Raw genomic sequence first — 144,179 nt, 5'->3', positions numbered from 1 at the left:
GCTTAGGTCATGATCTCATGGTTTGTGAGGTAGAGCCCCACATTGGGTTCTGTGCAGACAGCATGGAGCCTGCTTGGGATTCTCTTTCTCCCTCTCTCTGCCCCCCCCCCCCCCCATAATCTCTCTCTCTCTCTCTCTCCCTCTCTCTCTCTCTCTCACAAAATAAATAAATAAACATTTTTTAAACATACACACAAGAAAACCACTTCTATGCAATGGCAACAACACAGGGTTTCTCGATCTAAGTACTATTGACATTTTGGGCTAGAGAATTCTTTGTTGGGACAGAGGATGACTGTTCTGTGTAGTGTTGGATGTTCAGCAGTATTCCTGGTCCCTACCCACTAGATGCCTGAAGAATTCCTCCTACAGTTGTGACAATCAATATGTCTCCAGACATTGCCAAATGTCCCTTAGGAGCATTAATAGTCTCAGGTTTGAGAATTACTGGCCTAGGAATTATACAAAGGTTAGTCACAGGTCATGAATTATAGATAGAATGCAATTCAAATGCTATGGTCTCATTTATGGAGTCTGATTTGAATTTCAGTTTAACAACAAATTTATTCAGTCAGTACTTGCTGTGCACTAGATACCAAAGAGAAAGACAAAGTTTTGAAAAGAAACATGGTTCCTATTCTCATAGTTAAATCACATAAAACATAAAACTCTAAAATGTTTACATTTAACTAGAACCTAATTAAAAGTCTGACCTAATTATAAGTGATTCTGAAACTCTGTATTAGGAAAAGACCAATCATAAGACAACAAAAAACCTAAAAAAAAAAAGTTCAGGAATATGCTATATACATCTACATTCTAGGCGACTGTACCTTTTCAAAATGCAGCAGATACTAGACAAAGGCAGCTGTTGTCTCTCAGGTAAATCACACCCAGATAGATCTCCTCATCTCTGACCTCTCTCCTGCTTCAATCTGTTCTTTCTGCTGTGACCATAATTAACTCTCTAAAACAGATCTAAGCATTCCATTCCCAGGCTTATTAAAGGTCTCTGATAACTCCCAAATGCCTCAAGGGTAAGTCTAAATTCTTCAGCACGACATTCCAGGTCCTTTAGAATTTGGCCCTAGTTTATTTTTTTAGTTTCATGGCTATACAAATTTCATGGCTCATGTCATTTTTCATCCTGGAATCAATGCATTCTTTTTCCAACCATGTTTCTACTAGTCCTTCAAAGCCCAGATCAAGCCAATGCCTTTTATGAAGACTTGGATTTGTAGAGGCAGAATGGATTGTTCCTTTTTTTTTTTTTTTTTTTTAAAGAAGGCTCCATACCCAATGTGGAGCTTGCCCTCACGACCCTGAGGTCAAGAGTCACATGTTCTACAGACTGAGCCAGACAGGTGCCCCAATTATTCCTGCTTTTGTGCTCCTCTTTGTACTTTCTATGTTTCTATGTGTGTGCATATACAATTTAATAGTAAATCAGAACATAATAACTAATATTTAAGTCTTACTATGTTTCAGGCATAGTGCATTATCTCATTTAATTGCTAAATAGGTTTCATTTTTTTTTTTTAATGTATGAAATTTATTGTCAAATTGGTTTCCATACAACACCCAGTGCTCATCCCAACAGGTGCCCTCCTCAATACCCATCACCCACCCTCCCCTCCCTCCCACCCCCCATCAACCCTCAGTTTGTTCTCAGTTTTTAACAGTCTCTTATGCTTTGGCTCTCTCCCACTCTAACCTTTTTTTTTTTTTCCTTCCCCTCCCCCATGGGTTCCTGTTAAGTTTCTCAGGATCCACATAAGAGTGAAACCATATGGTATCTGTCTTTCTCTGTATGGCTTATTTCACTTAGCATCACACTCTTCAGTTCCATCCACGTTGCTACAAAAGACCATATTTCATTTTTTCTCATTGCCACGTAGTATTCCATTGTGTATATAAACCATAATTTCTTTATCCATTCATCTGTTGATGGACATTTAGGCTCTTTCCATAATTTAGCTATTGTTGAGAGTGTTGCTATGAACATTGGGGTACAAGTGCCCCTATGCATCAGTACTCCTGTATCCCTTGGATAAATTCCTAGCAGTGCTATTGCTGGGTCATAGGGTGGGTCTATTTTTAATTTTCTGAGGAACCTCCACACTGCTTTCCAGAGTGGCTGCACCAGTTTGCATTCCCACCAACAGTGCAAGAGGGTTCCCGTTTCTCCACATCCTCTCCAGCATCTATAGTCTCCTGATTTGTTCATTTTGGCCACTCTGACTGGCGTGAGGTGATACCTGAGTGTGGTTTTGATTTGTACTTCCCTGATAAGGAGCGACGCTGAACATCTTTTCATGTGCCTGTTGGCCATCTGGATGTCTTCTTTAGAGAAGTGTCTATTCGTGTTTTCTGCCCATTTCTTCACTGGGTTATTTGTTTTTCAGGTGTGGAGTTTGGTGAGCTCTTTATAGATTTTAGATACTAGCCCTTTGTCCGATATGTCATTTGCGAATATCTTTTCCCATTCCGTTGGTTGCCTTTTAGTTTTGTTGGTTGTTTCCTTTGCTGTGCAGAAGCTTTTTATCTTCATAAGGTCCCAGTAATTCACTTTTGCTTTTAATTCCCTTGCCTTTGGGGATGTGTCGAGTAAGAGATTGCTACGGCTGAGGTCAGAGAGGTCTTTTCCTGCTTTCTCCTCTAAGGTTTTGATGGTTTCCTGTCTCACATTTAGGTCCTTTATCCATTTGGAGTTTATTTTTGTGAATGGTGTGAGAAAGTGGTCTAGTTTCAACCTTCTGCATGTTGCTGTCCAGTTCTGCCAGCACCATTTGTTAAAGAGGCTGTCTTTTTTCCATTGGATGTTCTTTCCTGCTTTGTCAAAGATGAGTTGGCCATACGTTTGTGGGTCTAGTTCTGGGGTTTCTATTCTATTCCATTGGTCTGTGTGTCTGTTTTTGTGTCAATACCATGCTGTCTTGATGATTACAGCTTTGTAGTAGAGGTGCTAAATAGGTTTCAATGGAAATATTTCTATCCAGCCTGTATCTATTTATTGTTTTTCACATACATTTTTTACTTACTTTAAACTTTAAGAAGCTGTAACACACTCATGGGACATTAAAAAAAATACTTCTAGAGGAGGCTGGGTGGCTCAGTAAGTTAAGCATCTGACTTTGGCTCAGGTCATGATCTCACAGCTAGTGGGTTCAAGCCCCACATGAGGTTTTGTGCTGACAGCTCAGAGCTTGGAACCTGCTTCAGATTCTGTGTCTCCCTCTCTCTGCCCCTCCCCGGCTCATTATCTATCCCTCTCTCAAAAATAAGTAAACATTAAAAAAAAATTTTTTTTTTAATTAAAAAAAAAGAAATGCCAGGGACCTTGTCTCCACCCCACCTTTAAAATTTTTTTTTCTGTATTAGGGCACCTGGGTGGCTCACTCATTTAAGTATCCCGACTCACAACCAGAAGATAAGAACTTATTATAATAACCAGATTCAGAAATTTGCTCAAAATTAAAGAAATTAAAGAAAACACAAATAAAAGGAAAGATATTCTGTGGTCATGAACTGGAAGAATGTTAAAACATCCATACCACTTAAAGCCATCTACAGATTCAGTGCAATTCCTATCAAAATTCCAATGGCATTTTTCATAGAAATAGAACAAATAATCCTAAAATCTGTATAGAACTACAAAAGACCCTGAATAGTCAGAGCAATCTTGAGAAAAAACAAAGCTGGAAGAATCATGCTTCCTAACTACAAACTATATTACAAAGCTATAGTAATCCAAACAGTATGGTATCAGGATAAAAACAGACATATGAGGCACCTGGGTGGCTGAGTCGGTTAAGTGTCCAACTCTTGATCTCAGCTCAGGTCATGATCTCACAATTCATGAAACTGACTGTGCTGACAGTGCGGAGGCTGCTTAGGGTTCTCTCTCCCTCTACCCCTCCCCCATCCTCTCTCAAAATAAATAAATAACCGTTAAAAACAAAAACAGATACATAGATCAGTGGAACAAAACAGCCCAGAAATAAACCCACACATACACGGTCAATTAATTTACAACAGAGGAGTCAAAACAATACAATGGGAAAAGGACAATCTCTTCAATAAATGATGTTGGAAAACTGCACAGCCACACGCAAAAGAATGAAACTGAACTACTATCGTACAGCACACACAAAACTTAAATGGATTAAAGACTTGAATGTAAGACCTGAAACCATAAAACTTCTAGAAGAAAACACAGGTGATAAGCTCTTTGATAATGGTCTTGGCGATTATTTTTTCGGATTTGACAGCAAAAGTGGAGGCAACAAAAGCAAAAATAAACAAGTGGGACTACATCAAACTAAAAAACTTCTGCACAGCAAAGAAAACCATCAACAAAATGAAGAGGCAACCTACTGAATGGGAGAAAAAAAATCTGATTAAAAAGTGGGCAAAATATCTAAATAGACATTGTTCCAAAATAGACATACAGATGGCAAACAGGTACATGAAAGGTGCTCAACATCATTCATCATCACAGAGATGCAAATCAAAACCATAAAGAGATATCACCTCACAGCTGTTAGAATGGGTACTATCAAAAAGGCAAGAAATGAGAAATGCTGGCGAGAATGTGGAGAAAAGGGAACCCTCGTACTGGGGATGGGAAGGTAAAGTGATACAGCTACTGTGGAAAACAGTATGAAGCGTTCATCAAAAACTTAAAAATGAAACTACCATATCATCCAAAAATTCCACTTCTGGGTATTTATCCAAAGGAAATGGAAACACTAATTCAAAGAGATATATGCACATCCATGTTTACTGCAACATTATTTATAAAAGCCAACATATGGAAACAACCTGAATGTCCATCAGTGGATGAATAGATAAAATGTAGTGTGTGTGTGTATTTATAAATAGGAAATTATTCAGCCATAAGAAAGAATGAAATCTTGCCATTTGCAACAATATGGATGACCTTGGGATGCCTCGCTGGCTCAGTCAGAACATGTGTCTCTTGATCTTGGGGGTATGAATTCGGGCCCCAGACTGGGTGTAGAGATTAGTACTTAAATAAATAAAGCTTAAACACACACACACACACACACACACACACACACAAACATGGATGGACCTTGAGGATATTATACTAAGTGAAGTAAGTCACACAGAAGGACAAATACTGTAGGATCTCACTTATATGTGGAATCTGAAAGCAAAACCAAAACCAACCAAACTCACAGATACAGAGAACAGACTAGTGGTTGCCAGAGGTGGGTAAAATGGGTGAAGGGAGTCAAAAGCTACAAACTTCCAGTTATAAAATGTATGTCATAGAGACCTAATGTAGAGCGTAATGACATAGTAACACCGTACTGCACATTTAAAAGGTGCTAAGAAAGTAGATCTTAAAAGTTCTCATCATGAGAAAAAATTTTTTATAGCTATGTATGTTGATGGATGTTAACTGGACTTAATGTGGTAATTGATTTGTAATATATACAAATATCAAATCATTACATCGTACACATGAAATTAATATAATGTTATATGTCAATTACACCTCAATTATTATTTATTGTAAAAATTTTTTAACCATATTTTTTAAGGTTTTTTTATTTTGAGAGAGAGTGAGAGAGCAGGGGAGGGGCATGGAGAGAGGGGGACAGAGGATCTGAAGTAGTTCTGTGCTGACAGAGAGTCCAATGTGGGGCCTGAACTTATAAACTGTGAAATCATGGCCTGAGCTGAGTCAGACACTTAACTGACTCAACCACTCAGGCACACCTATACCTCAATTTTTTAAAAAAGGCATTGTGTGGGGTGCCTGGGTGACTCAGTCGGTTAAACATCCGACATCAGCTTAGGTGCTTAGGTCATGATCTCATGGTTTGTGAGTTCGAGCCCTGCATGGGGGACTGCGCTGACAGTTCAGAGCCTGGAGCCTGCTTCAGATTCTGTGTCTCCTTCTTTCTCTGCCCCTCCCCCACTCATGCTCTGTCTCTTTCTGTTCTCAGAAATGAATAAACATTAAAAAAAAATTTTTTTTAAATAAAACAGGAATTGTGGAAATACAAAAAAAAAAAAGGGGGGGGTGGTTCCTGGCTGGCTCAGTTGGTAAAGCATATGACTCTTGATCTCAGGGTTTTAAGTTTGAGCTCCAAGATAGGTGTAGAGATCAGAAGTGTTGAATCACTACATTGTACACTTTAAACTAACATTACACCGTATGTTAACTAACTGGAATTTAAATAAAAACTTAAAAAATAATCTTAAAAAAAAAAGGAAAACAAACTTGTTCAAGGTCACAGAGCTAGCACATGGCAGGAGTAGCATTTGAATCCAGGTATTCTAATTCCAGAGTCGTCTTCTTACAGTTTAAATTCTATATTGCTATATTACCTCCTTAGCTTACAGCATACTTAAAAACTACATAAAATTCTCTCAAACTGAAAAACAGAATATTTGGAATTGAGGTTCAGTTGGTCACTGCTTCCAGATATGAAGTTAACATTTACATCTGGACCAGTCAAAATAATACATTCTATTGTATTATTAGATATTGTAATGTTATACTAAGTTATTAATAACAGCCCATACTGAAAAATAAACCACAGTGAGACAGAACTTTAGCTTGGAAATACAAAGTGTATCAAGACATTAACTGACAGTCTGCCTGCCTTTGGTAATTTGATTGAGAACAATCGTATTTTCCAAAGAATGTTTCTCTTTGTGAAATATTACATATGAGTTCCCTTGAAACTTTGTGGAAAATTAAATGTTTCTCCTAGAAACTTATCAATACCATTCATAAAATAAAGAACTTAGTATTTTAATTTTGGCTCTCCTCTTGGTTAAATATATTACACAGCTTTTCAAAGACTAAAGCTAATAATCAACTCTTCCTAAAATTGTTTGGATTTTCCTAGCTAACCAGGAACACATGCATCATTACAGAGCTATACTAAAATAGAAGAGGGATGTTTAAAAGATTTAAATGTGTAATCTAAAATGCCTTACATTTTCATTTCTCTTGAGAAGATCATCATCATTGTAAAGAGGTAAGCTGGTCACCATCCATCCCGTGCATAATTTAATCGCACCCATTAACTGTGGACTCCCTGCAAACACAGCTGCAACTGGAGCTTGCCTTCTGTAAAGAAACATAAAGATTTACACACTGAAAAGGTAAGTGTACTATTTAGATCAATGATTTATATCAACTCTGAAACAGCAGGCAACCAATCATGTATTGTATACTTGAATTTCTATATCAGCATTTGTTTCATTGATGAATTCAAAAAAAATAAGCACCTACTAAGTGCCAGGAACTATTTTGAATGCTGAAAATATGGGGAAAAAATTTTAAGTTTTATTTTCATTTTTAAATTTATTTTGAGACAGTGAGAAAGAACTTGAGAGCAAGTGGGGGTGAGGCAGAGAGACAGGAAGAGAGAGAACCCCAAGCAGACTCCAGGCTGTTTGTGCAGAGCCTGACATGGGGCTCAATCCCATGAACCATGAGATCATGACCTGAGCCAAAATGAAGAGTCGGGATGCTTAAATGAGTGAGCTACCCAGGTGCCCTAATACAGAAAAAAAATTTAAAGGTGGTGTGGAGACAAGGTCCCTGGCATTTCTTTTTTTTTTCATTAAAACAAAAAAAAATTTTTTTAATGTTTACTTATTTTTGAGAGAGGGATAGATAATGAGCCGGGGAGGGGCAGAGAGAGGGAGACACAGAATCTGAAGCAGTCCAAGCTCTGAGTTGTCAGCACAAAACCTGATGCGGGGCTCAAACCCATGAGCTATGAGATCATAACCTGAGCCAAAGTCAGACACTTAACCGACTGAGCCACCCAGGCACCCCAAGGTTCCTGGCTTTTGAGAGAGATGGGAGGGATATAGGCCAGGTGGTAATACTACTACTAAAAAATAATGCAGGGTACATATAATGACAGGAATTTACTACTTTATATAGTGTAATCAATTCAATGGTGAGTGTGAATTCTCAAATTTATCCTTCTGAAAATATTAACCACCACAACCCAAATCTTTCCCAATCCATCCATCTCCTGCTTCTTCCCTACCTTTACCATGTACCTGTCTGCAGATAACACATGTAGGACTTCTCCACTTTGAACGATGATCCAAAGCCCCAGAAAGATGCCACTTACAAGACTAGGAAACCTAAAAGCAGATCCCAAAGGGTTGCTCCAATGTCTTCACTAACCAATCCAACCAATTCAACATTCAGCATCCACTTACTACACGCTAGAGTCAATGCCAAGCTCTGGAAATAAAAGATGGCACACAGCCACTGTCTTCAGGGAGCACCCAGTAATGGGGAAACAAACATGAAACAGGATAATTATACCAGAGTAATATATATAACTGCCTGATGTACAATGTCCAATGTTCAAGCCCCTATGCTTAAAAATAATGTGATAAATCACACACCCAGATTTAACTTCATCTTTTGTTAATGACAATGCAAAGCTATATAGTCAGTGTCCTACAATGGTAATCACAATTCACAAAAAATATTAATAGGCAATAAAGGTGATCTAAAGAAAACAATTTTTATACATATGAAATGTGTATTTAGAGTAACAAAACCTTGTAATAACACCAATTCTCATTTCTATAAACCTATTTCTCATTTATAGAAACATTTTTGTCTCCCCCCCCATATTTTCCTGTTTTTTGATAGTGTTTCATTTTTTCATGTTTTATTTTCTCCTTCTATGTCTTAAACATTTTTCAGTGTAGTTATTTCATAGTGTCTACCCACGGGTAGACTAGTTGTAAAATGGCTGCAATGATTCTTACCTCATACCTATGCTCTCAGAGCAAACAGTGGTCCTGGTCATGTGACTCGCTTTGGCCAACAGAACAGAAACATAATGTGAGCAGAAACTTTTGAAATGTTTGACATTGAGATTCGTCCTCTCTTGCTACTCTTAAGAACTCTATAACCACTATCTTCTAAATGAGCCCAGGCTACCTGAGCTGGATGAGAGGCCTGTGGCCAAGTCAATTCCATTCCCCCAGCTGGTACCTACCCAACCTTTAGACATGTGAGAGAGGCCATGCCTGACCACTCAGTCCCAGAGCAGCTAGCCCAGACCAGAAGACTCTTCCCCACCCCCCACCCACTGACTGCCAAAATAGTGAAAAATAAGAAATGTTTATTATTTGCAGCCACTAACTTTTGTGGTAGTCTATTATGCAGCAGAAACCAACTCACATAAATTTTATTATCAGAAATTTCTAGAGCTCTGGGGCACATGGCTGGCATAGTCAGAAGAGCATGTGACTCTTGATGTCAGGGTCATATTGGGTATAGAGTTTACTTCAGTAAGTAAGTAAATAAACTAAAAAAAAAAAAAAGAAAGAAAAAAGAAAAATTGTTAGAGATCTAATTCTGTTGTTTATCACAAACAACAGCTGATCTCACTGTGTTGGACCGTTTTGTCATGTGTTTTTTAATTTTAGAGCTCATCTTCATGAAGTCCTATTTGTGGAAACCTGTGTAGCCTGGGTTGAGAATATATCAGACACTCTAAACCACACAGGACCACTTTTTATGATAATTTTTGACTGGGGGTTTCTTGGATTAGACAAGTATAATTTCAAACTGCAAACCCGTGTGAATTCAGATCCACTGCTGCAAATTCAGAGGAGAGACTTTTGTTTGACTAATAGCTGAGGCCAAGGAAGATATGCTTTCCCTACCACTGGATGGTTATTTTGTGGGTCTATTCTATCACTGATAGTGTAGTCCTCTGAGCGTCCCTTAGTCATATGTGTGTGTTGAGAGAGGGAAAACGGGGTCTCAATTGCAATTCCCTGTATCCATAGGCCAAAGACCATATCTTCTGTCCTGTGTGGGTTTTAACATACGCATGGCTATTAGGGGCGCCTGGATGGCTCAGTCAGTTGAGTGGCCGGCTTCGGTTCAGATTCATGATCTCACGGTCCGTGGGTTTGAGCCCTGGGTCGAGCTCTGAGCTGGCAGCTTGGAGCCTGGAACCTGCTTTGGATTCTGTGTCTCCCTCTCTCTCTGTTCCTTCCCTGCTCACATTCTGTCTCTCTCTCTCTCAAAAATAAATAAAGATTAAAAAATTTAAAAATAAATAAATAAAATAAAATATGTATGGCTATTAAAATTAAAATCTTAAATTTTGGTAAACTTCGTTAACAAGACTAGTAATCCACCACTTATCCAACCCAGGGTAAAAGAAACAACCTCTTGACTATCTAAATAAAGGAATATTTGTTTCTTTATATTCTACATTTCTAGGTGTAGCACAGAAAGAGTCTCAAATCTCAAACTTATCAATGCTATATATATTAGTTTTTTATTTCTTTAAGTAAGGGGCTTGAACTCACAATCCAGAGATCAAGAATCACATGCTTTTTTTAAGTTTATTTATTTTTGAGAGAGTGCGCACGCTTGTGAGCAGGGGAGCAGTAGAGAGAGAATCCCAAGCAGGCTCTGTGCTGTCAGTGCAGAACCCAACACTGGGCTCAATCTCATGACCGTGAGATCATGAACTGAGCTGAAATCAAGAGTCAGACGCTTAACTGACTGAGCCACCCACGCGCCCTGAGTCACATGCTCTGACTGAGCTAGCCAGGTGCCCCTGAATGCTACTTTCTTTTTTTTTTAAGTTTATTTTTGAGACAGAGAGCGAACGTGCACACATGAACAGGGGAGGGGCAGAAAGAGGGAGCCAGAGAATCCCAAGCAGGCTCCAAACTGTAAGCGCAGAGCCCAATAGCAGGCTCGAACCCACAAACCATGAGATCATGACCGGAGCTGAAATCAAGAGTCAAATGCTTAACCATCTAAGCTACCCAGGTGACCTAATGCTGTATTTCCAATGGAGAGGAGTTCAATTAGAAAATCAGAATTATAAGTCAATTAAAAACTAAATATCCCTAAAAGCATGGGGCAAAATTCTAAGTTTTATGAGAACAATTTGGAAAAGGATTAATTTATTATTTCCCCTGAATTGATGAGATAGCATGCAACAATGGTTTAACAAAAGTGTTAAGCAGTTCAATTCTTACTTTATCCAGGTCATAAGTTCCACTGTATCTGGGTCATAAAATTCTTGTAGTTCCATTAGTTCTGTCATTAATCTTGGAAAAAACTAAAATGTAAAACAAAATTCCCAAAAATATGTATAAGTATCCAAAAAGTTCAAAACTGTTCCAGAGTATTTACTACGAGACTAACATAAGACAAACAATATTATAACATCATTCTCATGGAAAAAATATCATGGATCTTTTTACTTTCTTTCAGTGAGCTGCTCATTCTTCTCAGTCCAAATAATCTAAATAATCTATTTTATGGTTAATTTACTGCCTAGACTCAATAAATAATTTTATCATTACCAAACAATCATCAGTTTCATCTTTCAGGAACACATAATTAATTTAACAGGTTTATTGGCAATTAGTTTCGTGTTATACTACAATAAAGAATTTATATTATTTTATAAATATTCAAATTTTGGAGTTGCCAAAACACTTTTTTTTAATTCCAGTGTAGTTAACATACAGCATTATATTCCTTTCAGGTGTACAATATACTGATTAAACAATTCCCTATATTACTCAGTGCTCATCAAGATAAGTGTGTGTGTATTATACATATAATATATATATTATATATATATATATAATATACACACACACACACCATATCTTCTTTAGCCATTCATATATCAATGGACAATTCCCTATATTACTCAATTAATTCCCTGTATTACTCAGTGCTCAAGATAAGTGTGTGTGTATATTATACATATATATTATTATATATAATATACACACACACATATCTTCTTTAGCCATTCGTCTATCAATGGACACTTAGGCTGTTTCCATAATTTAGCTATTGTAAATAATGCTACAATAAACATAGGGGTGCATGTATCACTCTGAATTAGTGTTTTTGTATTCTTTGGGTAAATATCTGGTAGTGCAATTGCTGGATCATAAGGTAGTTCTATTTTTAATTATTTGAGGAACCTCTATACTGTCTTCCACAATGGCTGTACAATTTGCATTCCCACAAACAGTGCATGAGTGTTTCTATTTCTCCATAGCCTCGCTAACACTTGGTTTTTTATTTTTGGTTTTTTAGTTTTTTTTTTTTATGTTTATTCATTTTTGAAAGACACAGAGAGACAGAACACAAGCAGGGGTGGGGCAGAGAGAGAGGGGGACACACAATCTGAAGCAGGCTCCAGGCTCTGAGCTGTCAACACAGAGCCCGATGTGGGGCTCGAACTCACGAACGGTGAGATCATGACCTGAGCCGAAGCCAGACATTCAACCGACTGAGCCACCCAGGCGCCCCTTTAGTTTTTTTTTTAAGTTTATTTACTTACATTGAGAGAGAGAGAGAGAGAGAGAGAGAGAGAGAGAGAGAGAGAGAGAGAAAGGCAGTGAGAGAATCCTAAGCAGGCTCTGCACTGTCAGTGTGGAGCCCAATGTGGGGCTCAAACTCACAAACCGTGAGATCCAGACCCGAGCAGAAAAGTCATGCACTCAACCGACTGAACCACCCAGTGTCTCTGTAATTTTTATTTTAGCTCTTCTGACCAGTGTGAGATGGTATCTCATTATGGTTTTGATTTGCATTTTTACAATGATGAGTGATGCTGAGCATCTTTTCATGTGTCTATTAGCCATCTGTATATCTTCTTTGGAGAATTATGTCTTCTGCCCACTTTTAAATTGGATTATTTGTTTTTTAGGTGTTGAGTTGTATCAGTTCTTTATATATTTTGGATATGAACCCCTTATCAGATATGTCATTTGCAAACGTCTTCTCCCATTCAGTAGATTGTCCTTTTGTTTTGTTGATTGTTTCTTTTGCTATTCAGAAGCTCTTTATTTTGGTGTAGTCCCAAATAATTTATTTTTACTTTTGTTTCCTTTGTCTCAGGAAACATACCTAGAAAAATGTTGCTATGGCCAATGTCAGAGTAATTAATGCTTGTGTTCTCTTCTAGGATTTTTATGATTTCGGGTCTCACATTTAGGTCCTTAGTCCATTTTGAGTTTACCTTTGTGTATGATGTAAGAAAGTGGTCCAGTTTCATTGTATTGTATGTAGCTGTCTAGTCTTCCCAACAGCATTTGTTGAAGACTGTCCTTTTCCCATTGCATATGCTTGCCTCCTTTGTTGAAGATTAATTGACCATAAAATTGTAGATTTATTTCTGGGCTTTCTATTCTGTTCCATTGATCTATGTGTTTATTTTTGTGCCAGTACCATACTGTTTTGATTACTATAGCTTTGTAATATAACTTGAAGTCTGGGGTCATGATACTTTCAGTTTTGCTTTCCAAGATTGCTTTGGCTATTTGGGGTCTTTTTTGGTTCCATACAAATTTTAGGAATGTCTGTTCTAATTCTACTGGTATTTTTTTTTTAATTTTTTTTTTCAACGTTTATTTATTTTTGGGACAGAGAGAGACAGAGCATGAACGGGGGAAGGGCAGAGAGAGAGGGAGACACAGAATCCGAAGCAGGCTCCAGGCTCTGAGCTGTCAGCACAGAGCCCGATGCGGGGCTCGAACTCCCGGACCGCGAGATCGTGACCTGGCTGAAGTCGGACGCTTAACCGACTGCGCCACCCAGGCACCCCTCTACTGGTATTTTGATACAGATTGCATTGAATGTGTAGACTGCTTTGGGTAATATAGACATTTTAACAATATTTGTTGTTTTTTTTTTTTTGTTTTTTTTTTAACGTTTATTTATTTTTGGGACAGAGAGAGACGACAGAGCATGAATGGGGGAGGGGGCAGAGAGAGAGGGAGACACAGAATTGGAAACAGGCTCCAGGCTCTGAGCCATCAGCCCAGAGCCTGACACGGGGCTCGAACTCACGGACCGCAAGATCGTGACCTGGCTGAAGCCGGACGCTTAACCGACTGTGCCACCCAGGCGCCCCTTGTTTTTTTTTTTTTTTTTAATAAGTTTATTTTTATTTTGAGAGAGATAGAGCCAAGCAGGGGAGGGACACAGAAAGAGAGAAAGAGAGAGAGAGAGAAAGAGAGAGAGAGAGAGAGAGAAAGAGAGAGAGAAAGAGAGAGAGAAAGAGAGAGAGAGAGAGAGAGAATATCTCACACAGGCTTTATGCCATCAGCACAGAGCCTGATGCAGGGCTCAAACTCACAAACTGTGAGACCATGACCTGAGCCGAACTCAAGAGTCAGATGCTCAACCCACTGAGCCGCCCGGGTGCCCCCAATACTTGTTTGTCTAATCCATGAGCATGTGACATCTTTCCATTTCTTTGTGTTGTCTTCAATTTCTTTCATCAGGTTTTATCGTTTTCAGAGTACAGGTCTTTCATCTCTTTGGTTAGGTTTATTCCTAGGTATCTTATTATTTTTGGTACAATTGTAAATGGGATTGTTTTCTTAATTTCTTTCTGCTGTTTAACTTCTCTTTCTCATATTTATTTATTTTGAGAGAGAGAGAGAGGATGAATGAGGGAGGCTCAGACAGAGAGGAAGAGAGAGAATCCCAAGTAGGTTCTGTGCTGACAGCGAGGAGCCCAATGTGGGGCTCAATCCCACAAACCATGAGATCATGACCTGAGCTGAAATCAAGAGTTGGGACGCATAACCAACTATGCCACCCAGGTGTCCCTCTTTTTTCATTTTCACGAATGTGAGATCATGACCTGAGCTAAAATCAAGAGTCAGACACTAAACCCACTGAGCCACCCAGGTGCTCCAATAGAGTTTCCTATATATAATATCACGTCATCTGCAAATAACAAAAGTTTTACTTCTTTACCAATGTGGATGCCTTTTATTCCTTTCTTTGGTCTGACTGCTATGGACTTCTAACTTCCAGTACTATGTTGAATAAAAGTGGTGAGAGTCAGTCTTGTTCCTGACCTTAGAAGAAAACCTCCGTTTTTTCAATACTGAGTATGATGTTAGTTGTGGGTTTTTCATTACAAAATGCTTTTTAATAAAAAAAATTTTTTAACGTTTATTTATTTTTGAGAGAGACAGAGACAGAGTGTGAGCGGGAGAGGGGCAGAGAGAGAGAGGGAGACACAGAATCTGAGGCAGGTTCCAGGCTCTGAGTTGTCAGCACAGAGCCTGATGCAGGGCTCAAACTCACGAACCGCGAGATCATTACCTGAGCTGAAGTCAAACGCCCAAACTGACAGAGCTACCCAAGTGCCCCCCAAATTGCTTTTTAATATTATCACCTATTTATTCAGTAATGGCCTTTGCCAATTATAAACTGAATTAGTAACAGAATTAGACTGTAGAAAATTGAGGGGCGCCTGGGTTTATAGGACTGAGCCCTGCGATGGGCTCCCCACTAAAGGCGTGGAGCTTGCTTGGGATTCTCTCTCTCCGTCTCCCCTATTCGCACACACATGCACATGCTCTCTCTCAAAATAAATAAATAAACATTTAAATATAAATAAATAAATAAATAAATAAATAAGGAAACCAGAGAAAATTGCATCATGTGGCATTCTAAAAATGTTTTAACTCTTGTATTGTGTTCCTAATGATAAAAAATTAGGCATACTAAGAATATCACACTTTATTTGGTTAGAATAGTATCTCAATATAAATATGCTACATACATGTAAATTTATCACTACCTTGTAAAGTACATTTTCATAATATAAAAACCTTTCTTACCTCTTTCCATAAGCTGAGACCTATTATAGTGGGCACAGCCATGCTCAGAATAAGAGCCTAAAATATTAAAAAAAAATGATTGTGGATACATTTCAGAATGTACTGGAGGTACTAGACATTGACTCCATGATCAATCACAGATTCTTAGAGTTATAAAATTTCAGAGAAACTGAAGTCAATGTGGAACCTAGGTTCACAGAGTGAAATGGGTGAAGATTAACGAATTTAAGACATATTAAGCAGGAGATAAAGTGAGACATACATATTTACTATATAAATATAAGACAGAATAGAAAAAAGGTAACACTTATGGTAGTATTTCAAATAATAAATCAATATTTGACAATTCTGCCAGGAATTTAAATTATGAACAGCTTAAAAGGACACTGCACCGTGCTACCTAAAAAGCTAGCAACAAAAAGGCAATGAATTAACACAAGAAAAACACCAGTACATATCAATATACAAGTATGCTAAAACAAGAACATATAAATTCCTCTGGAAAAAGACCAGCAAAACACAACATGACTATTACTAAAGATAATTATTCATCATCCCTTTGCCAAAACCTGTTCTTCCTATTGTCCTATGTCCATAACCTTATTTTGGTAACCCTAAAATCCACAGTCACACAAACTAGAGAACTAGGAAATATCTATGATTTGTCTCTCCATACTGTTGAAGCACCAAGTCTCACTAACCTTCTTTTCTAATTTTTTTCACTCCAGTATAGCATAGTATTAAGTGAATAGACCCCAGAGTCAGAAAAACCTGGGTGTAAATCATGATTTTCACATTTATAAACTGTGTGATCTCAAGCAAGTTATTTAACCAGATTAACCCTTAGTTTCTTTGTCTATAAAATACAGACAATAAAACTTAGCTGTTAGGGCCTTTGTAAGCATTGAATAGCACATAAAGTATTTTATAAACAGTACCCGACACGTGGTGAACACTCAATATATTGAAGCTTTTATCACTTCCATTCACCATGGCCAGTACCTTACCTTCTTGGCTTGATTTGTCACCCTCAAGTCTATCCTTCAAAGAATTCTAAGTGTGAACTGAGAGAAAACAGAAGTCTGACTCTCTCACACTCACACATAAACATTTCAATGATTTTTCCACTTCCTATAGGATAAGACCAAGTGTTACTGCATGATATTCAAAGGCCTCCATGACCTTACACGTCTTGAATTCCCCAATCTCATTTCTTGACCACCCTTATCTCACATTTTATGTGCCAAGAAAAGTAAATATATCATGCTTTTTCTTTGCCACTGTTTTTATTCCCTTTGATTACAACATGTTCTTTGCCTATCTATGTTTATTCCTTCTACCATGAATGCCCACCCTTTCTTTCCCATCCAAGTAATAATTCATCATCTTTCAAATTTCAGATTGAAAAGTTTTTGAATCCCTAACAAGACTGAATTAAGTAGCCCTACTCTGTGTTCTAACAGTACCCTGTCAATACTTATTATTTTTATGAATAGGAGACTGTAATCTACCTGATGAAATTAATTTGCATTGTAAGCTCACTGCACATAGCAGGCACAGTGAAAATGTTATATTCACATTGAAAACATACAATAGTTTGCCTGGGTGGCTCAGTTGGTTAAGCAGTTAAGTGTCCCACTCCTGATTTTGGTTCAGGTCATGATCTCACAATTTGTGGAATTGAGCCCCACATTGGGCTCTATGCTGACAGTGCAAAGCCTGCTTGGGATTCTCTCTCTCCCTCTCTCTGCCCCTCTCCTGCTCGTTCTCTCTCTCTCAAAATTAAATTAAAAAAACAAAACCAAAAAAAAATTTTTGTTTAAACAACAAAAAAGAAAACATATAATAGTTCCATATCAAATCAAGAATGATATTATAAAAATTCTTTTTTTTATTTTATTTTTTAATGTTTCATTATTTATTTTTGAGAGACAGAGCACAAACAAGGGGAAGGGCAGAGAGAGAGGGAGACACAGAATCCGAAGCAGGCTCCAGGCTCTGAGCTGCAAGCACAGAGCCTGACTGGGGGCACAAACTCACAAACGATGAGATCATGACCTGAGCTGAAGTCAGATGCCCAACCGCTCAAAATAGTTGTTTTTTAATAAATTTTTTAAAAGTTTATTTATTTTGAGAGAGAGAAAGAGTGCATGCAAGCAGGGGAGGGGCAGAGAGAGAGAGGGAGAGAGACAGAATACCAAGCATGTTCCACACTGGCGGCACAAAGCCCAATGTGGGGCTTGATCTCATAAACCGTGACGTCATGACCTGAGCTGAATGAAACCAAGAGTCACACACTCAACCAACTGAACCACCCAGGTGCCCCTAAAAATTAATTCTTGATAGCCTCTAACATTATTGATTCACTCGTATTTTTACCTTCTATTTTACTTATCTGCATTTAAATCAGAAATTCTAAAAAAAATTTTTTCCCCGGGATCTCTTTTTCACTTGTAAGTCATAATATCCTTTACTCACACCATTTCAATTGTATTCAATGCAGTTTCCATTTGTGTAATTGAAAGAGAAACAAGTACTTAACACAAAATAACAATGACTCACCAATAACACTGGGTGTACTGTTCGCAATCGAAGCCACTTGAAAAGTGTCATCCAAAGTTCAGGAGAACATACACCAAATGCTGCTAACATGCATACATAAGGAGTCCAGAGGTATTTCAAGCTAGAAAAGAATGGGAGTCACATATCAGATATCCCATGAACCTCATTACTATCTAATTTCTCTATCTTTTTTTAAAAGATTTTATTTTTTTAAGTAATTTCTGCACCCAATGTGGGGTTCAAACTCATAACCCCAAGATCATTAGTCACATGCTCCACTGACTGAGCCAGCCAGGCAACCCGATTTCTCTTTTCTCAGTTCTCTCCTACTACCCATGAAAATACCACATGTTAAGGGAAAATGAAAAGCTTAGCCTCTAACTTTCAGCAACAGATTGTTATTCATTTCTTAAATAATCAAGAAAACATGCAGGTTACTAAAATGAGGATGAAATAAGAGCATTAATATAGATGAGAGTGTAGTAAGATTGTACTCTTGGAGAAAATATAAACTGCTATACTTTTCCAGAAGGCAATTTGGCAAAATCTATAAAAATTTTTTTTAAGTTTTTAGTTTCCGTTTGTTTCATGTTTATTTATTTTTGAGAGGGAGAGAGCGAGCATGCAAGCAGGGGAGGGGCAGAAAGAAAAAGAGAGAAAGAATCCCAAGCAGGCTCCACACTGCCAGTGCAGAGCCCGACAACAGGCTTGAACCCACGAGCTGCAAGACATGACTTGAGCTGAAATCAAGAGTTGGACGCTTAACCGACTGAGCCACCCAGGCACCCCAAAACCTAGACAAATTTTAAGTACTCCAAGACAACCCCATTTCTAGTAAGTTAGTCAACAGATATATTAGTATATGTATATAAAGATACAAAGGTTTTAACTGCAGTATGTTGTTTTAGTAGAAAAAAACCTAGAAACCTGTCCTTCAGTAGGTATTAAATAGTTATGAAAAATATAAAAGCAAAATGTAAAATTGCAGGTACTATACTGCCACCCTAGCTTTTTGGCGATTTAAAAAAATGTAGGGGAACCCGGCTGGCTCAGTTGGTGGAGCATGCAGCTCTTAATCTCAGCGTTGTAAGTTTGAGCCCCATGTTGGATATAGAGATTACTTAAAAATAAAATCTTAAGAAAAATGAAAACTGACTTGGACTTTGACGGAAGTAGTGTATGTGTATATAGAATACATATTGCTAAGACAAAGGAACTGTATTAGTTTCCTCTGGTCAACCAATATTTCCTCCTAATTACCCCCATTCCTGCTATTCTTCAAGTCACCCAGAATCAAAACTAGAGTCTGGTTTAGAACTCCAGGAGACACCATTCACATTGAATTATATGTACATAACATTCCCTGGAACACCAACTTCCTGCTCTAGAGATTAGACCACTATGTCCAGTCCAATGATTTCTCTGCATCTATCTCTTCCTTACCATTTTATTGCAACAGCCTGATAATTAACATCTCTATGTTTTGTTGTTTTTTAGTAATCTCTATATCCTATGTGGGGCTTGAACTTAAAACCCCAAGAACAAGAGTTGAATACTCTTCCCACTGAGCCAGCCAGGTGCCCTAACATCTCTACCTTTAGACTCTCCTTCAACCAAATGCCAGATGAACCTTCTTCAAACATAATTAAAAGACACTTTTTGTTATAGTCTCTAGTGGTTCCCCAGAATCTACTGAAATAAATGAAAACTCATCTAAATTTCAGGGCCCTCAAAAATATGGTGTTGATGCACCTTTTCAGTTTTTCTCCTAGGACTTCCCTAAATATGATTAGTGTTCTAGCCAGAGTTTGCATAACAATCTCAAGTGTTCCATTCCATAATGCACATAAGTTTCTCCTTCTTGATACAAGCCCATCCATCCTCGTCTAGTGCTGCCATAGGCTGATTCCCTTTATAGCCAGACCCCTTGAGGTCCATGCTTACCACTTCTTCCTCCCTTCTACTCTCTGATTATGTACTCCTTTAAAAACTCCTTTGACTTCTGAGTTGTAATTCCTCCTAAAGTCCCTCTGCCACAGTCCCTACTGCTACTTACTCAGTTTCCAATTCCCAAATATTTTAGTTTTGGCCCCTTTCCTCCATCTCTATGGCTACTCTTTTCTATATTCTATTATGACACCTTCTTAACCAGCCTGTCTTCCTTTAATCTTGTTTTCCTCAATTATTGCTGCCAGAGAGATCTTACTAAAAACAAATCTGATATAACATTTTTGTTTATTTCTGAAAGACAGACAGACAGAGAGAGAGAGAGAGAGAGAGAGAGAGAGAGAATCCCAAGTAGGCTCTGCACTGTCATTGCAGAGTGCAATGTGGGGCTTGAACCCACGAACTGTGAGATCATGACCTGAGTTGAAACTAGGCATCGGATGCTTAACCAACTGAGCCACCTAAGCACCCATGACATTTATTCTGTCCAGATTATTACACACACACACAAACACACAAGAAAATGAACAGCCTGGCCAACCTCTATTTATCTCTGAAGGCTGTTGCCCCATTTAGGAAATCTTCCTTAAACTGACTTCCTCTGTCCACCCTCTACAACTGAGTTAGTACCTCTCCTCTTGAGTGATTAAAGCACCCTTTGTATACCTTTCTCATAGTACTTACTTTATTCTAACTCTTGGTTTACTTACCCTTTGAAGCAAAAGAGTAGATTTTGTATTTCTTTAATCCCTACTGCCTACTTAATAGAGTGCCTGGCACATTCTGGGTGACTATGCTTATTATTTGCATGAACAGGTGGTCACAGTATTATAGGCCTAGTGAATAAATTAAAGAAGTAAAGATGAGTGAAAGAATAATGCATATTACATGTTCAAAAACAGGATCTTGAACTTAAAATGGTAGATCCAACAATGAAGAATAGTGAGGATAATAAAATGTTCTTCTGCAGAGAGAAATAAAACTGAGAGAGTACAAAGGGGGGAAAAGGTAACCCATGCACCAAAATTCTAGTACTACAAGGCAATGAGATGAGAATCAAAACATGAATCACTTAGAATATTCATGGTTTAACACATTTCTTCATCCTACTTACTAGGCATTATGGAATGCTAACTATTCGTGTGAACCACCATTCTCACTTAATGTTTCAGTAAAAGATTCCCATTGGTCAGGGGTTTGGCAGTCTGATAAAGTGTACGGATGACTTATAAGAAAATGGTTTTTTTTTTTTTTTTTAAGTTTATTTATTTGAGAGCATGCATGTGTGCGAGTGGGGGAGAGGCAGAGAGAGAGGGAGAGAGAATCCCAAGCAGGTTCCTTGCCATCAGCATGGAGCCTAACGCAGGTCTCGAACCCGCAAACCGTGAAATCATGACCTGAGCCAAAATCAAGAGTCAGTCGGTTAACCAACTGAGTCTTCCAGATGCCCCCAAAAAATGTTTTTATTTATTTATTTTTAATGTTTATTTATTTTTGAGACAGGGAGAGACAGCATGAATGGGGGAGGGTCAGAGAGAGAGGGAGACACAGAATCCAAAACAGGCTCCAGGCTCTGAGCTGTCAGCACAGAGCCCAACGCGGGGCTCGAACTCACGGACCGCGAGATCATGACCTGAGCCGAAGTCGGACGCTTAACTGACTGAGCCACCCAGGCACCCCAAGAAAATGTTTTTAAATGCATAAAGTACATAGGTCTACAAAGGAAACCAATTATGCTGAAATATTGATATCAAATAATAAAAAGATTTCTAATATGGCACATTTGTGCTTATTAAGATGTTAAATGCAGGCCCAATAATAACTGTAACTTTGAGGTTGTAATGTATATAGTATTTCAAGATAAAAAATTAATATAATACTTGAAAACAGCTAAGCTTTCTTTTTGGAAAAGCACCATGGGACTGTGATTCAGTATCTATATTCATAATTAAAGAAAATTTAACTTGAGAAATCTTATACTAGGATCAATACTTTTCATCTCTCCCTACTTCCCCTCTTATCCCTCTACCTCAGAATCTTAATGGCTCCTCTTCATGGCAGTGATTTATCTGATTTGTGTATTAAGAGGGAGAATTGAGCATATCCAGCTTAAACATTCTAGGCATCCATATTTTGTATCTTCCTTTTGCAAGGTAGGTGTAGACAGGGGCATAAACTTACCAAGGCTCTATCCATTAAAGAGGGAAAGCCCAAAGTCTGAGGACTAAGGTCAATTTGGGGTGGCATTTGCCCTTTGTTCACACATGAAGAAGTGGTCTCCAATGCAACCTTTATAGAATCAGAATCATTCAGATGATTGAAATGTATTTCTCATATATTTGGTCTTTGTACAGTCCCTGGCTCACAGCTCCTAAAATTCTTAGAATCTCCTAAGTGATGAAACTGGAAAGGTATCTTTTTTTATGTTAATGGTAACTTTTTGGAAGACACTCAAGGATGGGGCTGGTTGCCAGTGGAGCCAACCATGTGATTAGGGAGTTGGAACTCAGTCCCACTCCAAACCTCTGGGGAGGGAAAAGGGCCTAGAGGTTGAGTTCAATCACTAATGGCCAATAATTTAATCAATCTTGCCTATGTGAGGCTTTTATAAAAACCCAAAAGGACAGGGTTTGGAGAGCTTTGGGTTGGCGACCACATGTAGACCTGGAGAGAGTGGTACACCTAGAGAGATAACGGGAGCTCCGGACCCCTTCCTACAAACCTTGCCCTCTGCCGAGCTTCCATCTGGTTGTTACTGAGTTATATCCTTTTATAATAAACTAGTGATCTAGTAAGTAAAATGTTTCTCTGAGTTCTGTGAACTGTTCTAGCAAGTTAATTGAACCTGAGGAGGGGGATCTAAGAACTTCTGATTTACAGCCAGTTGGTCAGAAGCACAGGTAATAACCTGGATTTGCAACTGGCACATGAAGTGGGTTGGGGGGCAATCTTGAACTGTGGAATCTGATGCAACCTCTAGGTGGACAGTGCCAGAATTAAGTCAAAGTGTAGGACATTCAGTTGGTACCTGGACAATTGCTTGTTGTTACTGTGGGAAAAGCCCCTCCTCCAATTGAAATTGAGTATTCAAAATCATTTTATACCCATGTGTCTTATTTTTCATCTGAGTCCAAACTTTAAAGGGTATCATTTACTGAACTCTCAACCTCACAGCACGATTTACCTCTATTTCATTTAACAAAGTTGTAATTTTATTTTTGTGTGATTAATATCTGTCACCTCCATTAGGCCACAGTCACATAAGGTTAGAAACTGTATGTCCACTTTTGCTTACCAATGTACCTTCAGCACCTAGTACAATGCCTGGTCCTTGGAAAACATTCAATAGTTTTTGAACAAAAGAGTGAATAAATAAATGTCAGTTCACTGTACTATAAGCACCTCTGTAAACTCCAGATAAAGAAAGTTTGTAGATTTTTAGTTTTTATAGTTTCATAAATATATTCTTTTTTTTTTAAGTGTTTTTGTTTTTGTTTTGTTTTGTTTTGTTTTGAGAGAGAGTGCAAACAGGGTAGGGACAGAGAGAGAGAGAGAAAGAGAGAGAGACACACAGACAGACAGAATCCCAAGCGGACTCCACAATGTCAGGGCAGAGCCCAATGCCAGGCTCAAACTCAGGAACCATGAGATCACGACCTGAGCCAAAATCTAGAGTCAGACACATAAACCAACTGAGCTACCCAGGTGTCCCTTATAAATATATTCTTGAAAGTATCCATTTATTACCATTAGAAAGGACAACTGTTTGTAAAAACAAATAGCTCCAATAAAGTACACTTACCCTTCTATAACCATTGCAAGAGAGCCCAATAAGATAGTATGAATCACATGATAAATTATTTCTGGCCTTCCTCCAATTCGTCCATCTTCAAGCGTAATAGTTTCTTTCAAGGACTTGCCACTACACAAAGGAAATGTTTTTTACTATTGAAAAAACATTTTTAAATAATCAAAGGTCTTAAATTTTTTCAAAAAAAAAAAAAAAAATACAGATGGTTCTTGAAATCTGAAAGTATATTCTGATAGTCAAATGCCTAACTTATATACATCTCCAAGTCCTTGAAAGGGCTTTTAAGAACCTGAAGAAACTGACTCAGTGAAGACTAAATATGAAAATTCAGGAAATATGACAAAAAAGATTTTTAGGTTCCTTTTCCAAGATTATCACTTAACTAGTTATTGCTTTCAGCCATGACAAAAATATTTTAAAATAGTCTTGATAATTTAAAATCACTTACATTACTAGCTTCATTTAGGTTACAAAAATTATTCTTACATTCAGTAAAAATATGACTAAATTAGTGAAGGAGTCTAACAGTTTAAATGAATATTATTCCTACATTAAATTTGTACATCATGTATTTAGATGTATAAACAAATTTGAATATTATCTGGTTAAGTTATAACGATCTTGTACATGTTCATAACAAGAGAATGGAACTAGAAACTCTGAAACAAATACACAAATATTGGAAGGATACTAAAAATTGATAGTTTACGTATTTCCATAAGGTATTAGTTAGCAATGTGATGATTCTCATAGGTACTTACTTAATTCTCCTAAAAATAACTTGCATCATAGAAAGAAAACAAATAATTAACACTAAAACATAGAAAGGTAATAAAGAAGACTGTGTCAATCGCAAAAAAAAATCTTGAGATGGTGCCTGCAGGGATTCTTGACACAGGAGCCAATTCATTGTAAAATTCCTTGAGAAAACAAAAAGCATGATGTTAAAATCACAGATGTTATAAACTACTGAACATAAAAGTATTATCTCAATAAAAACATAAAACACATTTCCTAAATTCACTTGTAACAGTACCCTTTATAAATGAAGATAATAGCGTTAGTAACTCTTCTCAACAAATTGCCCTAATAAATGTAAAACTGCTGCTCTGTATTATCCAGTAATGTGACCATCTCTAGAATTCAATATGGTTTCAATAGAGTTTCACTTTCTATTTTTATCTGGAAACAACAAAAAATTCAGCTGTCCAACCCTTCCATCTGCAGTGCTCAACATGGTAGCTACTAGATACAATGGGGCTATTAGCACTTGAAATGCGGCCAATGCAAATGGAGATCTACTTTAAGTATCCCGGATTTCAAACATAAAAGAAAATGAAAAAGGACAAAAGAATACAAAATAGCTCATTAGTAATTTTTATACTGTTTGCACATTAAAATATTTTAATGAATCAGATTAAATAAATTTATAATTAAAATAAAATTCCCTTGTTTCGTTTTACCTTTTTTAAAATTTATTTTACTTCATTTAAATTTTTAACGTTTATTTATTTTTGAGAGAGAGCAAGAGCGTGAGCCGGGGAGGGGCAGAGAGAGGGAGACACAGAATCAGAAGCAGGCTCCAGGCTCTGAGCTGTCAGCACAGAGCCCGATGCGGGACTCGAACTCACAAACTGTGAGATCATGACCTGAGCTGAAGTTGGATGCTTAACCAACTGAGCCACCCAGTACCTCTCTTTTTACTTTTTTTTTTTTTGTTTTTTAACATTTATTCATTTTTGAGACAGAGAGAGACAGAGCATGAACGGGGGAAGGTCAGAGAGAGAGGGAGACACAGAATCTGAAACAGGCTCCAGGCTCTGAGCTGTCAGCACAGAGCCCGACACGAGCTCAAACGCACGGACCGTGAGATCATGACCTGAGCCGAAGTCGGACGCCCAACCGACTGAGCCACCCAGGCGCCCCTCTTTTTACTTTTTTTAATGTGGTTCCTAGAAAATTACATATGTGACTCACACTGTATTATTGGACAGTCCTGTTTTATATGGATAAATGTAATTCAACTAGGACCCATTTTGAAAAATATTTCTTTTATTTATTTTTGAGAGAGAGAGCATGCACACGAGTGCGTCGGGGAGGGACAGAGAGACAGGGAGACAGAGAATCCCAAGCAGGCTCCATGCTGTCAGCTCAGAATTGGACATGGAGCTCAAACTCATGAACCATGAGATCATGACCTGAGCTGAAATCAAGAGCTGGATGCTTAACCCACTGAGTCACCCAGGTGCCCCACAGGACTCATTTTAAGAGAGTAACCTAATTATTACGACAGAAGTCATAAGATTTAACACATGAACATTTCAAGCTATAAGAATCAAGATAAACTTCTTTTGACTCTAAGCTAAATATGATTAACAAGGCTCCTGCTTATATATAGTTTTATCTGTATTCTCAACATCTGACCCATCTCCAACCACCATTTTATCCTTAATCCTAACCCTGGGAAAGGAGCTAAGAGATGGAGTGATCTTCGGGAGAGCTCACGGGTGGCCTGAGAATGCCTGCTTCACAAATCACTGGGTTTAGAATTAAAGGTCAAAGTTTCACAATGTGTCAAGCAGCAATACAACTGTATCAAAGAGGCTGCTATCCAACTGTCTTGTATATATGATTGTATGATGAATTCATGTCTTTTTTATCTGCCTATTAAAGGTACTAATTCTGTAAGATCCAATTCAAATTTCAATTTCATGAATATTCTTCCATGTCACCCAGTCTCAATCTTTCCTTCCCCATATTCCCATGGCACTTTACTTATCCTTCTATTATAGCACTTAATACAATTTGCTAGTTTAAGATTATAGTCATTTTTTAATAGCTCAGAATACCTGGCCTAGTATCGTGCACATCCAATATTTATTAACATTTCATTACTGGTTCTTGAAAGTCTGTCTCAACAGAAATGTTTCCTCAAAACCTCTTTGATCTTGGCCGAGCAATGTCTTACTGAGCATGTCTCCAGAGGCAAGGGAAACAAAAGCAAAAATGAACTATTGGAACCTCATCAAAATAAAAAGCTTCTGCACAGAGAAGGAAACAATCAACAAAACTAAAAGGCAACTGATGGAATGGGAGAAGATATTTGCAAACGACATATCAGATAAAGGGTTAGTATCCAAAATCTATAAAGAAGTTATCAAACTCAACACCCAAAAAACAAATAAGCCAGTGAAGAAATGGGCAAAAGACATGAATAGACACTTCCTCAAAGAAGATATCCAGATGGCCAACCAACACACGAAAAAATCCTCAACATCGCTCATCATCAGGGAAATACAAATTAAAACCACAATGAGATACCACCTTACACCTGTCAGAATGGCTAATGTTAACAACTCAGGCAACAACAGATGTTGGATGTGGAGAAAGAGCATCTCTTTTGCACTGCTGGTGGGAATGCAAACTGGTGCAGCCACTCTGGAAAACAGTATCTAGGTTCCTCAAAAAATTACAAATAGAACTACCCTACGACCCAGGAGTTGCACTACTAGGTATTTATCCAAGGCATACAGGTATGCTGTTTCGAAGGGATACATGCACCCCCATGTTTATAGCAGCACTATCAACAATAGCCAAAGTATGGAAAGAGCCCAAATGTCCATTGATGGATGAATGGATAAAGAAGATGTGGTTTATACATACAAGGAAGTATTACCTGGCAATTAAAAAGAATGAAATCTTGCCATTTGCAACTACATGGATGGAACTAAAAGGTATTAAGCGAAGCAAAATTAGTCAGAGAAAGGCAAGTATCATATGACTTTACTCATATGAGGACTTTAAGAGACAAAACAGATGAACATAAGGGAAGGGAAACAAAAATAATATAAAAACAGGGAGGGGGATAAAACAGATGAGACTCATAGAGAACAAACAGAGGGTTACTGGAGGGGTTGTGGGAAGGGGGATGGGCTAAATGGGTAAGGGGCATTAAGGAATCTACTCCTGAAATCATTGTTGCACTATATGCTAATTTGGACGTAAATTAAAAAAAATAAAATTAAAAAATATATATTTAAAAAAAAGAAATGTTTCCTGACATTCTGGTAAAAAAAATAAAATTAAAAAATATATATTTAAAAAAAAAAAAAGAAATGTTTCCTGACATTCTGGTGAACTACAAATCCTAATACCCAGTTGGCACATGTGAGTGTAAGGCATTTAACTATTTATACCACCCATGTTATTAACTGTACAAAAACTACCAAGTGAGATGTCAATATTCTTAAGGACAGAGACACTACCTTATTCTTATAATACCTATTATATTACCCAGTGAAACAAATCTAGTACCTGACATGCTGAAGAAAGGGGCACTACATAACATCAACTAAGAAATGCTAGACAAAAGCAGCCCTTAATTCTATTTGTGAACTCTAGAGTTTTCCAAGGTTAAAGAAAAAGTCAGGGGAAAGGCTAGTCAATTATGGAGATCTATAACCAATTTTTCCTAATTGCCTGCTAAATGTCAGGCCTATAAATATCCCTGAAAAAGACATGATCCCTGCCCTTACGGAGTATATGGCCTCTTACAGGATTTTACCTCAGTAGATATCCATACCTGACTTAACAAACTTCAGAAGATTTCTGAAGTGTTTAAACCATGTCAAAAGCTTTATTAACTGTGATATAACACACATGAAATTCCACGCACAGCATCTGAAATCCCATGTAATCACAGTGAATTATAAGGTTCTAAGGTATATTAGAAGAACTAGAAAAATGTGTAAATATTTTTTCTGTTATGCAAGTGGACTCCATCAGTGCATAAGTCATTTATTTCACTTTAGATTTAAAAAATGCATTTAACAAACAAAAGGTACATTATTCTTGAATTTAAAAGTCAGCTTCTGATCTAATCCACTATTATGATCTCATTTCTTTGCTATGAAATAAGTATCTTATTGCCCACCTCTTTTTGATGCAAACATTTTTAGTGGTTACAATTACATTGGTTCTTGGGGGGTCTGGATGGCTCAGTCGGTTAAGTGTCTGACTTCAGTCTAGGTCATGATCTCGCTGTTCCTGAGTTCAAGCCCCGCAGCTCAGAGCCTGGAGCCTGTTTCAGATTCTGTGTCTCCCTCTCTCTCTCTGCCCCTCCCCCACTCATGCTGTCTCTCACTCTCTCTCTTTCGTTCGCTCTCTCTCAAAATAAACATTAAAAAAAATTTTTTTAATTACATTGGTTCTTTGTTTATTTTATATCTTTAATTTATTCTGACTTTAGACTGTATCATTGTTCTGCATTAAGAGAAAAAATACTCTCAAACGCTGTCACACTATGAGGGTTTAAGTACATCTAATTTATAAAACACCTAAATGAGATTTTTTTTAAATGTTTTTATTTATTTTTGACACAGAGAGAGACAGAGCATGAGCAAGGGAGGGGCAGAGACAGAGAGGGAGACACAGAATCCAAAGCAGACTCCAGGCTCTGAGCTGTCAGCACAGAGCCTGACGTGGGGCTTGAACTCACAAACCATGAGATCGTGACCTGATCTGAAATCGGACGCTTAACTGAGTCACCCAGGTGCCTCTAAATGAGATTTTTTTTAATGAGAAAAAATATTAATATATTTCTCCTAGATATTGTAATTTTCCAAATTATTTATTTTCTAAGTGGTATGTAATTAAGTGTCTACTACCCCTTGGATTAATTTTTGCTCTATATTTTCTAAGTGGTATAGAGTTAGACAAATTTTTAAAAAAATTTTTTTAATGTTTATTTTTGAGAAAGAGAGAGAGAAGAAGAGAGAGCACACGTGCATGGGGGGGTGGGGGGGGTGAAGAAAGACACAGGGAGATACAGAATCTGAAGCAGGCTCAGGCTCTGAGCTGTCAGCACAGAGCCTGATACGGGGCTTGTACTCAAGAGTCAGGAGATCATGACCTGAGCCAAAGTCACATGCTTAACCAACTGAGCCACCCAGGAGCCCCTAGATAAATTTTTATATAATCTAAAACTTACTGGGGTGCCTGAGTGGCTCAGTCAATTTCAGCCGAAATTCCTAGTTTCGGCTCAGGTCATGTACTCACAATTTGTGGGTTTGAGCCCTGTGTCAGTGTCTGTGCTAATGGCACCAAGCCTGCCTGGGATTCTCTCTCTCTTCCTCTCTGCCCCTTCCTGACTTGTGCATGCACTCTCTCCCTCTGAAAATAAATAAACTTAAAAAAATTAATAAATAAAACTTACTTAGTCATATTTAATCCAAATTTTACTTCAAGGAATTTCAGCATGTGTCCATTTTCTTTGTGTGGGACAAACATCTGGAAGTAAAAAACACTAGTTACAACAAAGAACTATTAGCTATGCTCACAGCAATATGTTTCTGTCTAGAAATTGAAAACACAGCAAGACTATAAAACAAAAAATATGAATTAAAAAGGAATTAAATAATACATGCTATAACTATGAAGCAAGGAGACTTGACATACTCTTTTGAACACTTTTACTCATCTCAATTTACTCCATATATTACTTAATATTTTAAGTGAAATGGAAAATAAAGTGTATCTTTTAAGCGTATCTAGAAAAGAATCAGAATCCTATATTCTCATGAAAGAATGATCATTGTTCAACTTGTAATTTTACTGTAAAAACTTTATTACCATGCTATGTTATCATGCTCATTAAAATTTAGCCCCGTACTTTCATTATTCAACTTGCTCTTCTACATGAATTTCAGACCCAGAGTTATTTACCTTCATTATAATATTCAGTGTCACTGTCAGAGTACACACCAAGTAAAAATTAATCACTTTCATTATTTTGGCTATAAAAGTTCCTTTTTTCACATTCAGCTGTGGGGAAAACAACCATGAACAAAGAAGTGAGGCATGAAAAATGAACAATTAAAAAATTTACCACAAGAATGATAAAAAGGCAATTCTTATTACCTGAAGGCACTTAGCAAGCATTAAGGCTACTACTAAACTTAATAGAGGAGACACCAATAAAGCTGAATTCTCAAACTGCAGTAAATATCCCAGAAAGAGAGAAAATATATAGATTTTATAAACTTCATGAACCTGTTGAAACAAAATAAGATGAATGAGAATAAAATGAATCTTACTGTACATCTTTTCATTGGTTTTGTTTAGAGTAGATTATAAATAATTATTAGTATCCAATTATATTATTATAATCCAATTATAAAATAAATGCTCTACTATAATTTAGGATATATTATACAAATGTTTAATCTGTATTTTTAATGTTATGGTATGAAATGAATTTCTTATTTTCTTAGAAATAACTCTTATAAGCAAAGTAAAAAGCTTTAAAACCAAGGACATCTAAATCAGACTGAAAAAAATCTTAGTCCTAGGCTCTGATTTAATTTTACTTGGCTTGCTTGCCCTGCTATTAAAATCCATCTATACATCATCAAACTGCATACATCAAAAATTATAATCTTTAGCAGCAGTTCCCAAACACCACCTAGTAAAAACATTGCCATGAAATGTAGCACCAGAGACCAGTATTTTTAGATTTGGTCCATTTAACAGTGAGCATAAGTCAAATTCAATATCCTAATAGAAGATCTCCCAAGAAAGTTGTTTGTCTTAGAAGATTTCTTTTCTAAAAAAAAAAAAAAAAAAAAAAGATTTCTTTTCTAAAATTCAATAATATAGTAATTTTCTCTACCATAAGATTAATTCCTTTTGGAAAGGGAAAACTAAGACAAAATATAGACATTAGTTAGGGGAGGAAATCAAAAGACAGAGTATTAAAGGGAAAAGAAAAGAAAAGAAAAGAAAATGAAAAAGAAAAACAGAAAGAAAAAGAAAAACAGAAAAAAAATATCTGGCCTCTTAGAAGGCTAGAGCCATTAAGAAAAAGAAATACCTCACTGTAGGAAGGCTGAAACATTGACTGGGAGAAGGCACAATGGGATCTTCCAGGTGCTAAAAAAATTCTACTTCCTGATTTTGGATGCTGGTTCTAGAGATGTGTGCTAGTTATTGAGTGACTGTCTCGTAGCTCCAAACCTATCCCTCTACCCACCGTCTTGTAATGCTGGGGTTGAGGACTCTGCTTTCTATGTCTCTGCTTTTCCAGTTGGCTCCCTATTAAACTCTGCCAATATGAAATGCTAGAGAGAGATAATAAGGCTGAAGAAGAAGGGAGGAGCTTGTGGCTTCCTGTCTGCTTTGCAGTTCCTGTGAGTATCATATCAGCAATACTTCTTCACTCCACTAGAGCAATTCCTTCCAGCTAAAGCAGCTAAATGCATGTGCAGCTTCTCCAACACTCGACAGACCAGCTTTAACACATTCTCTTGCCCCGGAGACCCCAGGGCCAGCTGGACAGAGCCCCCATTCTCAGAAGTCTGGGTTCCATTTCTCCAGTTCAGAGACTCCAGCAAAGCTGGGAGGCAGCCCCTCCTTAGAAGCCTGAGTTTCAGCTCCACAGGGGTTCCTCTTCTAAGTTTTGAAGTTTTAAAAACTCCAATTTCTCCCCTTTGCTCCCTCAATTCTAGTGGTGGTAACTGCTTCCTGCAGTTGCTTCCTGTATGATGCTTTTGGGTTCTTACTACCCTTTCAATTAATAAGATAATGGCATTGTATTTGATTAATGACTCTTTATGTTAAACACCCTCAATTCAATTAACCTAAATGTTGATATTCATCAGGATTCTGGATCATCTAAATATATAGGATGAAGAAAAGAAAGAGCAAGAAGACCCACGAGTTTCTGGCTTGGACAACATATTAAATACTTAATAAATGTTTATAAATAAAAGATAAGAAAAGAGTGAAAAAGATAAAGATAAAAAAAGGAACCAAATACTGATGGGAACCTTTAACCACTGTAGGCAGTTATATAAACTGATAGAACCATTCTGGACAAAGGCTTGGTATGTGGTTAGGTTGAATATGCATATATCCTTTGACTTGTAATTCCACTATGAAGTGTATACTCTAGAAAAATCTTACACTTATGGCCCAGGTAAGAATGCTTATAGCAGCATTGGTCATATGGACAATAAACTGGAAAAAAACCTGAAATGTCCATCAACAATAGAATGTGTAAATACATAAACATGAAAGAAATATAGGTTTGTACATCATCAAGGATGAATCTCAAAAGTAAATCAGACAAAAGTAAACAATACATTATTTTCAGCATGTTTTAAGGAATATATAGATAGGTGGTAAAAACCACAAGGAAACAGGAGGAAAGGATTAACAAAACTCAGGACAGTGAACCTCTGTTGGGGAGGGAGCAAGATGTGACTGGAAGCAGTTAAAAGCGGGACTTCTGGGTATTCAAATGCTCTATTTCTTGGCCTGGATGGTCAAACAGTCATGTTTTATTCCATATAGTATATTTACACAGCGTATATACACTCTTTTGTGTCTATTCTATATTTCACTTTTTTTTTTTTGTTTAAAGAAATAGAAAGGGAAGGAGAAATGGCTCAAAAGAGCAAAAGCACATGGTGACTTTGGGTAAGCAGGCTGTCTTGAAGGGAATTTCGAAGTCCTTCTTAAATGGCTGGGAGAATGAGTTTACCAATCTTTTGAGTACAAGTGTGAAGTCAGAGCCTATTAAAACATTTCAAAATAATCCCACCGCTGCCCCCCAAAACAAAACAAACAAAACCCAAACAACAAAAATTTCAAAATAAAGCTTAAAAGCCAAATTACCTAAAGATACAACACTATAAAAATATTTATTCTCCGGATTTAAAACCACAATTTTAAAATTCAAAGTACCTTCTCACTTTGCTCCAGTAAAAAACTATCTAGCAAGAATAGAGATATTGCTTGAAGAAATAAGAGATAGTGGCTGTACTCCCACATCATCATAAACGTGTAAGTTGAAGCACTCATCAACAAGTAGCAAAACCTCTAGGGAAAACAAAAGAAAGAGACTAAATATCAGTAGCTTCATTACTATAAAAATCCATGAGGTTGTTACCTCAAAGTTGCAGCCCTGTTACTGGTTCAACTTTAAGCTATATAATTCTAGAAATTTTGTTTTTAAGTCACATAATTATTATTAAATCCTTACATAAACAATAAGATCTTAAATAAAACACAGAGATAAATAAATCCTCAAAGTTCAAAACCATATTGAGAATTTCAGGAAGACAAAGGGAAAAAAGTCAGTACATTTTTCTTTTATCACAAGAGGTAAAGTAATAAATATAAGACAACGGTGGTTTTTGCTAGACGTGGCGATGGGCTTTTGTATTGTGAAAGTAACTCCATTCACTCTAAAAAACATGTTCACTTCCAAATTTCCCTAAGAGTTTCCATTTAAACAGTCTGTTTATGTCTCAGCCTATTCCACAGTCCAAGGAAAAAAGCCCACTGCTCTTTTTTCATTACTTCTCAGCAAATGTGTGCCCTTGCCTTTCCCCAATGCTTGTACTGTCAATCATATAAAACTCTTTTTTCCTCTGCTAACATACTAGACACAAGGACTTCTTGTCCTTGCCTGGCTAAAATCAATTCTGTCTTTCCAAATGTTATCTCCCAAGTGATCCCTTAGTGAGAAACCCAAATCTGACAAATCCATTGTTCCTTAGCATATTTCTAACAACCTCTACTTCCTCCAGGGATCTGCATTTTTATTGCCAATTCCTCCATCAGCCATGGTATCACATGACTTTGTTCTGATAAGAATAGCAAAGGAGAAAGGGAATAAGGGTCTAGTCTAGTCAAGAAACCTAATAGCCATGTTCTCTTCTAAAACTAAGTCTTCCAGGGTGTCTAGGTGGCTCAGTTGGTTTAGCATTCAACTTTGGCTGAGGTCATGATCTCACGGTTCGTGAGTTCGAGCCCCGCATCAGGCTCTGTGCTGACAGCTTGGAGCATAGTGCTTGCTTCAGATTCTGTGTCTCTCTCTGCCCCTCCCCTGCTCACGCTCTCTCTCTCAAAAAAAACAAAAACAAAAACAAAAACAAAACCACACACTTTTTAAAAATTAAAAAATAATAGATTCCAAAATGAGAAATACTTCAGGCCGTCAGCACATATAAAGATTTTCCAGCACCCTGAATAAGATTAAGACCAGAAAACAAAGTGTAAGAGATGGAAAAATTCTATCAGTTGGTCAAAGAATACCAACTGCAAGGCCTAGAGAGCTTAGCACTGATAGAACACATAAGCTTCTGTTCTTCATATCACCATAGCTTTAAAAGAAAGTGTTCTGGAAACTTCTAACGTGGAACAACCAGAACTCTAATAACCAGACCTGAAACCATCATCCCCTGAGAAAACAGTACCAGAAATCAGGTCTAGATCCGGTCTAACTAACCTACTGGGGATGTGGAGATTACTTCAAGGATGTTAGGAAAAAGCTACAGTACAATGAAGCAAATTACTCATGCCACGGGTTTACCCTCAAACTACTTTAAAGGATATACAGTGTGAGGGGCGCCTGGGTGGCGCAGTCGGTTAAGCGTCCGACTTCAGCCAGGTCACGATCTCGCGGTCCGGGAGTTCGAGCCCCGCGTCAGGCTCTGGGCTGATGGCTCAGAGCCTGGAGCCTGTTTCCAATTCTGTGTCTCCCTCTCTCTCTGCCCCTCGCCCGTTCATGCTCTGTCTCTCTCTGTCCCAAAAATAAATAAACGTTGAAAAAAAAAATTAAAAAAAAAAAAAAAAGGATATACAGTGTGAAATAAGATAGAAATATATGGGCGGGGGGGGGGGCCTGAGTGGCTTGGTCAGTTAAGCCTCCAACTTCAGCTCAGGTCATGATCTCACAGTTCATGAGTTCAGAGCCCCACATCGGGCTCTCCGCTGTCAGTGTGGAGCCTGCTTCAGATCCTCTGTCTCCCTCTCTCTGCCTCTCCCTGCTCATGCACGCTCTCTCTCTTAAAAATAAACAAACACTTAAAAAAAAGATTTTTAAAAAATATATGTCAAACACAATCTGCACAATTAGCTGTTTTTCCTTTCTCTGAACATTTTCAAAATTCTGTGCACTTTTGTCTATCCTTTATCCTGCTCACTTCATTTTCAACTATGCCTTTATTGTTAACTATTTTACACATATTACTTGACACATTAAATGTATTTTAGTAATCAACCACAGATATGTCTACATAGCTCCAAATAACTGCACAAAGATCTGAGCTTGGACAGCCTGATGCAACAGGGATCACAAGATCTAGACTCAAGAATTGGAAGCAAACTACCAAATATGTGATTAAAATACACATCCTATTCCAATACTACTCAGCAATGAAACTAAGCAAACTATTGACACAATGCAGTAACTTAGGATGTCAAGGGCATTAGGCTAAATGAAAAAAGCCGATCTTGGGGCACGTGAGTGGCTCAGTTAAGCTTCCGACTCTTCATTTCGGCTCAGGTCATGATCTCACAGCTGGTGAGATGGATTCCCATGTCAGGCTTTGTGCTGACAGTACAGAGACTGCTTGGGATTCTCTCTCTTCCTCTCTCTCTGCCCTTCCCCTGCTCATTCTCTTTCTCCCTCTCTCTCTCTCAAAAATAAACATTTAAAAAAAAAAAAAAAAGAAAAAAAGCCAATCTTGAAGGATAACATACTATATAATTCCACTTGTATAACCTTTCAAAATAACAAAATCATTGTGATAAAAAATTAGAGCAGTGGTTGCCAGAAAAACAGAAAATATGCGGTGCTACCATAAAAGATAACACTGCTGCCATTTGTAGTCACTCTATGCATCTTCATTAATATTTTCTTAACTTGCAGTGACTAAAAGCTATCAATATTACAGAACAGAAATGGTAAAATAATGAGAGATTAATTTTCAAAATAACAAACTCTTCATTTATTTGCCAAGTAACTGCACTGAAACGACACAACATCTCCTTTCTCTTAAAAATAATTTACCCATCAGGGGCACCTAGGTGGCTCAGTTGGTTAAGCATCTGACTGTTGGTTTTGGCTCAGGTCATGACCTCATGGTTTTGTGAGTTCAAGCCCCACGTGGGCCTCTGTGCTGGCAGCACGAAGCCTGCTTGGGATTCTCACTCTCTGTCTCTCTGCCCCTCCCTCACTTGGCACGGTCTCTGCCTCTCTCAAAATAAATAAATAAACTTTAAAAAAATAATAATTTACCCGTCAATCTGACTAGACTAATAATGTTATAGTAAGACTCTGTAAATATATCCTTTATTATGTAGTAATTAGGCTTCACTGAATATCACTGACCTGTTAATATGACTAACTTTAAAATTATATACATTTGCAATACATCAAAATTAACTGTGACAAATAAGTTTGTATCTTACCTCTCCATAAGTATTTAGGTTGCTTTTTAAATAGCCTGTAAGTGCAGCAATTTGGCATGCAAAGTATGGCAGTGCCCAGTTTTCTCTTAAAGGAATGGAGTATTCAATTCTTGTTGTATCTACCCTAAAGTAAACCACAGAGGAAGAGCAAAATATCAAGACATTATATTTATGTAACACTGTACTTTTCAAAGTACTTTCACACACATCTCATTGTTCTCTGTAACAATCCTGTGAGGTAGACATAGACAGAGCCACTACGGTCTATACAGCACCTGGAGCAAATTAAGCATCTCATTCAACCCCCCTTTCCTCCCTTCCAGGAAGACTCAGTGTGGTTGTACACTGCTTAGTGAATAGATGGGCAACTGTGAAAATCTGAAAAAGGCTTTCTGCTCTTAGCAGATATGCCTCATGTTAAGGCACACAACTTGTCGTAGAGGACACTAGATTTCAGCTCCTACCCTCTCTTCCCTTAATGAGATAGATGGCTACTCTTCTCTAGAATACAATCTGCATTACATAATTAGCAGGTCTGACAGGCCCAAGGTTCTTATCCTCCCTTATGTAAAGAATATGAAGTTCAGAGAGGTGATGTGACTTAATCAATGTCATATAGCTGGCACAACTGGGATTACAATGCATCTTCTGATATCTAGTTTAATAATCTTTTCAATCAGCAGTTCCCAGGAATTACCATTACAGTAATCCTTCAAGTGATATATCCAGAAACCCTTAAATGCCGAATACAGAATGTCTTTCCAGGCTCTTCCTAGGTTTCTTCTCAATCTGCACTACAGCATGTTGTCTCCTGGGCATATCCTCACACCTCAAGAGAATTACCTTTCCAACAATCACCAAATTTAGGACTCACGCTCAATGTTTTTTTCTACACAGAAACAAAGGTGCTACTGCTTTAAAATTTTTGTGAAAATTGTTGTATTAATTCTCCTAAATAATAGAGGTGAATGTATTTGCATGTAAGTTAGTTCCAACAAACTGTGATATAGGATACTTCTTAGCAATGAAAAGGAATGAACTATTGATATGCCCAATATACATGAGTCTCAAAATAATTATGCTGAGTTAAAAAAAAAAAAAAGACCAAAAAGTATATGCTATATGACTTTATTAAGTAAAATTCTGGAAAATGAGGGGTGCCTGGATGGCTCAGTTAGGTGAGTGTCTGACTCTTCATTTCGGCTAAGATTGATCCCAGGGTCATGAGATTGAGCCCCACGTTGGGCTCCATGCTGAGTGTAGAGCCTGTTTGGGATTCCCTCTCTCTCTATGCCCCTCTCCCCCACTCTCGCTCTCTCTCTAAAATAAAAAAATAAAAATAAATTTAAAATTCTATAAAATGAAAACTATAGTGACAGAAAGCAGATTCCTGGTTTTCTGGGGACAATGGAACAGTTAGTAGAGGTGAGGTAAGAAGAAGAAAGAAGGAAGCATTACAGGGAGGCTCAAAAAAACTTTTGGAGGTGATAGGTATGTTTATTACATTGATTTTATTGATGGGTTCAAGAGTGTGTCTAAATGCCTGAACTGATCAAACTGTATACTTTAAATATGTACATTTTATGACAGTTATACCTCAGTAAAACAGTTAAAAAGTATTATAAGAAAACTTGTCTATGAATATATATGTGATTGAATACATATATATGAAAAAAACAGGATCATACATGAAGATCAAACAAAATAAAAGCTGTAAATATTAACTTAGCAGTATATCTACAGCTTAGTAAACGGTATTAGATCTTGGCTCTTTTATAATTCTGTAATGGACCACTTTTCACTTAATATCTAATGAGCATCTTTCCATAACATATGTATCAATAAATACAGTTCAAGAATATTTAATGGCCAGGACACATCATTGTATAGATTTATCATTAACATAACGAATTTCTATTGTCATACACTTACATTGTTTCAGATCTTATCTTTTACAAAGAATTTTAAAACATGAACCAATGTTTCTGTAGAGTAAGTATTGGTTTCACTATTTACTTTTAGCTCTAATCCATTTGGAATTTACTTTAGTATTGATGCAACAAGATTTCTTTTCCAGATGATTATTCCAATACCATTTACTGAATATCATGTATTTTAAAGACCATCTATTCTCATATAATATTATCTCTGAGAAATTATGAAAGTTAACTCTCTAAAGACAAATAAGAGATTCACGTGTCATAAGGCAGGACGTGGGGAGGAGGGAGAGGATATCTATCAGCCACTCCATCAGCCCAGAATTGGGAAGCTGGACCCAGCAGTCACCTTTCTGAAGGTTTACTCACTATCCCTGCCTAAATCACAGATCAGTACAGTGAAAATCTTTAAAACTCTGCACTGGAGAAGGGGAGTTGTTGCAACACAGACTGAGTAGGATCTCTGCCAGTTACCCTCTTCACCTACACAAGCCTCCCCACTGCTACCTTGCTGAACACCTGAGGTACTCTCTCTTGCCTTTACCATGTTTGGTCCTTGTGAGGAACAGAAGGCTAATAGTAGGAAGTAAGTGACTAAATCAGATGAGACCCACTTTTTCTCCCCCAGTGGCAGAGTCTAGAGCAGCACAAACCAGTAGTTTAAAATAATAACTAGTTAAATCACCTAGGATGCATAGGCCTATTGATATATTCACAGAAATCAGGAAGCCCTGGTTTCATTTTCAATTTTCTTTCTTTTTTTAAAGTAATCGCTACACCCAATGTAGGTCTTGAACTCATGACCCTGAGATTAAGAGTCGCATGTTCCACCAACTGATCCAGCCAAGCACCCTTTGAATTTTCATTTTAGACACGTCATGGTATAAGCCTAATCTGGATTTCAGTACTCGCTTCCGTGTTTGTGTTAACAATGTAGTTGGCAATATAGCATTACTTCAATTGGCTTGAGTTAATTGGGGGGGGGGGGGAGATGACTGTAATACTAAATGGTATACTGTCAAATAAAAACAAAACGATGTCATGATCACTATGGTAAAAAAAAAAAAAAAAAAAAAAAAGATTCCATAGTAGACAAGAGAGCAACATGATGAGAAGTGAGTCATCTCACAGTACCCAGCTGTGTAGGTTTACCATATTCAAAAGAACCTGCTGGAATGGTACCATATTTACACAGATAGTAGAAATCTGGTTTTAGCAAAATATAATTTTTTATGTTAAATTTATCTTTTCAGTTAATATTTTGCTGGCTCATTATTTCATTAATAGATTGGTTTCAGTTTTATTTATTTAAAAAAAATTTTTTTTACATTTATTTATTTTTGAGAAACAGAATGAGACAAAGCGTGAGTGGGGGAGGGGCAAAGAGACAAGGAGACACAGAATCTGAAGCAGGCTCCAAGCTGTGAGCAAGCGGTCAGCACAGAGCCTGATGTGGGGCTTGAACCCACAAACTGTGAGATCATGACCTGAGCTGAAGTCAGATGCTTAACCGACTGAGCCACCCAGGTACCCTGATTGGTTTCAGTTTTATAGTAGCATAAGTGCTTTTAAGTATATGGAGCATTACCTAGTTTTGTTTTATATGTAAGTAGCATTACAGAATTCAAATTATTTATGTCAGTACATGGGATACATGAGAATTAAGTTTTAAATATACCGAACTGAAGTCCAAGAAATGCTGAGTTGGATAACATATAAAACAGTTTGGTATGTCAATGTATAATGTGTGAAAGATGAAAAACATTTACACAGTATCAGTATATTGCCTTGCACTGATGTATTACAATTTACCTAACCATTCTCCTATATTTAGATGGTTTTCTAATTTTTCATGTTATTTCCCTCCTTTTCTGGATTACTGTCTTGTGATAAAATGGAATTCTTGGGGAAGACTACCACCTAAAATTTAAAAAGCTTATACCTCCATGAGCATTCTGAGTATACCAATACCATCACAACAGAACCAGCATCATGTGTTACCGTTATTTTCCGTTAGCTGTACCTCTACGTCATGGATATTTCCTTGCACCTAACCTCTTTATTATTACCAATGTACAATTACTTTTTTGGGGGCCAAAGACTAACTTTAACATACATTTTTTTTAAGGTTTATTTATTTTTGAGAGCGACAGAGCGTGAGTTGGGAGGGGTAGAGAGAGAAGGAGACAGAATCCAAAGCAGGCTCCAAACTCTAAGCTGTCAGCGCAGAGCCAGATGCGGGGCTCGAACCCACAAACCACGAGATCATAACCTGAGCCAAAGTAGGACACTCAACTGACTGAACCACCCAGTAGTACACTTAATCCTACACATTTCTTCTTTGTTCTTCAAATATAAATATGTTTTCACTGAAAGTGATATCCAGGTATATATTTGTAGATGAGAAGATCAGTAGGACTCTTCCATACTGTTTATGTGTAAAGCCTGGTTTTGGTTACCCTATTTTGGTGATCACGTCTGTTAAGAGGGAGTCATTCGCCACTGAGTTTTCCCTCACTACTGTCTATACAGTGCCGTTTCCTAAAATTTCCTCAAATTTTCTAGTATGCTTACATTTTTTAGTTTTAGAATACTTCTTTTCCCTTCTGGTGTTAAGAAACAAGTAACACAAAATACAACTAAGAACACTACGAATAATCATAATATAATGGAATGACTAATACCTTTTTATACTTTTCTAGGTATTCATATATAAACTCTAAAGCTGCTGAATAAAAAAAAAGCAAGTTATCTTTCATAGCATTAAAATATATTTTACAGTATAAAATATATATCAATAAAAAATGAATGAAATGCAAAAAAAATAAAAGCTACTTGTTAAGAATATTTTAATTGCCAAAAGATACATTTTAGCAGAATATATCACAAATTGTCTACCTAACTCCTGCTCTAGGTACCCAGGATACAATGTGTCATTAAATAAGGCAATTTCCTTACAATTCTCACTAAGAGCTCTAAAACACTCTTATTTGGGGGGCACCAGGGTGGTTCAGTCCACGCTGAGAGCACAGAGCCTGCTTGGGATTCTCTCTCTGCCCCTCCCCTGCTCGCTCTCTCTCTCTCTCAAAATAAACAAATGAACTTTAAACATGTGGCAAGGAGTCTTTAATGCCATTATTTTTACAAGGAAAAATTGCCTGGGCTTCCCCTCTTCAAATTTCTGATGAAGATAAAGATAGATCTAGAAATTAAACAAAATGAATATTAAAAGTTCACTGCTGGATGCCTGGCTGTCTCAGTCCGTAGAGTATATGACTCTTGATCTCAGGGTCATGAGTTTGAGCCCTGTGCTGGGCGTGGAGCCTACTTAAAAAACAAAAAGTTCCCTGCCTATAGTAGCCAGTCTCCAAGATGGTCTGCAATGGTCCCTGCCTCCTAGTATTAACACCCTGTGTAGTTACTTCCCATAATGCACTGGAGTTAGTCTGCATGATCAACAGAATATGGCAGAGTAACGTCCTATCATTTCTGATAATTAAGTTTTAAAAGAGATCTGGAGGGGCGCCTGGGTGGCTCAGTCGGTTGAGCCTCTGACTTCGGCTCAGGTCATGATCTCACGGTCTGTGAGTTTGAGCCCCACGTCAGGCTTTGTGCTGACAGCTCAGAGCCTGGAGCCTGCTTCAAATTCTGTGTCTCCCTCTCTCTCTGACCCTCCCCCGTTAATGTTCTGTCTCTCTCTGTCTCAAAAATAAATAAACATTAAAAAAAAAAAAGATATCTGGCTTCCACTACAGCACACTCACTCCACACTCTTTTAGATCACTCACTATAAAGAAAGCCAGCAGCCAAGCTGTGAGCAGCCCTATGGTGAGGCTTGTGTTTTGAAAAATTAAAGTCTCCCGGGCCAATAACCAGCTAAAGAACAAAGGTTTCTTGTAAAAAGTCACATGAATGAGCTTGGAAGTAGATGGTCCAGGCCAGTCAAACCTTCAAATGTTTATACCCTTAAACAACTCTTGACTGCACCCTCATAACAGGCCCTGAACCAGAACCACCCAGTTAAGCCACTGTGGATTCCTGACCACCAGAAACTGTGACATAATGTTTGTTTTAAGCTGTTAAGTTTTAGGGTGATTTTTATGCAGCAATAACTAATACATCACATAATGAAGAAAACAATCCTTTTATTATTTTAAATAATGCTAGTTTTATACTAAATACATTTCATTCTAAAAAGGAAGACTTTCTAGACCTAGTCTATGAGTTCTGAAATACTTTGAGTGGGCTATTAAATTTCTAACAATGAACTCTAATAGAATGAACTCTGAATAGAATGAACTCTAATAGAATCTTTTTTTTTTAAATAGGTTTATTTTATTTTTATTTTTGAGAGAGAGAGAGAGAGAGAGACAGAGACAGAGGGTAAGCAGGGGAGGGGCAGAGAGAGATGGAAACACAGAATCTGAAGCAGGCTCCAGGGTCTGAACTGTCAACACAGAGCCCGACACAGGGCTTGAACTCACAAACCATGAGATCATGACCTGAGCCAAAGTCGGCTGCCCAACCGTCCAGGCGCCCCAAGAGAAAGAGAATCTTAAGCACGGAGCCACTCAGCGTGGAGCCCAACCAGGGCTTATGACCGCTGAGATCATGATCTGAGCTGAAATCAAGAGTCTGACACTTAACTGACTGAGCCACCCAGGTGCCCCCTGACTTTCTAATAGTAACTGTATTTAAAGGTAACCAAAGAACCTTCATTAATAAAGAAAAATTTTACCTTTTGAAGAAGAATCTAGCTAATGAAAATAGATACATATAATTTAATAAACCCTAATGTAATTACTAATTTCAGCAGATTATCAACTAGAGTTACAACCCTTAGCTAAATGGTTAACATTGAAAAGTACACAGATTATTTTCTAGTCACACTATTCAAAGAAGAAATCTGACTGTCATTCCCCAAAGCAGCAATCTCAGACTCACTAGGGGCAGGCCAAGTAAATACCTTGTAACGTTTAAATATCATGGAACACGAAAAACATACCACCTATGATATATTCTAACTAGAACTGTTTACCTTGAACTCATCAAGCCTTTGGATATAACTTCCAGGTTATAGAAACACAAGGAATAGAGGGAAAAGCTAGATGACACCACAGGAAGCAACAAGAGAAATCCATAAGGTGGGATATTCTGTAGGATAACTGACTTGGTCTCTTCAACAGAAAAAAGGGATACGTTAGATTTAAAGAGAAATAAGGAGGGGCACCTGGCTGGCTCAGTGGGTTAAGCATCTGACCCTGGCTCAAGTCATGATCTCGCAGGTTCGTGAGTTTGAGCCCTGCATCAGTCTCTCCACTCTCAGTGCAGAGCCCACTTTGGATCCTCTGTCTCCCTCTCTCTCTGCCACCCCCTCACTACGCTCTCTCTCTTTTCTCAAAAATAAATCAACATTTTTTTCTTAAATCTTGAAAAAAAGAATTAAAGAACATAACAACCAGATGCAATATGTGGTCCTGGATTAAATGCTGGTTTGGACAAACCAGCTTCTTGGGGTATTCTGAGGTCAACATGGGTAAGAGGTAAGATAAAAAGTTATTGAGGGATGCCTGCCTGGATGGTTTAGTCAGTACAGCATCTGACTCTTGATCTCAAGGTCCTGAGTTCAAGCCCCACAGTGGGTGTGGACCCTACTTAAAAAAAAAAAAGTTATTGAAGTGGAGGGGTTCAGTCGGTACAGCACATGACTCTTGATCTCTGGGTTGTGAGTTCAAGCCCCATGTTGGGCATAGAGTTTACTTTAAAAAAAAAAGTTATTGGAAAGGTAGACTGCTGAATAAAGAAAGCAGCATATAAAACAGTATGTGTAATATATTTCATTCTGACAAAAAAAATACACACACAAATACACTATATACACATACACATACATACTCACATAGAAAAAGATCCAAAAGTATAGATACCGAGGTATAAACAATGGCAAGTGATCTCCAGGTGGTGGGAATGTAAAGTTATTATTTTGTTTTTGCTGGTTTTAATTTTCCATAACATACATATACTGTTTTTGTAATAATAAAGTTTGGTTCATTCCTGTTTTTAAGAATAAATATGTTTAGGGGCACCTGGCTGTCTCAGTCAGTACAGCATGCGACTCAATCCCGGGGCTGTGAATTGAAACCCCATGTTGGGTATAGAACTTACTTTAAAAAAATAAAAAATAAAAATAAAAATAATAAGAAGAAATAGGTTTAAGCCATAAAGCTGAACAGCTATACTTTAAAACTTCTAAGGAAGATTTTTAAAATATGCTTTATATCAAATTATTGGCAGCATATGACTCTAAATATAAACAAAGCCCAGTAAAAGATATAGCCCTTAATGCTGAGTCTCAATAACTTGAAAAGTATCATATTTTTTATTTGGGAATTGCCAAAAGAAAATGTTGTAACAGAAGAAATGTTTCATTTTTTAGAAATTTAGTCATGATGGGGCGCCTGGGTGGCTCCATCAGTTAAGCATCCAACTTTGGCTCAGGTTATGATCTCATGGTTTGTGAGTTCAAGCCCCACGTCAGGGTCTGTGCTAACAGCCCAGAGCCTACAGCCTGCCTCGGAATCTGTGTCTCCATCTTTCTCTGCCCCTTCCCCGCTCGTGCTCTCTCAAAAATAAATAAATGTTAAAAAAAAATTTTAATAATAAAAAAATAAAAATTTAGTCATGATAAATGTTAGGGAAGAAAAGTGCTATGGAGAGAAAAAATACCCATAATTCAGAATTAAATTTTTGACACTGACCAATGCCAAGAAAATTTTTATGTCTCAAATCAGCCCTCCATTTCAAAGAAACCCCATTGCTTATTCTCTTTTTACTTACTATTAAAGAACTGAGACTGCTTTGATCACCAAAAGGGATGGATTTACTAATTCAAAGCACTCTATGACAGATTAACATAGAATCCTTATCTGTGGTGGTTAACTTAATAGTGATATATCTTGGGTACCTAGGGGGTTTAGTCGGTTAAGCCTCTGACTCTTGATTTTGGCTCAGGTCACAATCTTGAGGTTTGTGAGATCAAGCTCCGTGTTGGGCCCCACGAGGACAGTGTGGAACCTGCTTGGGATTCTCTCTCTCTCTCTCTCTCTCTCTCTCTCACTCACTCACTCTCTCTCCCTCTCTCAAAATAAATAAATGTTGAAAAAAAAATAGTGATCTATCTGATGCCTCTTCCTTCTTTTCATGAAATCGTGTCATCAATTTTAAATAAAAGAGAAAAGGGGCACCTAGGTAGCTCAGTCAGTTAAGCATCTGACTTCGGCTAAGGTCATGAACTCAAGGCTCATGACTTTGAGCCCCACACTGGGCTCCGCTCTGCCAGTGTGGAGCCTGCTTAGAATTCTCTCTCTCTCTCTCTCTCACTCTCTCTCTGCCCCTCCACTACTTGCATTCTCTCTCTCTCAAAATAAATAAAAACTTAAATAAATAAGTAGGGAAAGAAAAGGCACATCCATATATGCCAATGTTACTACGTCTGAAAATACAGAGATACAAGGTGAGTTTATTAGTCTTCAATTGTTGCATAACAAATGACCACAAATGTATAGGCTTAAAACAACACAAATTAGCTAAAAAACCTACCCCAGTTCCTCTGGATACTTTGCTCAGGGACTCCCTAAGCTAAAATCAAAGCACCTGCCAGGGCTGCCATACTCATGCAGGGCTTGTGGTCTTTTCACAGGTTTGCTGGTTGCTGGCAAAATTCATTTCCTCCTCACTTCAATCCAGCAACAGCACGGCAACCTGTCTCATGCTTCAAATATCTCTGACCTCCCCTTCTGCACCAAGTGGAGAAAGATCTCCACTTTTAAGGGCTCATATGATTGTATCAGGTCCACCACGTAATCTTCATATCTTAAGGTCAACTGTGCCATGTAACATAACATAACCAGGAATGATATCTCATCATATTTACAGGTTGGGATTAGGATGTAGAATATTTGGGGGATGGCATTTTTAGAACCAAATACCACAGCCATAAAAAACTGTAAAACTTAATTAAGAAAACATCTTTTACCTGTTAATAATGAACCATGCAACAGTAAGCATTCCTGCTAGCCATGTTCCACTCATAAGCCAACTTGTAACAAATAAAGCAGTAACGTATATTCCTTGCAATCCAAAAACAATGCCAATATAGAAGTATACTGGCTCAATAATCTCCTAATTGGCAAAAAAAAAAAAAAAAAAAAGGAAAGATAATAGAACATTAAATAATTTTAATGATTCATAAACATGTAAGAAAATAAATACTAAAGTCAAAAGAAAACATACATTGCTACCAGTTGCTTGATACAAAACACTGGCGATAAGTTCTGGATATAGAGACATTTGCTGCACTGCATTTATAGTCTTCAGAGATACAGTTTTGTTATTGTGTGTCAATTCATAAACACCTAGAGACAGAAAAATTTTTCTCCAGATTATTTATTCTGCTTTAAAATAATTAAACATGTCAGAGGTCATTAAATATTTTAAGTTATTAAGAAAAATCTCAAAATACAATACACTGTGCCTCATTTTTCCAATGTCTTTATTAAGTATAAAAAAGAGTAATACTTTTTTTTTATAATGTTTTTAATATTTATTTAGTTTTGAGAGAGAAAGAGAGACAAACAGAGAGCAAGCAGGGGAGGGGCAGAGAGAGAGAGGGAGACACAGAATCCAAAGCAGGCTCCAGGCTCTGAGCTGTCAGTACAGAGCCTGATGCGGGGCTCGAACTCACAAACTGTGAGATCATGACCTGAGCTTGAAGTTGGACACTTAACTGACTGAGCCACCCAGGCGCCCCAAAAGAGTAATACTTCTATTCTGAGACAATTTTCCACATTCAAGTGCTCACACATAGAACAATGTTTTATTTTAGAAAAACGTTATTTAAAAAAAATTTTTTTTTAATGTTTATTTATTTTTGAGAGAAGGAGACAGAGCATGAGCAGGAGAAGGGCAGAGAGAGAGGGAGACACAGAACCTGAGGCAGGCTCCAGGCTTTGAGCTGTCAGCACGGAGCCTGATGTGGGGCTCGAACTCATGGACCTCGAGATCACAACCTGAGCCGAAGCCGGGCGCTTAACCAGCTGAGCCACCCAGGCGCCCCTAGAAAACATTGTTATTAAAAATACAAATGTGAGGGGTGCCTGGCTGGCTCAGTTGGTAGAACGTATGACTCTTGATCTCAGGTTCCTGAGTTTGAGCCCCACGTTGGAGGCAGAGTGTAATTTAAAAAGATACAAATGTGGTTATCATACCTCTTTCAAATGAGGGCGCTTTTAACATATCTTTATAATAAGAATAATAAATGGCACTGTCACCTTGAAATGTGATTTCTCGTTCGAGTTCCTAAAAGAAAATGAAATGATTATTTAAATACCAGTGTCCTAAATTTCAACTGTAATCTTCTTTTTCTCTCCTCGTCTTCTAAATTAATGCTATGTATTTATCATTTTATTCAAAGACATGTTTGAATTTTCCTTTAATCATTAGTAGTCACATTAAGGAGGTTAAACTTTTCAATAATCTGGCAATCATTTTAATGAAACACCTAAGGTTTAAAATGGATTGTAGGTCATAAGTCATTTACCTATTACATACAAGGAAAAGCAGAAAAATGCCCTAAGGACAGCAAGAATAGTAAGGCAGGTAATAAAAAATGATGGTTGAGGTGTTAAAGTGCATAAGAAAAAGATAAGTTTAAGAAGAAACCAGTATTTTCTATTGCTATTCCACTTCCTTATGTATCCAGAATTGCAAACTCTTAACTAGTATTTTCAAGAGCAGCAGACACCTAATCAGTGCTTTTCAAATGAACTTCCAGTAATGTAAGTAAATCTTAAATTTCCTAAAATTGGGCTATACAGAGCCAAGAATATAGGTAATTCAAAAACTCTGAAAAATTGTGCATTTCAAGATGAATCAAGGTTTCACAAATCTATAGTCTTTGAAAATGCAACTTCTTTATTTTCATGAATATTTATCAATTAATACAAAAGATATCAGACCAGCTTCCCCAAGATCTGATCAACAGAACTTGCTAAGATATAAATGAGTGTTACGTAAGAGTTCTATAGTTAAAAAAATAAGTAAATAAAATAGTTCTATGGTTACATGAGTTGTGAAAAGGTCGCATGAAAGAAAATTAGTGGGTTTCTTTACTGCAAGACTTTTAAGAGTTTCAGTATATGTTATGCATGGTGAATCTCAAAAGAGAAAACCTTTCCCATATCTATTTGACCAGTGAATTTTTCCCCCTCATTTGGAATTCATTAAATATATTTCCTTAAAATGATTCCTTATGAATGGAAACAATTTGTTTCTAAGATTTCAAAGATGTAAACTTTTGATCAATGCTTCTCAGATTTAATGTGTATATGAAACTCCTAGAGATCTTATTAAAAGATCTCTGATTAGATTCTGATTCTAAAGCAGGGCCTGAGAATCTGCGATTCTGAAAAAGCTCCCGGGTATTGTCAATGTTCCTGGCTCATATACAATGTTTTAAAAAACAAGGTTCTTGATGTATGCCTTCTATATTTTCAAACCTTTGGTTGTTCTCAATTCTGCCTATAATAACACAACTTCTTGGAAATATTTTGAAATACTGATCCCAGACACTCCCCAGTACCCCACCTAAGAGTCTGTGAGGGAGGTTATGTTTTGAAAGCTCATCAGATGACTTTATTGTACATCCAGTATTGAGAACTACTAATGGTTAATCTGCATAACATTTTCAAGGAAACAGAGGATATGCTACAGTAATAGCTTTTGTCAAGACTATACAAATAATTATTCAGCTAAATGTTTTGGTGGGATTAGGTCAATCAACGGCTTAAAAACATTTAGTCAGTTTGACGAAGGCGACGACTACTACTACTACTACAAAACAGCTTGGACCAAAAAAGAGAAGTCTCCAGAGTCAAGTGATAACACTGTGAACTTTGTCAATGCATATTAAAGATGTATCTGATTGCAAAGTCTGAGAACAAACTTATTCAAAGGCTAAATTATGAATTAAGTAACTATAGGGCCTAAAGAGTCTGTGAAATGCACATGACTTAAAACCAAACATTAATCATACTAATATGTAAGAGACAACTTAATAAATACTGTCATGCATGTTAATTATTTCCAATCCCCCAAAAACATTCTAATCATGTCATCTAAAAATTAAAATATTTTACTGCTGAAATTTCTATAGACTGTTTCTGAAATGTAAACTCCATAAACTAAAAGACTGACTAAACTGTAACATTTCACTGTCTTCAAAAACTCCTGATAAGCTAGTTACATGAAGGAAAGCACCCTTAGTTTAGAAACCCATAGTCTCTATTCTATGGCCTTGAAATATATTGTATTACATTTTTCAAGGTTGACCCTGTGACTATATTAAAACAGCTTCTACACCATTTTGTTTCTAATGGCTATAAATAAGAAAGCACTTTTCATACTTATCATACATATATTTTGGCTCCCTGTAAAACACATTACTTAAGTTAAAATTAAATACTAAAACAACTTCCATATGCTCAAAATTCTTTCTTCTTACCTGCCTGTTGGAAAACCAGAATTTCCGTTCATGGTATGCTGATAAATACAGAGCATACATCATACCACTAGTAACTGCTGCAAGACAGCCAATGAAAATCTTTGCAAAGCGCTGAAATAATACATCTGAAAAAGCATATTAAAAGTAATCAGATGTAGATGATATTTATATTTATGCACTTCTATTTTTAAAAAGTAACCAATTCTAACTCTGTTCTTCCTTCCCCAAATCTAGAACCTTAATCTAATGAGAAAAACAGCAAATTCCAATAGAGGGGCATCCTAAATATACCTGACCAGTACTCTTCAAAACTGTCAAGGTCACTAAAAACAAGGAAAGCCTAAAAAAACTGCCACAGCCAAGAGGAGTCTAAATGTAATGTCAACTAAATGTAATGTAGGATCCTGGAACAGAAAAAGGACATTAGGTAATAACTAAACAAATCTGAATAAAGTGTGGACTTTAGTTAAAAATACTGTATCGGGGGGCGCCTGGGTGGCGCAGTCGGTTAAGCATCCGACTTCAGCCAGGTCACGATCTCGCGGTCCGTGAGTCCGAGCCCCGCGTCGGGCTCTGGGCTGATGGCTCAGAGCCTGGAGCCTGTTTCTGATTCTGTGTCTCCCTCTCTCTCTGCCCCTCCCCCGTTCATGCTGTGTCTCTCTCTGTCCCAAAAATAAATAAACGTTGAAAAAAAAAAATTTTAAAAAAAAATACTGTATCGGAGCACCTGGGTGGCTCAGTTGGTTAAACCTCTGACTTTGGCTCACATCATGATCTCATGGGTCATGAGTTTGAGACCTGCGTCGGGCTCTGTGCCACAGTGTGGAGCCTGTTTGGGATTCTCATTCTCATTCATTCATTCATTCATTCATTCTCTCTCTCTCTCTCTCCCCCCCCCCCCGCCCCTCCCCAGCTTGCTTTCTCTCTCTCAAAATAAATAAACTTAAAAATAAAATAAAAATAAGTGTATCAACATTGGTTAATTATAACAAGTATACCATACTAATATAAAATGTTAATAAGAGGGAAAACTGTGTGGGCAGAGGGAGGGTATAACAAGGGAACTCTACACGATCTGTTCAGTTCTTCTATAAATCAAAAAAGGTTTCAAAAATTAAAATCTATTAATCAAAAGAAAGAATAAAAGTAATGTACTACGAAATATCTAAAGGAAAGATAGGGGTTCATTCAGAATTACTATTGATAGCTTTTCCTTATCAAGGAGTTTTTTTTCTTGAGGAATAATTTACATATTATATAGCCATTTAAAGTATATAATTCAATGATCTTTGATGATTATGTATTTAAAACATCATATACAACTGTTACATATATATAACTACTTCTTGATGAAACAACATAAAACACATTTGGATTTTCTACACACAGGATGATTTGGTCCTGCTATAGCTATTAGGAATAATAAGGCGTAAGGGCCCAAAGTCCAGTGTTCTGTTACTGAATGACTGACAGGTCTGTAAAAAACTCAACTTGCTGATTTGTTCGTTTAGCTTAACTAAAATCTTAACCATTTTCAAAATATTATTTAATAAATACTAGTTTTCATATAATACTAGAGACATTAAGCAGACTAAATAGTTAGATATCACTAAGTCAGGGCACCTGGCTGGCTCAATCAGGAGAGCATGGGACTCTAGATCTCAGGGCTGTGAGTTCAAGCCCCATGTTAGGTGTAGGGATTACTTTTAAAAAAGATATCAGTAAGTCTATGAGAATTATATTCAAAATGCTTTAGAGGGGCGCCTGGGTGGCTCAGTCAGTTGAGCGGCCGACTTCGGCTCAGGTCATGATCTCACGCTCCGTGAGTTCGAGCCCCGCGTTGGGCTCTGTGCTGACAGCTCAGAGCCTGGAGCCTGTTTCAGATTCTGTGTCTCCCTCTCTCTGAACCTCCCCCGTTCATGCTCTGTCTCTCTCTGTCTCAAAAATAAATAAACGTTAAAAAAAATAAATAAAAAATTTTATTTAAAAAAATGCTTTAGAAACACTACTCAATAAATCAAATATTAGTATCAGTATAACAAAATCATTTTAAAATTACTGTTTTCAGAGGCACCTGGCTGGATCAGTCAGTAAAGCGTCCAACTCTGGATTTCGGCTCAGGTCATGATCTCACAATTCATGAGTTCAAGCCCTATATCAGACTCTATGCTGACAGTGTGGAGGCTGTTTGGGATTCTCTCTCTCCCTCTGTCTCTGCCCCTCCCCTGCTTGCTCTCTGGCCCTCAAAATAAATAAACATTTCAAAATAATAAATAAAATTACTGTTTTCAACAGCATGTGTAAAGCATTTGGCCTGGCACATAGTAAGAGCTCAGTAAATACTAGCTATTATGGTTGAAATATATGTGCAAAAATATATAAGATAGTCATTTAAAGCAATGTTGACATAATATGAACTATAAAAAACTGGTAAGGAAACTTATCAATGGTGGCAGTTTAACAAAAGTTCTTCCAAGTTTCTGAACATGTATCTCTTCCTGTTTTTTTCATTAAGTCTTAGATAATGGCAAATTAACCCTAATTATCTGGGGCTATTATAAAAAGTATGTAAACCAAATCCTACATATAAATGTCTTACCTTAATACTAAATATGCTGTTTTCAAAGTTTTTTGTGAAGAGTCAAAAATGGAATAAAAAAAAGAGCACTACATAAATGTCTGTATCAGTAACACAGGTCATAGTTAAGTAATATTTAAAGCTAACGAAAAATCTAATGACATGTTAGGAAAAGAAATGTAAGATTCAATTTCACAAAAAGTAAAAAAAAAAAAAAAAAGGAAAAAAAAGGAAAAGTATAACTGCATTGGAAAAAATACAAGCAATACTTGCCAAAACTTTTAAGAGTAGTTCCATCTACTGGCATTATTCATATATTTTATTTTTATTATACTTTTCTCCATTTTCCATATTTTCTGCCCTAAAAATATATTTTTGTAGTCAGGGGGAAATACTATTTTATAGTAGTTATCTCTAGTTATCTCTAGATTGTTTAATTTAATCTTTCTTATATTGTATTTTCCAAAATGTTTTAAATAACCACTCTATTAGTAAGCTTTGCTGTGATTAAAAAAAAAAGGTACCCAAATTATTAGTGGCTTACAAAATAAAGGTTTAGTTCTCACTTATGCTACTTGTTGGTATTGGGTCTGCAGTGACTCTCCACCCAATTCCAGACTTCAGATTAGCTGTGGTTCTTCTTGGATCTTCTTCAGAGTTCCAGATTGGGGTCAATCCCTATTTGAGACATGCTATTCTCATGAGGAAAAGAGCAGGAGAACAGGCAGAGCATACAATGCCTCTTACAGTTTCTGTTCAAAACTAGTACAGTGTTGCTTCCACTCACATCCCATTGGTCCACGTGAGTCACGTGGATAAGCCTGACAATGAGGTAGTGAAGTAAACACTGCTTCAGAGACTGCGCTCCAAATCACATGGCAATGGGAAGGAATGGATAATTCATTTTAGGGAAAGCAGCAAATATTTGGGAACAGTAAAAGAGTCCACCAGGGTCTGCCCCACTCATCACAAACACTCATTTCCTGCCCAAACGCAAAACACTCTCACTGCTTTTCAAGAAAAACATCCTAAGAGCAGCTTATTCAGCTTGTTTCCTGCATGTATACATCATTTTAAGATCTGAATAGTTGCATCCTCTTAAATTTAGGCTGATAGTTCTTTTAATAGTACATCTCTCTTGGGGTGCCTGGGTGGCTCAGTTAAATGTCCAACTTTGGCTCAGGTCATGGTCTCACGGTCTGCGAATACAAGTCCCACGTCAGGCTCTGTGCTGACAGCTCAGAGTGAGGAGCCTGCTTTGGATTCCGTCTCTCTCTCTCTCTGCCCCTCCCCCACTCACGTTCTCTCTCTCTTTCTCTCTCTCTCTCAAAAAACAGATAAACGTTAAAAAAAAAAAAAGCAAACAAAAAAACAAAACAGTACATCTCTCAAAAGCTTAGCAGGCAATTCTCCTAGATATTTACCTAACAGAAAAAAAAGAACAAATGTCCACAAAAATATCTGTAGAACTATGTTCACAGAAGCCTTATTCATAATAGCTAAATACTGAAAACTACTCAAATGTCCAACAAGAAAACAGTTAGAAAATTACAGCAACATGAATGAATCTCAAAATGATTATATATATATATATATATTTTTTAAATTTGTTTTAACATTTATTTATTTTTGAGACAGAGAGAGAGCATGAACAGGGGAGGGTCAGAGAAAGAGGGAGACACAGAATCTGAAACAGGCTCCAGGCTCTGAGCTGTCAGCACAGAGTCCGACGCGGGGCTCGAACCCACGGACCGCGAGATCATGACCTGAGCCCTTCGAAGTCGGATGCTTAACCAACTGAGCCACCCAGGTGCCCCAAAATGATTATATTTTTAAAGGATAAAATGCTAAGTGAAAGAATCCAGACACAAAAGCACACATGTTGTATGATTCCACTTACATGAAATTCTACAACATGCAAAACTAATTAATCAATATTGATAAGTATCCGAAGAGTGGTTGTCTTAGGGGGTACAGGGAAAATCTACTGGAAGGGATACAAAGAAACTTTCTGGGATAACGGAAATGTTCTGTATCTTGTTAATTGGACTAAGATGTCAAAACTCATTTAATAAAACACCTAAGATTCTGGGCATTTTTTAATACGTTAACTATACAGCTATACCTCAGTAAAGTTCCAGACCACTACAATAAAGTGAATCAAATTAATTTTTTTGGTTTCCCAGTATATATAAAAGTTATGTTTACACTATACTGTAGCCTATTAAGTGTGCGATAACATTACATCTATAAAAACAACATACCTATCTTAATTAACGCTAAAATAAGCTAACCATCGCCTGAGCTGTCAATGAGTCACAATCACTGATCACAGATCACCACAAGAAATACAATGATAATACACTGCAAGAATTAACAAAATGTGACACAGAGACATAAAGTTAGCAAACGGTGTTGGAAAAATGGAGCCAATAGACTTGCTTGCCACTAACCTTCAATTCATTAAAAAAACAAAAAAAACGGGCGCCTGGGTGGCTCAGTCGGTTAAGCCTCCGACTTCGGCTCAGGTCATGATCTCAGGTTCGTGGGTTCGAGCCCCGCATCGGGCTCTGTGCTGACAGCTCAGAGCCTGGACCCTGCTTTAGATTCTGTGTCTCCCTCTCTCTCTGCTCCTCTCACGCTCTGTCTCTCAAAAATAAATAAACATTTAAAAACAAAAAAACCAAAAAAACAAAACAGAAAAAAAAGATAATCTGCAAAGTACAACATGAAGCACAATTAAAGGCGGTATGCCTGTACCTTAATTTTTAACAGTTAAATCACTTATTTTTGCAAAGAAAAAAACAATTTTGTTAGCTTTTTACCTACTTGATTCTATTCAGTTCCATGTTCCAACAACTACACAGTAGTCCCCCTCCCCACTGTCTGTGGGGGATATATTCCAAGATCCTTAGCAGATGCCTCAAACTGAATTCTAGTAGTGAACCCTAGATATGCTATGTTTTTTCCTATACATACACACCTAGGATAAAGTTCAATTTATTAATTAGACACAGTAAGAGATTAACAATAATAGCTAATAATAAAATACAACTATAACAATATGCTGTAATAAAAGTTATGTGAACATGGTCTCTCTCTTAAAATATCTTATTGTACTGTACTCACTTTACTTCTTGTGATGATAGGAGATGATAAAATTCCCATGTGATGAGATGAAGTGAGAAGAATGACAAGGCATTGTGAGTGTGACACAGCATTACACGCTAACAGTACATACTTTGACAATGCGTCAGAAAGCAGATCATCTGCTTCCAAACTCTGATTGACCAGATAACTGAATCCATGGAAACTGAAACTACTGGATAAGGTGGGGGACTACTGTAACCACAATTTTATTTCTAGATGAGTCGTGGCAAGGTTTAACTACATGTATTTGAGCTTTTGTAGAACCACACTCTATCTTACTTTATCCAACTGAAAAGATTTACTAGGAAATACCTTAATGCATTCATATATTTTAACAAACTATGTGCTGACAGCCATGCCCCTGATTTAGTCATTGCCCTGAGGATTCATCTTTTTTTTTTTTTTTAATTTTTTTTTTCAACGTTTATTTATTTCTGGGACAGAGAGAGACAGAGCATGAATGGGGGAGGCGCAGAGAGAGAGGGAGACACAGAATTGGAAGCAGGCTCCAGGCTCTGAGCCATCAGCCCAGAGCCTGACGCGGGGCTCGAACTCACGGAGTGCAAGATCGTGACCTGGCTGAAGTCGGACGCTTAACCGACTGCGCCACCCAGGCGCCCCTGAGGATTCATCTTAATCAGCCTTTGTTACTCAAAGTATTTCTCAATTTTCTCGATTTTACTAGCTGAAATAGACAGTTCTAACTCAACACTACAGGTCCCAGAAATTTTGGATTCTCTATTTTTCTCTTCATTCCCGCTTGCAAATAAGCCAAATGTTTTAAATTCATCTTTCTTGTAATCAAATGCAGCTGATAACCAAGGCACTCTAGTAACATTCTGTTTTATAATCTTGTTACCTAAAATAATAAAAAAAATTTAGTATTAAAATTGTAACTATTCACAGGAAACAGATACAAATGTTTTGTCACTGCATAACATGGATTATTATTTTTCCAGCTTCCAAAAAATTTTCTTGCTGCTAGCCCCTAAACTAGCTCTATAGATGACCCACTGCCTTTACCTTATTTGAGGAAAATATATATAAATGTGCCTTCGACTCTTTATGGGCAAGAAGCAATTTGAGAAGGCATTTCAGTCCCTAAGGATGGCATGTTCTCCAAAGCCATCTTCATATATGGTTCAGCAGGATAACAGAAAAGGAAGGACCTCTAGAGGGTGGACTCAAGGACCACACAGAATAATGAAGCTACTCCCAAGGTAAACAACTGGGGCCTAATCAAGAAACATCCCTACACCAGAGTAAGACCTCATATTTATCTTGTAGGATTTCAAAACTGCTATGAACCAGTGGCTGATGTACGTCTCTCTTCCTCTGAGGAAAGAAAAGTTAACATAGCATAGCAGCTCTACAATTACTTTGCCAAGAAAGGTCTGCTTGCAAGGTAAACTCTGCTGGAATCTGGGAACTTGGATTTCAGGAGGGTTATCACCATTCTCTCATGTTAGTTTACTGTACCTGACCTGTTTGTACAAACAATGTGGTTCATGCTCATTGCTCTCCTTCTGGGAATCTAGTTTGGGTATGTGGTAGGAAAAGGTATGGCGACCAGCTAACAGTAAAAACTCTGTGCAGGGGACCCTGGGTGGCTCAGTCGGTTAAGTGTCCAACTTCAGCCCAGGTCACAATCTCACAGTCCGTGAGTTCAAGCCCTGCATCAGGCTCTGCTCTGACAGTGCAGAGCCTGCTTGGGATTCTCTCTCTCACTCTCTCTATGCCCCTCCCCTACTCACACTCTATCTCAAAATAAATTAAAATTAAAACGCATACACACACACACACACACACACACACACACACACACACATTCTGTGCAGAGCCATTAACCAGCTTCCCTGGTAGACAAAACTTTACAAATGTCACAATTTGATGCTTGAAGGAGTTAAGCACATCTTGTGTAACTCCATTAGGAAAGGAATCAGGGAAGCTTATGCCTAGATCTTACAGATTTTAGCCCACAGACCTTTCCCTTTGCTGATTTTGTTTTGTGCTGTTCACTGTAATAAATCACAGCTGTAAATATTCTGAGGCTGTAAGTCCTTCTAGCTCATCACCAAACGGGGGTGGTCTTGGAGACCCCTGACACAGAGCACATAATTTATCTTTTTAATTCATGGGTCTCTGGACTAGAATGAATCATAGCTGGCCCTGAACAAGACCTTGGGCCTCAAGACTGATGCCATGACCGGGTAAGACTGAGTGTCTTCCTGGGTCAGAGAGGTAGTGAGAGTATTTTGTCTGATGGAAAAAGCAAATATTTATGACTAAAAGGACAGAATGTGGTAGACTGTTATTATTCCCACTTATTTTGTCCTTTCTTATAAAAAGATTATTCATCTCTGCCCACTACCATGTGACTTGCAATGCATCCCTGTAGTCAGAGTATACTTCTCCATCTCATTGTCTGGATTAATTATGTGACTTATGTGACTTACTTGGGTCAACAGAATGTGACTACAAGTAATGGTGTGCCAGTTCAACAGAAACTTTAAGAGACACTGAATGATTCTGCCTGTTCTCCTGTTCTTTTCTTCTGCCATAAGAAAACCATATCCCAAATAGGGGCTGTTCCTTCAAGATACATGAAGCTAAACCAGCCAACCTGCAGCCACAACAAACATTAGTCAGAAATAAGTGTCTTTTGTAAGCCAGTGAGATTTAGGGTTTGTTCTACAACAAAACCTATGAAAGTTGACTGCCAACACCATACAATTAATCTCAAAATAGGCATAAACATTTAAAACATTAATATAAAATATACTACCTAATGTATAAAAAAACATTTTTATAGTAGCATGAAAACAAATTTATCTAACTTACGTTTTGGAGCTCTTTCAGGCATTGGAGTATCGCGAATTTTCTCTTCTTTGGCAGATTCCTTATTTTCTGAAGACTTCAGCTTTCTTCTCTGGCGCAGTTCTACAGTTGGTCCTTAAAATATTTAAGAAGTTATTGCAACATGTGTATCAAGCTGTTCTAATCTGTAATCCAAACGAATTCACTTTTATTATAATAGGGCAATGAGTCACATAGAGATCTTTTAGTATCAAAGATAGCTTTTTTCCACAATTATTTTAGCACTTCTTTTTAAAAAATTTTTTTTTCAACGTTTATTTATTTTTGGGACAGAGAGAGACAGAGCATGAACGGGCGAGGGGCAGAGAGAGAGGGAGACACAGAATCGGAAACAGGCTCCAGGCTCTGAGCCATCAGCCCAGAGCCCGACGCGGGGCTCGAACTCACAGACCGTGAGATCGTGACCTGGCTGAAGTCGGACGCTTAACCGACTGCGCCACCCAGGCGCCCCTAGCACTTCTTGAAAAACAATCTTTCATACAAAAAAAAAAATTTTCTGCCATCTGTGCTTTCAGAGTCCTAGTGATAAATCAACAAGCTCTTCTCCTGAGATAATGTTATTTTCAAAATATCCCAAAATAAGTAAACTCCTTTCTAGAATGACTGGGGAACAAGGTGTTATTTAATACATTAGCATAATATTCTAGTTACCTGAGAGTATCACATTCATCATTCAAGGATTAACCATTTTTTTTAATTTGAATATAGTAAAATACATTGATCATAAAATTATACTTCATTTTTAAAATAATCCTGCAAGCTCTGCAGAATTTCACAGTGCTATGGTATTGCCATTGTAATAGATTGTTTTATAGATTTAGGTGTTAGAAATAGGCTGAACCTATAAATATCCCTATATGTGGGAAGTTGTCAGAAAATTTCCCAATATTAGACTATCCTTTCTATGTCTGATAAAAAATGTAAAGCAAAAAGTACCTCCAAACTAGTAAACTAAATTCCGAATGAAACAAGAATTTACTATATTCAACCTAACTACGTTTCCTTCCTAGAATTATCTTACAGAGTCGACTATGACTGTCGTGTAGGTGCAGACTGTCCTCCCAACCTTATAAGATGGTTCAAGAAATTTATTTCCTTCTTAACGGAGCAGAGGAGAGTTTTCTTTTCTCTTAGGAATGACTTTAGGCTATGAAATGTGAGCCTAAAAAGACAAGTCACAAAAGGAAAATGAATCAGCTACTGTTGATCAGATGAAGGGTTCTACCTTTACAGTGGAGGGGCACCAGGTTGGCTCAGTCGGAGGAGCACGTGACTCCTGATCTTGGGGTCAAGGGTTTGAACACCATGTGGGGTGCAGATATTACTTAAATAAATAAAACTTTTAAAAATTCCTTTAAAAAATCCTCTAGCTTTACTGTGGAAAATGAAAAAACAAATACACATTTTCTTAATTTATTTTTTTCTAAATGTCTATACCCAAATGGTGCTTGAACTCATGCCCCTGAGAAACAAAGCTGCATGCTCCTCCAACTAAGTCAGCCAGGTGCCCCTATTGGTTTCTGCTCCGATCATGATGTTCATGGTTCATGCTGACAGCACGGAGCCTGCCTGGGATTCTCCCTCTCTCCCTCTCTCTCAAAATAAATTAAATAAACTAAAAAAAAATTTGTTTTCCCCTGCTCTGTGATAAAAGAAAAGTTAAAAGCACCCAACAAGGGGCACCTGGGTGGCTCAGTCGGTTAAGCTCTCCCCCACTTGTGCTCTGTCTCTGTCCCAAAAACATTAGGAGCACCTGGGTGGCTCAGTCAGTTAAGCATAAAACTTTTTTCTTTTTAAATTTTTAAAATGTTTGTTCACTTTTGAGAGACAGAGACACAGCGTGAGCAGGGGAGGGGCAGAGACAGAGGGAGACACAGAATCCGAAGCGGGCTCCAGGCTCTGAGCTGTCAGCACAGAGCCCGACGGGGGCTCAAACCCACAAACCGTGAGATCATGACCTGAGCTGAAGTCAGGCGCTTAACTGAGTGAGCCACCCAGGTGCCCCAAGCATAGAACTCTTGATCTCAGCTCAGGCCATGATCTCATGAACCATGAGCTCTGCGGTCACGGCACAGAGCCTGCTTAAGATTCTTTCTTTCTCTCTCTCTCTCTGCCCTTACATGCACTCTCTCTCAAAATAAACAAATACATATTTTTTTAAAGTCAAACTAAATGAAAATGATAACATAAAGGGGCACTTAAGTTGGTTAAGTACCCAACTCAGGCTCAGATTACAATCTCACAGTTAGGGAGTTCGAGCCCTGCATCCAGCATTGTGCTGACAGTGCAATGCAGAGCCTGCCTGGGGTTCTCTATCGCTCCCTCTCTCTCGGCCCCTTCCCCATGGTTCGTTTACACACTCTCTCTCTCAAAATAAATAAATAAACTTAAAAAATAAAACGAAAATGACAACAAAGCCACAAAAATAACCCAGTATTTCAGTCTCTGGTCCAGCGACCTTCACATGAAATAGTGAGCAGAGCTACAAATAGGCCAGCAAATGTCCATCCAAACTATTCCACATGAAGTGTTAATACTGCTGTATTCAAAGTTGTCACTTGTTTGTTCTAACATTTCTTTCAGGAAGCCTTAAGTATGAACAACCTGAGGCTCTACTGCATCAAGAAAGACATTTTTCATAAGATGAGATTCTCAAAATTATGTACGTGGAGTAACAGTGGGACAATGAAAAGGATCCAAGTGAATGTGAATGATAACAAAAAAGGGATCTAGGGAAGATATGGATATAAGTAAAATACACCATGTAGACTAATTTTAAGATAATATGTATTTTGAAAAAATTTAGAGGGCCAAATAAACGTAAGGCACACAAAATAATGCCTAGCACACAGACATGTTTGCTATAAATATTATCATTACTAGCATTATTTTAATAAATAAGAATATAATTATTCATTGCTGACTATTATATCCCAGCACCTAACATAGTAGGCACCAAATGTTCACAGAATTGAAAAATTTGTTGAATGAAGCTATATTTTAAGGAAACTTCAATCCATTGATTGTTCCATTTAACATGTATTTGCTTATCTGTAATTCCACAATGAAAAATCATTTTTCCTTTTTTATCCCATGAGTAAATTTTACAGAATAGTGTGGTATTGATTTAATTAAGTGTAACCATAATATCCTAAAGCAATTTCTCATTTTGCATGATGCAAAATATTAAAGACTTTTAGTATTGCAGTACTTTTTTCCTGCTTTAGATTAAGCATGAAAGGGCTCATGGAAACATACAAGCTAGCTTATCAACCTACTCCACAGATTTGCAAGTAGTCAGAAAAGGAAAAAAAAATCAAGAAATGTTTTAAACTACTGCAACCAAAAATAAAACGAAGGTAACAAATGGAATTACTTATCCCTTATCAACTACAAACAGCACTGGTTTTTAAGTTGTATATTAGGAAGTGTCTTAAATTTAGATCAGCTTTAACACTCTGAGAACTCAAAAAAGAGGAGGCAGATAATGAAGTCAGTGTGAGCATAGACAGAGACAAGGCAGAAAGCCAAAGAGCAATAAACAATGTTTTAAATATCACTTTCCACCGAATTCTTGAAATTCCCTCCTTGCACTCTTGGTTCAATAAAGGTTTAAATCTAAATGAGATCACATTCACAACCGCACTCAAGGAAGTAAAAAGTCATGTTTCCCACCAGGATGCAAAATCTAACTGCTCAGTCAAGCGACACCATCAAATAGACCTGTTCCTGACACTAGCACTGGTATTATTAAGTTGTTATGCCATGAATGCTTCCTGTGATATCTATCACTAGCTGATCAATTCCTCCAACTCCCCAATTGTCTCTCATACTTATTTTAAATATTACTGAAGGGCTTAATTTTCTTAACACTGGCCCTGTGGGGGCATGGAAAGCTTTCTCCGGCCCACCCACTTTCACCCTCAAAGCACTCGTGGCTTCCTAATCCTCCCAAAATACTTACACCCTTCAGCCTTTGCCACCTCCCCCTAACCTGTAAGTGACCAGGCCTTCTTCAGTTTCCCCTCCCCAACCCCCGCCTCTTTCTACACTCTAGGCGTGCGGCTCCTCTCGCCCTGTGACTTCGTATTTATCAGCCTCCACAGACCTCTGAAGAGGGCACTCAGAATGAGGGGCATTTGGTTAAACACTCTCACTTTCAAATATGCACTCAGTGCCCAAGCCTCCATCTTCTAAACCAAACTATGCTCCCCACCCCATTAATTATCTGCTAGTGGCCTCCCCTCTCAAGCACTCCTCCCACCCGCAGCTTTTTCTCTACCAGCCCGATTCCCAACTTTAAGCTCCACCTTTGCTTCCCACTGAGGCGGACAAAACTTCAGGCCACTCACTCCGCTCCTAAATGTCCCCGCGCCGCCGCCGCCCCGCTTCTTTCCGCCCCCACCCCGCGCGGCCGCGGCCACTGACCGCCCGCAGCCCAGGCCTCTGGGCCCCTCGCGCCCCGCCCCTCTTTCCCGCGACCACGAGCGACAGTTGGCGCGCTGGACCCCGGGGCCGTCACCTTCTTCCTCCGCCATCGTCTCCGCGGAGGTCCGGGCGCCCCTCAGGCTCCCGCGCGGCCCGGAGTCGCCGGTCCTCAGCGTCGCCGAGCCCCTCGGCAGCCCCAGGACAGCTCCCGGCCGCCGCGCCCCCACTTCCTGACCCGCCCCCCTCCGGTGTCGCCGCCAACCGCGTCCCCCCGGGCGGCCCGGGAACCAGAGAGCCGGGAGCGAAGGGCAGCCGGAGCGTTTTGCGGGCGTGCCTGGGCCTGCGCAGGCAGGAAGGGGAGTCGCCGCGGGTGGCACCGCCCACAGCCCTCGCTCAGGGCCCGCTCCAGCCGTTTGCCGAAGCCCCTCCCTTCGCCCGCCCCTTCCGAAAGGTGGGAGTGCAGGGGGCTGGCCGAGGCTTTTGTCTTCCGACTCAGTCGGAGAATAGCGTTGGCCACGTCTTCCAGATCCGAACCCCGTCCGCGCCCCATTTTACAGAGAGGAAGCTGAGGCCCCCGAGATGGACTGGAGGCCATCTGGAAGCCAGGGCTCCGAACTCCTCTCGGTACCTGCGTGCCGGCTGATTTCAGGCAGCGGTAAAATGCTCTGGGTGGCGCTTCGGTGTAGTAGGCCACGTGCTCATTACAAGAAAGCTTGTGCTTGGAACTTTGTTTTTAACTCCCCAAACTGGTTGGACAAATGCATTTGCGTTTCAACATATTTAAAGAAACAGTAATACGAAGGTCAGTGGGGGAGAGCGGATACATTCAGATATTCCACAGCAGCCGAACATAGTTTTAACTTCTTAACGCTGTTTATATCTTTGCTTGTATTACGGCTGGCATTCTCCAACAAATGCCAGGAACTTTCCCCCAACAATACCCAGAAGTAGATTTAGATGAGAAAATGCTCATTTTAGAGCGAGAGAAAGAAGCACAAGAACTCACTGAAGTCATGGGGTAATTATGAACATCCCATTCATAGCAGGCATGAAGATTCGCCTAATAGCGCCTTTGTCAAGTTAGGATATTTGGAGAGAAGCTAGCGTTTTTCAGTGCTGTGCAAAAACGGTTCCAAGAACTCTTTTTATGGCTTTGGTTGCCTATACATAAGTCTTGCCCGTAAACAACACTGGACCAGGAGTTAGAAACACGGTGGAGGTTGCCAGTGGACCAGAAAAGACCCAGATCAAAGGACGGAGAACAAAATGTATGGTCCTTGAAAACCTGAAGCTATGGCAGGGCCCATGCCATGGACAGCAGATACCAGAGTGCTCTTCTTATTAGATGAGCTTCATTGCAAGAGTTCCATCTCATGGAAAAACAGTTTTTCTGAGAGTCTTGAGGTGATGATGACCATTCTTCCTATAGTTCCTTCATAATCACCTCAAGGTGACTGATGGGCTTAATTACAAATGTACCTGCTCTAAACAGTAGTGGATAGAAAGGGAAGACAGCTTCTTAAAGTGAAATGAAAATATGAAAGAACAAAGATCATTATTCAATCTTTAGATAGATAACCAGTGGAATCATGATTGTGTTTGTTTCCTAGTAGAAACATTGTTCTTCCCTTGAACCCTAAAACCTCCACATAAGGGTAATGAGAATGGAGCATTCTATTTCCCCTCCATCTCTCATTTTGCTTTGAGAGAAATGGGCCATTTTGTATTCAAAATATATACATAATCTGAAAAGGTAGAACCCTAACTGCTCAAGATGTTGCCTTGCAGTAGGCATTATATCTGAGTTTTCAGAAGGCCAATCCATTATTCTCTAATACCAGCTGCTTCCAGATGGCAATGGGCATGGGTATGGATGCATGGTCCAAAGATCACTTCGAGTTCAAGCCCCGCATCAGGCTCTGCACTGACAGTGTGGAGCCTGCTTAGGATTCTCGCTCTCTCTCTCTCTCTCTCTCTCTCTCTCCCCTACCCCTCCTGTCTCTCTGCCCCTCCCCTGCTCATGAGCACACTCTCTCCCTCTCTTTCAAAATAAATGAACTCAAAAAAAAAAAAAAAAAGCCCCTGAGGACTTAGCTACTTGAAATCAGATACAGGCAAAGTCTATTTCATCAACATTCTTCTGTCAAATGCTTTGTCTTATTATTAGAACAGAACAGAAATAGAAAATCCTTGTGTAAGTTCAGCTTTTCCTCTCCTAAAGATACGGAATTTTGTTTTTATTATATAATAAACTCTCAACTGCACATTAGTTAACAACATGTTTATATTATTCTCAAACACCATCTCCTTTGTGACCTCTTAACCAAATGAGATCAATTCATTTTTGAAACATGTAGCACCCTGACCACAGTTATATTCTGGCTTGTATTTTGGTCATGTTTGATCCCCATACTTTCGACTCTTTGAAAACACTTTGTAGACAAATATTTTGGGAATTGACTTAAAAGTTGTTGATAATAGCAAGTATTAGCTGTGGGTGTGACTTAGAAGACCAACATAAATTGTGTATTCTACACTATCCATGAGAACTATCCCTTGATTTGAAGCTGTTTTGTTCACTAGTTCTGATTGTGATTTTGGATTAGTGTGAAATTTTACCCCCTGTACCTCTTCATTAAAAGGGACTCAGGGTTGGGGTGCCTGCATGGCTCAGTTGGTTAAGCATCTGACTTCGGTTCAGGTCATGATCTCGCAGTTCATGAGTTCAAGCCCCGCATCGGGCTCTGTGCTGACAGCTCAGAGCCTGGAGCCTGCTTCGGATTCTGTGTCTCCCTCTTTCTGTGCTGCTTCCTTGTTTGTGCCCTGTCTCTGTCTCTGTCTCTCTCTCTGTCTCTCAAAAATAAACATTAAAAAAAAGTTTTTTTTAAAAGGAAAGGGAATCAGGGTTACACTCAGTTGCTCCTCAGTTGTTTCTCATAGAGGCCTCACTTATTCCTCATTGTTTGAAGCTGTGCTTCCATGCCTCCTGAATACGTTTTCTCTATTGTCACTCATTGTAAGGATTTGCTGTCTTCCTCTTCCACTGATCAGGAGGGGCTACAATCATACAAACCAACAGAGTCAAACTGTGAACGCTATAGTCCTCCCAAGGGAGATACATTAAACAATCTATATTACATTAAAATTTTTTTTGTGGCACCTGGGTGGCTCAGTAGGTTCAGCATCCGACTTTCAATTTCAGCACAGTTCATGATCTCAGGGTTGTGGGATTGAGCCCTGTGTCGAGTCCTGTGTTGAGCCCTACATCAGGCCCTGTGCTGACCACAGAACGTGCTTGGGATTCTCTCTTTCCCTCTGCCCCTCTCCCACACTCATGTGCATACTCTTGCTCTCCCGAAAATAAAATAAATAAATAGATATATATTTTTAAAAGTTTATTTATTTTGAGAGAGAGAGGGAATAAGTAGGGGAGGGGCAGAGGGAGAGAGAATCCCAAGCAAGCAATGCACTGTCAGCGCAGAACCCTATGTGGAGCTCCAACTCACAAACCATGAGATCATGGCCTGAGCTGGGACCAACAGTTGGCTGCCTAACTGACTGAGCCTCCCAGGTGTTCCAAAGTAAGTAAATATTTTTAAATTAGACATCTTTGGACATTTTCTAAACTTCAGTTTTTTCTAGTGTTAAAACTCCTCTAGAAAGAGATTTTTGACCAAATTGGTCATATGAAAGAATACTCCTAAATTAAAGCAAAACGTTATTGGCATTTAGTGGTCTATTACTGAGATTTTCCCAGCAAACTTCTGTTTTAGTAGACACAGTTTGCTGACTTTGTACCAAGATCCATTCCTCTTTTCTTTCAGATAGTATGCTCTCTAAATATTTGTGAAATTGAATTGAATTATATATTAAAGGTACCAGATAAAATGCAGAACACTTTTGTATAATTATGTCTCATGTATTATTTGGGCCATATTTAATAAAAATTATCTATTTATTTGAAATTCCCATTTAATTATCTGATTTTTTTTTTTTATTCAGTTTGACATGGTGTTTTGTTTGTTTCCACTGATTCCAGTAGCCCTATTTACATGGATTGAGACGGCCCCATTTGAAGCCATGTAGCATTGACTGCTTTCAGGCCTCTGGGAACATGTAATTAACAGATTAAATTCTTTCTTATGATAGAGGGAAGGCAGTTAGATAGCAGGTGGACTCTGAGTACCTCAATTGAACTAATTCAGAAAAAAAAAATGTCATTTCTTTTTTTTTCTTTTTTATTTATTTATTTATTTATTTTTTTTTCAACGTTTATTTATTTTTGGGACAGAGAGAGACAGAGCATGAACGGGGGAGGGGCAGAGAGAGAGGGAGACACAGAATCGGAAACAGGCTCCAGGCTCCGAGCCATCAGCCCAGAGCCTGACGCGGGGCTCGAACTCCCGGACCGCGAGATCGTGACCTGGCTGAAGTCGGACGCTTAACCGACTACGCCACCCAGGCGCCCCAAAATCTGTCATTTCTAAAGCCCCAGCACATGAAGTTGCTCTGCTGTTTTGCCATCCTGGCTCAGGCCAGACCTGGATGGGCCTAGTCCAGTCCTGGAGCTACCACTGAACTACTTCTCAAACAGCCAGTGCAGATGATTTACCAGGCATCTCAAGACCTGCTCTGCTGGGCACTAATCACACTTCCAAATTATACGTATCTTAAATCGAAAAGAGCACAATGATTTTGTGGGGGAAACTGCTTCTCTTCAAAATTATGACTTAGCAACATAACAATTCATGTGTAATAGAGAAATTGCCAAAACATTTATTTATTTATTTGTTAAATGTTTGCTTATTTTGGAGAGAGACAGAGACAGAGCATGAGTGGGGGAGGGGCAAAGAGAGAGGGAGACATAGAATCCGAAATAGGCTCCAGGCTCTGAGCTGTCAGCACAGAGCCCGATGCGGGGTTCATTGAACTCACCAGAACCATGAGATCATGAACTGAGCTGAAGTCGGACGCTTAACCAACTGAGCCACCGAAGTGACCCTATATTTTTAAGTACCGTGAAGAAATCAATTATGACATGATTTAAATACAAATACATTTTTAAAATCCTATTGGAATCCTGAATAAACACTCTGGCTGAGAATAGGACTCTGAAGATCCAGTAGCACTATATGTCCAGTAGATGGCAGAAGCAGCCGAAAACGTCATGTTTAGGTAAATTTTAAACAAAACTGTCACTTTGGATGTGTACTTTGGATGTGTACTTTGGATGTGTACAATGTACAAAGTGACTCTCTGAATTTGTACTTCAAAATAAAAAGCGTACCATTAATAACTGCATTAATACTGACATTTAAACATTTTTAATCGTGCTAAAGAAAAACAATTTTTACTGTTTTGCAACATTTTATTTTTTTTAATGTTTACTTATTTTTGAGAGAGAGAGAGTGTGTGTGTGTGTGTGTGTGTGTGTGTGTGTGTGAACAGGGGACGGGCAGAGGGAGGGGAGACAGAGGATCCAAAGCAGGCTCCATGCTGACAGCAGATAGCCTGACGCAGTACTTGAACCCACAAACTGTGGGACCTGAGCCGAAGTCAGATGCTTACCTGACTGAGCCACCAGGTGCCGCTGTTTAGCAACACTTCAACTGTATAGAATTACTTTTTTTTTTTTTAAGAATCACATTAGTTTTCCTCTTTAGGAATGAACATAAACTTTTTCATTCACCAGTTATTGTGTACATATTTCAAAACTGGCTAGTCACTAACGATACACTGGGAAGATACACACTGCCTCGATGAAAGTTACAATTTAGGCAGTTGATCTCAGTGAATCAGAAAAGACCTCCCTGAGAAAAATATTTCTGAGTAGCAGTTAGTGAAAAGAGGAATAACAGAGGGGGGAAAAAGGGCATTTCAGACAAAACCCACAAAATGCTAGAAAAAACAACAAAATGTAGCACACGAGGGGAAGAGTGCCCTGAAAAAAAAAGGCTCAAGAAGTAGCAGGAGGCATCCCATGCAATACCATGCACTCATACATGTGTCGATTTTTTCCAATAGCAAATGGGAACATTTAATCAAAAGATTTTAACGGGGCACCTGGATGGCTCGGTTGGTTTTTTCTTGGTTAAAGACTCTGGGTTTTGGCTCAAGTCATGGTCTCATGGTTTGCGAGTTCGAGCCCCGTGTTGGGCTCCACGCTGTCAGTGTGGAGCCTGCTTGGAATTTTCTCTCTTTCCCTCTGTCTCTGCTGCTCCCCTGCTCATGCTCTCTCTCTCTCTCTCTTAAAATAAATAAATAAACTTAAAAAATTATTTATTAAAAAAAGATTTTAGGAATATATAATCATTGTGTGTTATCACACACATACAAAAAATAAAGATGCCAGGAGGAACGTGTTGGAGGCGACGGATGTTTGTGACATCAGTTGTGGTGAGTGTGTACTTAATTCCAAACTCATCCAAGTTGTGTACATTAAATATGTACAGCTCTTGTATCTCAATAATATCTCAATAAGTGCTTTTCTAAGGAACATGTAATCAGATCTGTATTTATTTTTAACGTTTATTTTTGAGAGATAGAGCATGAGAGGGGGAGGGGCAGAGATAGAGGGACACACAGAATGTGAAGCAGGCTCCAGGCTCTGAGCTGTCAGCACAGAGCCCGATGCGGGGCTCGAACTCACAAAGAGAGATCATGACCTGCGCTGAAGTTGAACACTTAACTGACTGAGCCATGCAGGTGCCCCAGATCTGTGTTAATTTAAAAGGTGTTTTTTTTCTTTTTTTAAACATTCTGCCAAGAGAGGAAAGCAGAATTTGATGCAAGGACTCCAGTATTGAGGCAAAAACACGTGAAAGAGGAAGTTAAAGAATGACTTTTTTTTTTTAATGTTTATTTATTTTTGAGACAGAGAGAGACAGAGCATGAACGGGGGAGTGTCAGAGAGAGGGAGACACAGAATCTGAAACAGGCTCCAGGCTCTGAGCTGTCAGCACAGAGCCCGACGCGGGGCGCGAACTCACGGACCGCGAGATCATGACCTGAGCCGAAGTAGGACGCTTACCCGATTGAGCCACCCAGGCACCCCAAGAATGACTTTCTTAACTTTAGCATTTGGTGGTATGCTGCACGGCTTCCTCAAGTAAAAAGAATATAAGGAGTATAACCAGAATGCAAGAGTACAAGCAGGTTTTTGGTCATAGATAAGTTCTATTTTAAGCATGTTGAATTTGAATTGCCAGGGAGATGTCCAAATGGAAATGTCCATTATAGTGTTGAGTATAGAAGTCTGTGGCACACCTGTGTGTGTGGAAGAAAATGAGTTTGCTCAGAGAATGAATGGATGGAAAAGGTAGCTGAGGAAGGAACCATGAAAAACACCTCCAGGTAGGGAAGGATGAATCACAAGGGAGGCCAGAAGCAGAGCAAGCCAAGAATTTCACATTGATTTTCTTTTTTTTTCCCTACTGTTGTCCCTGAGGGGGTGCACCGTTCCTGGAAGTACTGCAGTAGCAAGTCGATGGGGGGAGTGGACGGAGCAAGCTCTTAGTCCATCTCCAAAAACCCATTTAATATATGGTCCTCTGATACAGGACATGCCAGATGTTAAACTGATAAAAACAGATACTACATTCGATCTTAGCCAAAAGGCCAAGAAGCAATTCATATTTTTTAAAGATTATTTAAGTAGTCTCCTCCACACCCAACGTGGCGCTCAAACTCACAACTCTGAAATCAAGAGTTGCATGCTCCACTGACTGAGCCAGCCAGGAACTCCTACATTGATGTTTTTCAATTTTTAAAAAAATTTTTTGTTTTTTACTTAAAACATTTTTTTAATGTTTATTTTTGAGACAGAGAGAGACAGAGCATGAACAGGGGGAGGGTCAGAGAGAGAGGGAGACACAGAATCTGAAACAGGCTCCAGGCTCTGAGCTGTCGGCACAGAGCCCGACGCGGGGCTCAAACTCATGGACCGCGAGATTATGACCTGAGCCAAAGTCAGACGCTTAACCGACTGAGCCACCCAGGCGCCCCTGTTTTTTATTTTAAAGAGGGGAGGACATGTGAGGAGGGGAGGGAGGGCAGAAGGAAGAGACAGAGAGAGAAATCTCAAGCAAGCTCCATGCTCAGCAAGGAGCCCAATGCAGGGCTCAATCTCAACCCCGGGATCATGACCTGCGCTGACATCAAGAGTTGGACACTCAACTGACTGAGCCACTCAGACGCCACTACATTGATTTTTTTTTTTAATGTGTTGTTTCTGGTGTTTAATTCTTTTTTTTAATGCTTATTTATTTTTAAAATTTTTTTTCAACGTTTTTATTTATTTTTGGGACAGAGAGAGACAGAGCATGAATGGGGGAGGGGCAGAGAGAGAGGGAGACACAGAATCGGAAACAGGCTCCAGGCTCTGAGCCATCAGCCCAGAGCCTGACGCGGGGCTCGAACTCACGGACCGTGAGATCGTGACCTGGCTGAAGTCGGACGCTTAACCAACTGCGCCACCCAGGCGCCCCAATGCTTATTTATTTTTGAGTAAGAGAAAGCATGAATGGGGAAAGGGCAGGGAGAGAGGGAGAGAGAATCCCAAGCAGGCTCTGCACTGCCAGCGCAGAGCTGGATGCGGGGCTTGAACTCACAAACCGCGAGATCATGACCTGAGCCAAAACCAAGAGTAGGACACTTACCTGACTGAGCCACCCAGGTGCCCCTTAATTCTTTTTATTTTTTATGTTTGTTTATTTTTGAGAGAGAGAGAGAGTGTGTGAGCAGGACAGGGGCAGAGAAAGAAGGGGTAAAGTATCCAAAGTGGGCTCCGCTCGGACAGTAGCGAGTCCCATGTGGGGTTCAAACTCACAAACTGTGAGATCATGATCTAAGCCACAGTCAGGTGCTCAACTGACTAGGCCTCCCAGGTGCCTCGGTATTTAATTCTACTATCATACAAGTTTCAGTTATAAAACACTAGCTCAAACTCAAGTGTGCAACCAGCAGCTTTGTTACCGTTTACATTCACTTTTAGAACAGCAACAATAGGCAGCTACGAATTCAGCTGCTGAATTAATGCATTGCTGGCAATAAAATAAAAGGGCAGACCAAAGGGGGTAAAAAGGTGGACCAAAGGAACATTACAAGGCCCTACTTTGTGACACTAAACAATGAACTGTGTTTGTGCAGTGCTAGGAAAAAGAGCCAAAGTGGATAAAGGAGCAACTATGAGAGTAGTAACCCTATCAACCAGTCTCCAAATCTCACTTTATTTTCCAGATCCCTTCCTTTACTTTCTGTGCAACCATGAAGTTTTTTTACTTGACCTATGCTTCAATTTCCTAGTCTATTAATAATAGTTGTACCTACTATAATAGGTTATTGTGAAGATTCATTTAACCAATATAATGCTTATTATCATTAACAAAATGTGTTCTCAGTGATTGTTTTGTTGTAGTTTATGGTATACTCTTCCAATATAATGAGTCCTAGCTTGGTTTTTGGCTTTAAATATCCCTCCACATTCCACATAATGGAATTGTGCTGAACCACATTGAAATAAAGACAAAAGTGAGGTCTGAGCTTGGGCAAGTCAAGTAGTTTGCTTCTGAACCCTTTTTCCTTAGGTTCACGCCTTGGGATCTTGGCTTTCACGAATTCACTCAATACAAAGGAAGCAGTAAAAATGAAAAAAACCAGTTTTCTCCCTATAGCACCCATTTAGTGGTCTTGCTTGCGAATTTCATCCCGGTGGCCTTCTGGTCTTGAGTGTAGATCACCTCCTGCCTAGTCTGTTTCCTTGTATTAGCACATAGACTATAACATGAATAGATCATAGATTAGATCCAACCTTGAACCAAAGACATCCATAAACAGATGTCTTCAGTTCAGTTCCAGTCTTCTACTCTTTTCATCAAGAACAGCACCTCCTACAGTGGCTCAATTTAAAAAAGGTATTTAATGTTTGTTTTTGAGAGAGAGACAAAGTGCGAGTGGGGAAGGGGCAGAGTGAGAGAGGGAGCAGGCCGGGGCAGGCTCCAGGCTCCGAGCTGTCAGCACAGAGACGGACAGGGAGCTCGAACTCACGAGCTGTGAGATCATGACCTGAACCAAAGTCGGATGCTTAATTGACTGAGCCACACAGGCATCCCCAGAGATACATTTTAAACTTGACCCAAAACATTTGTTTCAAAATAATACAACGGGGGGGGGGGGGGGGGGGGGAAGAAAGAGATATAAAGCAAGATGGGCCTGGAGTTCATAATTGTTGAAGCTGGCTAAAGGGTACAAAGTGTTCATCATTCTAGTTTTGCAGGTTACCCACCCCTTCCAACCACCGCTGGGGAAAGCAGGGAAAGGAAGAGAAATTGTGTAATCAACTATGATCCTAAAAGATGAACCTTTAAGGTATTTTATATATTCTGGTCCTCTTTGCCCTCATCTTGTCTTCCTTCCCTTACTCAGTTCGACATCCTATTTTTCTTTTCTGCCATGCAAACAGCAGCTACACGTGGGACAATTTCAAGGAGGTAAACAGACAAATGAGTTCAGCACAGGCAACTTTGTTTTTGAAGGCAGGGAATAGACTGGGCAATGTCAAATACCTGCCAGAGATCATGAACATGGGTCAGAATCTCAGCTTGTCTAGAGAACTCTACCACCTCCTTACAGATGATGCCAGACACACCCAAAGGTGAAGTACAAACCTGAAAGCAACAGCTCCATTTTTGTAAATGATATTGGCAAGGACTGGGACTTTCCCACGTGAACTAAACTTCATTCGGTGAATGCTTAATAAGGGCTAACTGAGTGAATAGAAATGTGCTAAACAGAGGGAAATAGAGGCATACTTCCTGTCCACGAGGTTATAACCTAAATTCAGAACTGACACACTTGTGCTCTGTTAACAAGATTATATATGTCAAGTGATACTGACAATATATACAGCTCTGAAGTAGCACCACTCAGGAAAGACTTGAAGAATGGATAGAATTTGATTTGAAGGGGTGCCCCGGTGGCTCAGTCAATTGAGTAAGAGTCTCCAATTTCGGCCCAGGTCATGATCTCACGATTCTTATGAGATGGAGCCCCGAGATGGGCTCTGCGCCGATAGCAAGGATCCTGCTTGAGATTCTCTCTTCCCCTCCCCTGCTCTCACGTGTGCACACACATGCTCTCAAAATAAACGTTAAAAAAATTTTTTTTAACGTTTATTTTTGAAGGAGAGAGAGAGAGAGACAGACAGACAGACAGACAGACAGAAAGAATCCGGAGCGGGCTCCAGGCTCTAAGTGGTCAGCACAGTGCATGACACAGGACTTGAACTCACTAACTGTGAGATCATGACACCTGAGCCAAAGTCGGAGGCTTAACCTCCTGAGCCATCCAGGTGCCCCTAAACATTTTTTTTTTTTAAGTTTATTTATTTAGAGAGAGAGTGTGAGCAAATACTTATAGCAAACTTAGGGAAAAACCTTACCACCTCAGGAAAAGATGGCTTACCCACACTCTTTCCATGACCCTAACCGTTTCAGTAATAAAAAAGAACACACACTTTGAGATTAAACAGGCATGTTTTATTATCAAATGTAACAATTCTATGAAAACTCTCAGTAGTATTGTAGTTAAGTATTACTATCTTTAAGGCTTTCAGAGCTTTGGGCAGACAGCATCTTAAGGCATCAAGTATAAACAACTCTTTTTCTGATCCTAAGTGCCAGTTGTCACCAGTTTTCACACAAAAAGGTTTTTTGTTTTTTTCTTTTTTCCTACTGCAGTTAAAGGGCCATTGCTGGTCAAGTGAAGAGGGAAGGTTTGGCTCTCCATTCAAGGTGTTAATCAAAGTAATGCAAAGTAAATAAAAAATAGCAGCCACATAAATCTGCATGGCATTGCATCCAAGCCAAGGACAATAGGAGGAACTTAAAGACACATGTGCGCTTACTTAATCAAATCCTGTTTTCCTCTTTGGAGTTCCATGAGGCAGCAGTACTAGCTAGCTAGTGTCTAATATTGCACTTTTGTAGCATACACACAGCTAAACACATAGTGCTAAACGCTGACAGCATCAGTAACTGCTCTAACTGCTTCAGTGTTTACCTCTCAGTCCAGCATGCTGACTCTAATCCTATGCTTTTAAAAGTTTTAATTATTTGACAGTTAAGGCATTAGAGAGAAAGGTTTAAGGCTATATCTTAATATATACAAGCATTCACTTCAGTTAGTATATTGCTTTCTAGAATACACTGTTCAAATATTCTCATTTTGCGATATTAAAAACTATGGAATATCTCTTATTAAAGTCCAAACCATCAGTAATGGGAAAAGTACAATATAAAATAATACATTTGAAGCCACAATGTTCAGTTACAGTTTAAACTAGAAATTACTAGCTACACATAGCTGCTTCATTTTTGGTTTTGCATTTTGGCCCCTAGTTCATTATTTACAACTGGTACCTGCTGAGAAAAAAGCTGCAACTTTTAAGCCATGTATGTTTTGCAGTGGGTGCACAATATCTTCTAATTTATCCCAAGGTGTTTTAAAAATCATTTTCATTCGTTTTTAACTGTAAGACACCATGATGGCCAAGATAGTGGGAGAATAGTTTTATTTCTTAAGTTTGTGACTCAAGTATTCCAAGATCTTATTCTTGAATTACTTAGTTAAGAGGGCACACTCGTGCAGAAGATAGGGAGATGGAGATAGAAAAATGGAAACACACAAATGAAGCTTCCACAACAGAGTTCCTGATGGAGACGGTAGACACTAGTATTTTTTGTCCAAGACTTAAAACTTAGGAAACACCTATGATGCCACGTTAGCTGGAAGTATTAGAGTCACTCAATTTCCAATTCACATTTTAAATGCCTATTTGCAATCAGCAAGGAGCCAGGCATGCTGCTTGCTAGAAGGATTTGGCTTCATTGGCTCAAATTTTTTCCTCTACCAAAAGATAGGGCACAGGCCCACTGTCCAATCACGTATGCTGAAAATACTGCAGCCTGAGTGTAGACAAACTTCCCCTGAAGTTGCTAGAAGTTGATATATCTGACAGTTTCGGGATCACCATACATCTTTCAAACACTGAAAAAAACAACACAAGACAATAAAAGGAAATATTACGGTCTCTAAATTTTCAATTATTGGCAGCTATAATAAAACGATTTCGAATTACAAAAGCCCCCCCCCCAAAAAAAAGCCTTAAGGGAGTCCACAATTTTATTTTACACATAGTTGGGATTCTTTTTTTCTTTTTAATGTTTTATTTATTTTTGAGACAGAGACAGAGCATGAGCAGAGGAGGGGCAGAGAGAAAGGGAGACACAGAATCTAAAGCCGTTATTTTACACATAGTTGGGATTTCTACAGCAAGTTCTCAAGGAGCAGTGTTGGCAGATGAAATTTACATGGTAACTGGCATTCCCGCAGCTCCCTCCTTTGTGTTACCATGTGTTGATGATTTGTATGTTTGCACCTCCATACTTTACTCAGCTCCTTTGTGGAGTGACTATTTCACAATGTCTATACATACAGACATTCCTCAGTCTGGGTCCTCAAGTTACAACAGCGTTTTTTTGTTTTGTTGTGTTTTTAATTTTTATTTGGAAGAGAGAGAGAGAGAGAGAGAGAGAGAGAGAGAGAGCGCGCACACATGCAAGCTTGGGAGAGGGACACAGGGAGAGAGAGAGAAACCACAAGAAGACTCTATGCTCAGCACAGAGCCTGACATGGGGCTCGATCCCATGACCCTGGGATCACAACCTGAGCTGAAATCAAGAGCTCAACTGACTGAGCCACTTAGGCACCCCATCATAGCAATTCTTCTGATATTAAGAGGCTTGATGCCATTATTAAAACCATTAAGACAATTTTTGAAAATTAAAGTCTAGTATAAGAAATTTCAAATATGAAACAAAAATATTTGAGTCAATAAGAAGCAATGAGGGGCGCCTGGGTGGCGCAGTTGGTTAAGCGTCCGACTTCAGCCAGGTCACGATAGAGCGGTCCATGGGTTCGAGCCCCGTGTCAGGCTCTGGGCTGATGGCTTGGAGCCTGGAGCCTGTTTCCGATTCTGTGTCTCCCTCTCTCTCTGCCCCTCCCCCATTCATGCTCTGTCTCTCTCTGTCCCAAAAATAAATAAACGTTGAAAAAAAAAAATTAAAAAAAAAAAGAAGCAATGAGGCATGACATTATAGGAAACATCAACTCTTTCAGTGAACAGTTGATAGACAACCTTTATGTGAATTCATTCATCTGCACAACCATCCTATAAAGATTACCATGCTATCCCCATCATACAGATGGAGAAACGGAGGCACAGAGCAATTAAAATAGTCATCAGCAGGTCCAGAATTTGAACACAAATTGGTTCCGTTATGCTATTTCACTTATACACCACATAAAAACATACATACATACATACATACATTCATTCATTGTGTGAGAGAGAGAGATAGGCAGAGAGAGGGGGAGAGAGAGAAAACAAAGCAGGCTGTGCACCATCAGCACAGAGCCCGACGCGGGACTCGAATTCACGAGCTGCAAGATCATGACCTGAGTGAAATCAAGAGTTGGTTGCCCTACTGACCAAGCCACCCAGGTACCCCACCACACAAAAACTTTCAAGTGAAAACTTTTGGCATTGTGCATGCTTTCACAAGTAGATGAGAAACTGGACTGCAGATAGACATAAAAATGGTTCTTCAGAGTTCAGATCTGTTCATATGGCCAGTTTGAAATCATGGTCAAGGTTAGATTTGCTTTAATAATAGACTCTAAAATTGATACAAATTTAGAATCAGGTATTTATAAAACAGGGAAATACTTGTTAGAAATCATTCTTAAAATGTGGTTTACAAAGTGACTGTAATTTAGTACTTAGTGTAAAACACAGGACACGCAAGTTTCCCCTTGGTTACTAAGTACAAATAAAATCTCTATCAATGATCTACCAACACAATTGTCCAAGATCTACTATATTCTTCTTTTGGCAATAGCATCTGAATTGTCCTTAAATAACTGACTGTCCCATAACCTAATCTTAAGCCCATAATGAAGCAACTTTACAACTGAGCCCAACAAGTGACACAGACATGGCCAATCAGAGCCCTGCATGTTCCTGGCCACAGTGCTTTCTGAAATGGACCTAAGCCAGGCCAAGTAACCTCAATTCCTGGCCTGCCTCTGGATTTAAGATGGAAGGATGTAAGCCAAGAATTGCTGGAGGTACCCTACAGAGACAGTTTGGAAAGAGCAAGCCCTTGGATCCAGTCAAGTCAGTCAACCATGGGCCTGTTATCAGAGTCAATAAATAAAACCTTTCCCATTCCCAGCTCATATTATCATTCTAAGAAGAAACCAATGTAGATGCTGAAAACTATACCTTCATATTCTGTGAAAACGTAGAAAAGTCTGAAAAAATGAAAAGTTTAGCTTTCTCAAGCCTGTTTTTTTTCAGCTTATTTTGAGACAGAAAAGCAAGAAAGAGTGCACGTGCATGTGCATATGGAAGGGGCAGAGAGAGAATCCCAAACAGGCTCTACACCCTCAGTGTGGAGCCTGATATGGGTCTTGAAGTCCCTGAGCTGAAGTCAGATGCTTGACTGAGCAACCCACTCACCTCTGAAGCCTGCCTTTTTTTTTTTTTTTTTTTTTTTTTTTTTAGTGTTTATTCACTTTTGAGAGACAGAACATGAGCAGGGGAGGGGCAGAGAGAGAGGGGGACACAGAATCCAAAGCAGGCTCCAGGCCCTGAGCTGTCAGCACAGAGCCTGATTTGGGGCTCGAACTAACAAACCGTGACATCATGACCTGAGTGGAAGTCGGACGCTCAACTGACTGAGCCACCCAGGTGCCCCTTGCTTTTTAATCCCAGTAGTATCCAATGGAATTTTAGTGTTTAGTAATCAAACTTTAGACTTCAAGCTGTTAACAAAAGACAAACCCCACAAAACCTTCAACTCCCCCTCAAAACAACAAAAACCCCCAAAACAAACAAAAAACAACCAATGTTTCCTATTTTCCCTTAGCTGCAGAAAAGAGTAAAAGTATAAAGAAACTATTATGCAGGGGCGCCTGGGTGGCGCAGTCGGTTAAGCGTCCGACTTCAGCCAGGTCACGATCTCGCAGTCCGTGAGTTCGAGCCCCGCGTCAGGCTCTGGGCTGATGGCTCGGAGCCTGGAGCCTGTTTCCGATTCTGTGTCTCCCTCTCTCTCTGCCCCTCCCCCGTTCATGCTCTGTCTCTCTCTGTCCCAAAAATAAATAAACGTTGAAAAAAAAAAATTTTAAAAAGAAACTATTATGCAAAGACAATTTTGAAGTTACAACTGCAAATATTCACAAATCTCTTTCCTTTCCAGTAAGATCTGTGTTAAAAAATGTTTTTTTTGTACACGGACATTGAAAGTACCATGTAGAAAGAAATCATTTAAGAAAACTGGATTTCACCAACTGGGGTTACATCTTTTGGAATGAAGCTAAACCCCTCAAAAACCCTGCAATTCTGATTAGTTGTAATATTTTATTTCCTTGTAGTAATTTTGACATCTCTTTTCTAAAAAAATTAAGTCATTTGTGAGATTTCTTTGTTAGGACAAAGAAATAGTTTCTTTTTCCTTATATAATAGGTAAAATAAAACCCATAACTCAGATTCTTTAATCAAAGAAAAATGTTTTGATAGCCTTTTTGTCACTTAAATCACTAATCGGCATTTAGGTAGCTATTGCTGCCCACTATTATAAATACTAGCTGAAAGAGAAAGAAAGTAAAATCTTGTTTCATTTTAAAATCTCATTTATCCAAGAAACATCTTGAATATTTTGGCCAGAAACTAAAATATTAGTCACTATATTGGTCCAAACAAATAATTATATAATACAAAAGACATATCATTTTTTAAAAATTTAAATCCCAGTTAGTTAACATATAGTGTAATAATTTCAGAAATAGAATTTAGTGATTCATTAGTTACATATAACACCTAGTGCTCATCCCATCTCAAATCCTCCTTAATGCCCATCACCCATTTAGTCCATCCCCCACCTCCCACCCCACCAGCAACTCTCAGTTTGTTCTCTGTATTTGAGTCTTTTATGGTTTATCTCCCTGTTTTTATATTATTTTTGCTTCCTTTCCTTTATGTTCATCTGTTTGTATCTTAAATTCATCATAGGAGTGAAATCATGTTTGTCATTCTCTGACTTATTTTGCTTAGCATAATACACTCTAGTTCCATCTGTGTTATTGCAAATGGCCAGATTTCATTCTTTTTGATCACCGAGTAATATTCCAGTGTACACACACACACACACACACACACACACACACACACAGCACATCTTTTTTATCCATTCATCAGTCGATGGACATTTGAGCTCTTTCCATAATTTGGCTATTGTTGATAGTGCAAGACAGATAATTTTCGAACTACAAAGTAATCTAAACTATATACTTAAGAGGCCAGGTATAAAAGATACTCTCCAAATGAAAGCTGCATGGTTTTTGTTTGATTGTTGGGTATTCTTTTGTTTTTCCTTAAAACCTAGCTGTTGTGAAAATACCAGGCTTAACACATCACAAGAACTTCCAAAAATACCCAGTATAGACAAAAGTTCTCACAAAAAAAAGCAAAGGAAAATGTGAACACTTCATCTTGGACCTCCCTGCCTCTAGAACTGTGAGAAATTAGAGGTTTGTTATTTATAAAACACCCAGTCCATGGAATTGTGTTACAGCAGCCAGAATGAACTAAGACATTCAGCAAATGATCAAGATTGCACTGCCAGTAATGTTATGTAGGTAATAGCATCCCAGATATTATGTGATAGGATGTGCACTTCACCTCCATGGTATTATTCTTTCCCAATACTCATTACCCCAGTATAATTGCCAAAAAAGCATCTAACAAATTCAAAATCAAGGATAGCCCACAAAATACCTCAAAAGCAGAATACCTCAAAATTGTCAAGGCCATGAAAAATAAGCAAAGACTGAGAAACTAACATGGACTAGAGGATACTAAGGAGACAGGCCAAATAACTGCAACATGGATTCATAGATTGGATCATGGAACTAGATCATGGAAATGAAAAAGAACATTAATGGAAAAATTGGTGAAATCTGAACAATGTCTGGAGCATAGGTAATAGTCATCAACATTGCTTCTGTATTGATTATTGTAATCATAGCAATAAAGTAGTTATTTGTCTATATGCAGAACTTTATAGTTTGTAAAACTTGCTTACGCTCATTAACCCACCTGATTCTTACCTAGAAAAGTTAAGTCACATATGAAGAAGTGATGTTATGTGCATTTTACAGAATAGGGAAATGTTACCTCTGAAGAACTGTCTCTCCATATGTATGCAAAATATGTTTATAGCCAAGCATTTGTTGACAAATTTATGAGCTGGTCCTGCCCCCCCACCCCCCCAACACACTAGGAGAGTTACACTTGGAGCTTATGGTGAGGGAGTTGGGGGTACAAACAAGAACTCTGGCCTTTTGAGGAGGCATTTTTTTCCAGACAGCCATCAAACCTCCTTCCCAAGAGGGCATCTTCAACAGCTTGTGAGCAGTAGTTGGGGATCTTTTATGATAAAAAAAGAGACATAGAGTAATTCTTGGGTTAGCTGACAAATGTTGGCTATACAAGAAGGCAGAATACTGAAACTTCTTTATCAGACCTTATCATGGGCTTTGGCTACCTTTATCTGACTCCATAACCAGTAATGGCATCATGCTTTCAATAAATTTTTCAAGTACTGTTACTAGTTTCCTGTCATTGTTGTAAAAAATAATGTAATTTGATGACTTAAAACAGAAACTTCTCTCACATATCTGGCGGCCAGAAATCAAGGTGTCAGCCAGGATGTACATCCTCCAGAGGCCCTAGGGAACAATTCTTTGCCTTCTCCACCTCTCAATGGTTGCAGGTGATCCCTGGCTTATGTCTGTATTATTTAAATCTCTGCCTCCATGGTCATATTGCCTCCTCTTCTCCTGTGTCCATCTGGTCTCCTCCCCACTGCCCTTTTTTGTAAGTAGGCTCCATACCCAGTGTGAAAGCTTGAACTCATGACCCTGAGATCAAGAGTCATGTGCTCCACTGACTGTGCCGCCCAGGTGCCCCTATTTCTGCCTCTTTTATAATTGCATTAAGGGCCCACCCACATAATCCAGGATAAACTCTCCTCAAGATCCTTACTTTTTTTTTTTTTTTGCCAGATAAGGTAATAGTCACAGGTTCCAGGGATTAGGATGTGGACATTTATTTGGGGCCACCATCCATCCCACTATAAGTACTTACTCTGCCAGGCTCTTATTTGCTTAGTAGAAAAGAGCACCAAGACTGAAACTCAAAGTGATGTATCTTTAGTCAGCTTGGTCATTAACTGTAGGACTCAAAAAATTACCCAGCCTCTCTGGGTTTCATTTCCTCATCTGTCACATGGAGCCATGGGTACCTGCCCTGATGCCTCACAGTGCTGCAATGAGACGTAAATGGCACTGGAGATATAAAATTGCTTACAGAGCATAAGGCATTCTAGTGATGTTTAAGAGATGACTAGTGATGATAAATTTGATTATTAATAGAGATGATGAGAAAAAATATATAGGCACGAGAAGGTTAAAGGGAAATAAATGGGGTCCAAATTGCATAAGGAAGTACAAAAAAGAATCTGAAAGAAAATATTCATTATGGTTATTTCTGGAGGGTGGAATTATTAGTGACTTCTCTGCACCTGTCTGTATGTTCCAAATTCTTTACAATGAGCACACAATACTTTTATGATCCTTACCTCCCAGGATCACTGAGATCATTAAACAACTGATAACTTAGCCAGGTGTTTCAGCCAGTACTCCATGTGAATTTTTTAAAATTTCAATATAAAAGTAGATCAATCTGATTTTATAATAATAAATGCAAACACCTGGATTTTAACAGAGCACCTGATATTTCTATCATGACTTCAAATATATAAACATAAGATAGAATCAGAGTTGAGTAATGGTTATAGTCAAGTTAGGACATTTCTCATATAATAACAAAAAGCTGAGGTGCCTGGGTGGCTCAGTTGGTTAAGCATCCTACTCTTGATCATGATATCTTGCCATTGGTGAGATAGAGCCCTGTATGGGGCTCTGCACTGACAGCCCATAAGACTACTTGGGATTCTCTCTCTCCCTCTCTCTCCCCCTCCCTGTCTTGTATGTGTGTGCATGCACACACGCTCTCTCAAAGTAACATTTTTAAAAAAGAACAAAGTTCCACGTCTAGTCATTTCTTCTTTTTCTTTTTAAAGATTTTAATGTTTATTTATTTTTGAGAGCGTGTGTGCAAGCAGGGGAGGAGCAGAGAGAGAAAGAAGGAGACGATCTGAAGCAGGCTCCCCACTGTCAGCACAAAGTCCCACGAGGGGCTTGAACCCAGGAACCCCAAGATCATGACGTTGGGAGTGCCTGAAGTCAGACACTCAACTGACTGAACCATCCAGTCACCCCTCTAGTCATTTCTCATTCAATATATTCATTTTATGATATAGAAGAGTATGCTTATCATGTTAATAAACAGCATTAAGAAGTTGAATAAAGAACATTTCAAATGACGAAGTATGGATCAAAAAAAGTATCAAAAGGCTAGAATAATGTGCTCTCATTCCTGTGAACTAAACTAGAAAATACTCCATACCCACTGCAAAGTATCTGGGCACAATGTTCTTTAGTACCCAAGATATCTTGAAATCTCACAGAAAATAGCAGAGAATCATCACTTCCATCCCAGAACTGGGGTTTCTACAACTTCAGAACGAGAGCCTAAGACCCCAATTGTCATTTCTCAAGGACAATATTGTACTATTGGCAACCACACTTTCCAATTTAGAACTCATATAGTTAAGGCCCATAGGGTCCTCAGCCATGAAAATAGTAACAAAATTTTATTTTATTTTAATGTTTAATTTATTCTTGAGAGAGAGAGAGAGAGAGAGGGAGAGGGAGGGAGGGAGGGAGGGAGGGAGGGAGGGAGAGAGGGAGAGGGAGGGAGGGAGGGAGGGAGACACAGAATCCGAAACAGGCTCCAGGCTCCTAGGTGTCAGCACAGAGCCCGACACGGGGCTTGAACTCACAAGCCATGAGATCATGATCTGAGCCAAAGTCGGACGCTCAACTGACTGAGCCACCCAGGTGCCCCAGTAACAAAATGTTAAAGTGGCATACCAGGAAACCAAATCCAACAACAACAACAAAAAAAAAATGAAGGAATTAAGTTACAGCAATTCCTGACCATGTCCCCACAATGCCATCTCTAGAGCAAGCTCACACAGAAACCCAGTATCCTTTTTTTCCCTTCCAAGTATGTATGTATGTGTGTATTTTTTAAATGTTTATCTTTGAGAAAGAGGGGGGGGGGAGGGAGGACGCATGCAAGTAGGGTAGGGGCAGAGCAAGAGGGAGACAGAGGATCTGAAGTGGGCTCTGTGCTGACAGCAGAGAGCTTGATGTGGGACTCGTACTTATAAACTATGAGATCTGACCTGAGTGGAAGTTAGACGCTTAACCCACTGAACCACCCATGTGCCCCACCCCACCCCCGAAGTTTTTATTTAAGTTCAAGTTAGTTAATGAAAGCCAATATCCTTTAAGAAAAGGTTACCAATTAAAAAACTATTTTCAAAAACTATCAGGATTCCTTCTAGATTTAGACAATGAACCTTAAAAACATTATGCTAATGGGGATACATGGGTGGCTCAGTCGGTTGAGCGTCTGACTTCGGCGCAGGTCATGATCTCGTGGTTGACAAGTTCAAGCCTCGCGTTGGGCTCTATGCTGACAGCTCAGAGCCTGGAGCCTGGCTCGGATTCTGTGTCTCCCTCTCTCTCCACCCCTCTTCTGCTCATGCTCTGTCTCAAAAATAAACATTAAAAAAAATATATATGCTAATGGAAATAAGCTAATCATGAAAAGACAAATATTAGGTTATTCCATTTTTGAGTTACCTAGAATAGTCAAATGTATAGAAACAGGAAGTAGAAAGGTAGTTGCCAGGGTGTGAGGGAAGAGGGGAGTGTCAGTTTGAGATGATGACAATAGATGGTGGTGATGGTTACATAATAATGTGACTGTACTTAATGCCACTGAACCATACACTTAAAAATGGTTAATTTTATGTTATGTATACTTTACCACCATTAAAAAAAATGAAATGGGAAAAAAGTACACTCAACAGAATTACCATAGGACTCTGTGATTCCACTCCTAGATACATACCCAAGAGAATTAAAAAACAGGTACTCAAATCTTTGTACGTAAATGTTCATATCAGCACTATTTACAATAGCAAGAAGGCAGAAACAACTCAAATGTCTATCAAAAGAGGAATGAATAAAAAATGCGGTCTATCCATACAATGGAATGTTATTCAACTATGAAAAGAAAGGAAGTACTGATACAGGCTCCAACAAGGATGAACCTCAAAAACCTGGGAAGTGAAAGAAGCCAGACACAAAAGGGCCACATATTGTAGGATTCCATTTTTATGAAATATGCACTAAAGGCAAATCCACGCAGACAGGAATGGTGTTTCCAGGGTCTATGGGGAAGGAAAATAGGGAGATATGCTTAATGGGTTTGGGGTTTTTCTTTTGGGGTGATGAAAGTGTTTTGGAACTAGATAGATGTGGTGGTTGCACATGTTATGAATATAGTAACTGCCACTGAATTGTATACTTAAAAAGATAGATTTTAAGGGCGGTGCCTGGGTGGCTGAGTCAGTTAAGCGTCCTACTTCGGCTCAGGTCATGATCTTACTGTTCGTGTGTTAGAGCCCTGCATCGGGCTCTGTGCTGACAGCTCAGAGCCTGGAGCCTGCTTCTGATTCTGTGTCTCCCTCTCTCTGCACCCCCCCCCCCCCCCCCACTCATGTTCTTTCTCTCTCTCTCAAAAGTAAATACATGTTAAAAAATTTTTTTTAATGGTAGATTTTGTTATGATTTTTACCTAAATTAAAACAACAAAAAAGCATACCCAAACTGTATTTCACATTAAATCTAGCAAATGAATTTCTAAATTGACAAGTTTTCCCTTACCCCCAAATAACATACAACTATGATCCATAAATGTTTCTAAGATACTGTCTCCTTGGATGACACACTGAATTCCAGTCTCCCATTTCTTCCAGGATCTCTGTCAGTCCTACATCACACTAAAGAAAAGGGGGAACTTCTTACGCGACTCATAAAAAATACATTCAGATTCTCGATCTCTATTGGCCCTTTATGATTGAGCTTTCACATCATAGCGCCTTACCTTCTTTTCTGAGGATGGTCTAACTGCTGGGGCCCTTAAATACAAACCCATTCTTTGGGTAGAGTCCTGGCCTGGTCATTTGTGTGTACAAGTCCATCATCGGCTGCGTACTACAATGCAAGTTAGAACAAACAGGATCATAAGATGGACAAACTGCCACTATGGACGATTAGCATTTCAACTGAATAGATCTACGGACACTACTATACGACATTTAGAATGTAGGAAACAAGCTCAAATGCTGGTAAGAGCCACATATGTAACAACTAATCCCAAGTCACCACTTCCTACTTAATAAAACCTTCTTTTAGGGAAGGGGTTAGTTAGAGTGAACACAGGGATAAAGAACCCATAACACAATAAACAAACACGTCAGATCGTGCTAACAGTACAGTTTCCATGATATCACAGGTGTGACTAGATATAAAATAGTTTGAGTACCAACTATTTGCAAAGTATTGTCCAATAAGCCCAGCATCTGCAAGCAACTCTGTGAACTTTAAATATTGTATTTGTAATATCAACCTAATTTTCTCAGGCAGACAGCAGATAAACATAATAGCGGCAAGAGGCTTAAAGAGATACTGATTAAAGTCAGTATTCTGAGAAAAAACAAAAACTAAAACCATTAAAAATGCAAAGCATTAACAGTAAAGGATAAAGCAAATGGCAAATCAAGTTATAAGAATTATGTAAGGAGACCAGAGAGTCCAGAATAAGAGGCCCATCAAATATAGATACAGGTTTATTTTCACGACCAGAATGACATTCTCCTGATCAAATATTTTCATGGTAGTTTGTCTTCATGTATTCAGTCCTCATTCTATAAATCTCATTTACCAAAATGGGCCCAACCCAGGCACTTTAACTTTATAAAATCACAGATTTTTAAAAAGTTTACCTATTTATTTATTTTAGTATTCCCTACACCCAACGTGGGGCTCGAACTCACAAATCTGAGATCAAGGGTAGCATGCTCTTCTGACTGAGCCAGACAGGTGCCCCTACAAAATTACAAAATTGACAACAGAACCCATGTCCTGCATTTTGTTTTGGACATCAGAATTCTTCCCTTTTTGTGAATCCTTGCCCTCTCTGGCTTCATACCCCCTTCCCCACTACCACCAAGTGTGAAGTATAGAAAAATTACGTCGAAGTAGAAGGAATTTTGCTAAGGGTAGGAGAAACATATATCCAAAAATTATGTTTAAATATAATGTTTGTAGGAAATGACATATGCCATTATTATCTTGAGATGTTTTTTAGAAGGCAGAATCGGAAACTATCAAGAGATTTCACTCAACCAATTATTACTAAGTATTTGCTTTATGAACATATTACATAACCAGAAATAAAATGAAAACCTCCCAATACATCAACAGCAATGAATACACTGTAAATAAAGGTAAATACAAAATATACTTAGGAGAACATAGTTTTAAGTCACACTCTACTGATTTTGTCTTATGGTAAATCTATACCCAATCTGGATTCCTATAGCTAGGGACTATTACCAAAATAATTGAGGACAGAAAAAAATAAGAAGACACAGACTCTTGGGGCACCTGGGTGGCTCAGTACCATAAGTATCCAACTCTTGATCTCAGCTCAGGTCATGATCTCAGGGTCACGGTTTCAAGCCCTGTGTGATTCATTCAATCAAGCTTGTGATTCATTCTCTCTCTTTCTCTCTTTCAAAAATAAAAACTTAAAAAACAAAACCATTAAAAAAAAAAAGAAAACAAAAAAATGGATATGGACTCTCAAAGACTGAATGTATGAGCCTTCATGTAAGAGTGATATAAAATTAGGATACAAAAGATTTTGGATTTTGTAACTGCCTTAAAACTCAAATTACTAAAGACATTGGAATAATTTGATTACTTAATTTGATAAGTGAGTTTTATATATAATCTTTTTCTTTTCTTTTTTTTTCAAGGAAGCTTTATGCTCAATGTGGGGCTTGAACTCACAACCCTGGAATCAACAGTCGCATGGTCTACTGATTGAACCAGACAGGTGCTCCTAGTTCCTACGTAATCCTAATTGGTTGATCCAGGTCACGAACTCCAAGCACTTCAGCAATGAAGGCCAAATTCCTTGAGATCAAATAATTTTGTATGATCTTCTTACTTCTGATTATACCAGATAACTCTACTCCAGCCTTCAATGATTCCCTAGAAGATACTAGAAGATAAACTGCTATAAACTGAAGTTATTTTATCTCAACTTTGAAGCACATCAATCTTGTAGCTATAAATCTAGAAATAACTGCTTTTACTTGTTTCTGGTAGAATACCCACAAAAGCCAGCCAGAGAACACTTCATAATAAGAGCAATTTTGCTTAATCTCACAACCAATTTATGTGTATGACCTCTTAATTCTAGTCATTGCAAAGCTAAATGTTGACCAGTCAAAACAAAATAGAAAATTAATTGACTTCAAAATAGAAAATCAGCTGACTTTTAGAACCTGAAACTTTGCTTGTACTTTCCAGAATTGGAAAACACTGGGAGAAAACACGAACTCCAAAGTTTATTAAGCAACCTCCTCAATAGCCTTCAGTAAAATTCTCTATTCCTTTCAGAATCTCATGAATCTTATGTGAAGTTTAGAGTAACTGTTTCCCCCACTGCAAGAGCTCCCAATAGGCAGCATAATGGTTTAGGGAAGAAGCAAAGTATGTACAATAGTCCCCCTTATCAGCAGTTTCAGTTACCCTTGACTGACCAGAAGCAAATGATCCTAACACAATCCTAACACTACATCACGATGCGTACGTCATTCACCTCACTTCATCTTACCACACAGGCATTTAATCTTTTCACATCATCACAACAAGGGTAAATGTAGTAAAGATATTTTGAGAGAGAATGACCACATTCGCATCCCTTTTATTACAGTTCTGCTTTATTATTGTTAATCTCTGTCTTTGAATTAGAATTTATCACAGGTAGGTAGGGATAGGAAAAAAGAAATTACAGGGCTTGATTCTATCTGCAATTTCAGGCATCCACTGGGTGTCTTGGAATGTTTTCTCCCATAGATAAGGGGAAAAGATCTACTGATCTCTAAAGACCTCTTACTTCCGGTATGAATGTGTTAAGCCAGGCAATAACAAAAAATAACTTTTGTCTAACCTTCATTAGATATTCTTCATTTGCCAGAAAATACACTTTTAATTTTAAAAGCCCATAAGAACATTACAATAACTTGGTAGGCTTGGGGCATCCCCACGGAGATAATTTTAGACGAGCTCCACAATCCTCCAGGATTCATGGACGCCAAGCTTGTAAACCCATTCCAATGGTGAAACAGACTCTGTAGGCATAATCCTTACAACTCCGTACTGTAAATGCTCAAGGCCTATTTTAGGTTTGATGATTATGTCCATAAATACTTCTCGGCTCTAGAGACTCAAGCAAAGTTCAGCTTCAAGAAGAAAGATAATTTTTGCTATTAATACAATAAAAGAGTTTCAAGATACTGATTTTTAGGTATTGCAAGAAAGGAATTTGGGTTCTAGGTAATTATGTGATTCGAGGAAAGAAAGGTCTCTGCTCAGAGGAGATGGCAATGAGGAGATTTTGCTCACTCTTACAGAGCTCTTATAGAGTTTACCAAGAAACATCTCATTTCGTAACTTGAGTCGGAAAACAATTGATGGACATAGGCAGTGGCAGAAAAAGTTGGTAAGAGCCAACATTCGTTTCACAAGAATTATCACAGATCATTTCATATAAGGCTCACCAAATATCCTACAGCTCATTTTAATAAGTTAGCATCTAAAGATTCATTGAGTCTCCTTTGTTTTTTCCAGGTTAGGTAGAGAGGCCTTGACTACTTTTTACATACTCAAATTGCATGTTTAAGTACTTTTTTTGGGGGGGGGGGTAGTCAAGAATTAGAGGAAAACTCCTTCTTAGCCAATCCTATTCTAGATAAAAAGACCCACATTGCTGTGTGCCCTGAAGAGCTTTCCCAAAGTAGCCCAATTTTCAAAAGGAGCACCAACAGATTATATTGAGACAATTAGAGTAGCCTGGAAAAGTCCTAATCTTGTCAAATGGGTGAGTTTGAAAATAGCACTCAAGGGGTGCCTGGGTGGCTCAGTCGGTTGGGCGTCTGACTTCGGCTCAGGTCATGATCTCACAGTCCGTGAGTTCAAGCCCCGCGTCGGGCTCTGTGCTGACGGCTCAGAGCCTGGAGCCTGCTTCAGATTCTGTGTCTCCCTCTCTCTGACCCTCCCCCATTCATGCTCTGTCTCTCTGTCTCAAAAATAAATAAACATTAAAAAAAAAATTAAAAAAATTAAAAAAGGAAAAGAAAATAGCACTCAAAACTAGTCCCCCTGACTTTGCCTCTGGTTCTTTTTGCCTCTATAAGCAAACCTATTAGCATATGTACACATGAGGTTCAGAAAATCTGCTCTTTCCTGGCTGCATTCTTTAGGCAAATCAACTTAAGTAATAAGGGCACTGTGTATTTTCTTCTTCAAGCTACTGACCTGGTAACCTTGGAAGAAGTTAAGAATTTCCTTAACTCCAGTATTGTAGGCCAGGCCCTGCATTCTGACCACCGTGCCAGGCTGTGGAGGGACACCGCTAAGATTAGCAGCTGTAGGGAAGTAGCCAAGACTATTGGGCGAACCTGGGGGGCTAAAGGGAGAGAAAGCACAGTGAACCAATAGGAATAGACAATGTCCAATATTTATTCTAAAAGCATCAGTTATGTAAGGAAACAGACTTCCTCAAGGTGATCTTTCTTAGAATTCTCAGTTATCTCTCCCAAGACAGGTAAGAATACCATAGCTAGTCTGTCCCACGTTTCCACAAAAGTCCAAAGTTGAAAAGCAAAAGGGTTAATACAGACTTAAGTGCAAGTCTTCCCCAGAGATCCAGTTCTGAGATTCTTAAAGGGACAGGAAAGAGAGAATTAAGCCTTCGTAGTCACTCAACCACAAAGCGCTACTTCCAAAGCCCAGCTCATTGATGATTAACTGGGTAGTTGCCAGGAATAGTTAGGCATGAAAATGCATGAATTCAAAGCACTAATAGGAACCACAGCCACAGTGACCAAAAGGAAAAGAAAAAGAGAAAAAAAATCCAAAGTTATTGCTCCAAAGAATAGACAGTTCTACCCACATATACAAGCAATTGTACAGCATAAAACACAAAGTACTATAGCACTCATGAATTAGTTCTTCCAACCTTGATTGGAAAAAAAGGTAGCGAAGTGGGTAAATCGGAAGGGATGCATAACAAGTTAAATCAATCACTTAACACAAAGGCAAAATTGATGCTTGTGTCCTCTCCGTGCTATCTGCAGCAATTACCTCCAAGAAGAACAAGCCAAGTGAATACATAATTATTCTTTATGTGGCAATGCAAGTGATTACCATATTTTGAAATTAGTTTCACCCTACCCCCCTACCCAATTTGTTTTCCATCACAGTGGCCAGATACCCATAATTGAAAATACATAGAGAAAAATTATAAAGGTGTTAGTAGCTTAAGGATCAATCAAGACCCACAGCTTTAGATTATTCAATCTTCTAAATCTAAGTAGGTAATTATCCAACTTCAAAGACCAGTAAACACATAATGGAAGGGCTAAGAATCTTTGAGATTATTTATCCTACATAATCCTAACTGATGGATTAATAGGAATGGTGCCAGATGTGCATATATTTCCAGATTCCATTTTTTTTTATTAGTACAGAAACTTTGAGCAAGTCACTTAATTTCTCTGAACTTCAATTTCATCATTTGCTAAATGGGGATAATAGCACTTTCCTAGTTTCACAGAATTGTTCTTCGGATTCAATAATCCGAACATACCAAGTTACTCCATAAATCATAAAATAATTTGTTACCTCATTCTTGTTATTTCCATAACCATCATTCCATTTCATCATTTTTAAAATATCAGAGCGTGAAAAAATTACTTGACATCAAGCTGCCCTTAATCTTTTAAGTCTATAAAGCAGTGATCCTCAACTTATGTGCATATTAAAGATAGTTGGGAGATGTTTCTAACTTTGTGTGGGGAGAGTCTATTTAGAGACTAACAGTCAATCTATATGTAACTATAAGAGCAGATACAGAGGGAATGCTGAAATTTATGCCTGAGTAGAACTTTAGCAATCACTCAGACATACCTCATCGTTTTCACAGAGGTAGAAACAGAAACTAAGAGTTAAATTATTTCCCAAAGGTCACACAACTAGTTAGCTCTTCACCAAACCAGAACCACCCAGAGTTTTTAACCACCATTCAAAGACCATATTTGCTCATGTCAAATGCCTGATAACTAATTCTCGAAAACCACCAAGACTTCTCTATGTATTTAATTGAGTAACTAGGTTTTTCCTACTAACTAGTAGAGTCAGATTGTTCCCACAGTATACAACTTATTCTATGACTCTGTCCCGGCACATTCTATACCTTTGGCTAAAGATCTCCTATAAATTAAATCCAGGTGTCTAGTACCTTCAAAATACAAACAAGACAAAATAGATAAAAGTTATCCAACTAGAAATGTAACATTTTAAGTGACAATTATGTTCAGTATCTATAAGGTAACACCTATTTTCAGGAAGCCTAAACTCGGAATCACATCCTTATTTTGCACTAGGATTTCTGCTGTACACAAGGCATCTTAAGGAAAATTAAATAATTGTGTATGTACCTGACAGGAAATGAGAATAAGAATTTTCTGTCAACCTAAATGCAAAGGTCTTTCAGATTATTGAAATCAGAATCAACAAAAATAACTTATTAAAAAATGACAAGATATTGACAAGGTAAACCTCTATGTAGAAAAAAGAATTTACTAAAAACAAGGTAGAAAAAACCAGTCCAGCAAGGTAACAAAATACAAGATCGACACATATAATAGATCAATTGCATTTCTATACACTACAGTGGAAACACAAAAATGAAATTAAGAAAGCAATTCTATTCACAATAGCATCAAAAAAAAAAAAAAAAAAACCACTTAGGAAAAAAATTTAAAAAGGAATAGTTAGACTTACCGAAAACGAAAAGACATTATTTGAAAACAAAAGATGATCTAAACACAAGGAAAGACAGTCATGTTCATAAACAAAGGACTTAATATGGTTAAAATGGCAATCTTGTCTAAACTGACCTACAGGGGCGCCTGGGTGGCGCAGTCGGTTAAGCGTCCGACTTCAGCCAGGTCACGATCTCACGGTCCGTGAGTTCGAGCCCCGCGTCGGGCTCTGGGCTGATGGCTCGGAGCCTGGAGCCTGTTTCCGATTCTGTGTCTCCCTCTCTCTCTGCCCCTCCCCCGTTCATGCTCTGTCTCTCTCTGTCCCAAAAATAAATAAACGTTGGAAAAAAAAAAATAAAAAATAAATAAATTGACCTACAGATTCAATTCACAAGCTATCAAAATCTCAACTTTTTTTTTTTTTTTTTTTACAAAAATCAACAAAACTGAACCTAAAATGTGCACAGAAATGCAAAGGACCCAGAAGAGCCATACTCTCTTGAAAAAGAACAAAGTAGGAGTTATGTTTGCTAAATTTAAAACTTGCTATAAAACTACAGTGATCAAAATGGTGTGATACTCCCATAAGGGTAGGCAATGATCAGTGGAATTGAATTGGGTGGCCCGAAATAAACCCTTACATTTATGGTCATTTGAATTTTGACAAAGATTCGAAGACAACTTGGTGAGGAAAGAATACAAGCAAACCTTGAAGATCCTGTGGGTTTGGTTCCAGACCACTGCAATAAAGTAAACATCACAATAAATAGAGTCAAATGAATATTTTGGTTCCCCAGTGCACATACAAGTTTTGTCTAGACTATGCGGCAGTCTACTAAGTGTGTGCAATGCCATGAGGTCTAAAAACACACCTTAATTTAAAAATAACTATTTTGGGGGGCATCTGGATGGTTCAGTTGGTTAAGCGTCTGACTTTGGCTCAGGTCATGATCTCTTGGTTCATGAGTTCGAGACCCACATCAGGATCTGTGTTGACAGCTCAGAGCCTGGAACCTGCTTCAGATTCTGTCTCCCTCTCTCTGCCTCTCCCCTACTCACACGGTCTTTCTCTCTCAAAAATAAACAAACATTAAAAAGTTTTTTTTAATAACTATTTTTTAGAAGTTTAAAATTTTTATTTACTTATTTTTTACCTTAGAGAGGGAGCATGAGTTGGGAGAGAGAGAGAGAGAGAGAGAATGAATATGTCTTAAGCAGGCTCCATGCTAAGCATGGAGCCCATCTCGGGGCTTGATCCCACCTACCCAGAATCATGACCCAAGCCAAAATCAAGAGTTGGATACTCAACCGACTGAGTCACTCAGACGTCCCTAAAAATACTTTATTGCTAAAAAATTCTAAGTATCACCTAAACTTTCAGCTAGTTGTAATTACTGATCACAGATCATAACAAATAAAATTATAGAAAACTACAAAATATTTCAAAAATCGCCAAAATGTGACAGAAACAAAGTGAGCAAATGCTGTTGAGAAAATGGTGCCGACAGACTTGCTTGATGCAGGATTGCCATACACCTTCAATTTGTTAAAAACAAAAACAAAACAAAACAAAAACAACAAGTACCTAGGGGCACCTGGGTGATGTTTTCAGTTGGGCATTCAACTCGATTTGGGCTCAGGTCATGGTCTCCCAGTTTGAACCCCACATCAGGCTCTGTGCCGACAGCTCGGAGCCTGGAGCCTGCTTCGGATTCTGTGTCTCTCCCTCTCTGTCTCTAGCCCTCCCCCACTCATGCTCTGTCTCTCTGTCAAAAATAAACATTAAAAAAATGTTCTTAAAAAAAAAAAAGAAATACACAGTATCTACACAGTGCAAGAGAGCAAAACACAATAAAACAAAGTATGTCTGTTGTCTTTCCAATAAATGGTGCTGAAATAATGTAATACCCACATGCAAAAGAATGAATTTAGGCCTCTACCTCATATCTTATAAAAAATTAATCCAAGTTGAATAAGACACCTAAATTAAGAGCAAAGTTTACAGAACTCTGGGGCCCCTGGGTAGCTCTGTCAGTTGAGTGACTGACTCTTGATTTTGGCTCAGGTCATGATCTCACGGTTCGTGGGATGGAGCCCTGCATTGGGCTCTGTGCTGAGAGCACAGAGCCTGTTTGGGATTCTCTCACTCACTCTCAAAATAAATTGAATAAACTTAAAAAAATAAAGTAAAATTACAGAACTCTTGCAAGAATATGTAGTAAATCTCCAGAAACTTGGGTGATATATTACAACGAAACTGTAAGTGAGAAAATAAGACACTGATAAATTGTACTTCATCAAAATTTAAAACCTTTGTGCTTTAAAAGACATCATTAAGAAAATGAAGATAACCCACAGACTGAGAAAAAGTATTTCTAAATCACACCTTAATAAGGTCTCTCATCTAGAATATATAAAAAAAATCTTACCACTGAAAAACAGTACGGAGACTAATCCAGTTTCAAAATGCACAAGAGATTTGAACATTTCTCCAAAGAAAATATACAAAAGGATAATAAGCACATATGAAGATGCTCAAAATCAATAGCCATTAAGGAAATGTAAATCAAAACTATAATGAGAAAGCAAATCCACACCTACAAAAATGACTAAAATAAAATCAAGTTTAAAAGGTTGTGGAGAGGGGCACCTGGGTGGCTCAGTTGGTTAAGCAGCCGACTACGGCTCAGGTCGTGATCTTGCGGTCCGTGAGTTCGAGCCCCGCGTCGGGCTCTGTGCTGACAGCTCAGAGCCTGGAGCCTGTTTCGGACTGTGTCTCACTCTCTCTCTCTGACCCTCCCCCGTTCATGCTCTGTCTCTCTCTGTCTCAAAAATAAATAAACGTTAAAAAAAAAAAATTAAAAGGTTGTGGAGAAACTGAACTCTCATACATTGCTGGTTAGAAATGTAAAATGGTAGGGCACCTGGCTGGTTCAGTTGGTGGAACATTAGACTCTTGGTCTTGGGTTGGGGGTTTCAGTCCGAAGTTGGGTATAGAGACTGCTTAAAAATAAAGTCTTAAGGGGTGCCTGGGTGGCTCAGGTTGTGATCTCATTGTTTGTAAGTTTTAGTCCCCCACTCAGGCTCTCTGCTGTTGGTACAGAGCCCGCTTCAGATCCTGTTTCTCTTGCTCTCTGCCCTTCTCCCACTCGTGTGTGCTCACACTCTCTCTCAAAATAAATAACATTAAAAAATTTAGACATCATAAAAAAAAAAGAAACAGAAATGTAAACTGGTGAAGCTCCTTTGGACAACAGTTTCGCTCTTTCTCAAAAGTTAAACTTAGAATTAACGTATGACACAGCAATCCCACTCCTAGGTGTAAACCTTATACTAGAAATCTGAAAATTTATATACATGCAAAAACTTGAATGTAGAGGTACACAGTACCATTATACTTAATAGTCAAAACACCTTCAAATGTCCAACAAGTGATAAATGGACAAACTAAATGTCGTAAATCCCTACAATATTATTAGCCATAATATTATTTAGCCATAAAAAAGAATAATGTACTGACCCATGCTACAGTATGAATGAACTTCAAAACATGCTCCATAAAAGAAGCCAGGCACAAAGACCACATGTGGTATGACTTCATTTATATGAAGTATCTGGAAGAGGCAAATCCACAGAAACCAAAAATAAGTTGGTAGTTCTTTAGGGATGGGGTTACGGGAGAGAGTGAAGGGGGTAGAAGGGAGGTGAATAGGAGTTTCTACTAATGGTCACCAGGTTTCTTTTTGGGGTGATAGGTTACTCTAAAATTAGAATGTTATATTATCTAAAAATTGGATTATAAAACTTGTAAAATTAGCAGCACAACTCTGTAAATACACTAAAAATTGAATCATACATTTAAAATGAGTCAATTTTCAAAGCAAGAAAGAGTATACAATGGAAAAAAGACAGTCTCTTCAGCAAATGGTGCTGGGAAAGCTGGAGAGCAACATGCAGAAGAATGAAACCACTTTCTTACACCATACACAAAAATAAACTCAAAATGGATGAAAGACTTAAATGTGAGACAGGAAACTATCAAAATCATAGAGGAGAAAACAGGCAACAATCTCTTTGACCTCAGCTGTAGCAACTCCTTACTAGACCTGTCTTAGAGGCAAGGGAAATAAAAGCAAAAGTGAACTATTGGGACTTCATCAAGATAGAAAGCTTCTGGACAGCAAAGGAAACAATCAACAAAACTAAAAGGCAATCGACAGAATGGGAGAAGATATTTGCAAATGACATATCACATAAAGGGTCAGTATCCGAAATCTATAAAGAACTATTTAAACTTAACACCCAAAAAACAAATAATCCAGTGAAGAAAGGGGCAGAAGACATGAATAGATACTTCTCCAAAGAAGACATCCAGATGGCTAACAGACACATGAAAACATGCTCCACATCACTCATCATCAGGGAAACACAAATCAAAACCACAATAAGATGCCACCTCACACCTGTCAGAATAGCTAAAATGAACAACTCAGGCAACAACAAATGTTGAAGATGTGGAAAAAGGGGAACCCTTTTCCACTGTTGGTGGGAAAGCAAACTGGGTACAGCCACTCTGGAAAACAGTATGGAGGTTTCTCAAAAAATTAAAAATAGAATTACCCTCTGATCCATCTGTTGCACTACTGGGTATTTATCCAAATGAGACAAAGATGCTGAATTAAAGGGGCACATGCATCTGAATGTTTTTTTTTTTTTTTAAATGATACACATTCCTTTTTCTATTTCTCCATCTCTACCACTATCTCTTTTTTTTTTTCAACGTTTATTTATTTTTGGGACAGAGAGAGACAGAGCATGAACGGGGGAGGGGCAGAGAGAGAGGGAGACACAGAATCGGAAACAGGCTCCAGGCTCTGAGCCATCAGCCCAGAGCCCGACGCGGGGCTGGAACTCATGGACCACGAGATCGTGACCTGGCTGAAGTCGGACGCTTAACCGACTGCGCCACCCAGGCGCCCCGCATCCGAATGTTTATAGCAGCACTAGCAACAATAGCCAAATTATGCAAAGAGTCCAAATGTCCATCAAGTAACAAATGAAGATGTGTTACATATACACAATGGAATACTACTCAGCAATCAAAAGGAATGCAATCTTGCCATTTGCAACAACATGGATGCTAAGTGCAATCAGTCAGAGAGACAAATATATGATTTCACTCATATATGGAATTAAAAAACATTTTTTTTAAATGTTTATTTATTTCTGAGAGAGAGAGAGACAGAGTGTGAACAGGGGAGGGGCAGAAACAGGGAGGCACAGAATCCAAAACAGGCTCCAGGCTCCGAGCTATCAGAGCCTGATGTGGGGCTTGAACTCACAAGTCATGAGATCATGACCTGAGCTGAAGTCGGACGCTCCACCGACTGAGCCACCCAGGCGCCCCACTCATAAATGGAATTTAAGAAACACAACAGATGAACATAGAGGAAGGGAAGGAAAAATAAGATAAAAACAAAGATGGAGGCAAACCATAAGAGATTTTTAAAAATATTTTTTTAATGTTTATTTATTTTTGAGAGAGAGAAGGAGACAGAGAATCTGAAACAGGCACCAGGGTCTGAGCTGTCAGCACAGAGCCCAACATGGGGCTCAGACTCAGGAACCGTGAGATCATGACCTGAGTTGAAGTTGGATGCTTAACAGACTGAGTCACCTAGGTGCCCCATAAAAGACTCTACTGCATCGTATGTTAATTTGAATTTGAATAAATTTTAAAAAATAATAAAATGGGTCAATTTTACAATATATAAAGTGCCTCAATAAATATGAAAAATCATAGCATTAACTTTTCAGCTAATTGAGTTAAAGACCAATTTATAGTCAATGTCTGAGATATTCAATGCTTTTCATGGAACATAAATTACTGAGTTATAAAAAAATCTTAGGATGTGCCTGGCTGGCTTATTTGGAAGAGCACGAGACTTTTAATATCGGGGTTGTAAATTCGAGCCTCACATGGGGTGTTAGAGATTACTTAAGTAAATAAAACTTAAAAAAATTTTAAGTCTTTTGGGGCGCCTGGGTGGCACAGTCGGTTAAGCGTCCGACTTCAGCCAGGTCACGATCTCGCGGTCCGGGAGTTCGAGCCCCGCGTCAGGCTCTGGGCTGATGGCTCAGAGCCTGGAGCCTGTTTCCGATTCTGTGTCTCCCTCTCTCTCTGCCCCTCCCCCGTTCATGCTCTGTCTCTCTCTGTCCCAAAAATAAATAAACGTTGAAAAAAAAAATTAAAAAAAAAAAATTTTAAGTCTTTTATCAGATTCTGTGTAGATTAAAAAACATTATGAAAGATAAGAGAAATTTCAACATAAGAATAGCTTCAAAATATGTATGGATTTATCTGCCACAACAGAATAAGGAGAACACAGAAATTATGTGCATTTGCTTTATGGCAGTAATTTAGAAAAAGACAAGAAATTCAAGCAGGAAATTTTCTAACCACTCCAATTAAGAACATAAATGAGACGGACGCCCAGGTGGCTCAGTCGGTTGAGCGTCCGACTTCAGCTCAGGTCATGATCTCATGGTCCTTGAGTTTGAGCCCCGCGTCGGGCTCTGTACTGACAGCTCAGTGCCTGGAGCCTGTTTGAGATTGTGTCCCCCTCTCTCTGCCCCTCCCCCACTCACACTCTGTCTCTCTCAAAAATGAATAAACGTTAAAACAAACCATAAACAAGAGCTACCCATCAAAAGCAGATTATACTAGTAACTCATCTTAATCTTTACATTCAATCGTTCAGTCGTTACTGTTTTGGGTTCTTGCTGCCATTATACCGTTAGTGAGGTTTCAGATTCTCAAGTGCAAGTGTTTATCAATGTCTCATGCGTATAGGAGGTCCACAATGTAACTTCTACTAAGAAGCCACAAAGGTTAAAAAAAAAAACTGATAGGACTAAAAAGGTAACACTGAACTCAAAGGTCCTGTGGTTGGAAAGATTGTACCGTAGGCACATAAGCAAGAAGGTTGCACTTGAGGGGCATCTGAGTGGCTCAGTTAAGCGTCCAACTCTTGCTTTTGCCTCAGGTCACGATCTCAGTTTGTGGGATCAAGCCCTGCATTGGACTCTACTCTGACAGGGTGGAGCCTGCTTGGGATTCTCTCTACCCCCCTCAAAATAAATAATATTAAAAGAAAAAAAAAAGGGAGAGACTGCACTTGAGCTGAGTGCAACCCCAATAAGAATGAGGGGAGGCAGAGGAAATGAAGGGAAAAAGAACACAAGAAGTAAAGACATTATTTATGACCACTTGCTGGGACAAGCTGCACTGAGACAGTGTTAAGAAATTGCTTAATGAAACACATGAATAAGTGTATTATAAAGCTGTTGAAGATTCCCTCCACTGTAGTACTCCATGTCTTCTCTGTCCAGTTAAAAACTTTTTCAAACCCAATGTAGAGAAAACCTATATTTCTGAGAAGTTATGACTTCCTTTCCTTTGAAGTTAGGAGTTTTGAATATAGGTTTCCTTTCATCTGACTACCTGCTCAGAGTTCAAGATTGTTATTCCCATATCAATAGCCTAAGAGTCTATTGTCAAGACTACCCAAACATTTCTTTTCTATCCTTTATTTTCCCAGATTCGAATTTATATCTAATTTTGTAATACCCAATGTATTTGAGTAAGTCTTACAAAAATTCTTGCAGAACAGGGAAAGATATATGAAAATACTGGGGGCTGGGGTGCCTGGGTGGCTCAGTCGGTTGAGTGTCTGGTCATGTCAGGTCATGGTCTTGCAGTTTGTGGGTTTGAGCCCTGCGTCGGGCTCTGTGCTGACAGCTTGGAGCCTGGAGCCTGCTTCGGACTCTGTGTGTCTCTCTCTCTGCCCCTCCCCTGCTCATGTTCTGTCTCTGTCTCAAAAATAAATATAAACATTAAAAAAAAATTAAAAGAAAAAAAAAGAAAGAAAATACTGGGGCCAAGATGCCTACCACATCAGAACACTCATAATACACACTCTGTTGAAAACAAGCCTCATAATACCCTTCCTCATTTACTAATTACAAACTACTAAACATTGGTAACACAAATTAATGTCATCAGATGACATTCAAAATCAAGGTAGTCATAGTGTGACAATATTCTTAATTTGAAGACTTGCCAGATTTCTCTTGAAAAGAGAAATCAAAGCATTATGTAGTCTGTTAGAGAAATAGGTTAAGTGAAAAGATTCATGAAATACATTCTCCCCTCTGATGAGTTACAACACATTAACCTAGGAAATATTCCCTTGCCAAAATTATTGCACAACCTTTGTAACAACATTCATCAACACCACAGTGTTACAAAGACCATGTATTCAGAAGTGACTCTTTGAATTCCAGCAAGGGTGAAGTCTGGAGTCAATTTTCATGTAGGAAATTTTTGATCTGACTTGACTTTTTCATCTGAAATCAATAATCTCAAGGTTAATTTTCAGCACTGTTTATGAATTTTGTATGGCAGTTGCCCATACTCTGATTACTACACCTGGGCTCTTCTTAAAGACTAGAAGATAAATGTTACTACTGGGAGAAACTAGGTAGGGTGTATAGGAGATCTCTCCCTAGTATTTATTACAATTGCATGTGAATTAAATTATACTTCTCTCAAAAGCTAAGTTTGAAAATATGAAATATAGGCATCTCCCAGAGGCTTGGTTTTTTTTTTTTTTTTGGTTCAAATGCAAAGAATTCCAGAATGGAATACGATAATGCTGTACAACAAAGCAAACAGTGCAGAATGCCTCAATATTACTAAATCTACATTGCTTAGGTAGAAATAAGCTGATTGTATAACAAATGGTTATCCCAGGAAAGAAATAATCTCTACCACCCCCAATCTTTCACATGGGCATGCAAATGAAGCACACTCATGAATAAAATAAAATATCCCTTGCCCTCTTTCTTGGTCCAAGGAATATGTTACTTTTTTAGTGTCCTACAAAAGGTGAGGTGATGCATACAAAGACATTTATGTTAATCTGGCTTTTCTTTTTTTTTTTTTTTTTTTTTAATTTTTTTTTCAACGTTTATTTATTTTTGGGACAGAGAGAGACAGAGCATGAACAGGGGAGGGGCAGAGAGAGAGGGAGACAAGATCGGAAACAGGCTCCAGGCTCTGAGCCATCAGCCCAGAGCCCGACGCGGGGCTCGAACTCACGGACCGCGAGATCGTGACCTGGCTGAAGTCGGACGCTTAACCGACTGCGCCACCCAGGCGCCCCTAATCTGGCTTTTCTTAAATTAGATGGCATTGAGTTAAAAAGCAGATTTTTCACCGGTGCTACAGCTTTGATGCAAAGGAGAATATGCTTTTCCTAGAAAACTGAAAGATCAGAATAAAAGGTGGGACTTCATGCAACTGGAGAGGAAAAGGTGTGATCTAACAGAGTTTTGAGTGGTAAACAGGGTGGGCATGAACATATTGGCCTAACTTCTTTGTACCCTTGGCTAAGCTCTAGGATACTAAGGAACTGGAACGGTCTTCCAAAAAGAGGGGAATTGGGGGTGCCTGGGTGGCTCAGTAGGTTAAGTGTTGGACTCTTGATCTCAGCTCAAGTCATGATCTCACTGTTTGGTTCATGAGATCGAACCAGGCGTGGGGCTCTGCACTGACAGTGTGGAGCCTGCTTGGGATTCTCTCTCTCCCCTCTCTCTGTCCTCCCCGGTGTGCTCGCTCACATTCTCTCTCTCAAAATAAACAAACTTAAAAAAAAGGAGGAGAAAGAATGTCCATAAACAGAAAATAAAAACCACATATGCTTTTATTTCACTTACTCTTCATGATGTTATTGTCACAGCCACACATTTAAACTGCCAAAAACTTATTTAGTATTAAATTGTTCATGGGGCGTCTGGATGGCTCATTTGGTTAAATGTCCGACTTCAGCTCAGGTCATGATCTCGAGGTTCGTGAGTTTGAGTTTGTGTCTGCTGTCAGCACAAAGCCCGCCTCGGATCCTGTGTCTCCCTCTTTCTTGGCCCCTCCCCAGCTCAAGCGTGGGCACGCTCACACTCTCTCTCAAAAATAAACATTAAATAAACAAACAAACAATTCATGTTTTCTCCTTAAATTGTTCCTCAAGAAACCCAAATCCTTATGATAAAAGATGCCATATCTCAGAGCAGTAGCCACTGGAGAGTTTATCTTCAAATTTTTAAAGAGACCAAGTTAGAGACAAAATAAAGACAAATGCTCTTGAGCTGAAGGAGACCACTGACAGCACTGACTTTGAACAGGGTTACATACATACTCCGTCAGCTGCTCTATACCAGAAAGAGTCCAGGTTTTGTTAATGTTCCCAATAGATATCACACACAGGTACTAAGTAATAGTTTGCTCAGTTAAATTGAAAGTCAAAAACAGTTAAAACCAGGTGCCTGGCTGGCTCAGTCAGTAGAGCATGCAACTCTTGTTCTCATGGTCCTAAGTTCGAGGCCCATGTCAGGGGCAGAGAATAGTCAAAATAAAATAAAAATAATAATAATAATAAAATCTTAAACAGTTAAAACCAATCACTTCTTTTTGAGGGACATGCTTTATAAATTCTGCAAAATACTTGGCATCTTAAACTCTTAAAGTAATGAACACATTAAATTAATTTCAAGTCAAACCGACATATTTTATAAAAAAGTAGGGAATTTAAAAATCTTTAAAAAGAGACACAAACTCCAACACTTCTGATTAATATCCTTTTTTAGCCTCACATGTGTTCTCTTAAGACTTCCTCCATTTATCAGGGAATATGGTCAAAATATACGTGAAAACTTACGCAGCAATTTTTCAATAGCCTCAAATGCTTTATAGTCATGTCAGATTAGAGTTTAGTGGTATTATTCCAAAGCTGTGAACTATTTTATAGTTTTTTGGAGTTCATTTTTAAAAATTATTCTAGATTTTGCAGTATAAATAAGAGGACATTCCCATGTTTCAACACCTTGTTTATGTGGGCAATTTCATTACAATTAGGGAAATGTCAATGAAAATAATGAACTATATTAGGGGTTATTTGAAAGTATTAATTTAAATTTAATACACATGATGTTTGATTAAAAATTTCATTTCTGTGAAATTGTCCTACAGAAATAGATGTACTTAAAGATCAATAAAAACTTTAATAGAGAACAAATTTTTTTTAATTTTTAAAAAAAAATTTTTTTTTTTTTTTTTTTGAGAGAGAGTACAAGCAGTGAAGGGCAGCGAGGAAGGGGGACAGAGGATCTGAAGCAGGATCTATGCTGATAGCAGCGAGCCCAATATGGGGCGTGAACTCACGAACTGTGAGATCATGACCTGAGTCAAAGTCAGATGCTCAACTGATTGAGCCACCGAGGTGCCCTGAGAAAAATTTTTTAAAATTAGAGGTCTAAAAATAAAGGAATTGTTAAATTCTCATGTATTGTCACCCTTGTGACATCATGCAGAAGTTTAAACTTCTCATAGCAGGTTAAAAAAAAAAAAAAAAAGGAAAGAAACAGGTGCCTGAGTTGCTCAGTCGGTTGACTGTACTGTCTCTTGATGTTCGCTCAGGTCATGATCCCAGGTTTGTGGGATCAAGCCCCCCAATCAGGCTCTGTCTCCCTCTCTCTCCTTCTCCTCCCCTTCCCCACTCTCTCTCCCAAAAATAAAAAAGGAACAAATGAGCAGTACATGTTAAGTATGCCACACTATTTAGAAATGCAAACATATGTGTGTATTCTCAAACCAATAAGAGTGATTGCTTCTGGACTTAGAGGTTTATAAAATGGGAGTCTACTTTTACTCACTATATTTCTATACTCTTAGACTTAACAAGAGGACCTTACCAACTTCAAAACTACTAGAAAAAAATTAACCTACAGGCAAGGGCATGAAATTACAGGAGCTATCAAGCCATAAATGTCAGTTCCTCCTGCCTTTGGGGTTTCCATTCAAGACTTAAGTTCCCATCTTACCACGATAGCTAGCTATTTCTAAGGGATTCCTTCTTTTCATAGGATCCAGCTTACAAGTCAACAGTGGAATCGAATACTCTGCAAATGTATTCTAGAGTTGAGAAATAGCACCCAAAGGAACAATGCTTTTTCACTCCTGACATTCTGATGGTGTAGACAAAGATCTTTCTTATAACCAGAACCCACTACTAGCCAAGTGATCGTCACAGGGTCCAGAGAAGGTGACAGACTGGGACTCGGCTGGGCACCTGACACAGTACTCAACCATGAACAATCATTCGTGCTTCTGAGCTTCTTCAAACCTTCAAAAGATGGCCAACTGACTATTATTGCTTCCTCCCTATTCTTCCCCAGTAGAATAAAGAATAGCTGTGGGGCACCTGGGTGGCTCAGTCGGGTGAACGTCTGACTCTTGATTTTTGGCTCAGGTCATGACCCTGTGGTTATGGGATGGAGCCCCATGGTGGGATCTGAACTGAGCGTGGTTCTCCTTAAGCCTCTATTTCTCCTTCTCTCTCTCTCAATCCCCCTCTGCCCCTCTCCCCTGTTCATGTGCTCTCTTAAAGAAAGAAAGAAAAGAACATGTATAATAACATTAGTGAATATTTTTAAAATGCCTAATTAAGTAACAAATGTAATGAACTGTGGTTACAAGCTTCACCACTAGAGATTCTACAGTTTCTGCTCCATTCTCAAAAACTAGATGGAGAAGGAAGAAAACTACAATGTGACATGGCAACTATGGGGATCGGATAGGTTACTTCCAGATCATTTATCAAAAAACTTCACTTACATATTGGTGGACGTACTCAAAACATGCAAATAGCTTGGGAAGGAAAAATAAGGCCTGGGATAAGCTAAACATTTTTGAGCAATATTACTTGCACCAAAGTAAAATTTTATTCTAATAACGTGAACCGGTTACTGGCTAAACAGTTTTTTCGAAAAGAAAATTTAACAAAATTTTGAGATGTCATTATACATCCAAGTTAGATTCACAAGCAGTCAGACGTGAAAGGGACTTCAAAAACTTGGTCAATCTTATCATATTTTAAGAACCAGAAAACTTAAGTGACTTGCCCCAGTTAGAATAAGAGCTGAGACTAAATCTTAGGTCTCCTAACTTCCAGACCAACAGCTTTCTCTCCATTATACCTCCTGCCTTCCAGAAATTGAACAGAACTCAAAAGAATGAACTGGATTAAAACTATGTTGATTCCAAGAAAAGTACTGACGAATCTCATCTTGGACTTGTTAGTACTGGTTTGGGGTGTGGGTGGGGCGAACAAAATACAAGTTCTGTAAAATTTAAAAGTTTTTATTTATTATGGGCCGACATATGAATTGATGCTACTTAAAAATATAATTGTTCTTATGGGTTTTCCTGTTTTAAAATCCAGTTACATGATATTGCCACGCTGTTGGGATACTTACAGTGCTACTTACTTATGGTCCTAAGACAGGAGCAGGAAACAAAGGAAATTTGTCTCTGTGAGTAACCTAAAGATCCTGCTGTCAATACGTGGTGAAAAAATAAACTTATTTTGGTCTCGAAACAACCTCTGTGGTCAGAGAGATAGGACAGAGGCTGCTGCCTGCCATCCTAACCTTCAATGGCAGACAATATTCTTTTGTGAACCCAGGCACTGGCCATCAAAGGAGTCCTTTGTTTCTGTCCTTCGCTTCCACTTCCACCCGAGCCTCACCTGGGGTAGTATGCAGTGTAGTTCATGAAGAGCTGGGTGCCCGCCGGATAGTATGCCGTGGAGGGCTGTAGTGCTCGTGGATTCAAAAGCACAGAGGGCTGATAAATGGCAGCTTCGGTAGGAATAACCGCTGCAGGAGCTGGAAATGTGTAGGAGGGAGGAGACAGGCCTAAATAAGCAAAGAGAGAGACTTTAAGACCCATTTGTCACAACTGACACATATGCTAACACTAAAGCCATAAGGTCAGCGTTCCACACATCCATACATTTTGAAGAGACTAGCTCTGTCATCCCAAGCAGCTTTTTTATTATTGCATAGATTTAATATTTTCTGAATTCTTTATACCAACGTGAACTTTCTCAAATGTGTAATCTCCTACAAATCTGTAAAAACATTTTTAAGGTTGGTAATTTTTTGGTGAATCTTCAACTCATCAATCGTTGAATCCTGATCCTTCATACAAAATTTGATTGAAATGTCCAAATAACTTCCTTTTGATTACACAGATAACACCTAAAAATAATCTCAAAACCCGAATACCTGGAAATTGGGAGAAACCAATTAGCAAGTGAACTTTTATGTCTTTTCAACCATTTCATGATGTGATTTTTTTAAATGTTTGTCTATTTTTTAAAGAGAGAGAGAGAGAGCGAGAGAGTGAGAGAGCGAGAGAGAAAGAAAGAAAGAAAGAAAGAAAGAAAGAAAGAAAGAAAGAAAGAAAGAAAGAAAGAAAAAGCAAGCAAGCGAGCAGGGGAGGGGCAGATAGAGAGGGAGACACAGAATCCGAAGCAAGCTCCAGGCTCTGAGCTGTCAGCACAGAAGCTGACATGGGGCTTGAACCCACAAACCATGAGATGACCCGAGCCCAAGTCAGATGCTTAACCGACTGAGTCACCCAGGCACCCCTGATTTTTATTTTCTACTCTTGAGTGCCAGTTACTACAAACTAACCCTTTGAGGAAACAAACACAGGACTCACATCTAGTATAACTTCAAATTAAAAGCTGGGTTGTTGTTGCCCTTTTGAGAGCTATGCTGTTCTTTCATCTTATTAACTACTCTGTAGTAAGCATGAGATGCAAATTGTTATGATAAAAACAACTTAACCAGTTCCATGCATTATGCCCAAGCATAGATGACACCAGAGTGAATGGATCTAAGAATAGATTAACTGCATTATTTCCACCTAAACAAAACCCAGAAGGTGGGATTTGAAGCTAATCTAACTTTTTGGACCTGTTTTTAAAAAACAGACAAGAGAGGTGCCTGGGTGGCTCAGCTGGTTGAGCATCTGATTCTTGATTTTGGGTCAGGTCATGATCCCAGGGTCCTGAGATGGAGCCCCACATCAGGGTCTGTGCTGAGTAAGGAGTCTACTTAAGATTCTCTCTCTCTCTCTCTCTCTCTCTCTCTCACTCTCACTCTCCCCCTCTGTCCCTCTGTTCACCCATGCTCTCTCTAAAATAATAATTAAGTGGGGGAGAGGGGAAAGTGGGTGACGGGCATTGAGGAGGACACCTGTTGGGATGAGCACTGGGTGTTGTATGGAAACCAATTTGACAATAAATCATATTTAATATAAAAAAATAATAATTAAAAAAAAGAACAAAAGACCACATGTAACCTGAAAAATAACTCTCAAGAAATATATGTTCAAGGCTTCCAAGCATCAGCTGATAAAAAGCTCAGTTTAAACAGAAAATAGAAAAGGATGAAATTCTATTAACTTCCAGTTATTCAACATCTTCCAGGCCCCATAACCCTTTTAAATCAGACTCATTACTAGACAGTGGCTTTATCAAGAGGGATGAATATAACTATCCAGGCCATCTGCACCCAACAGAAGAGATAACTGAGGGGTGACCTGAATTTGGAATTCCTGACTTTAATTTCTACACCAGGAACTATCTAATATAGTTTGTAAATAACAGAGGCCCAAGGGATACCTTTTCACAGGAAAATCTCTATTGTCTTATGCTTTTCTTAAAAGTTTCTACACATGTATAGTGATGAGTAAGAGTCTGAGTGGGGGTACATAAACCAAAGACCAACATATTGATCTCCTATTCAACTTTTAGGTATCTCCTTCATAATTCAACAAAAACTGTGATGCATGTTTGGTCCTTAATGTACATAAATTTTAAAATTATGATTCCTGGCCTTTAAGACTCCACAAAAGGGAACAAATTGAGGCACTAAGTCATACAGAAAATTATAAAGCTTATGCCTATATCTTGCTTTTGAACTATCAAGTAATTCATTATGTGACAATATAAAGAAAGGTAGAAATTTTTGATAACAAAACAGATTAGGCTGCCCAGATTTGGATTTTCCTCAATTGAAAAGAGCTATTCTTATACCCCTAAGAGAAAATCAGATGTATACATTCATAGGTTAGAAAAGTGGAATTCACCTTCAATTTCAATGAACAAATTAATGTTTTAAACTTTAAACCACTGAGACTGTAGCAGCATTTCTTTCCACATTGAACAAGAAACTCCTCAGTGGGGAATTTCCAATCACTATTTTAACTTCTTTAGTCATTGAGAGTAGATAAAAAAATACATGCAATTTCCCTAAGTTTTTTGGTTGCTGTAAAAAAATAAGAAATCACCTAGAGTTGGCAGGGAAAAAAAACTCCAGTAGAACAGGCATAATATTACAATGTATTGATTAGAATTCTTTTATTTTTTATTTTTATTTTTTAAATGAGTATGTCTTCCACTTGTAAGTAGTTAATTTGGGTTAAAATTTTTGAAGAATATTAAAATACATGGAAATCTATTTTTACAAAAAAAATTTAAATTTTTTCTATTATTTTAGGACTTGTAGGAGGAAAGGGGGAAAAATGAAGTCTTAAGAAGAAAGTCTGTATTGACCAGTTTTCCACTAGGAAGAGAGAAGTAAAAGGATACCACAGCAGAATAATTTGGGTTATACATCACGAAGAAATTCCCTTATCTCACAATGTTTGATAACATTATCACTAAAGGAAATTGAAAGTTACTGATATTATCAGTGGTTTATGGACAGGATACATAGGACTAAGATTACTTTAAGACACTGCTTAAACCCAATCACAAGTTTTCAAAACTTGATAGCCATTAGTCATCAACTCCTATTCACCAACAGCAAGCAGCAGGTAAATGGAATATTAGCATTTAGGAAGTCCAAGGGGGAAAAAAAGGATTAAGCCCCACCGAATCTTCTATGAAAAATACTTTATCAAATAGTTTCATTGGTAAAGATACTCTTTATTAGAAAGCAATGTCCTAACACTCCTCATTTTATTGGGATCAAGCACATAATCCAGTTTGCTTTCTCAGTCATCTTTGAACTACATTCCAAGTGCTACATTCTTTGAACATACCCAGTATGACTCCTAACAAGGTATGTCTTATTCAAAAGTGAAAACTGTGTCAAAAAGATTCAAGTTTTAACATAAGATCCCCAAATGTCCCTCACTATCCAGAACGTGGTTTCCAGACTAAAGGGCTTATTCCTCTCAAACAGGATTCCAGATGGCTTGCACCCAGGTGCCAATGAGCAAGAGCATGGCTTGAAATTAAGCACTGATCCTGCGATCCAATGGAAACTTTGGCTAATTTATTTACGCATTTATGTGTATATATATATATATATATATATATGTATACACATATATATATATGTATATATATATATATATATATATTTTTTTTTTTTACTAACTTACTCATTACAGATATCCTGGAAAGCAAGAGAAATGCTCCCCAGGTTGTCCTTTGCAAAGACATACTTAATGCTCAAAAAATTAAAAATGCAAAATGGGCATCAATCACCCTTCTAAAAAAAAAAAAAAAAAAAAGCAGAAGGAAAAGAAAAAGGATCCAGCCATATTTATTTTACCTTTAAATGCGTATTAAAATATCTACATAGCCAGGTTGCCTCTCAGAGTCAGTGCTTATCTTGAGCACACTAAGCTTCAGAAATCAAGTGCTTATCACTGGAAAAGCAAGAATATAATTTGAAAGGAGGTATTCGTAGCATCTCTAATTATGGGTGTCCACAACCAAGGTCTTAAATGATTACCAGATACTACCGATTTCAGATGGGAAAGCCTTATATAACCATCTCACCTGCCTTAGAAAGAACCAGGGGCACAGAAAGTTATGAAAGCAGCTTAAGCACCTACCAGCATATAGCGTAGAATAGCGCCAAGACCCAAGAAAAACTTACATGGTAACTTACATGGCGGTGGGGATAAGCCATTTCGATTTAAAGTGCCCCCCATTAACACAAAGTTCATCTCCTCAGCTGAACACTGAAAGACTTCAACATATCTGTCCTTCATGGTTTTTTTATGACACTTCTGTGCAGCCATAAATGCTCTGTCCGCAGACTTCATCTGGATAAAGGCATCTCCTGATGGGCGGCCCTGAGCGTGTGGGGGAAGAATAAAAACAAAAGGAGACTGTCTCCTTCAACAAGGAAATGGTTGCTTACAAAACATGCAAAGTGACAATCACCCATAGTACAGACGTTTTAGCCACAAAATCTGGGTGACAAGTGTTGTCTACTGAAATCTGATTCGCATTTCATCACCTAATCACCAGAATGGCCCACAAAACCTTGGAAACAGTTTTGAGGGCTTGTAGCTAAAAGTGATCCTTTCTTATTTCTATTAGTTAGTATCAGATTTACAGGGTTTTGAAAGGGTCTCCTTGTAACTGTGGTTTCAAAGTATAGGATTGTACATTGGGTTTTGCATTTCTGAAAAACCTGATTAAATCTTATTTGATTGAGAAAAGCTAGGAATAGAACCAGTATAAGAGCTTTATGTATCCTCCTACAAGAAGCTGAGTAAACCAGTGTTCTCTTTTGGCTCTCAGTTGTCTATCATTGACCTGCAACATCCCTTTCCCTTCTCCCTGAAGCCTAGGTGGTGAAGTGGGCTTAGGAATAGAGAAGGGGGATAAGGAAACGGGAGATGCAAAGCACCGTGGGGGTTGGTGAAAGCTGTACTAAAAGTCTTGCGTGGGAGCCCTTCTTTCATCTCTTCCCTGGCACCTCCATCTTAAACCTTGGTCAGACAGGTGTTTATAGACACTTCCTCTATTACTAATAGCTTGCTAAAAATCCTGTTTAAAACCACACTAGATTTCTGTTTCACAGAACCAGAACACCTTGGCTTTATTTAACATGGACATTTTGTGGGGGAGAAAAAGACACAATCAGTTTTTAAGATTCCTTTTTTATGGATTTCTTTAAAAATCTCTAAGGGACTATGTAGTGCAAATTATAACCATGCAAGTTACCATAAGAGTTACCATACCAGGGAAATTAGGGATACCATGGAAACCCAGTCCAAGATGGAAACCTAACATCTTTGAGGCAGCTAAAAGCTTGTCCATCATTAAAGAAGCATTTCTCCCAAGTGCAATCATAATAGGTCATGTGGGTCAATAAGAGACAAATAGGTCTACTGTGGTTAATCAAAGAATTATAATAGCCCCTAGGTTATTAGAAATGGTGCTCAAAGAGAAACAAAATAATCCCCTGGTGATGCTGAATTGTGGGGAGGTTTTATTTAAAACGACTCCCACAGTGAAGCATGCTGAGGGTGTGTAAGATAAAAAGTTGCGTAGCTTAATATTGACATACGAGTAAGAATGAGCATGTGCTGGTGTGGAAACCCAAGCCAGAGGCTCAGGATGTTTTCTGCTTCCTCATCCCCGGAGGGATGTACTTTCCAGTGGGACAGGATTATGGTTATGAATGTGACCAAATCTCCACATGAGAAGAGAAAGCCAGAGACTAGCAATTTAGAAAAATGTTGGAACTTCCAATACAAATCTAGATTTAAACCACAATACTAAGAAAACATTTTCAAAAATTCAACTTTGCTTTTAATAGAGTTCCAAAATTTTAATTAGAATTGCTTGGCTTAGGGGTTTTTAGAAATTTTGTCCTGCTTATAATAGCACACAATGCTGGTAAATTATTCAGCAACAAATAGGGCTAATTTTATTTAACCAAAAATCAAAGGACACCAAGCCAGGAACTACTGCTAATATACTCATAAGTATACTTGTATACAGTTAGAATTTGGTTCCACTTTGATGGAGACTTCTCACAATTCATTAATACATTTGAGCACCTGTTATGATCACATACTGTTCCAGGTGGTACAGATACAAATCCTTACTAACTTCGCATTTTACTAAATGTCATTTGAGGTCATACATATAAAATAAGCCATTTCTAAACAGTCTATAAGTATAAAATACTCTGATGCACAGACATGCTCATTGGTTTATATACAGTCTATAATCGCTTTCACACTACAACAGCAGAGCTCAGAAAAATGTTGTATTAGACTAATAATGTATTTGTCTCCTTCCTGAGGCAAATAATTTGACCGATATAAATAATGATGGAATCAGAGCTAAATTTAAATTACCAGGCTAATGGTAGCATTCTTTCTGGAGTCCATTTTAAAGACCTCCTCCATTTACAGTTAAATCTTTCCTTAAAGACTTACTACACAGCTGATGAACATTTGTATTTTTTTTTTTTTTTTTTTTTACTGGAAGAGAGCCTTTGATCATAAAAATAAGCAAGTCAGCGTTCGAAAGTAACTTTCTTACCTGGTGATTCAATACCATGTGAACCCCATGAGTTCGAATATCTGTGGAAAACTCCCCCAGAAAGTCCAGGATGTCCTCAATTGTAGCCGCATAGGGAAGACCTCGAAGGCGTATACAGTCTCTAACATTTGTAGGGGGCACAAATTGCTGAGGTAGTACTGGAATAATGGGAGGGGTTGGAAGTGGAATAAGAGGGGCCGAAGAGAATCGATTCAGCACCTATACTCAAAGCAAAAGAGAAGTGATTTAGAGCCTTACTCTTCCAACATGGTCTGCAAACCAGCACCAGCAGCGCTGTGGAGTCTGTTAAAAATGTGTCTCCTCAGCTCCAACCCAGACCTCGTAAATATGAACCTGCATTTTAACAAGATCCCCAGGTAATTCATAAGCATATTAAAGCTTGAGAAGCACTTATGGAGAAAGGGATCCATGCTTTTCAGCTGGGAAAGCATGATCCCTACTTTTGTCAGATGCCTGCTGAGGCATGTGCCACACACAATACAACACGCTTAGATTAAGGACTTGTCTACTGGACAAGTACATCACTGTCTCAGGACACATATCCTGAAAGTATACAGCTTTTTTTTTTTTAATTTTTTTTTTAAGTTTATTTATTTTTGAGACAGAGAGAGACAGAGCATGAACGGGGGAGGGTCAGAGAGAGAGGGAGACACAGAATCGGAAGCAGGCTCCAGGCTCTGAGCCATCAGCCCAGAGCCCGACGCGGGGCTCGAACTCACGGACTGCGAGATCGTGACCTGAGCTGAAGTCGGATGCTTAACCGACTGAGCCACCCAGGCGCCCCGAAAGTATACTGCTTTTATAAAAACCAGACATATTGCTAAATGTGGACAGTTGTAGCAATCTATTAGATTTCATTTCACCAGACACAGTGTTTCCCTTAATACTGTTATCACATTCTACCTCCAAACTCAAGCAAGAGAATGACATAATAAAGGAACCACAGGTCAAACAATGACTCTGGATTATATAATGCCACATTTATAATAACATATAAAGCCCAAAACAGAATAACTGGTAATGTAAAAATGAAAGAAAAAAATCATTTGGTGACCATCAAAATAATCAGTTGTCATGTGAATTTGTGATAGTAGCAAGACAGAACATCTTGACTATCTTTTTTTTTTTTTTTTTGATGTTTATTTTTGAGAGAGAGTGTGTGCGAGAGCAAGCAGGGGTGGGGAAGGAGAGAGGTGGACAGAGGATCTGAAGCAGGCTCTGCATGGACAGCAGTGAGCCCGATGCAGGACTTGAACTCATGAACTGCGAGATCATGACCTGAGCCAAAGTCAGATGCTCAACTGACTGAGCCACTCAGGTGCCCCTTGACTATCTTTTAAAGTCATGGAATTCAGCTATCTTGACAATGAATGAGAGGTCAGGTATATTTAGGAGAAAGGATTACTGCCAGGCAAAACCTTATTGTAAGGTTCTGGTCTACTTTTGTTTTAGTTTAGAACATGCCTACTTGTTTATAATACTAGAAGGTCCTTGTGCAACAATGTGTGACATCCCTAGGTTTTCTGAACTTACTACGGTAGCCTTCATCATCCTATAAACTGGAAATATAGAATCAAAACCCTTCCCCAAAAATTGTCCTGATTTTCTCACTCACACCCTGTCTGGTTGCTATCTAAGAGGTGACAAAAATAAATACAAACACAGCCAAATAAACTTTAAAGAGACGGCAAGATTTAAAAAGAAAAAAATAAAATAAAAAGAAATTATACAAATAATCTAGACATAGAACAAACATTACAGGATGAACATGAAAATAAATATAGTTGTAGACAAACTCAGGACAGGACATGGTCAGGCACCTTCCAATAACTGCCAAATAGGAGGTGAGCAAATAGTTATTGAATGAAATGATTACTTGTATGAGTAATGAGAAGATGACAGTGCAGAGCATATGATTACTTCAGCATTTCTTAAATAAGTCAGTAGGATGGGGTTAGAGAGGAAGCTCATCTATAACCAAAACCACATTAAAGTCATACAGAGGCAGCATACTCTATACCCAAACCAATCAACATACAGTAGCCAAGGCCCTGGAGTAGTCTGTTCTAGGCCAAGATTTCCATAAAACTTTTCTTCCAACTAAAGACCTAAAGTCTCATTTTCACCTCCTCTGGTTTGGCACTGATGAATGTAATATGTGAAGCCTCAAGCACATTTAGCATATTTTAGAAATTCAGAGTTTATGATTCTAATTTTCAACAAGGTACAGAATTACTTAAAGTAGAAGTATGTTCATAGATTAGGGTTCAAGAACAGGAGGACATCAGGATGCAGAACTAGCTCAGAATATCACCTCTGTTCACTGTAGGTATAAAAACATGTTGGTATTCTACCAGGTGAAACGTTCTTTTCAACTTTGGGCAATGATGTCAAACCACAATACACAATGGGCTTTGCAGAAAAAAGCTAGACAAAATCATTTTATGAACTCATAGAAATAATAGTGGAGTCAGTGTCCTAATTGCTTGTAAAGAGGACAAAAATGAATCATTAAAGTGACTCTATTCTACTATGGGACCCAAGTAAAAGAAGTTGGAAGAGCCATGTGTGAGGCACTCCACATGATCTCAGATACAAGGAAAAATGAACAGACCCTTGAAGACCATTCAGCTGGTAAGTCAAGAATAGTCAAAATGCTTGAAACCCTGCAGATGGCTTCATGTCTGGACCATGTGGGGCAAACAATTGTCCCATTTGTGCCTCAAAAACAACTCTGAATTCTGGAAGGCAATAACAGGACAAAAGGGCACTTCATGCTGTCACCAGCAGTATGGAACTGAATAAGCCTTTTGGGAAATAAATTTGGTAAGTTATTAAAAACATTAAAAGCTCACACCATCCAGTTCTAAAGAAATCAACCGGAAGTTGAGTTTTATAAGCATGTTTATATAGAAATTTCTTATAGGAGAAAAAAACCCCAACCTAAATGTACAATGGGTTCTCTAAATAAATCATGTACCTTTGAGACATATCAAAAATGGAACTTTTTAGACATGGGTAAACTTCCAAGATATGGAAGTTTTTTTTCTTTTTTCTTTTTTTATTGGTAAGAGACTTTTTGGTTTTTTTAAGCTTATTTCTTTTGAGACAGAGAGGGAGAGCACACGTGTGAGCGGGGGAAGGGCAGAGAGAGAGGGAGAGAGAATCCCAAGCAGGCTCTGACTTGTCAGCACAGAGCCTGACTTGGGGGACTAAATTCCATGGACCGGAAGATCATGACCTGAGCCAAAATTCAGAGTTGGACACTTAACCAACTGAGCCACTCAGACTCCTCAAGATATGTAGGTTTTAAACATAGGTTTTAAACAGAATATAAAGAAGATCTACAGCAGTATTCCAGTTATATAAAAACATAATATTTTTCCTATGCGTATAGAAAATAACAGTGGTTATCTTTTAATCATGGAATGAAAAATTTTTTAAATGCACTTACACTTTCTATATTTCTCAAGTTTTATTTTAGCACAATAAATAATGTAGTCTTGTTCTTGGAAATAAATAATAAATCACACTAAGCACCAAAATGTTCTTAAGAAACCAACCTGCTGGACTTCAGCTGCTGTGCTTCTGAAGAGTTCAATGTATCTTTTACCCAACAAGTCCTTATGCTTCCTCAATGCATTCTGTGCATATTCCTCACAGGCAAAGAGAACAAAAGCATCCCCTGTTGGCCTACCATCTGGGTAGGTAACGAAAAGGATGCCTTCCTTCCCCCCAGTGATGGGGCAATGCTGTCCAAAGAAGGCCACCACTTCATCAGCTGTGGCCGTGAAAGGGAGCCCCCGCATGCGGACAATGACTTGATTTTCTTTGGAGAGAAATTGGGCTACCTCATTGGACGTACCTAGGGAACACAAATACCAGGAAACATGGGGAGAAATGGTTAAGACATCAACTTTACCAAATTTAAAATGGCAAAATTCTTGGCAATGTCTTGAGTTTTTAATTAAAATTCACATTCCCACTGAATTCATGACAACATCCCAGGAATCATAATTCTCTTCCCACAAGTTTGAAACTTTTCCCCTACCATTTTCATAAAATACCTGTTAACTTAGGAAGGTGGCCAGACAGTTAAATCATGCACCAACCACTGTATTCTTCTCACAGAGAGGCAGTAAGTCATTGTGATAGGTAAGGGCACAGGTCAGGGAGCTAGAATGTCTGGGCCCAATCTTGACTTTGCCGTTTACTAGGTTATGACTTTAGTCAAGTTTAACCTCTATCTTTTAGTATCCTCATCTAAAAGTGGAGGTAAAATTACCTACTTCATAAATTATGGTAATTAAATAAGTTACTATACATGAAGCACTTTGGTGACTTTTGTTATTATTTTCCTGACTGTGTTTTATTAAGAAAGTTTCAAAAATAATCAAGTTAAGGGGAGTATAATGAACATACATGGCAGCTAATTTCAAGATTTATCAACATTCTGCCTGACATAAAGCATTTTGTACAATATTGCCACGTAGCAAATATTCAAATGCACATCTACCACCAACATGGAGCTTTAATTCACAAGCCCTAGAACAAGAGTCACATGCTTTACTGGCTGAGCCAGCCAGGTGCCCCAGGAACATTTTCCTTTAAGAGCAAACTATCATACTACCTACAAGCCATGAAATCCCAGGCATGAACGTATTAGTTAACTTTGCTTCTTCAATTTACAGTATTAGCTATCATGGAACCTCAGAGCCATAGCAACTCCAAATGTATTTTATCACCAACCAGTATCAAACATCACTTTGGGATTCTGGAAGCACTATTAAATTTGAAGCTCTGAATTTGGAAGCCTTCATTTGTCTAAAGGAATAAGTGCCAGAATAGAAATATACCAGCAAATTGAAAACAGGATGTTTTTACTACAAGTTCAACAGTTGCAAGGATTTTAACCAGGGCTATATAATGCAGAGATACAAAAGTTCTCTATATTTAAGTAAAAGTCATCCTAGTATATATTTGGCAATAGAAGATTTTCAAAAGCCTCTTAAAAGGTCTACCTACATTCTTTGATTCAGCCATCCTAATTTTAGAGAGGTATCTTAATGAGTGGTATATTCGGAGACACAAAAATATTCACTGCAACATACTTAGCATGAAAAATTGGAAATAAGCTTTAAATGCCCAACAGGGGTGTTTTTAAAATAATGTATGGTACTTAATATTGTATAGTAATTAACATGTAATATTTAGTTACATGGGAAAATATTTATAATATACTAAAAGGAGAAAGTTATAAAGCTGTATGAACAGAGCAACAGAAACTTACAAAGTAGTTTTACGTATAGAAAAAATCTGTCAGACAAACCATAGTTAACATTTTTTATCCATTACTTACAGCTTTTAAAGTAACAAATTACTCAATAATTAGATAAATATCTGTTCCCATTTTTGACCATAGTACTGCAAACAAAACACTACATACTCAAACATATTAGAGCAAGAAAAGTACTATGTTTTTGGTCATTGATGAGTTAAGGAAGCTTGAGAGAAAAACCATAAGCAGATATGCAACAATTCCAGGTATTCTGGTGTGGTATTCTGTGATTGTTTCAAAGTAGTTTTCAGACTATTTAATTTCTTTCAAGAAGTACAAGACTTTACAATGACCCTTTCACCTTTTTATGATACTATTTTGTTTTTAAAGGTTTTATTTTTAAATGATCTCTACACCCAAGATGGGGCTTGAACTCACAGCCCCAAGATCAAGAGTCACATGGTCTACTGACTGAGCCAGCCAGACTCTCCCGTATGTTACTATTGTTAATGGCTATTTAACTACAGTTGGTTGACTCAAGCCTTAGGGTGAGTGTATACATTTAGTCACTGATACCATATGGGTCTTGTTTCCAACTTATAAAAAAAAAAAAAAAGTCAATTCCTTTGTTTCTTTAGGCAATAGAAACCATTCATGACCCTACTTATTTATTCTAGTATTTAAATAAATTTTAGATTCTTCTTATAGCCACATTATATAAAAAGCACTCACCACCAGCAATTTTAAGAAAATCTTCACCTGTTGCTTTGTAAACCTAAGAAAAGAAAGGGGAATTAAATACAGTTTCTGAGCCTTCCAACATTAATATTCATTCAAGATGCCAAGGATCTCAGATTGTGAGGACGTACCTCAATGTACCGGGTCCCCATGTGATGTTTGTGCCTCTGTAATGCTAGGTCTCTGTGTTCCTCACTTACAAACCTAACCAGAGCTTCTCCGTTCCTTCGACCCTGGGCATTCAGACAAAGTGCTGCACCTCCCCTTTGAAAAGGACAGACAGCAGTGGGGGAAAAACACAGTGAGGAAAAATGATAGGACACCCATTATCCCTTTGGGATTACTAAACAAAATAGAATTAAAGAAAACCAACTTGGCAATATTGAGTCCTTTGAAGAATCTTGCAATGTCTTGATCTGAAGACTGCCATGGTAAACCTCTTGCCCGGACTATGGTGTTGTCATCAATAAGTTCCATCTTGCTGCTGTGGGTCAAGCAAAACTTCAGTTTGCATAATTAGCACTAGGGAGTCCAAACTATTCCCTCCCACCATTTTCCTAGTTACACATAAGGTATTGTTTGGTGTTCAGACAGACTTGTAATACTGCCTCATTTATTTCAGAACCTCAAAAATTATCTGGGCACTCAGGGCGCCTGGGTGGCTCAGTCGGTTAAGCATCCACCTTCAGCTCAGGTCATGATCTCACGGTTGGTGAGTTCGAGCCCCGCGTCAGGCTCTGTGCTGACAGCTCAGAGCCCGGAGCCCGCTTCAGATTCTGTGTCCCCCTCTCTCTGTGCCCCTCCCCTGCTCATGCTCTGTCTCTTTTTGTCTCAAAAATAAATAAAAATATTAAAAACAAATTATCTGGGCACAAAGTATTCTTTAGGTGGTTCACTATAGAAAGGAAAGTGCCAAAGCAGGTCCCACATGGGTAGCTTACTCAACAAACCATCTATCAGTGGAGTTGCTTGCCTGCTTGCCATAAACTCAAAAAGACCTAGGATCAAGTCGCAGAAAGCAAAGTTCTCCCAATACCCTGATAGCCAGTAAGTTCCTAGAACCAAGAAGAATACGTTTAAATTTATTATGAGATCCGGCCAGTATACCAGTGGAGTTTAAATCCAGTTTGACAGCAAAAGTTAAGATCTGCATAAAGCTGACAATTAACCCACATCAGGAATGTGTGCATGCAGTCAGAATACTGCCATTACAAAATCTCCCCTATCAAACAGGAGAGCCATCAGAGTGTTTATGGAAATGCATGGGAGTTCCCACACCTTATTGAGTCATTTGCAAATCACCTATTATATATTTTAACACCTTTTGATGTGCTATTCCTCCCATATTCATATTTCTAATAGTCCTAGGACACTTTCAGAATGAGTCACTTTCTCCCCAACTAAATAGGCCTCAAAGTCTCTCGCTGGGCAAAGATGTCCAAAGTTTTTGCTCATTTCAGGCAGCAGGCAATCTCAGGGATTCACTGCTGTGATTTACAAACAGTTCTGTCATCAGAATGAGATCGCACCATTTCATACTTCTTGTCAGTTATTTCCTTTGCTTTAAAGTCGAAGTTGATAGAACATACTTAAAATTATCTCCGTTAGGGCCTTGTGAACTCTTTTAAAGCCTATGATTTTTCCTTTGGAAGTTCTCTGGTGAGAGGATGAATAGTTCTGAGAGGCTAAAGCAAGAGTCACAGATACAACACCTATGGGTCATAGTGACTAAAGATACAAATATTCCACTTAAGTTTAATGCCAACATCCAAGCTCACTTTAAGATACAACTTCCTTTTTTTTTTTTTTATAACGTTTATTTATTTTTGAGACAGAGACAGAGCATGAACGGGGGAGGGTCAGAGAGAGAGGGAGACACAGAATCTGAAACAGGCTCCGGGCTCTGAGCAGTCAGCACAGAGACCGATGCGGGGCTTGAACTCACGGACCGCGAGATCATGACCTGAGCCGAAGTCGAACGCTTAACCAACCGAGCCACCCAGGCGCCCTGATACAACTTTCTTTTATAAATAACATAATATTTTTAACAATGGATAGCCAAAAGGTTTAGTGAAGTTACAAGAAGAGTTAAATATCACAATATGAATAAAACAAATGAAAAGGCTCAAACTGAATACCACTCTAGTACTTACCAAGTGCCACTTTCAAATTTGTAATTTACTCTCTCTGGATCTGAAAACCTATGATCTAAAAATGAGAAAACAGAAGTCATCATTTTACCTATTAGGAAGACAAAGATATGGCAGGAGATTTAAAAGTATACATGAGGGAAAAATGGCAGGATCAAACTCTATGTCTGCAACTGTTAAAACAGCAATACTTACTATAAGGCTCTGAAATCATTGCTAAAATTATATTCCCCATATCTTCAACTTGAGAGGCTCCATACCGGGAGACTGAACTATTCTTCTCAAAGTTTAAACCTGGGATATTAAGTTAAGGAAACATTTTGAGGAAGTAACATGAGGTTGCTTCTAACCCCAAATTAAACTTACACAGAGCCAAGAAGCCAAGTAAAATACATCTGAGATCAAGAATTATTTGAAATCACAGAATAGATGCTTCCTGTCAGTCTGGACTTCACCCACACTTTTTGGAGTCTCCAATTTCCCTCTTGGGCAAATATATTAAAAAGTGGCCTAATCAATCCTATCCTGAGGCACTACTAGTAATAAAATTTCTATTTATTGAGTAGTAGCAAAGGCATGAATACTAAGCACTTTCGTTTAGTTTCAAACTACCTAGTATACACCAAAGTTAGTAAACCTCTTCATCCTATTATCATTATAGCACATCCAAGGCAGTGATCATACTGACTTAAAGATATGGTTACATCTAGAGATGCCTGGGTGGCTCAGTCGGTTAAGCATCTAGCTTCGGCTTAGGTCATGAACCCATGGTTCGTGAGTTCGAGCCCTGCGTCCAGCTCTGTGCTGACAGCTCAGAGGTTGGAGCTTGCTTTGGATTCTGTGTCTCCCTCTCTCTTTGCCCCTCCCCCACATGAGCTCTGTTTTTCTTTTTTTCTTTTTTTTAACCTTTATTTGTTTTTGAGACAGAGAAAGAGCATGAACGGGGGAGGGTCAGAGAGAGGGAGACACAGAATCTGAAACAGGCTCCAGGCTCTGAGCTGTCAGCACAGAGCCCGACGCAGGGCTCGAACTCATGGACTGCGAAATCATGACCTGAGCCGAAGTCAGCCGCTTAACCGACTGAGCCACCCAGGTGCCCCTGTTTTTCTCTCAAATAAACATTAAAAAAAATTTAAAGATATGGTTACATCTCTCTCACTCTCTCAATAAATAAATATCCCCCACTCTCTCTCAAATGAATGAATGGATGGATGGGTAGGTAGGTAGGTAGGTAGATAGATAGGCAGGTGCCTGGGTGGCTCAATCAGTTAAGTGTCTGACTCAGTTTCAGCTCAGGTCATGATCTCATGGTTGTGAGATCAAGCTCCACATCAGGCTCTGCACGGGGCATGGAGCCTGCTAGATTCTTTCTCTTTTTCAAAGGAAAAAAAAAAAAAAAAGATAGTTACATCAGTCAAGATCATGAGGCATCAAAAGGCTTTTTAAGGCTGTTTGAAAAAAAAAAAAACAACTTCAGATTAGTGATGACACTATTTCTATGCCACCTTTACTCAGAACTTCCCTACTAGATTTATAGAGCCATATAGTATAGCCTTCTTAGATGGCAGCAAATGCTTGTCCTTTGAGAGTAAATTTGTAGAAAGAATTCAAATACTCAGAGCTAACAAACAATGGCTAATATGCCTCTCAATCAAGTGAATACATGCTTTGAGCAAGCCAGGATACATGGATTTTGAGAAATGCGTGGCTTAAGTTGGGTTGGGGAGTGGGACCAGAAGAGATTTACATCAAGTTTTACAAATTTATAATCTCTCTAAAAGAAGCATGTATCTTTGACAAAATGGTTGCTTAAGAAGTTATTAAAATGTTTAATTTTGTTATTTCTAAGTTTCAATACTACAGTCATACTTTGTATTATGTATAAATTTGCATAAATTTCATAATATAGTACACAACATATACAATAGATAACACTGTGGGACCTATCTTTCCTCCAATTTGAAATGAAAACAGCAATCTGGGTGGTTGTTTGCCTTTATTTTAGTTTTCTAACTGGTACTTTATAATAAGGGTAAAAAATGAAGACAGACATTAAGAAAAACTTCAAAGCACTACTTCCCAGCAATCAAAGAGGATACAAGATTCAAACAGTTCAGAGAGCCTAACTTCCACCAAGCATTATAACCAATCATCTGAGGAGTTAATTCAATGAGCAATAAATATCCTTTTCCATTCAATTAAAAATCCCTTTCCATTTCATCCTTCCACAAGCTCCACCCCCCCCCTTCCTCCTTTCTTTCTCCACTAAAGAGACGTTGTTTTCCCACAGTGTTGCGCAAATTCACTTTGTGTTGCCCCTCATCCGGCTACATTTCTCTGCAGTTAAATATACTACATGTAGAAATGCAGGCATATGTTCCTTGGCAAATTACTTAACCCTACTAAACTTCAGCTTATCTGAAAAGCCAAAGCTGTGATAATCTTTACCTCCCTGGGCATTTTTGTGAAGATTAAATGAGATAAAACAAGTCCAGGGCACAAAGCAGGCATTATAAAAAGCGATGTCCTCCCCCTCATCCTAGAACCCTTGGGTAACCAACTTTCATAACCCACAATAATCACACTTTGAGAGTCACATTTATGACCAAAATTCTGAACTCACCAGATGCCTATTTGTATACTCACAGGATAATCATCAAGCTGAAATGGTAGATAATTTCTACACTCCCCACCCCCTAATCCCACCGTTTACATCATCTAGTGATGAAATAAATGTGCTGACCCCTCAGGAATTAGAAAATCAATCCCAGGAGATGCTTCCACCTGAGCAATGACCATGGAATGGGTCATTAAAATGATTATCAGGGCACCTGCTTGGCTCAGTAGAGCATGTGACACTTGATCGTGGGGCTGTAAGTTGGAGCCCCATGTTGGGTGTAGAGATTACTTAAAAATAAAATCTTAAAAATAAGATGAAATGATTATCCATGGGAGGTATACAGTAAGTATTAATCCAGTGTTGTTTTCAAAAAGTACGACAGGACAGAAACAGTAGAAACAAATGATGAAGATACTCTGGGGGAGACAACTGCCCTAAATTTTCTGGGAAGGCAAGGGAGGGGTGAGGAGGGGTACTTTAAGAATCCTTACAGAACTAAGGACTAGCTGTGACTAGCCATAGTTTACCACGCAAACCCTGCCACTGAACAGTCCCTGGAAACCTTGCAATTCTTTTTTAGTGTTTAAGTTTATTTATTCATTTCAAGAGAGACAGTGAGAGGGGGAGGGGCAGAGAGAAAGGGAGAGAGATGATCTCAAGCAGGCTCTGCACTGAGTGCATGGAGCCCAGATCCCAGATGCGGAGCTTGAACTCATGAGATGGGAGACCACGACCTGAGCCAAAACCAAAAGTTGGATGTTTAACGAACTGAGCCACCCAGGCACCCCTACAATTTTTTTTTTTTTTTAACGTTTATTTATTTTGAGAGAGAGCGCACACATGCGAACGGAGGCAGGGAAGATGAAGAGGAGAGAGAGAATCCCAACTCAGGGCTTGATCCCATGAACTGTGAGATCATGGACCTGAGCCAAACTCAAGAATTAGACACTTAGCCAACTGAGCCACCCAGGCACCCCTGGAACCCTGCAATTAGAATAATTGCTTTTGGCCTTGTCAGGGGCTACAATGGAATCAAGAGAAAAGTATCCAAGAAATGGAGACCAATCCCACTGTATAAATCACTTTTATTTCAACCTTGGCACTATTGGCCAAGACAATTCTTTGTTTGGGGTGGGTGGGTGGTGTGCATAGGGTGGGGATCCTGTGTACTCTAGGATTTTTACTAGCATGCTGGCCTCTACCCACCTGAGTTCTGGCTAAAAATATCTCCAGGCATTGCCAAATGTCCCCAAGTGGGCAAAAATCACTCCGGGTTGAGAACCACTCGTATAGGCTAATGGTTCCCAATTGTTCCAACTTCACCCCTCACCATCCACTGAATGATCAAAGAAAGTTTTTTTGTTTTTTAAACATTTATTTTTGAGAAAGAGACAGAGCATGACCAGAAGAGGGGCAGGGAGGGAGACACAGAATCTAAAGCCAGTTCCAGGCTCTGAGCTGTCAGCACAGAGCCTGATGTTGGGCTTGAACCCAAAAACTCTGAGATTATAACCTGAGCCAAAGTTGGATGCTTAACCGACTGAGCCACACAGGCACCCCTAGAAAGTTTTTATAATATAGGAGATCATTACTGAACAGAGTTTCAAGAAAATTGGCTAAAAAAATCCCATGTAAGGACCTGTACAGTGCTGTATCAAAACCCCTATCAGTAAATACACATACACATATACACACACACACACACACACACACACACACACACACACACCCTATCTTAGGAAATGAAAGAAAAACATTGCAAAGTCAACCCTTGATGGTCAGCCTGTTTCTGGACGATCAAAAACAGAAAAATGGATTTTACATTTTTAGGATTATAAAAAGAAAAATATGAGCAGAGACCATATGTGGCCTACAAAAAGTATAAACTATTGACTATCTGGACCTTTACTGAAAAAGTTTGCTGACCTCTGGCCTAAAGGAAAAGCGATTGCTTGAAGATGGCCAAAAAGCAGAACAGCACAGGAATGTTTACCACATCACAACATTCTATCCCCAAACAGAATATTGGTTGGAAATCAGGCTTTGAAGGAATAGGAATGGGGAGAGTATATTCCATTCAAACCACTGTTTTCTCTCTTCTATAAAGAGGTTTCTAGCCTTCCCACCTTTCCTCAGTTAACTAGTCTATGAAGCTCTCTTATCATTCTAATCCCCTAACCAAATTAGACCATAGGTAACTCCTACCCAGCACCAATACCCTCCCTAACTGCTCTAGGCTGCAACCGTCAATTTAAGAGTTGATTAGATATTACCATTCGCATAAAATATTTCTGTCCTCAACTGTACTGTATATTTCCTAAGCACAGGCCCCTACCTCCTTCTGTTCTCTATCCATCTATCACAGCACCTATCATTTCCCAGAATCTAGTGACATAAATGATGACATTTATTAAACATTTCACACCCCACACACACAGTTTCCTCCAGTTTTTGCAATAGCCCTACCAGATAGAGAAGAGTGAAACCAAACAGATGAAGAAACTAGGATTTAGAGAAGTTCCATAACTTACCCAGTCCACTAGCTCATCTGTAAGAGAGCTGGGATTACAATACAGCTCTGATCTGACTATGTGTACATAATTCCCTGAACCAAGAGAAGCAGCTTTGCTTAATTCATTTTAAGCAATACTTTATGAGAGATTTTCTAAATGTATATATCAAAGTCAAATGAAAAAAGATCAAAAGTAAAAATGTAAAGTATTCTGTCTGTGTAGACAAAGATTGGTAGATGAAGGATTATTTACTGAATTCTACATTTAAAGTAGGAATATGTTCTAGACATTTGGCTAACTTGGTTCCACATAACACGTCCCAACATGTTTCCCTTCAAGACATCACACACCAAGGATCAGCAGCTCTAAGCTCCCGACAACTTTTAAAAGTCACCCAACCTCCTGCATGCCCAAACCTAAACCAAAACTCACACACACTTACACACACAGACACCCTCTCTTCAAAAGGCTTGCTCAGTCCATAATCCTTACCAGAATTTAACATGAATAACAAATAAAGAATAGCAAAAAAAAAAAAAAAAAATGCTTTAGTACCAATTCTTTCCTCTATCAATTCATAATTATATATTGAATTACTTGCTGCACGTCTGATCTTGAGGAAAGGAAAGATGAGTCTATGCCCCTTGATTTATGGCTCATCATGCAACTTACTCACTCTGCCCTCGAGGCAACCACAACAGCACGAACAGGCTCAGCCAGCTTTACAAATGAGAAATGCCATGAGGAAATGAGGAAGGGTAAAGCCAGACATGGTGGGAACAAAACTAACATTTCGGGCTACAACTGAGCAAAGTGCTGCATTTACACTGAGCTTACAGAAGTCCAGCTGTTGCCTTCATCTGAGTGGGGGGAACATTTTCCTTAGCACTCTTTTCAGTGAAACAGATTTCAGGATTTGACCCAAACTTATACCATAGCTGAAGGTGGAATTCACAGTGTGAGATTTTGGAGTTCATCAATATTAGCTAACTCTCTCGGGGCGGGGTGAATCACCAAAAACTCGCCACTATTAGCTTATCCAGCCAAAAAGTTACCTTTTCTGACTGCTTAAAAATACACATTTGGTTATTAATTTTCACTTTTAAGTAACCTCTTTTTTAAGCTAAAGCTACATTATAATTGCATCCCAATTAGAAATTCCAACCCCACGCCATTTTTTCCTGTCATAGACCCTTCAGAAGACAAGTTTGTTTCCTCCCATTCTATTCTTACTCTTTGATTAAAACACCATTTGCCTAATTGCCAGACATATTACAATAAAATACCTATGCTAATGAACAAAAAGAATAACAATATGGCAAGAGAAAAGTTGGATTAGTATTCCAACAAAGAACTGAATTTCCTACAATTATGTGAAGGAAAGAAGGGAAAAAGCAAGTGATAAATTACCCTTGAGTTCCATAATTAAAAAAATAGGTTCTGTAAGTAACCTTTCATACTAAAGTAGGCTTTGAAAAAAGCAAATCAGTGGGGCGCCTGGGTGGCTCAGTCGACTTCAGCTCAGGTCATGATTTCGCGGTCCGTGAGTTCCAGCCCCGCGTCGGGCTCTGTGCTGACAGCTCAGAGCCTGGAGCCTGTTTCAGATTCTTTGTCTCCCTCTCTCTGACCCTCCCCCATTCATGCTCTGTCTCTGTCTCAAAAATAAATAAACATAAAAAAAAATTTGAAAAAAGCAAATCAAGAATGCCACTGTCAAACAGAACTAACAGCCAAGGCAACAAAACCTTTTTCATAACAGTAATAAAATGCTGGAAAAAGAATCTAAAAACCCATAGTTTTCTAACTGTATTTCCCAGAAGCTTACTCTTTCCAAGAAGGGAAAAAATAAGACCGATCCTAACGAATATTACTTCAGGAGGTATTATTTTAACAAAACACAAAACTGATGATTCAATTGTAATCTCAAAGAAATAAAATAGAAGTATGGGCTAATGCCACAAAGGAGTGAAAATGTCTACTTTAGAAAAAGACACGTATGTGGGATAAACAAATTAGGAAAAGAGAGACTCTATGGTAACAAAGTCTTCTAATGCCATCTAAAACAAACCAAAAAAATTATCCTGAAATTCCCAAACTCCGATTTTAAAAGTAAATTATTTTATAATTAAAATAACCACACAAAATTAACATAACTCTGAGTGCTGGCCAAGAATATACAGTATTTCTAGTCACTTACTACAGACCACAAACCAGAGTATTTGCGGATTTGGCTCATATCATGCCGATGAGATGCCAAAGATAATTTTCCCCCTCCAGTGAACAAGGTCAACTACTAACCTAGCTTAACTGTACACTTGGGGATATGTAAAATCCTTTTCATACGCAAAAAAGTACCAAGGAGGATTTGGTACTTCCCTCCCCCTTTTAAGAAGGGCAATGAAGGTTTATGCAATTGTTGGATTTATCAGAATAAGCGAGTAAGTGCAGAATGAACCACACACACTATTTACAACTGGAGAAGCTAAGTTAACCTTGAAGATTAGCTGTACTAACATGTACCTGAGGCTTTAAAAGGTCTATATCCAAACTCGCTCAAAGTTAAAAAAATTTTTTTAAGTGTAAAATAGTTTAAATAAGGTCTTAAATCAACAAGGAAGTCCTTTGAAGCTGTTTTTCTTCATCCCCAACAACCTGGTGAGGTTCGAATAATCACAGCAACATTGGAAAGTGTGTGGGAGGCCAGGCACTGGCTACGTGTTTGCATATACTATCTTCTTCTTCTCTTTTTTTTTAATGTGTATTTATTTTGAGAGAGAGAGAGCATGAGCAGGATAGGGTCAGAGGTGGGGGGGGAGGGAGGGAAGGAGGGGGGAGGGAGGGAAGGAGGGGAGAGAGGGGGAGAGAGAGAGGATATCCCAAGAAGACTCTCTGCCACCAGCACAGAGCCTGACACAGAGTTCAATCCCCTGGACCAGGAGGTCATGACCTGAGCAGAAACCAAGAGTCAGACACTCATCCAACTGAGCCATCCAGGTGCCCCTCTTATTATTCCTTATAATAGGCATGGCCATTTTAAGATGGGGAAAATGAAGCTAAGAGGTATAGTAAATTCACCCCCAATAAATCTGACTTGAGAGCTTGTGTTCTCAACCATTCTGCATGTAAGGCTTTATCTTGATCTTTAATATATGGGAAAACAGGCCAATATCACTGTGTTAGCACATGCATACACACATACAATCCTTCACCCTCATCAAGAAGTAGTGAAACAGGGGCACCCGGTGGCTCAGTTGGTTAAGCATCCAACTTTAGCTCAGGTCATATCTTGGGGTTCATGAGTTCAAGCCAGCAGTGGACTCCGTGCTGACAGCTCAGAGCCTAGAACCTGTTTTGGATTCTGTGTCTCCCTCTCTCTCTGCCTCTCCCCTGCTTGTGCTGTGTCTCTTTCTCTCTCTAAAATAAACAAACATTTAAAAAAAAGTGATTGGGAGAACAGGAGTATGACATATTTATTAAAAAAATAAATAAGTGGTGAAACACACACACCCCTACTAACCCTTGGACAGGCAGACAAGAGTGGTTTAGTGACTTTTTTTTTTTTTTATCCTGATAATAGAAAGCTGTACTAGTGAAATGGCATTTGCTAATAATAAACGGCACCTACAGATCCAAATGGATAAAAATTTTTCAAAATTTCTATTCACTCCTCTTTCTTGCCGAATAGTTCAACACGTGCTCAGGAAACAGAATATAAACTTACAAGGGAGATCATCTATTTAAACATGTAACACCACCCTCAAGTGAGCTCTGTAAATTCTAGAATATTACCCCCTAGTTAAGGAGCACGGTTTTTACCTCAGAAGGACTCTGGCTCAAATGCTGACACTTCTAACTCTAAGCCTCAGTTTTCCCAGCTGTAAAAAGGGGGCGACACTCCCCCACTGGTTATGAGGCTGCTGGAGGCGCATACAGTAAGCACTTAATTCACAAGTGCTCACTGCTCTCCTTACAAGGCCAGACTTCATTAAAAAGTTCTTGCCAAAGGCTAAGTACAATAAACAAAATGGAAGAGGTCTTGATTAATGAAAATAAATTAATGAACAACAAAGCAAAGAAAAAATAGGTTAAGAAACCAAGAGGAAGTAATTCCATCCACCACTGGGGGGAAAATAGGGTTCTTTTTTTTAAATGGATAAAAGAAGTCATTTATACAAATAGTCCCATAATCGAAAGGTCTTTTCCACAGGAGAAAACTATTAATTTCCAAAAAAATCTAAGATAATTTCTTCCAAAAACAAAAAATAAAAATTGAGGCCTCAATCCCTATTTCACACCCTCACCACCTCACCCGATTAAATAAAAAGCTTACAAAATGCTACCCATCGTTCATCTGCTAAATGAGGTCTTTTTGTCTGCTGAGACTGCATAATTTAAAAAGCAGGTAACAAAACTGCAACTTGAAGAACTCAGAGAGACCCAACAACTAACACCAGAAGTGGTCTCAGAACCAACACAAAGACAAAACAGGGAAATAAGCACTAAAATAAGGACGAGAACCGCACTCAAGAAGTTCCTAAACCCTTTCTTTTATCAAAGTGGTCATACTTTTTCATTTACATAGCTCCTAGTGGTTTACAAAGCTTTCATTTGGGAATACCTGAGATGAAAGTAAAGCTTGGAGAAGGTAAGTAACTTTCCCAGGAAAGTAAAGCTACATATTCTCTTACTTGTTCCTTTCCAAGGGTTGGCAAGAGCCTCTCCCTCCCTTGCTGGTTTACCTGGTCCAACAGGTATTCATTCCCTCAGGAGCAAATGACTCTCCATCTACTTGGCAAAACCATCAAGGATGTGTAATGACCATCTTTAGGTTTCCAAAGTCAGTGTCATTTCCATATTAGAAAGGGAAATATTTAGTGAACTGAAAGAACTCTTTGGTCCAGACATTGTAGAAATCCTATGCATAGATAAGGACAAGTAGATAGTCATATTTGGTATGATTGTTTGTGTTTTTTAGTTTATTTATTTGAGAGAGAGAGCATGAGCAGTGCAAGGGCAAAGAGAAAGAGAGAGAGAAACCCAAGCACGAACCATGAGATCATGACCTGAATCAAAATCAAGAGTCGATGCTTAACTGACGGAGCTACCCGGAAGCCCCATTATGACTTTTGAGCTGGGGACTTTGGTGGTCTAGTCAAGGAAATAATGATTCCTCCGAATAGGAGTCATAAAATAACTCGTCACAGCTGCAACGTAAAATAAAAACCACTGTTAGGAAAGCTTAAGGTTTCTTACCCATTAAGTGGGGAAAAAATATGCAGATAAAAAAAGAACATTTAAGATTAAAATCAATTTTCTGATTGGTAATAAAACTATAAATCTAAGACTTTTCCAATGTAAGCCCAAAGGAAGTAGGGTATAATTAAGCTATTTAAGAAACAGAAAATAGTGGGGTGCCTGGGTGACTCAGTTGGTTGAGCTGACTCTTGGTTTTGGCTCAGGTCATGATCTCATGACTTATGGGATCGAGCCCAGCATCAGGCTCTGTGCTGACAGTGTGGAGCCTACTTAGGATTCTCTCTCTCCCTCTTTCTCTGCTTCTCCCCTGCTCATGCACTTGAACATACTCTCTCTCAAAATAAATAAACTTAAAAAAAGAAAAAAGAAAATACCTTAGTTTTTCCAATGAATGCATTACTAAAGGGCCATGAGATCATACTCCAAGTGCGATATGTCTGAAATGGAGTCCAAGTTTGCTTTATTCACAATTTCTTTGTTTACTATAGTCAAATATTTCTCATTTTCATCTTCATGGCACTTGAAAAAGAACCACCAACAACAGTTTTAGAGCTAGGATTAATATGAATGACAAGAAAACAACAATAATTGTCATAGCATCCTATATCTATTCACTTAAATGTCAGATAATTCAGGGGTGCCTGAGTGGCTCAGTTGGTTGAGCATCCAACTTCGGCCCAGGTCATGATCTTCAGGTTGGTGGGTTCAAGCCCCACATAGGGCTCTGTGCTAACAGCTCAGAGCCTAGAGCCTGGTTTGGATTCTGTGTTTCCCTCTCTCTCTCTCTCTCTATCCCTCCCCTGCTCATGCTCTCTCTCTCAAATATAAAAACAAAAAAAAATTTAATGTCAGATAATTCAATTTTATTTTAAAAGCGCCATTTTTTTTTTTTTTAATTTTTTTTTTCAACGTTTATTTATTTTTGGGACAGAGAGAGACAGAGCATGAACGGGGGAGGGGCAGAGAGAGAGGGAGACACAGAATCGGAAACAGGCTCCAGGCTCTGAGCCATCAGCCCAGAGCCTGACGCGGGGCTCGAACTCCCGGACTGCGAGATCGTGACCTGGCTGAAGTCGGACGCTTAACCGACTGCGCCACCCAGGCGCCCCCAGATAATTCAATTTTATTTTAAAAAGTACTATATACCACTGCAAAGCAGAAAGCAAGTAAAAAGTCCAGATCACCACAATGAAAATGCTTACTAATAGCCCCAAATTTTATACATGTGAAGGTCACAAGAAGCCAAGGAGGAAAAAAAAAAGGATGAACTTTTAATAAATTTTCCCTGAACTGTCAACACACTGAGAAAAACCAAAAAACCCCAATATAAGCATCTCTTGCTTGTAGCTGTGGAAATTTTTACTACCATGTGCCCTATAATCACTAGGGGAAGATTTTCTTTGCTAAAAGAGGATACTGAATTGTCAAGGATAAACAATTCTTAATATACTGCCTTTTCTACTCAAATTGTCTTTTTCTAAATTAAGATAACTTTATTAGACTTTCCCTCCATCTATTGATTTTTTGGATCTCTTTTTGTCTACCTTAGACTTCCCAAACTCCAAAACTGTGAGCAAATAAAATTTCTGTTGTTTAAGCCACATAGTCTATATAGTATTTGTCATGGTAGCCCTAGCAGGCTAATACAGCATTCAAACCAACAAAACAATCAGTAAGAATTTTTCTGGTGTCCAAACCTTTTAATTCTTACAAAAGTTCCCTCAAAATGAGCTTACTACATCCATCTCCCAGCACTACTAGGGACGCTAAAGCAAATTTCCAGCTAACTACTTCCAGAAAGAAGGTAGACATAATGGGTTTGACCTGCTTACAAGGGGTTAAGAAAAACATGCAAACATTTTCCAATCAGGAAAGGAAATTCTGAAATAAAACAAGAATCAGGCTTTGGCTCCTAAAAAATGAGAAAGTTTACGAATAAACATCTATGACCCACAGGTTCCTGAAAGAACTTAAATGCAATTTTAAGTTGGTTCTCATAGTGGCTTTGGGTGAGTTGCCCAACCCTTCTATTACTCAATTTCACATCTGATGTTAGCACATGACTGCTTATTAGTTAGCACTTTTAAAACTTACTGGATGAAAGATGACGAGTCAGTCATTCATGACTACAAGATTTGTGATTATAAAATTTACTTTTAGGATACATGTTGCATCAAATATGCTATTTTGGTAATGAAAGGATTTTGGGGTAAAGTCCCTACCTCATTGTATCATCTCAAAAGAGGACTCATTATAATCACCATATGTATTTGAGAAACCCAAGGAGGGTTAAAAGAAATACCAATGAAACGTTTGTAAAGAGCATATATTCCGCTATTTAAAAAAATGCATATCCATTTGAAAGGTGTCAAAATAAGCCCTAAAACAAAGATAATCAAGAATAAGTGGCCTTGGACTCAGTTATCAAAGAAGGTAGTCTTCACATTCTTCATCAACCAAAAAACCAAAAACACTCCCATAATGTGAAATTGAAATCTAGTTTAGATATGTTCAACTCACAAAAATCCAACTCTAAATCCATCACACTAAATCAATATTTAAATTAATTAAATCATAACTTTGAGGGACGCCTGGGTGACTCAGCTGGTTGAGCATCGGGGTCTTGATTTCAGCTCAGGTCATGATCCCTGGATCATGGGATCGAGCCCTGTATCAGGCTCCGTGATGAGCAGGGAGCCTGCTTAAGATTCTTATTCTCTCTTTCCCTCTGCCCCTCTCCCCTGCTCATGCAGGTGCGCTCTCTAAAAAAAATAAAATAAAAATAAAAGCTACTTTGAAAGATGCCTATAACTGTACTATTAGTTCTTCCTAGCACAGTAGACAAATTTTGGACAGGTCAATTTCATTCATACACTAACAAAAGGATTTTAAAGTTTCCTGAATTGCCATTTTATCTGGAGCTACCTTTTCAAAGCATTCTTGGGTAATCATTTAAAGGATACACTCTGTCATTGCTGCAACATCCAGTTTATCAATATCAGGTGAACCAGGGCAACACTTCTTGAATTCTTTTCGAAGATCAAAAAAGGAATAGAAGCATTCAGGCAATAATACATTCTGAGGAAGGACAAGGTAGACACTGTTAACTCAATGAATTTAATGTTTCTCTAATAATTAGGAACCTAAGAATTGCATGGAGTATATTTTACCAAAATTAATTTTTAAAATTAAATATAAGAGTGACTATTTCCTGGTACTGTATTATATCCTATATACAAGTGTCATAGAAAAAAATTATCTTATTTTAAGGCAATAGATTACATTTGTGTTCCATTACACATTCCATTCAAAACACTTCTGAAGCTATATTTGGGCTGTCATACATTTTCTAATTGATAAAATTACACTCTTTTCAGCCATAATCATTTCATACAGTCTATATTTTCAGGCAGCAACATTAGCCCTCTCAGTTCTCATAAAGATGCTTATATTTACAGTGTCTACCCAGATATAGGATTCAGTTACAAAACATAGTTAAATACTAGGCTCATATAATACTCATATTTTTATACTAAAATCAGAGCAAGATAGTAAATTCCTGATTACCTAAAAAGGATGATTTTGTGCCAAATTATAGTCCCACATTAGTTTTGTGACCAATATTCTAGCTATACCTGAGAACTCAAATTAGACTCAAAAAAAAAAAAAAAAAAAGATATCACAAATCTCAAGGGTAAAGAAGAAATAGTTACCTACTGTTCTTAGCTACTAGTACTACTCTCATACTTATTAAGCAAGTTCAACTGTCTGGGCAGATATTGTACTAATGCATTTTTGTTTCCCTTAGGAGAAAAAAGCCCCATCAAATAACTGTCAAAGATCAATTTTTAAAAACTGAATTTAGATTTTTCTTACAATTTCAAAATAGTTTGTTGATTTACTGGGAATTTCTACCTACTTATACATTAGAAAGTCAAGGAAATAAAGACTTAATGTTTGCAACCATAACATTTATACAATGTCTCTTTCTATTCAGATTTCCTCATTGGATCTATCAGATGTACACCTGCTCATGCTGTAATTAAAATAGATGTCTGGCAGGGGCACCTGGCTGATTCAATTGGTAGAGCCTACAACTCGATCTCGAGATTGTGAGTTCAAGCCCCATGTTGGGTGTAGAGATTCACAAAAAAATAAATAAAATCTTTAAAAAAATGAAATAGATATCATTGTACCATGGTCAGAGTTTTCAAAACAGTTACTTAAAAAAATGGTGAAATCTTCAGGAGTATCTACAAAAATGTTCATTTAAAACCTGTTGATAACTCACATTTTACAATAAAAGATTTTAAATAGCTGTATCCACTTAAAAATACTTAACATTTAATTCCTACAAAAGATATTGATGTTATACTAATTATAAAATGGGCTAAAAAGTGTGTGTAGTATGAATGCTCCTTGTAAAAATGAGGCTTTTCTACAAAAACCTGGAAGAATATTTTCAAATATGTTTATATTAGAGAAAAATAATAATATTGTTTTCTGAATGGCAGGATTATTATGTTTTACCATTTTCTCTCCCCCTTCCCCCCTGCCATGAATAGAATTCCTTTATGATACTAAATTAGTTTCTGGTTTTAGGATACTAAGTTGGTTCAGGTTTCTTTATGAAAATCCTAATAGAAGTGATTCAGGAAAATGTCTCAATTGTTCTCTGGAGGTTTCCCCACATTTTAAAGCAGCCCATCTAAAATAACAAAAACAGCTGTTTTCCTCAAGCCAAATAGGGAAAGTATCAAGTTTTATCCCTCTCCAAAAGAATTTGAAAGGGGAAAAAAAAAAAAATCCTCATATGTCTATTTCTGGATCAAGGGGATAGCAACTGGTCTAACATTTAATTAACAAAAAACATTCCCCATGCCCACCCCTTTAGCCAAGTTATTACAAAAGTTGCTATAAAAGGAGTGATTTTCTCAACCTTTAAGATCTAGGAACTTGAGTTTCTCCCTTGAATTTTTGAAATTGTCATCATATATTTAACTCCTTTCTTTCCATTTCCCTAGTGAGGTAAAAAGAAAAATCTGTACTGACTAGTCACTACACTTGGGACATCAATTGTCAGTCTGAATCTTTCTTTGAAGACTTGCTTCATCCAGTTTCCTGAAAATACTTCATCTTTTCAAGTTCAGTATTTGCCTACCACAATAAAAAGTTACAGCTCAAACTAATTAAGTTGATAAGATCAACTATATTAGCAATGATTGGCTACATTGGGGCTGCCCTCTGCTGTCTCCATTTCCCCACAGCCCCTCAGTATTCTTCCCAGAGAGGAGTCACATTTTTACAGTAAGATTATGTTTTTTTCACTCCATACCCTTTTCTATGTCAGAAAGACCAGCAAAGGTAAAAGATGAAGGCTGACCCTACTGTTATGATACAGTATTTAATCAGTTTTGAATATTTACTTTAAGTCAAAGTGCAGTATGCTATAATTAATGTTTCACTAGTTATATGACTAGGTCTTTACACAGTACAAAGCTCTTTAATGAAATTAGTTACAATTAACAAGGTTTAATTAAACTATTTTTCTTTGCTCCTTCCTTTCTAGGATAAAGCATTTTCTACAGAAGGGAATATTACAATGTCTTAAAATTTAAAAGTAAATGTTCTCTCCTGCCTACTTGCTGTTACTTTAAACGTCAAAATTCAGCTAATATGCTTAGAAAAGGGGGAATGTCAACCATCTCAAAAACTTAACATAAAACAAAAAGAGAAACTTTTGTTAAGTCACCAGAGGGTATCTATAAAATTACTGCAATCTCAAAGATCTCTATTAAAGGGTCATGATTTTTTGTGGTAACATATACATAATATTTACCATTTTAACATTCAATAATATACACAACACAATATTTACGGTTCAGTGGCATTAACTACATCTCACACTGTTGTGAAACCATTACCACTATTCCTTTGTTATCTTCTCAAACTGAAATTCTGCCAGGAAACAATAACTCCCGACACACATCTTTTTAAAATGGAGAAACTTGGATAAACCATGGGGGAAAAAAAAAAAGCCTCCAGTCACCCCCAAAGGAAGGTCCAATCATTCTCCGAGAAGCCAGCACTCTTACCTTCTTGGAAGCCTCAGGATGCAAGATTTGCCTGACATGAAGCTGCCCGTCAGTACACAGACAGAAGGAAGTTCCAACCCCAATATTCAGTTCATTGCTTACTGACTGGTTAAACTGTAAACAAGACACAGGGATGCAACTTAAGCAGGATTTACAAACTCCGGCAAAGTGGCCCCACGTGTTGGTAACCAACGAAAACCACGCTGCCATAAAAGAGGACACCAGTGCTGGGGCAATATTAGAAAGAAAGGCTCCGTTCCCACAAGCTATCTAGAATCCTTTGGATTGACAAGCTTTCCAATCAACCACAGTTCACCCGCAGGAGAATTTAGTATAGACATTCTCCCTTCAGTGCCCCCATCTACTTTTGCGCTAAATCCACATTCAAGACTTTTAAGTCGGGTCTCGTTTCATCAGCAGGTTGCCTTCAGATTACATCATTCCCTGGTGTTATTTTATGTTCGGATGTTTCAAGATTAAGAAAGATGCCAGTTTCTGATAAGCAAAGGCGGTTAATGGGTATACAGACCTCTGGGAAGTCTGGCAACACTTTCCCTGGAACACAATCCCAAATGATAACTTTCCCCTATTAATTCGCACCTCGTGTCCTGGCGCACAGACCAAGAGAGCACCGGACACACACCTGTGCACAGGTGTTTAGCGCCCCGCCCTATCCCTGATCCAGTACCCGTCAGAACCAGGAAGCAGCAGGTTTTTAGGTCATCTCAATTCTGTTAAGGGGGTTCCACCAGTTTCACAGTGACCCAACGATCAGCCCTACGTCTTCGGGTCTGCAAGCCCTCCCCAGCTAGGATCAAAGCCACTGAAGAAGTAATAAGGGAACCCAAACCGAGCCTTTAGGAGTTCAGAAGCTTGAAGCCAAGCAGGCACCCTCAGCTTCCCACCGAACTGGGGCCGCCTCTGGCACGCCTCGCGGGGCCCACCCGCTCATCTACACTACAGCGCCCTCTGTCCTAGCGTTGAGCCACACACCCAAAGCCCCGCAGAGGACAGGCGCGTCGGGCGTCTGGGCCTCGGGATGGGGGCGCTAGGATTCAACCTCTGCTCCTCAATTGGTAAAACCCGACTGCTCCTGAAGCCCCAGGAAAGACTCGAAAACTAGCGAGTTTGGGCCCACGACGCTAGGGGCTGGGAGGCTTGGAGGAGCAGCGACCTCCTCCCAAGAGGTCCACCTCGGCCTCCAAGGCCGGGTTTCCACCCACGCGGTTGGGCGTCTTGCCACTCTGCCCCGGGGATGTGCGTGGACCGGCCGGCGAGGGCGTGGGACCTGGTGTGGCTGGGCAGCCTTGCGGGGGACGCCGGAGTGGCCTGGATAAAGGTGGACCGCGCGGCCCAAGGCTGTCACCTGTCGAAGGGCTTGGTCCAGCTGCGGCGCGGAGGACAGGCTTTCCGCGTCGATCTTCGTTTCTTCTTTACAATCCTCCGTCAGCTCCAACTGATCCGGTCTAACTAGCACTTCATGCAACTGTCCCACCTCCAGGGCGGAAAGAAACTGGGGTCAGTTTCCCCTTCCTCAATTTGGAAGCCCCCATATTCACCCTCCTTCCTCGCTCCCCTGCTGGGGCGGCCAGCGCTGCTGCAGGGGTCTGGCCACAGAATCAAAGCTCACTCGTCGCGAGCGACTCCGGTGGCAGAGAGGTCGGCACGGCCCTGCCTCCGGCCCCACCCCCACCCGGATCAGGTCGGAAAGGCCCAGAAGTGGGAACCCGAGCCCCAAGGATCTCACCCCGGCTCCGCGGGGCGTCCCCCGACGGGCAGAGAACCTGGCTCGGCTGCGCCCGGCCGCTCCACCTGAGCCAGATTTCAGATTACTGAAACGGTTCCCAGGCCGTTGGCCAACAAGTTTGGTTTTACTCTGGATTCTGTAGGCCTCGGGTCCAGCCTCATAAGTGGCTAAACGAGAGCACTTGTTTACCGACTCTCCAAACTTCTACAATAAACTTCTTGCCCCACTCCTATCAATTGGACAGAAATCTGGAGGAATACCTTCTTGTTGGCCAGATCCACGACTTTCCATAACAGCAGGATCAGCTCCTTCTCATCCGAGCCCAGCTTGGCCCCGGTGGCCCCAGCAGTGATCCCAAAAAGCACCACCAAGTAATCCGGAGACGCCGTCATGACGATAGGTGGGGAGGGGGAGAGGGGGGTCGGGAGGCGGTGAGGCGGGGTGGAAGTGAGAACGAGAAAACCCGTGCTAAAACCTCTTCCAAGAGAAAAAGAAGAAAGAGCGCCCGCCCCCCCCCCCTCCTCGCCGCCGCCGGTGCAAAAGGCGGTAACCAACCACCCTAGCCCACACCTGGTCGGTGCTCCACACCCTGGGCAGGAAGGGGGTGGGAAGGAGGGCGCAGGAGGCCTGCCCTTTTTGTATTCAATTGCCCGTGAGTCTATGCAAAAAGCCAGGAGCTGGGCTGCACCCCGGGTGGAGCGCGCAATGGCTGAAAGCTTTTCTGTTTTGGGATGTGGCTCTACCTGCCCGCCCCTTCCCCCTCCCCCACGTGGTGCAGGTAAGAGACACCTGGCGGCGCCGGCCCATTGGCTCCTTCAAACCACGACGTGGCAGCGGTGGGGGTGGAGGCCGCCTGGGGAAAGGGGAGGAGGGGGCGGGAGACAATGGCTGGATGAATGGAGACGGGAGGGCGAGAAGGAAGGAGGGGGAGACGTGAGGGGCGGGGAAGAGGCGGTTGCCACCCGAAGGGTAGCCGAGGCCAGACGGGAAAAGGGTGAGGGGTGAAGGGCGCGGAGGGGAGGGCCGGAGTCGCTTGTGGGGGTCACCCCTTTGGAGAGGGATGGGGGGCATGGAAAAATGTCGACTGTGGGGGAACTAAGCCGGGGGTTCTAAAGGGTCAAGGGAGAAGGCCTGGCGCAGGAAGGAGAAAAGAGGCCAGAGGTGAAGCCTGGGGTGCGGAGCTGCTCAGGGCGCGGCGCCCCAAGAGGGCGAACCGCGGAGGGAGGCACCGGCCAACCATAGCTGGGAAGCGGCAGGGGCAATTGCCAAGCACCGGGAAAGCCGCTCCTGAGCCCAACACACCTTTAAGTGCAAACAGTAGGTGAAACCTTGTGGGCCCTCCCTCTCTCCCGGCCAGAGCCCAGGCCTGAGCTCCTCCAAACCCCGGGACGCTACCCACCTTCTGGAGACACAGCCAGACGCCCGGGGCAGCACGTCCAGCCACCAAGTTTCGCCCAAAGGCGCAGAGGTTGCGCGCTACGGAGCAGGGAGTCCCCGCGAGGAAATTTAGGCACAATGGACCCCACTTCCTTGTCTCTCTTCTACTTCTTAATTGCCACGTCTTGTTTGGTTCTGGCTGCTAGCTTGAGACTAGAACCTTCTCCATGGCTGGGCCCACAAACTTTGTTTTGCTCTGGGCCCTAAATAAAACATACACACTAATGTTTTCCTAAATCAGGCCAAAGCAAATTTTCCCTCAGTTCCCAGTTCTGACCCCTACGTCCCTCCTCATACCTTTGCCTTTGTACTTATGTGTCGATTTGGCCAACTTTGCGAGCAGTTTCCCTTCTCTAGCTAAGCTAGGTCTGCACAGAGGCTTATGCGCCCACTATCGCCACCCAGCCACCAAGTCAGAAGGCAATGTGGTTGGGACCTGTTGACGTGGGAAAGGAAAGAGCCAGAGGTGACGTTTCCTGGAGTTTTATGTTTCCAACTTATCTATTATTGGAGAACCGAAATCGGTCCGAAGTATTACTTAGTTGGGCCCAAGGTGTCCAGCCCTTTGTGTTCATGGTGTGAAATCAGGCAAGCATATATATAGTCACTGCCGGAACCCGCTCCGGGTACAGATCTGAGAACCTGTCGGGATGCGTGTCCGGGAAGGCGGGAGAGCGCGCTTTCCCCGTCGCGAGGCAGCGCGGACACAGTGGGGAGCGGCTGAGCGTTCCGGGGGCAGGGAGGAGGGAGTCTGAGGAGCCCAGGGCCGCGCCGCTGCGTTTCCCGGCAGGACTGTGCGGGCGGAGGCGCTGCCGCCCGCGGCGCAGGTAGCAGCTCGCGTCCCCAGAGAGCGGGCGGAGGCTGGGGCTAGGTAGCGCTTCACCGGCCCACGAGAGTGCTCGGGGCCATCCTCGTCCGCAGCTCGAGCTCCAGCGGCGAGTGCTTTCAGTTCCTGGACCGCAGAGCGCGTGGTGGGGAAGGCGCCCCCTGCGGTTCTCGGCGGGCTCGCCCCTCACCCCCGATCCCCGAGCCGCGCTCCCCGGCCCGCAGGCGCTGCGGGGGCAGGGACTGGGCGCGGAACAAGACAGGGAGGGACCTGGAAAAACCACCCAGATTGCATTGCAGTGGGCGAGGCCGCCGGAGGAGCCGGTTCCCCCGAGCCGCCTCCCCGCGGGGCGTTCTCGATGCGCGGTTCCCAGGTGCTGGGCTCTGCCTGGGCTGGGAGGTGCCGCCTGGAGGGGACGCGGGGCTGGGTGCGTGGCCCCTGCGGGGCGGACCCGAGCGCGAGCCGCGACCGCCCGGAGGCCCAAGGCGGGACGGCGGACTGTGGCTGAGAAAGTGGTTAGAACGGGTCTGAAGTCCTGCTCCGCCTGTCCTCTGTGGCCTCTGGTCTTCGGATTAATCATTTGTATAGCGCGTTTGGATAAACTGGGAACTTTACTAAATATCCGCGCGTTTGTCGGGGATTCCGCGGCGTTATCCATATTCGATTTGAATCACCGAGCTGCCCCTTTTCAGAGCTTGGCTTCTTCCTGTTTAAGGAAGTCGGGTGCCTGGGCTCTGATTTTTTTAATTTAAATTTGGACAATTAGGTTACAAGGGCAGGGATTTTGTTTTGTTTTGTTCTCTAATGTATTCCCAGGGTTGGAACAGAGCTGGACACCTACGAGGCACTCAACAAATATTTGTTGAAAGATTTTAATGAGTGACACCCACCCATCTTTGCAGCTCTTGTTTCCTAGCGAGGGCATAGTTCATCACTGCGAAGGTGAAATTCTGAAAATGGTAGTCTACCGGGAATTTAAGTCTCAAGTGTTTAAAAAGAGTAGGTGCTAATTCTTCACCAAACCTAATTTTGTTAAAGACATTAAACTCTCATAAAATACAGGCATGCCGAGGAAACAAAATCTACGAAATACATTGCAGCTCTGAATACAAATATGTTTTATTGTCTATCCCCACCATCTAGAATAATTCT

The 144,179-nt window shown here is 39.1% G+C and overlaps 2 protein-coding genes and 1 non-coding gene across 13 annotated transcripts in view; all 3 read right to left on the bottom strand.

The window, feature by feature from the left end:
• Positions 1-64,140, bottom strand: part of DPY19L4 (dpy-19 like 4) — a 70,348-nt gene extending 6,208 nt beyond the window's left edge. Inside the window, exons 1-17 of one of the 5 annotated variants that reach the window (XM_043601400.1) lie at positions 63,883-64,140; positions 59,325-59,435; positions 50,756-50,880; positions 48,462-48,552; positions 47,488-47,609; positions 47,231-47,376; positions 37,259-37,382; positions 33,743-33,877; positions 30,917-31,048; positions 30,722-30,820; positions 30,213-30,286; positions 24,760-24,918; positions 23,990-24,109; positions 18,241-18,361; positions 15,679-15,735; positions 11,044-11,126; positions 6,985-7,117 (exon numbers count right to left, since the gene is read on the bottom strand). In XM_043601400.1, coding sequence (XP_043457335.1) covers positions 6,985-7,117; positions 11,044-11,126; positions 15,679-15,735; positions 18,241-18,361; positions 23,990-24,109; positions 24,760-24,918; positions 30,213-30,286; positions 30,722-30,820; positions 30,917-31,048; positions 33,743-33,877; positions 37,259-37,382; positions 47,231-47,376; positions 47,488-47,609; positions 48,462-48,552; positions 50,756-50,880; positions 59,325-59,435; positions 63,883-63,898 — 1,848 coding nt within the window. In that variant the 5' untranslated portion in view covers positions 63,899-64,140. Of the gene's footprint in view, positions 1-6,984; positions 7,118-11,043; positions 11,127-15,678; positions 15,736-18,240; positions 18,362-23,989; positions 24,110-24,759; positions 24,919-30,212; positions 30,287-30,721; positions 30,821-30,916; positions 31,049-33,742; positions 33,878-37,258; positions 37,383-47,230; positions 47,377-47,487; positions 47,610-48,461; positions 48,553-50,755; positions 50,881-59,324; positions 59,436-63,882 lie in introns of those variants that run through there. The other 4 variants (XM_043601402.1, XM_043601401.1, XM_043601403.1 and 1 more) reach the window with 4 other exon arrangements.
• Positions 64,141-71,233: 7,093 nt separating this feature from the next.
• On the bottom strand, positions 71,234-71,417 carry LOC122496148. Its single transcript, XR_006300695.1, has one exon. It is a non-coding gene; the product is annotated as a U2 spliceosomal RNA (small nuclear RNA).
• Positions 71,418-75,300: 3,883 nt separating this feature from the next.
• Positions 75,301-141,548, bottom strand: ESRP1 (epithelial splicing regulatory protein 1). 7 transcript variants are annotated; one of them, XM_043601394.1, is made up of 16 exons: positions 141,025-141,547; positions 140,384-140,512; positions 139,018-139,131; positions 135,886-136,000; positions 122,729-122,827; positions 122,537-122,591; positions 120,757-120,867; positions 120,515-120,647; positions 120,378-120,420; positions 117,931-118,232; positions 114,347-114,565; positions 111,948-112,134; positions 107,717-107,885; positions 91,564-91,714; positions 87,056-87,165; positions 75,301-76,832 (listed from the first exon to the last, which is right to left on the bottom strand). In XM_043601394.1, the coding sequence occupies exons 1-15, from the start codon at positions 141,154-141,156 to the stop codon at positions 87,091-87,093; spliced, it is 2,034 nt and encodes a 677-aa protein (XP_043457329.1). In that variant the 5' UTR covers positions 141,157-141,547; the 3' UTR covers positions 75,301-76,832; positions 87,056-87,090. The 7 variants fall into 7 exon arrangements, with proteins under 7 accessions (XP_043457329.1, XP_043457328.1, XP_043457331.1 ...); XM_043601393.1 differs by having other exon boundaries at positions 111,936-112,134; positions 141,025-141,544; XM_043601396.1 differs by lacking the exon at positions 87,056-87,165 and having other exon boundaries at positions 141,025-141,548.
• Between the last annotated feature and the right edge of the window lie 2,631 nt (positions 141,549-144,179).

This window comes from Prionailurus bengalensis, chromosome F2, assembly GCF_016509475.1.
Source record: "Prionailurus bengalensis isolate Pbe53 chromosome F2, Fcat_Pben_1.1_paternal_pri, whole genome shotgun sequence".
Taxonomy (NCBI): domain Eukaryota; kingdom Metazoa; phylum Chordata; class Mammalia; order Carnivora; family Felidae; genus Prionailurus; species Prionailurus bengalensis.
This window is presented reverse-complemented; position numbering and strand designations above follow the sequence as displayed.

Excerpts from the sequence above, each read along its gene's own strand:
- ESRP1 (XM_043601393.1), bottom strand. The coding sequence starts at position 141,156 with ATGACGGCGTCTCCGGATTACTTGGTGGTGCTTTTTGGGATCACTGCT. Across the intron at positions 139,132-140,383 it reads TGGACCAAGCCCTTCGACAG|TTTAACCAGTCAGTAAGCAA; the intron begins GTGACAGCCTTG and ends TCTTGTTTACAG. Across the intron at positions 120,868-122,536 it reads AAATTTGAAAGTGGCACTTG|CAGCAAGATGGAACTTATTG; the intron begins GTAAGTACTAGA and ends CTTGACCCACAG.